This window comes from Eucalyptus grandis, chromosome 1 (genome assembly GCF_016545825.1).
Source record: "Eucalyptus grandis isolate ANBG69807.140 chromosome 1, ASM1654582v1, whole genome shotgun sequence".
Lineage (NCBI taxonomy): Eukaryota > Viridiplantae > Streptophyta > Magnoliopsida > Myrtales > Myrtaceae > Eucalyptus > Eucalyptus grandis.
The window spans coordinates 30949916-31077503 of NC_052612.1; the positions used below are offsets into that span (position 1 = coordinate 30949916).

A 127588-nucleotide genomic window follows, 5' to 3' on the forward strand; every position below is an offset into this window, starting at 1 on the left:
CGTTGTAATAAGTGTCTACTGTTTACCTGTGACCCCAGACTTTGTTTGGTCTTAGTCTTGTTATTCTTTTTTTAATCTCGTCTTGCGAAGACAAGGGCCGCTAGATATTGTCCTCACTCTTTGGAATTGACTTTGTTCTGGCTCCACTCTGTTAATTGAGCATCTCAACTCTTCAAATTTTCTTAGGATTCTCTTCCGTGGAGTTCTGTGTTTTAGTCAATGTTGATTGTCTTGAAGGAAGTTTATTGGCTTCCTTTCCAGTTATAAATTGATTTTCACATGCTTTTGGTTGGGAGTTCCGATTGGAGGATCATTTGTGCTCAATCTTTCTACTCTGAAATATGAAATTTCATATTCATTCAGGATTCTGCAATACTAGAACTTGACCTAAGGTCATAAAATGACCATGAATTGACACAATCTAGTGGTCAGATAGATGTGAAATCCCAAACAGATATGTGTGCTACCTGATCGATTACTGAGTGGGACTATCTTTTTGGGCTGTAGGTGATAGATACCTGAAACCTTGGATCATCCCAGAACCAGAAGTGGTGTTCGTTCCCCGAACAAGGAAGACGAATGCCTTGTTTTGGCAAGTGATGGTTTATGGGATGTGATGACAAATGAGGAGGCATGTGATTTGGCTCGAAAGAGATTACTTCTATGGCACAAGAAGAATGGGGTCTGCATCTTCCCAATAAGGGTGAGGTGGTGGACCCCGCAGCTCAAGCGGCAGCTGAGTACCTCTCAAATGTGCTCTCCAAAGGAAGCAAGGACAACATCACAGTGATCGTTGTAGATTTGAAAGCTCAAAGGAAGTTCAAGAGCAAGACATGATTCGTATACCGGCTTCTTAATATTGATTCTTGTTCTTTGACTGTAGTATATAAAGCTGCGTAAGGTCGGATAAGTTAGCCCTATGTTTTTATCCCGGAGCTTTACGATTCTGAGTATTGTTCTTAATGTACTGCGGGAACATGCTCCTTGCTACACACTGCCTATTACTGGCTTCTGTACATGGCAGCTAATATTGGTTGTAGTGACTGAGATTGTGATGACCTCGCTGTTTTGACATTGCGAGCAATTACATTCATCATAGTTGGGTAGATCTGGAGGGTTTAACGAGGACTTTGTGTTATGTTAATAATGTGTGGTACATGAATTGAAGACGAATTCTGATGCTGAGAAATAGCCTGAAATAGGCGGATACCTCTTCCCAGAGTTTTCACAATCTTCCATGTTCACAATGGCATAGTTTTAGGTTACTTTGCGAGTGCAGAGAAAGATAAGCTCAACTAGTTAATTTTTTCGATGTTTTAGCAGTGCTCATCTGCAATAGAACACCATATTAAGTTTCTTGCAGTGCAAGCCGTAGAGAGTACCCATGCACTGTTGTATTACTGGATTTGGGCAATGATAGTTTTTGCCAGTCATCACTGGCTAATCAAAGGGTAAAAGAAGCACTGGGCTCGGCTGGACTTCATAGAATTTGCTCATTCCTCCAGAGGATGTACGTTCGAGAGTGGCAAAATTTACGCTTTGGGGGTAGTAGCAGAATGGATTGAACATTCAGACACTTGAAGCATGAGCATGTTTATTACATTCACAAATATTGAGATAAGTTAAGCATAGACAAGGATAAAATATCACTTTAAATGTTTTCCTTACAAACCATTAAGCATCAAACCATAAAAAGAGAATCTAGCTCTACCCATATAACAGCTCATCCACCGTCTCGGCAAAATTTTCTTCGTTCTGAATGCTTTGAACCCAGTGTGCATTGATGTTCACCCGCTCGATGCTCTGCTTCAGTGTCCGTGCAATGGAAGACTGCGAGCAGGTTGCAAAAGAAGTCCTCCACTTCCCTGGCTTTCTCAAATGATGCAAACTAGACAAGTGATGAAAAGCAGGGTCAACTCAAGGAATTGACCACGTTCGTTGCATAACGACAGAAAGAAAGGGAAAAATACCGTATCGAAGAACATTAGCATGCAGTCTAGAAAACACACAACTTTTGCCATGAGTACAGAGCTAACTATTCGTTCGCTTTTACTGAAAAAATCCTTCCCCCTTTTAAGATGTTTGAACCCACACGAACCCACGGGCGCGCAAGTGATGGGATGACATACCAGTGAGACAATTGAACTGACAAACCGTCTGATGAGAACCCCAGAACCCCATGTTTTTGCAATGTACTCCCAATTTTTCCTGCATTCAATGATTGATCTATTAGAGAGAAGAATGCCACATTAGATAAGGCAGAAGGCATCCAAATATTATAGGGCAAAAGCAAAACTCTTGAAAAACCAGAAGCAGCAACAAAAAGAATCGGAGAAGTTACAAATGCTCTCAATTCTTCGTTTCAATTGTAGTTTTGCAATAAGCCAGCAACAATCTATGTTGTATCAGCTCAAATCAAGGGAAAGCATCATTGGCTCGTTTAGGTAAAATAAATAAGAAGTCAATGTGGTCCGCTGGCATTAATGGAATTACCTTCAGCCAATTCCAAGCGGTTTCGCGTCCTTCAACAAACTGCAAGCCCAAAGACAGCATCTTGACTGCGATCCTAATTAACAGCAACAGCGTGAAATTTTAGTTTCTCCCTTTATGATCGAACAATAGGTGAACTGAATTCTCTGACCCCTCTTCAACTGTAACAACTCCTGATTGCAAACTAACTAGTCACCTACAGCAATCACAACTACAACAGCAACTCTCTTGTCTTGGCTCTTCCCAAAAAGGAATTCAAACACGACAATCAACTGCCTCTCTGGAAACTCGTGGGCTAAGATTCGTAGTTGAAGAACCGCATCAAACCACAAGCGAAAGAAAGAATAAACAAACCGCCTGGTCAAACAAAGGCGCAGGAGGAAGGTGGAAAAATACAGTTTATCATCGGCAACGCGGGACATGCGGAAGATGCAGCAAGCACCATCGAAGAGGTCGGTAAAGCAGAAGGAATGTCGAAAACGGGCGGACGTTTCCGAGAGATAATAAAACGGGCGGTACCGTGCCATGAAAGTAAAAACAACGCCAAGAAAAAGCCGCAAGCAAAGAGGAAGGAATCAAACAGCTTTGTGGGATCTGAAAGACAGGGGAAGACGAAGTGTGATGGGGAAGGGAGGACGACGACGGGGGCTCCACTCGGTGAGCTGATTTGGCGAACTTTCAACCCACTCCGACACGTGTCGCACGTCACGCCACGTCAGCTTCGCGCTGGATTGAAAGATCGTCTAGCATCACGCGGGCAAGTGAATAAAGGTTCGATCTTTTTCGTCCATTTGGCGAGACGGGCCGCGCGAATCGTGTACCAAGATCACCAGATATTAATGACCCCTTTATTTTACTGTCGATTCTATCTGCCGCCTCATTTAATTAATTAATTAATTACTACAATCGTCACTAATCTTATGCATGTACAAGGTTCCGTGTGTCTGTAGAAATAAGCTCCCGATTTAATATATTCTGGTCAATTTAAACACCCTTCTCGAAAGAGATTGAAAGTCAAAGTCGCGTCGAGACACCTTCTGGATGGCATGTCTTCCCAGCGACGAAAATACGAAACGGACAAAGAGAGCCAAAGACATGTCCGACCCAAATTTGCTTTCTTTTAACAAATTAGTGGACTATTCAATTTTTTTGAAATTGCGCCTATTGTCCTTGTCTGGACATAATTAACTTGCATTGAGACTCGGGCGACCATGAAGAAAAGTTAGCGACCACGTAAGAATAATGATAGCTATAGATATGGCTAATTAAATAAAACTCCTTAATTTTCTGTATTAAAAGTACTAATGATGTTGAGAAATTGCTAGCTTGCGAAATTTTTCAAACGAAAATCACTGTCCGCGTTGAAATTAATATTGTCTTTCAGCCTACAAGTCACAAGTTGTTCTCATCTAGCGTCTCGCCAAGAGGGGGTGGTAGGTGGTTGCTTGCTACGTTGACCAATAAAAAAAAAGAATTATTATTTTTGTTGGGAGTGTGAAAGTATAATGATGGAGCTTTCATTACGTCGCTAATAATAATATTAAAGATGTTTATATTTTCAAAATATTATTAATGGCGACCCCAACAAGTGGCAGAATGGGAATATATATGTGGTCTAATTTTTTGCATCCGATGGGTTTGGGTTTAAAGTCTCCATGGAATGAATGCGCTTATCTTGATTTTGTGGAGTGACCATACTGGCATACTCGAACTTTCAATACCCCAACAATGCTACTCGATACTGGATGGGATGACTTTTTGTACGTCTCTCTCTAAATATATATCGTATGTTCCTTTATTTTACAAAAATAAAAGTAGATGATTAAAATATTTATCTACAAATATTTGTTTTAGCACTTGCAAAAAATAGTCAACGGAAATGTTTTCAAAATAATTCATGTTTAGACATTTTTGTTGATGAAGTTATATCGCATTCATTTATTCCTGTAACCTATATAAGTAATCATTTTGAAAAAATGTTTACCAGATTCAAATTTTCCATGAAAGAAAGGCACCTCTTTAGGGCTTCCATCCTCTTTTCCAAAATTTGTAACATCACCATTGCATCCATGCGTGTATTCTCCAACCTCCACAACTGGAATACACATATTCTCGTGATTCTTCTCCTCCCCAATTTTGGAAGGATTCTCTGGTGGGAATTTCAAAAGAAGCTGTAATTTGAAAGGAACCTCTCATAGCCGTAGTCTCGTCCAAATGTCTCGTGCTATCAGTGTGTTTCCATCGTCTGGAGTTTCATGGAACAAACTTAAATTATGTCTAATTACGTTGATCCTGCGGGATTGACTGGTGCAATTTCGAAGTCGACGCACGCATAGCATACCCACTGATGGGATCTAGTTGTTCACATCGAACCTCCGCATCCTAAGTTGAATTTTCTGCTGTCAAGCTCCTAGCTAGTTATTACATTCTGCTAACACCAAGAAATAACCAGCTCTTTTAAATTGACAAATGGAGGTTCGGTCAGTTAGTTGAGTTTCATTAATGTGATCGGCATGGTTATCGATGAATGCCCGACGGGGTTACGGATGACTATAATATATGGCTCTTGACAACTATATAATAAAGTTATCAATAAGCGATGAAGTGTGGTTGATTGAGGATGATTGGTCAAAGAGAATGCTTTAGGCCATTAAACATTGACGACTGGATGGCATGAATATTGACATCTAGAAAGAAGAATCGTCGACGGCTACATGAACTCAACATCGACAAGTGGCTGAAGGGTGTTCAACAAGGTTTATCGACAAAGCAAGCAAGGTCTTGGCTATTCTGAAATTTAGCTAAGGGTTGGAAGCAAGGGAGAACATGAGAAAAGAATTGTTTTTGGAACATAAATTTATTTGATAAAATTATTTCATTTTTTATTTATGAAATATATTTTTAACTCTAAAAATATATTTTGAACAGAAACTAGAAGTAAAAACTATTCTCTATTTCTAAAATATAAATGTGAAATAAAAACTCTTATCATTGTTCATCCTCACTACTCACTATTAGTCATTGTCCACCGTCCCCGTGCCGCTACTCTACCGGCTGTGCACCGGCCTCATCCATTGTCCACATCCACCGTTGCACCATCACTCCTTGATTGCCGTTTGTTGACCGTTGTTCATCGTTCGCCACCCCACCACTATTGATCGCCCCGCCGTCGTCGCCATCCACCGGTCATCAACCATTGGCCATCATCCGTTGCCCGTGTCGTTATTAAACTAATTTTTATTTTGGGAATATAAATTTTGTATCGTTATCAAACTCGTATTTTTACTTATAAACTTATTTAATAATAAAAAAATCATTTTTTTAGAAATTAATTTTTGACTAAAATTATTATCATTCACATCCTTAATGATGGTTGAGTAATCCAGTAATGAGATCTCCATGTGAAAAAAGAGTTGGAATCTAGGAAGTGCAATTATTACCCTACTTATAGGCCTGTAATTTTGCAGATCATCATCAATAACATATTTTCTCCATTTACTTTTCTCAGTTTGTTAATATTGTTGCCTTTTCAGTATTTTCATCATTTTACAACCGCTTACCTTTAACTTTGCTCTTCATCTTTATCGTAACACCAGTTGAATTCTCAGCCAAATCACTCCTAAACCCGTCTTGCAAAAATAAAAAAATCACGATTTGAGTCGATACTTATTTTTAATGAAAACGTCTTTTTTGCACGGCCGGTGGGAACGTTATGGTTCTATTTGATGAAGCGCAACAGCAGGGACATGGAATTGACAAGAACCTGACAATGCCAGCGGCAAGAACCATTCATCGCGTCAAGGCAATGATAGGGCTGTGCTTTCTGACTCGCCAGCTGCTCGAGCGTCGGCAGAGCAAAACCCATGTGAGAATGTCGATGTTCCAAAGCATCTCACGCAAGAACAAATGAGGGAAACACCAAACTCGTCCATGGTGGCTACCATGAGGAGGTTGTTCAAGGAGCAACAAAATAATATGGACAATTACATTGTGAGGCACATTTCCGACGTGATTAGGATGATGATTGTTAATGCGGTCGACACGTCATTTCTAGGCCTAGGTTGTCATCCAACCAGGCCTTCCCAGTTCAAGGAAATCCAACTGCTCTTGGGTATGTCCCTTCAACTTTTGCTCAGTTTAATAATGTTAATAATTTAGGCAAAGTAATTCCACCGCCTGTGAGAATTTTATGAAGGCTTGAACCTTCCGGCCAAGATCAATATTATGCAAATGCGGTTGGTGTTGTTAATGGAAATAATAAAGTTAATCCTGCTCAAGCTAACCCAAATAAATAATAATAATAATTTGACAAATCGATTGTTCTACAAAATATGCCTTTGCCAAATGTGGACAATATTAGGCCAGTAGGACCAATACCAAATTCGATAATGTGAGGCCATTTGGTGTTGCAATTCCACTAAATGTAGGAAATATTTTAAAATGATTGTTTGTATTACTTAGAAAAAATAATTATCAGAAAATGTTCTTATCAAAACTAACAATTTATATTTAAACATCTTCATTGATGAAAAAAAATTTCATGTATTTATTTCTGTAAGTTATATAAGTAATTATTTTCAAAAAAATATTTTCTAGATATCTGATTTTCGGCAACGGAAAGGCGACTCTTTAGGAAAGTTCCATTCTTTTTCAACCAATGATAATCCAACAGCGATTGCAGGCATCCAACGACTGTCCAACCTCTACAATTGGAATATGTGCATCACTTTATAATGGGAATTCGTGCTTCTTCTCCCTTTTCTGAAAGATTCTCTTGTGGAAATTTCAAAAGAAGTTGTAATTCGAAGGGTGTATGCCATGACACGGTCACTGATTTACATCATATTCACCAAAGATGTTATCCATATTTATTTAATTATTTCATATTGGATAGGAAAGCACCTAAGCCTAACAGGCGTATTGTGGACGACACACCAATCTGCTAAGTACTATAGCTGCTTCTCCACAACCACCTTTCTCTCAACATGATTGCAAACGAAGACAGAGAATTGCGTACATAAGAGGAGGGAACAAACCGAACCACCTGTCCTGATCAGAACAATTGAAGAAAGAGAATGGTGGCTAAGCAAGACCTAGGGACTAGCTATTGAATTTAAGGCAGTTTTCAAGGATGTTAAACCAACTAAGAAATGCTGCAAAGCAACGCAAACATACTCGTATTGCAACACTTGGACGTCTGATGCGTGAAGGCTTGGCATGTGAACTCTCGCCTCTCTCATAAGATTTTAAATCATTGGGATTGGATTCAACCTGATATTGCTCTCACTTGCTTCAGAAGGAGCCCTATCTATCTCTTGCCAAGAATATGGTAGGTCCGGAAGTCACGCCAGTGTGGGGCGCAACCTTATTAGAGAGATTCCCAAACCCTACGACTCTGCTTAACAGAGTTTGCTTGTAAATGGAAAGAAGAAGGACGACGATCTCGATAGTGACCGAATTCTTGAGATCCCCAAGGAGGTACTGACACCGTGTCTTTTTAACGTGTATTCAATATTCATCATGAACTGCATAATCTAGAATGGAAAGATTAGCTACATCTACATATGCAAAGGAGTCACTTGATCAGCTCCGATGACCGGCTCTTTGTGAAGGAGTTTCCAGCTCATTGAGTAGATTGTCAGAGGAAGTTCGTTGGCGGTGCACATAACTGTCCCTTGGCTTCTTCGCAGCTTTGGATCCATGAGCTGCACTCGGCACGTGATCAGCATATGACGAAGAAACGCTTTAAAATGAACTTTTGGGAGGCAGCGAAGCATTGCCGTCCCTTTGGAATTCGCCATAGCCAACTAGAAGCAGACCCTACCAATAAAAAAGCAAAAAAAAAAAAAAGTGGAAAGCCAAGACCTCAAACTATTACTAAGAGACCATTTAAAGAGTGAAAGACAAGAAATATGGCAAAAGTACAACACACGTGCCAAAACTTGGCATGAGAGATATTTGAGTGTTAAAAGTTATGAAATGTATATTTAAGTGCTATATATTTTGAAAAATTGGGATATTTGAGTACTAAATCTGACGAGTCTAGCTGAAAATCTTATGTGGTAATTTTTTAATAATATAACTTACTTACGTGGCTCGCCAAAAAGCTGAATTAGTAAAGAAAAGCCAAAACGACGTTATTTTTGTCTATTTTTTAATTTTAATATAAATATTAATTAAATTATTATTATTATTATTATTTAAAGGAGATGAAAATTGCACAAGGCGAGGGCTTAGCCCTCGCTGCCGCCTCCCGATAGCAAGGGCCTACAAGCCCTCGCCTCGATCTTGGGTGAGGGCTTGTAGGCCCTTGTCGCTAGTCGGCCTAGGTCGCCGAGCCTTACCATCGTTGCCTTTCCTAGTGATAGTGGAGAGACGGTGACTAAGGCTGAGCCCTTGCATTTTGCAAATTTCATCTTTTTTTAAATAATTAAACTAAATTAATATTAATATTAATATTACAATTCAAATCCCACGCACGGCATCGTTTTCGACTTATTTAGCTATGTCAGCTCAAAATGATGTCGTTTCACACTTATCTTGCCGGAAAAATGCCACATCAGCATTTTAATCGAATTTTCTTGCCATTAACACTTAATTAATCCATTTTGCTTTGATCTTGACATTTAAGAGCGTATTTGGTAACATTTTTGCTCTTGGGAACAATTTCGATAAAAATAATTCTTTTTGATTGTTCCAGAATAATTTCTAAGCATTTCAAGCAGTTTGGTAATCGTCTAAAATTTCAATTCCTAAAATAGAATTGCATTTGCACCGTGTTCAAAATTTCTACTCAAAATCATTTTCTTTTAAATTTTAAATAATTTTATTACTTTTTCCTTTTTTTCTTCTTTTCTTTTTTCCCTTTCTTTCTCCTATTCTTCTTCTTCAAGTGGTCGGTCGTCGGTCGGCCTGCGGCGGCCAGGCCAAATGAGGGCGCAAACCTCACTAGAGGGTTGCGGGCCCTCGCGAGGCCGACCCTCATCGCCGAGCCTCGTCGATAGCTAGACAAAGCTCAATTGAGCCATGGTTGGGCTTGCCTCCGCCGAGCTCACCGAACCTCACCTTGGCTTGGCGAGCCTCGGCAAGCTCGCTTGACCCCAGTTGCCGTGCCGCGGCGGTGGGCGGCATACGGCAACCATGGCGATGGTAGATGAAGAAGAAGAAAAGGGAAGAAGAACAAGAAAAAAATAAAAAGAGAAAATATGAGCTTGATTCTAGAATTGTTCTAGAATAAAAATCAACTTTTTATTTTATTTTGGGAAAAAGCAACCAAAACCCCAAACTTTCTGCTCGAGTATTGATTTCTGCAAACTTTATTTTGTGACATGAAAAGCCACACACGTTGTTCATTGTGACACGTTGCAAGTGGGGTATTTCGTCTTATTTTTTATGTTTTTTTCTTTTTCTTTTTCTTTTTCTTCCTCTCTCTTCCCTCGGCCATGGTGGGCCGGCGGAGGAAGCTGGCGTCCCGGCGAGGGCTGCCCTCCGGCGTTGGGCGGTCGCCCTCGCCGCGTCGGCGAGGAGGCCCTCGGCAGGTCGGACCGAGGGCCTCCCTCGCCGGCAGCCGACAGGGTGCCCTCGCCCGGTCCTGGCAAGGGGTGCCCTCGCCGGCGTCGGGCGGGTGCCCTCGGCGTCCAGGTGCCTCGCCCCAGGCGAGGAGGCCCTCGTCAGCGTCAGCGAGGAGCCGCCCCCTCACTGTCGGGCGAGGAGGCCCGCCGGCGCGAAAGAAGCTGTCCTCGCTGCGTCGAGCGGGGAGCCCTCGCCGGCGTCGGGCGAGGGTGCCTCGCGAGATATGGCGAGGAGGCCCTCGCTCGACGCCACGACGAGGCGGCCTCGCCGGACGCGGCTTCCCTCCATTGGCTTCGCCATGGCCGGCGGAAGGGAAGGAAAAGAAGAAAAGAAAAAAAAAGGAAAAAAGTTTTTAAAAATAAAAGACCAACGCCCATATGATTTAGGGTAAATGTGTCACACAAATGAAAGTTTAGGATTTTTGTGTCACAAATAAAAGTTTTGGGGGTAAATGTGTGGTTAGCAAACTTCGGGGTTTTCACGTCTGAAATAAAGTTCGGGGTAAATTGTCACTCGAGACAAGAAGTTTGCCCAGGGTTTTTGGTGGCTTTTTCCCTTTTATTTTTGATTCTATTCCAAATTTACTTTCGGGAACAAAGAATAGAAATTTGTTCTTGAAAATAAAAATTTTAGAAACACGATTTTGTTCCAAAACTACTTTCAAGAACAAAAGAATATAAATTTTTTATTTGGCCGGTTCTAAACAAGGGACATTTTCTAACTTGCACTAAAATATCCCTATCTGCCAAGTTTTGGCACTTTCGAGGGATCGGTTTTTGCAAGAAATAAAAATCCAACCATAACCTTCATGATCGGTCTCTTGTTAAATCAATACAAAGTATCCTCCTATGCATGAGCAAATTGAGCAAGGCCAAGTATCCTATCAATAAATTCAATGGAAAAAGACTCCTACAACAAGAAAGAGATAGGGGAGTATCTATTTTATGGCTCTGAACTTACTATGACACAAGCATAAGGTTATTATGAATTTTCAAACTTCCCTAGAGAGGTATTGGCTAGAGCTTAGACTCGCAAAAATCATTTACAAGCAAGATGTATGAATTTGGTGATACAGATTATATCTACAAAGTGCCAACAAATGAATCACACGCTCCAAATTAATGGTGGACTCACAGGCACTCCTAAGTAACCAACCTTTAAAAAATAGAAAAATTAGGATGTCAAACATCACCACAAGGAAATAGGGATGGCTCACCAGGGCCAAAGTGGGGCACACGGCTTTGCCAAAGATCCTATGAGGGCTGCGACACCCTCGCCAAATCTGGGCCACATCGTCGACGACGGCATTGTGACCCTAGTAAGATCTAGGTGGGGCATGCCCAAATACGGCAAGGGTAGCGACACCTTGTGCTGATGACAGCCCTTGCCTGTAGATGGAATTTGAACTTGAACTGTTGACACTCAACCATGGGGTATTTTACAGTACCTGATGTTGCAACAGACACGATTGAACATTAGGCTACTTCGATGCTTAGGACAGGAATAAAGAGACTATTGCCAGCCGCAATCTTCTCCTGTCAAACCATGTTACTTATAGATTTGATAAACTACTTCAAGAATCGATTCGATAACTGGAGATTCTACGCTACAGTAAGATTTTATATGCTAACTTTTAGACATCAGCTTCATGGAACTAAATATGGATCTTATCCAGAAACACAAAAGCCAAGGTTCAGGAAATGCTCATTTTTGAGGATCTAGCAGAATGAGCATACTTCAGCAGTCAAGTGATGTGACATGCCATTGGTAGCAACGTCAGTAGGAGCTTCAAAAGGCATTTATCTAGGACATTCTCACAAGCTCGAATAATAGAAATGTCAGCCATATCTTAATTTGATTCATCTTAGTGGCATACATGTCGGAAAAAAGAATTCCCAGCCGCGAAATTCCAGACCCAGTGCATGGCAATAACGTTGGGCACTCGCTCCCCACCGTAGCGTCTCCCCCCTCTTGCTGCCCCAAAAAGATCCTCTATTTAACTTAAATAACTTTACGGATCTATACATTATAATTATTTCTAAGAAGCTTCATTCATGAAAATAATGAGTTGGTATATAAAGCAATGTGGATATTGAAAATGCAGCAACTTTAGTCTTAACAAAGATAGCAAAACTATGCAAAATATCTGTTAAATTTATCTCTCGGACGAAAATAAGTTTATCCATATCTTAAAGCATTTGTTGTTGTCCTATAGGCAAAGCCTGTTGGAGTTGGAAACGAATCAAATGGATCAAGACATTTCTCGCTCAAGCAAGCAGTCTGCTAGCCTGGACCAGGAGCTCCGTTCGTTTCCTCATTTTCACAATAGAAGGTAGCCAAAGTCAGTCCCGGCAATGGAGGCCGAAGAAGCATCAGCCAGGTTTCGCGAGCCCGACCTCAGATCTCTTTTCCGTCTTTCTTATTTGTCAAGAGATTCGCTTGCCTTTCAGGAGAGATGGGCATATTTCCAGTTCAGTCTTTAGCTTCGCTCGGCAGTGCCGTTGACCTTATAGCAGGGCAGGGAAAGTGGCCGATCACCTCATAACTCACCTCTCTCTTAGCCGCAGTCTCCTTTCAAATGATTCATGCTATCCAGGGTCTTTCCATCATTTTGACTTACATAGAGCAAACTTAAACGAGGTCTAGTTACATCAATCCTATGGAATTTTGATTTTTTGGTCGAAATCCTATGCAATTGATTGGTACAATTTCGAAGTCCATGGTCGCATAATATTAACTTATACCTATATGCACTAATGGGACCTACTTGTTAACATCGTAACTCATTTATCCTTAGAGAAATTTTTTTTCTGTCAAGCTCCACTTGTAATACAAAGTGGTAGCTAGTGACATTTTGTAGTGGCAAAAATACAAGTTGCACCTACTACATGAGTGGCAATCCAAGGAATGGATAGCTTATGCAAAATGTCTACCCGAAGACGATTGGTTTCAATAGGGAGGCAATTTAGTCATAGCTGAGGTGTACTGGGACTCTCACAAGCTGCTAACTAGTCCATGCTCTGTTAGCGTTGGTAATGGAAGTTCTGGCTCTGCGGGAAGGGTTGTCGACTATGGCTAAGATACGATGACAGGGGACCTCACAAACTGAAACGAGCGAGGGGATGGTAGATCTGCGCGTGCTTATCTTGACTGACTCCTTATCAGCTGCTGAAATGATTCTGGGCCAGACAAAAAGCCCGTGGGCTGTTCACTCACTGTGAGGATTGTCGTACGCTTGTGGCCCCGTTTGCATGGTGCTTCGCTAGCTCACTGCTTCAGAGATTAAAATCGAGTTTCAGGAGTCAGTAGCGAAGGCCCATCGGGCAGAATTCTCTAATCTCGATTGGATGACTAATCCCCTCTCTCTCTATGGTTTTTTATTATGTTTTGATGCGGAACTTACGCATCTCAAACTCCAAGCTAGTAATGAAAGTTATGATCGTTATTGACAAGGAAAAAACATCACTGAAATACCCAATGCCGGGATGCGACCCGACCCTCTAGCATTTATTGAAGAGTTTTACTCATCCCAATTGGCATATATAAAAGACAAAATAGTTTCTCTCACGATCATAGAAAAAGATGTTGGAGTTATAATTCACTAACTATTTAGCAATTTAAATCAACGTTTAACAAATCTATTGGTTCACTTCAATTGCTTGCATCCAAACTCTCTGTCTTCTTGGATTAATATGAGCGAAGATTATAATCAATATTCACTCACAAAAAGAACAATTAAAATGATACTAACTACATGAAATATCGCAAAGTTATAGTTTCTGACATTACCACCATACAATTAATACATTCAGTAATGCGTATTTATAAACGCATGAAACCCAGAAGCAATAATAAAATGCGCGCATTCTTTGAAAATCGATCGTATCATTCTGTAACAGTTGTATCGATATGTAAACGAAATTGATAAATGCAATTTTCTCGGCATTTATTAAACACTCAAATAGAAAAATTATAATTTTGCAACATTATTGATTTTTTCCCCGATATAAACAATCTTAACCAAATACTTTCTCATTGATCCTACTCAAGATAAGACACAGACCGGCTCCTAAAAAAATAGGATAGCCAGCAACACCACAAGACCCAGCGTCAATCACGGCAGGGTCGTTCGTTGTCAGCCATGTCCGACAATAGATCTTTAAGGACGGAGTGGGCACTTGGCAAGCGACCACTGCGTGCGCCATGCCCTTCCCAGTCACAAATTCCCTCCTCCTTCGCTGCGGGTATCGATAATGGCGGATGTTGGAGACAAAAGACAAGCGCATCGACGAGGACACGGCACGACAGGACCAACACCCATAAACCAGCAGCGCCCATCGCACGAACCCGGGCAAAACCATTCGTCCCCAGGCAATGACGACACCGTCGATGACGCCCCCCCAATCAAGAATCCCAATTGCTTCATCTTAGATTATATAAAACCACGTCCCTTCGCAATATTTCTATTTCAACATCCAGCTGGTAATACAAAAATTCTTGGTGCGATCGCCTCGCGCCCGCGCTGTGTCGGGATCAGGAGTCTGGACACATGCTCAAGGTCAGATTTTCACGCGTCCCTGTCTCGACCGCTCCCGACCCATCGCCTTCTTTTCAACCTTCCCAGGATCAATCTCGCGACACCCGTCGGAATCGCTCAAGCTCATCAGATCGGTGATGGGTTCTCACGGCACCGCCTCTTCTCAGTCCCAGCTCTTGTTACGCCAACTCTTCGAGAAAGAATCGTCCACCTACACTTATCTTCTCGCGGATGTGTCCCATCCCGATAAACCTGCTGTCGTGAGTCTCCCCTTTTCCCCCCTTGATGTTGAACGCTGACTTTGATATGATCTTGTTATCTCTTGGCTATTGGGATGGGACTCCATGTTCGTCAAATTCTTGAATGGGCAATTGAAACGGGACTCGGCATGATTGTCGGGGACTGGTTGGAATATTTGTGGAATCATTAAGTAATTTCATTTGTGCTTGTTGAATAACAATCCGTGCATTTTGTGGTAGCTGACGGTCAAATTCTATGTTTTGTGTAGTTGATTGACCCGGTAGACAAAACTGTAGATAGGGATCTTTCTGTTGTCGAGGAACTGGGGCTGAAGCTTACATATGCCATGAACACGCATGTACATGCTGATCATGTAACGGGATCTAGTCTCATTAAGGTTCGTTGATTCTTATTATAATGTGCTAGCTGACCTCATGATTGTTATTTCTCTGTCATCTTATTGTTTGCGCTGTCAAATCTTTACTGCAGAGTAAGGTTCCGGAGAGTGAAATCTGTCATCTCAAAAGCCAGCGGTGCAAGCCGATGTTTTGATCGAACATGGCGATAAAATTTACTTTGGAGATCTCTTTCTGGAGGTATGCAGGAACTGCATTTTGTCCCAAAAGAAAATGAGAAGGGAAAAACTATAGTACTAGTTTAAGGATGGTTTAAGTTTGCATCTCTGTAGAACAATATCATCAAGCCTGTTAGTGTCCATGTCCAAGGGTGTCACACTCCTTAAAGGCATTTTAGGCCCTTATTTTTCTTCGGCTACCTATTCAACTCAAAGAAAAGAAAGGACATGGTCAAGTATGCTCTTTAGTTCTGTCATTCTCAGGCATATTTGATTAGTAAAATTCCATAGTCAGTCTTCCTCATTATCCAAGAATTTTAATGAGACAACTGCACTTCCTTAGACTCGTGCTACTCCTGGTCATACATCCGGCTGTGTCACCTATGTGACGGGAGATGGACCTGATCAGCCTCAGCCAAGATGGCGTTCACTGGGGATGCTTTACTAATCCGTGGATGTGGAAGGACAGACTTCCAGGTGAACATTCTAATAAGTGGACGTGAATTGCTGTTTACTAATTTGATGTAAACTTGCAAAAATGAAAGTGATAAAGCCATAGCTAGCAATTTTCTTGGAGTTGATGCTATCTGTATTTTTGTATTTGCTGCTTTTATATCAGTGTTATTGTTCTCAAGTGGACATAAAACGTGACATTCTTTCAAGATTTCACAGATCTACTGACTATTGAACATGAGCAGCAATGAAATAATTCTAAGCCAATTTTAATTTCTTAATCCACCTCTTTCATTTTTCTTGTGGTTAACTAAGCATATGGCGTCGGTCAGTTGTTTCCTAGATGAATTTCTATGTTCAGCCAGCTGATTTAAGTGAACTTCGCCATGTTTAGCCCCCCCAACTCCAGAAAGGAGGAGAGAGACAGAAGTATCCAAAAGTTGGTTTTAGATGGGGTAATGATGCGTCATTAGATCATGAATGAAAGGCAGAGTTAGGTTTTGCGTTTTCTTTATGATATTCTTGAACTCCCATTCAAGTCCTGGTCAAGCGTGTATCTTTTGCCTAACAAACCAGCCTTTGATGCGGAAAATATGCAGAGTGGAAATTCAGAACAGCTGTACAAGTCAGTGCATTCCCAGGTAAGGACGATAAATGTTTCCTGTTGATGGATGTTACACATTTTGTGTGAATGAGTTGGGACTTGAGCCTCACATTTGAGCTTTTACTCAACAATGTATGAAGTGTTTTGGCCATCTTATTGTACACTAACATTAAGGCTGTTGTTGATCAGATCTTTTCGCTGCCAAAGGATACATATATCTATCCAGCTCATGACTACAAAGGGATTCACGGTAAGGGAACAAAAGGAACTTTTTTTTTCTTGTTGATACTTCGCTTCTAGCTTCTTAAACCAATAACGTGTTGACTTCAGGTGAGTACTGTTGGAGAGGGGAGATGCTTTACAATCTTAAGCCTGACGAAAGATGAGGTAATTCTTTCAGCTGAGTAGCTGCTTCCTGTTTGTTCTTCCTGTGTTATACCTACAAATTGTTTCTGTGCTATTATGCCTAATGGCCTAAGCATAGAAGATCGGTTTCAAATTCAAATAAACCTATGTCAACATCCATGACTAATCATTGTAATTTAGAGATTCATAAGATCAGACAGACAGCATAGCAACAAGCACTTGAAAAACACTGGATTTGTATCAGTTCAAACATGCAAATGATTTTCTTTACAAGTATAACATGCATCTAAATCATATGCCTTTTCGTTAGTTGACTCATGTTAATGGTCAATCTTTCTTTGCAGGATACTTTCAAAGGGAATCATGGCAAGTAAGTACTGTTCTTATCGGTGGAAATAAAAATGTTTAAATTCCTGCTGTATAAAGTTTGATCTAAGAATCTTTCTAATACCACTGCCTGATATCACCACATTTCTTCTTCCTCTTTGATCAGATCTTAATCTGGCATATCCAAGATGATTGACGTAGCAGTACCGGCAAATTTGGTGTGCGGCTGCAAGATTTGATCCCAAAAAGTTGCTGAACCTTTCCGAAGCTGGATTGCTTGGTTGACAGGAAAGCATCTTAAATGTACATTTTCTCGATGTGCCAGATGAGTTGTGTAATAAAAAAAAGATGCATTCTGTTTGGCAAACAAAAGATGAGTTGTGTAATAAAAAAGATGCATTCTGTTTGGTAAACAAAAGTAGCACGCGTGTACAGGAATGAAGTCGTTGAAACGCATGTGGACATGAATAAGATCGAGCTGAAACTCCCGGAACTTGCGATGTTTGTACTTACCCTTGAACAAATTTTACGAGCTCCTTAGTACCAATCACTGCTTGTTATTGAGATTGTGATTTAATCAAAAGGATTGGCCTGTCGCCAGCGTTGTTTACGAAGAAATACCTAATAGTGATGTAAACTCTTCATCAGAAGTGCTGAGTGTCCATAGTCACAGACTCACAGCTGGAAACTTGCTCTTAACAAGTTTACAGGGCCAAGTTTCTTCTCTTCTAGGCCGGACGCCAGTTGCCAAGTTGGCTGTAAGCAGTTCTGCTTCACAGAAATTTCCTATGCTGTCGTTTCTTGTAACTTGAATATGTAACAGTACAGAAGCATGGTTGCACCATGTATGGCAAACTTTCGTTTGGTGGCGAGGTCCTGCTTCGAGAAATTTCGTTCGGACGTCATGAAATGTTCGTTATTCATTCTGAAAACGACGTTGTAAACAGCACGAAATTACAGGGCGCTGGTGGAGAAGGCAAGACACCGTATTCCTTCGAATAAACAAAAGACGAAAAATAAATACAACCGAGTGAGAGGCGTACCAAGCTGCTGTCGTGCCACCTTCGCCTTTAAGGAAATAAAAATCACGGCAATTATACGCGTCCAGCCAAAAAATGGAGCAGAACCGACTGAATTGACTTGAGTCTATCCTACCCATTTCCGCCTCTCTCTCTCTCTCAAGAGCTCGCACCATTTCTGCACCGAGATCCGTTCTCCTTCTCCAGCAGGCCGCCGTCGCGTACCCTTTTAACGGCCAAAGTCGCCGCGGTTGATCCAAGATGAGCAAGGACGAAGACAGAAACAGGGGCGTCCCGAGCGGCGACTACCAGCACCAGTACGGCACCTTCCAAGGCGTCGCCAACTACCCCCCGCCGAACCCGCCGCACCAGCAGCCGGCGATCGGCTACCCCCAGCCGGCGCCTCCGCCGGGCGCCACCGATCCCTCGGCCCCCCTCCTCCTCCACCTCCCCACTATTACCATCATGGGTATCACACCGTCCCAGGTACAAAGTCGCTTCCTTTGGAATCGCTTGCGAGCAGAGTTAACTTCGGATGTAAAGTTTGAAACGGGGCTGTCGGTGAAAGTTCGATTCAGGGATCATTTTTTTCCGTTGATCCTGGAATTTGGTCGTGGTGCATTTGAAATTTCTGTGTGATCATGATGGAATGCTTCTAGGGAATCTTGGGATTTTGATTGTCTTATGAACTGCCAATATGCTTACCTTTGTCAATTCACTCTAGCATGGAATGATGTATTAATGGATATAGTTTATCCTGTGGGTTAAGTTTTTTTGGCGAAACGTTTTGGCATCCTCATCTTTTGAGACGGTGGATGTATGGGGTGTGGGAGAGGAGTTCATGAAGGTGTTGAAATTTATATGAAATTAATCGGACCAGCACGTTTATCCTCATTTTGGTTGATTTCTTTGAACATTGTGGCTGCTTTAGTGGTCAATCATGCTTATACAGAGAATCATATGTTTTGCCCAATGTGTTGTCCCAGGGCTCTCGGGGTTTAAGTCAAGCCAGATAAAATCCGGAAGCGACTGGTGTCTCGAGTAAAAAATGATGTCTACTCATTATGAATATGGCTCGGATTACGTGTTCACCTTATTTTGAAGTCATAAGTGCTCAGATGCGTTTCCAGTTGTGAATTACGTCTAGATAGGAGCAGCAAGAGGAAGATGAGTAATTTTGCTGGCAAATACTGCTACTGACGGGGTTTTCTTCACTGTAGGTGTTGAAATGATCTGTTGTCTCCTTTTAAACTTGATCAGATTCTGTAGGACTCAAAAATTGGAAAATGTGTCTCTGAAACCTTTCTCCTCGGTCCTCTTTTCACCTTTCTCGGATAGATAACTTATGGGAACAATGAGAACTAAGTATGCCCATATTGATGATTTTACTGATTGCCCTGATGAAACAAAAATGATTGATGATCTTCCATTCTGTATGCTTTGCAACATTTTACTGGGGGAGATTTCATTTCACAGAATTTTTTTTTCAGGTTATGCTGTTGCTGAAGGAAGACCAGTAAGAGAATCACGGCTGCCTTGCTGTGGCATTGGAGTTGGATGGTTTCTGTAAGTTACTTTCTTTACTCGTGGGTTGGATTTCACGTATTGGCTAGTGCATAGCCAACTGCAAAGCATGATGGAGTCAACAGTCCCTATAACTACAAGGACTGCATGACAATTGTTTAGCCTGGATGTAGCAGATTCTTATGCTTCATGAGTTCAACATTTGTATATTTTGTGATTCTTATTAGTACCTGGCCTTCAAGTTTGAAACCAGAGAAATCCCATGTGATGGTTCTTTTACCGAAATCTGAGCCTTATATTCATCATAATTTCGATAAGTTTAAGATCATCAGCTAATTTAGGATGTCTGCTTTGTTGAAGGTTTATCCTTGGCTTCTTCCTTGGTGCCATCCCTTGGTACATTGGACTACTTCTTCTTGTCTGCGGAAGGATAGACTACCGGGAAAAGCCTGGATATATTGCTTGTACAATTGCTGTAAGTCTCTATCTTTCTTCATTCACAAAATTAACTACATTCACTTGTTTGTTACTTCCGGGTAATTTATATGTCATGCCCCTACCCTCTGTTGTGTGCTTATGCACTCAGGTGTGCATACTGGCACCTATAGTTGTCTGCCTTTGTTGTACTCTGTAGAATTAATATTGTCATTTGTCTTACTATGTACCTCTTCCATCAGAGCAGTTCAGTAATACATCACATACGTTATTGACTTCTCTCCTTGTCCAAAAACGTGTCTCATGTACAGCTGCATATATGGTTCTTTCTGTCCGAATATACCACGTAACATGTTAATTGAGGAAGCCTCTACTGTCTTCTAGCTGATCTTTGTCCGGCCCTCTAATGACTTCTTATTCCTGGCAATGCCTATGTTAGTTTATCCTCTAAAATGAAATCCATGTTCCTGTTGATATTGAACTTCAGGACTGCAGAGTAAATGCTTTGCTATATGATTTTCTTGAGTATGGAAAAAGTTTGTCTGGCACATTCCTTCATATATAGATCTTTTGTATGCATCTCTAAACCTCTGTATTTATGAGCCATTTTGAATCCTGGCCTTGCTTTTCATTACATCCTCTCTTACATGTACGTGTTCAATTCATTTTGTGACGGACAAAAACTGAAAATTCCTGCAATGACCATATGCAGGCAATCTGGCAACAATTGCAATTGTCCTTGGTGTCACGAGAGAAGCCGATGATTGGTAACATCATAGCAAATGGCCTTAGTAGGTATCTGAAAATGGCATGGTTCATGTGATCTAGCTGGTGACTACATGAACAGATGGGGCCATCACGTTATCAATCGTAATTAATCACAAATTTTCCTTCTGTCTGATGAGCAAGGAAAACAGCATGATTGTGTTGGTCCGAGAAGTCCATGTTTTGGAATCATTCCTAGTCTTCAAGGATAGTTTTTGTGGAATTAAGAACAAGGTTATCCTGTCTTTTTAGTTGGCGAGCCTCATGACGTATGTATATAATCGTTGCTGTGACTATACCTGCGATGTTTCTTTGAAATGTTATATTGTGAAGCTAGATCTGATGGTCAATACTTTCCTTTTCATATATATATGGGTCCACATCAATATTTAAAAATGAAATGATAATAAAGATTTTTTTGGGGAGCACTTCAATCCATATTGAAACGAAACGAGTTTTTTCTCATCACTTTGAATGAAAATGAATAATATATATATATATATATATATATATATATATATATATATATTTAATTGACTCCTTCAATCTCGACGATTAAATAATAAAAGATTATTATTATTTCGAGTACGCCGCTATGGTGAAATCGGTAGACACGTTGCTCTTAGAAAGCAGTGCTAGAGCATTTCAGTCCGAGTCCGAGTGGCAGCATGGCATCTTCTAAAACAAATGGAATAATATATATATATATATATATATATATATATATATATATATATGGGTCGAAAATGGTAGATGATATTTGAATATTTTTATCTTGCTCTTTTCGGTGAAGATTCGTGAGTTCTGTGAACTTGACAGTGGACAATGATTGAATATTATGCTCTTATAATCACATCTAGTATCTGCGGCTTAAGGACACAAGCAAGGATTGCCATAAGGTTCAAAGTATCTGCGGCTTAAGGACACAAGCAAGGATTGCCATAAGGTTCAAGTTGTGGATAAAAAAGAAGATCAAAGACAATTTTAGTTCAAGAAATCTATAGGAACTTATGCAAGAATGGAAGTCTCGGACTTTCGACTCAGTGTACATTTCATCGGAAAGAAAATGGCGATACCATTTTAGTTTGATCAAATCATTTTTCATCAAATTGTAAGAACTAGGCCTTGTTTTGGTAGAAAGGAATTGGCTTGGAATGGAATTGTTACTTGAGTGCGATTTTATTGCCTTTTTGTTTCACCAAGGAAAGATGTTGGAGTGCTCCTCCATCGAACAAGGAGAATAGCCAGTCCATGGCTCGACATGGTGTGGCCAAGATGGCTAATCCATTCATGAGCAAAATCATAAAGAAAATTAATTACATATGATTTTGAGCGTGCGCACTATTTTTGTTATATTATCCATTTTAAAGACATTTTAACATGTTCCAATCCAACATATGCAAGCACAAGAAAAGGAATTGCAATATTCTTTCCAAATTCATTTTTTCGAGCAAATATAGGAATGGCAATAAATTGCTCATTTCAGTTTCTTGTTTTATTTCTTTCATGCCTTCTTTTATTTCATTAAGTTATGGGATAATATGTGAACATAGATGTTTTCTTGAGAGGAAATAAAAAAATAGGGAAATTTGCGGTGTTAAATGTTGTTGCTCCATGAAACTTAATCATGAAGTTATGGTCCGTGGATGCAAAATGAAAGAGCCGAATCTGTTTGGCTACCGAGGAGTCAAGATCACCTTGCTTTCCAAGCAAACAGCATCCTTTTTTTTTGGGTCGAAGTAGCAAAATGCTAATCGAAAAGACGGTTTTCTAGAAGTCCGAGACATGGTGATTATGAATTGTCGTCGAACCGCTTTTGACAAGGCGTCATTGACTACGTCTGCCTTTTGGCTGTGCGGGGCCGACGCTGAACCATCTTCGGTCAAATGCCAAATGCCAGCGCGCGCGCTCCTACATACGCAGGGGGATGATGTTTTACTGGGGAAATTTTTAGCGTTCGAGATTTTAACGAAAGAATTATCAAAAAAGTCCTAAACTTATTGTAATTGTGCCAATTCAATCCTAAATTTTTTAGCCAATTTAATCCTAAACCTTTTATAATTATGTCAATTTAGTCCATCCGGCCAAAATTGGCTTCCGGCCTGACGCCGATATGGACGCCGGCGGGGGACAGGCTGGCGACGATGTCGACGTGGCAATTTTTTAATTTTTTAAAAAAATTGAATTTTTTAATTTTTTTTCTTTTGTTTTTCACACCTTCCTCCTCCCAGCCGGCTGGCGCCGGCCGAGGCGAGGGCCGGTGGGTGAGGGCCGGGGCCGAGGTCAACCTCGCCGGACAGCTGGCGAGGGCAAGGCCCCGCGAGATCTGGCAAAGTCAACCTCACCTGGCCGTGGCGAGGGCGAGGCCTTGCCGATCCGGCGGCCTCGGTCTCGCAAGGGTGGGTAGAGACGGGGAGGGAGAGAGAGACTCGAAGAGAAGAAGTGGCGAGCGGGAGGCGGTCGCCGAATCGAGGCGGGGAGAGGGAATCGAGGGGAGGCGGAGCCGAGCCGAGGAGACGACCCCCGAACGCCCTCGCGCACCGCGACGAAGAAGATGTCCCTCCACCGATTCCCCGATTCACCCCACTTTGGAATGAACGGCTCGACTTGATTCCGACTACCGCAAGGCTCTTAGATTCCGTCAGGCCGAACCTCGGCTCGTCAATATCGGCGTCCGCTTGCAACCGGGAGTGATGCGAGCTTGACGTCCCTCGGACCGGCCCTCGGTCGGGCGTCCGTCATCCCCCTCGGCCTGGCTTCGCCTCCCCCGATTCCTCTCCCCGCCCGTTGACCGCCTCCCCGCCTCTGCCTAGCCTTGGCGTAGGGCGAGACGCCCGACCGGGCGGGGCCTCGCCTTGCCGGGGTCGGCGAGGCGGACTCGACAAGATTTGGCGGGGCCTCGCCCTCGCTAGTAGTCGGCGAGGTTGACCTCATCGGGCCTCAGCTTCAGGTTGGCAGGGCGAGCCTCGCCAATGGCGGCGGGACCGACTCGCCGGCCCTCGCTTCGCCGGCAGGGAGGAAAGAGAAGGTGTGAAAAAAAAGAATTAAAAAATATTCAAAAATTAAAAATTCGATTTTTTTTAAATTTTAAAATTGCCATGTCAACGTTCGCGGCCGGTTGTCTCGCCAGCCGTCCACATTAGCGCCGGCTGGCCAATTTTGACCGAATGGACTAAATTGGCACATTATAAAATGTTTAGGGATTTAAATTGGCCAAAAAAAAAAAAATTATGACCGAATTGGCACAATTGCAATATATTTAGGACTTTTTTGGTAATTCTCCCAGATTTTAACTCCACTCATCTTTCTTGCCCCCACGATACATAATTTGATGCGTCGAGCTAAATCGCACTGCGTTTTGGGTTTTATATCCATTCTATTAGCCATCTCCAAACTGACTTTTAAAAAGATTGAAAACAAGAATTTAAAATATTACATAATTCTTTTAAGATTTATAAACATTCAAATTAGCGAAATGAAATGATTTAGAGTGATTTTTTTTTTTTTTCAAATCATGCCATCTTGCACCTACCCTTTTGGCCTTAAAGCATTAGGGGATTGATGTTTCTGAGGAAATTGTCAGTGTTTGAGATTTTGATTCGATCGTCTTTCTTATCCATTACGAAGCATGATTTTATATCCATACGGTAGGCCATCTCCAAATAGCTTATGTCAAACCCATGAAAAAGCTTGAAAACAATAATTTAAAATATATTTACATAATGTTTTTTTTTTAAGATTTATAAACATTCAAATTAACGAAATGAAATGATTTGGAGTGTTTTTTTTTTTTTTACTTTTTTTCAAATCATGCCACCTCGCACCGACCCTTTTAGCCTTTTATATAATGTAGAATGCTTAAAAACTTCAAAAATTGCTTTACATTGATGTGTCAAGGCACATGTAATTCTTCCACAATTATTTAAAATATATATTTGAATTTTAAATTTTAATGAAAAAGTAAGAAAAAGTTACTTTTAACTTGTTAGAATTGGCAATGAACAAACTCTGATATATTCATACATTTCAAGGAAAACTAAACGGCAATGGATCCTTTTTCAATTCTTGTACCATAACTTGATAAGTGTCCTTACTATCTATAGTGATGGTTGAATGGCACGAGTTAATGTTTCTAGAACATGAGATCGTGAGTTCAGGTATATGCTCATTAGTAATTCGGGTGTTATGCTGGGGAGTTGAGGTAAAAGGACTCACCCACCTTAACTCAATATGTCACTAGTGGTGCTGAGTGAAGATTCCTTCAGAATCTTCAACCGAGAATTTTTCAATTGGTGCCATAATAATGTCTGGAGAAAGTATCCATAATGGTTGTGCTTCTCGACTCGTTTGGGACTCTATATGGAATGGTTGAAATATATGGAAAGCTATCTTTGGTCTTATAGAACGATGCAAAACAATTTGCTTCAAGGCAATGTGTGAAATTTGAAGCTCTCACTTTTCAATATCCTAAAATCTTGATTTTATGTCAAATGATGCTTATATAGAATGATCGAGGCATTCGTATTAGGCCTCCTTTTATGCCAAAAAAGAGCGATAACTAATGTAAAACGTGATCCATCCATAATTTCGAATGGTCATGATTCAACCATTTTATGTAGCAAGTAATGCTAGAGATACCAAAATTCGTATACTAAATAAATCTATGAAATTACACGGAAAACGGTAAGTGATTATTTAAGTTAGTGGATTCATTTAAGCACTTTGAAAATTTATTGGACATTAACAAGGAAAACGATGGTTAGTTTTGGTAGTGGGGAGTTTGTCATTTATTACACCAATGGTAGGTGTAATCTAAATTTCAAGTTTTCAACCGACAAAACTTAATTACAAGTCACAAAATAGATAATTACTTCGTCCTGTAATCAAATGTACTCATAATTTTAGTAAGGCTGGCTATGAAAATCAAGTCTAACTCCCCCCAAAAAAGGAAAAAGACTCCTTTGCAGTTCTCTTTGCAATATTTGTGCTTGGTTTGGATAGAAACACTAGTTTGCTTGGAGGTCACGTTCTCCAGTTTTCTTTGACCTTCAATTACGTGGCATGTGATGAGCATCCGAGCACACGTCAAAAGGGGAAAAGGGAGAAGAAAAGCAAATTGATAATGAACACTTATTTCTCATAGATTTTTCTTTTCAAATGCTTCTGGACTATTTTCTCATAGATTTCTCGTAGATTTTTCTTTTCTCAATGGCGACACATTCTAGTCAAAGGCCACATGGGGATGCAACGTGGAAATAGGCGGTTTGGCAACTTCAAAGAATCTTACCTTGAAATCGACAAGGATGAGTCAAGATGGAAAGAACAATGAAATTACAAGAACTTCTGGAAGGAATCTCACCTTGTCCAGTGATTTGTTCCAATGGCAATCCCTATGGACTCATACTCAAAAGTTAAAAAAAAAAAAAAAAAAAAAAAACTTGTCTCCAATGGCATAGGATTTTCTTAGAATATGTAATACAGTAACTTATTTCCAAGAACATGGCGATATTAATTAAGAAACTTATAGTAAAGATCATGCCAAAAACACTTCAGGAGAAGCTCTTCTATATGCTTTTGCAAAACGAGGCTAACCAACGTAATCGATGCACGTACATACCGCATGAACAAGGAACTCGCATTCGGATAACAATGACTCCTTGCCTTATCTTCCTCTATCCCCAGAACGAGCCAAAGTTGCAGCCAGAGAACGAACAAAAGCTAGAAAACAACTGAAACGACAGCCTGTTGCTCTATTCGCAACCGTTCAAGTCGATGTTATATGTTCACTAGGAGATGATAAACTGCAGACAGTCAAACGATATTGCAAAAATTATTTATTAGGCCTAAGTATTTCAAATTTGATACAACACTTGTCAAAGGCTTTTACACCATCACGATGAACAAGATGCGAATCCCAGGTTTTTTCCTTTCTCCAATAACATGCCTTGCCAGCAAAGGAGAGATTCCATCGCCGTTGTGAAATTAGACACTGTACTAGTGTTTAAACCGAATTTTCCAGTGCAAGATCTTATGGGATCTTCATAAGACTTTACTATTTTCAATAATCTGTATATGATTTAATACGTGTGCTATACTCATCGTCGCATTTTGAGCGGTGAATAGACTTTTCTTCTCTTTATTTTGGGTTTTGCTTTCTTTTTTTTCTTTCATTTTTGATTCCAACTCTGGTCACGGTCAAGAAGCTTCTTGGCCAACACACACACGGCTGTGTATGTGCTACGGCTATATAAACACGACACTACACAATCGCCCTTGCCCAACATCAAACCATTGAAGTCTCTCTCTCACAGCAAACAGACAAATAGATACGCACACGCAGAAGAAAAGATGGAGGCATCGATCCAGTCAATTGGGCTAGCAATGGTTCTGGCCGTTCTGACCACATGGGCATGGAGGGTGGTGAACTGGGTGTGGGTGAGGCCGAAAAGGCTCGAGAGGCTCCTGAGACAGCAGGGCCTCTCCGGCAAACCCTACACCTTCCTGTTCGGTGACCTCAAGGAGAACTCGCGGTTGCTCACAGAGGCCAACTCCAGCCCATCGCCATCTCCGATGACATCAAGCCTCGTCTCTTCCCTTTCTTGCATCAATCTTCCCAAACATATGGTATGCACTTCTTCATAGTATCACTCCGTGTGGCACTTATATTTTCCTTTTAATTAACACTCGCTTGGTTTCATCCTTTGGTCGAAGCTGTTGCTGATGGAGTTTCAGAACATTTGAATATACTATTCTTTATCTTGGAAATTCATACTTCCCCGTTTTGCCTTTTTGCAACCAAAGATGTTAATGCATCTCAATTCCTTTAAATAATTGCTTATTTTGATATGCACACAATAAGGACATCTTACCTTACAAAAGCGACATTAAATAAAACTTGCATGTGACCGTGTCGTGTGACAGCAGACCATGTATTTCATTTTTGCACTGTGGCTCTTACCAAGTGCATTGCAGGCAAAGACTCGTTCATGTGGATAGGACCAACACCGAGAGTGCGCATAACGAACCCCGAACAACTAAAGGAGATCTTCTCCAAGATAAACGACTACCCCAAGCTAGCCTCCAGTCCCCTGGTGAAGTTGCTCGGGGATGGACTCGTGAATCACGAGGGCGAGAAATGGGCACGGCACAGAAAGATCATCAATCCAGCATTCCACATGGAGAAGTTGAAGGTACATGAAACTATTCCCTGGTCAACTGAATTGAACCCACACACATTGACGCCTCAGGATTTCTCTTTAAATCCTCCTTTGCTTTTGGTCTGTTGCTTTTGCAGCTTATGTTGCCCGCATTTTATTCAAGTTGCACTGACATGGTTGGTAGATGGGAAAAATTGGTATCAGTAGAGAGATCCTGTGAGATCGACGCATGGGTCGACCTTCAAAATTTGACCCGTGAGGTGATCTCTCGAACAGCGTTTGGCAACAGCTTCGAAGAAGGCAAAAGGATCTTCGAACTTCAGGGGAACAAGCCCAGCTCGCGTTAATAGCCCTTCAATCGGTCTACATACCTGGCTGGAGGTAAAATCGTTCATCATCCGTAAGCTAATTGAATCTAAATGAGCTTATGGCTTTACAATCATGACATTCTAAAAAAATCCAACTATTTGATTCAATGTTTCGCAGGTTTGTGCCAACTAAGATGAACAGGAGGATGAAGAGCATAGATAAGGAAGTGCGGGCTCTGCTCATGGACATCATCCAGAAGAGAAAGCAATAAGGAAGGGGAAGCTGCTGGCGATGATCTGCTGGGGCTGTTGCTGGAGTCAAACATGAAGGAGAATGTCGGGATGAGCCTTCACGATGTGATCGAGGAGTGCAAGCTTTTCTACATCGCCGGACAAGAGACGACTTCGGTCTTGCTGGTTTTGGACCATGGTCTTGTTGGAGTGTGCACTGGATTGGCAAGCACGAGCTAGGAGGAGGTCCTCCGAATCTTCGGAAGGGAAACCTGACCTGACGGCTTAAGCCACCTCAAGATTGTAAGTTCAATGCTCTTTTCCTCTTTTTTGAGAATGGGACTCATAATAGGTCCGATCTAGAGAGTTCTTCACAATTTTATCACATGACACATGATGATCATTCTATAATTACTGGATGCGATTTTCCGATCCTTAGTAGATGAAATGTTTGTCTAAAAATAATATTTATCCTATGAAGATGAACACGACAATGAACTGACAGGAAAATTTCTTTGCACACTTGAATTGAACTTGATTTCCTCTCGACACAAGAACCTGATTTTTGGACAATAGCCTCATGTCCCTTTTTCTGGATAAATTACAATATATTTCCGTCTCTTCGAGAATATTGATATCATTCCAGCATCGTGATCGTTCATAGATGCTCCTACGTGCGCATCTCTACCATATGAATTCTTCTAAGAATTTGTCGCAATCAGGTCACAATGATCTTAAATGAGGTGTTGAGGCTATATCCACCGTTGACTGAGCTGTGGCGGAAGGTTCCTACTGAAACAAACTCAGGGAAGCTGACCATACCGCCGGAAGTCCAGCTCTTAATGCCGACACTCCTCATCCACCATGATAAAGAACTTTGGGGCGAGGATGCCGAGGAGTTCAAGCCAGAGAGGTTTGCCGAGGGAGTGTCCAAGGCCACCAAAAACCAAGTCTCCTTCTTTCCATTCGGATGGGGCCCTCGTATATGCATCGGCCAAAACTTCGCGTTGATAGAGGCAAGATGGCGCTTTCCATGATTCTTCAGCAGTTCACGTTCGAGCTCTCTCCATCTTATGCGCATGCTCCTTCTAATGTCCTCATCCTCCAGCCACGATATGGTGTTCAGGTCATCTTGCGCAAGGCAAACTAAAAGTTACAGATCAGGGTGACATGTAGTGTAGACAAATACGTGGATAGATATAATGTCACACTACACCATTTTCGAAAGTTTGTATGTTGTTGTTTAAGAATAGAAATTTAGTGTTCGTAAACGTAATCAAATGGCCTCTTAACTAAGTGACTGGTTATTTTAGTTTAATAACAGCAAGACGCTGGATGTATCTGAATCTTCCTTTCAGAAAAACCCCAGTAGATGATAAGCTATGCCTTTTCCTAGTGCTGTAATAAACCCGTTTATTTCTTTTCAGATACTGATCTGGCCAATGACCAGTAAAGATGGCTTTATTATCCCTATTCTTCAGATTTTAACGTGCACTAGAGGATACAAAATTGAACCACATTTCTCCACAAGGAGAAGAACCACACCAGCTTTATTTTTGTGCTAGAGACCTTTAACTGCTTCGTCCAAAGCAAATGGAGCCATTGCCGTTAGTGAAAGTTTGATTCGGGGATAATTTTCGTTGATCCTGGAATTTGGTCTGCTACATGGGAATTTCTATGAGATCTTGATGAAATTCTTGTAGGGAATCATTGGATTTTAATTTTGTCTTACGAACTGCTATCTTTGCTAATTCGCTCTAGCATGGGATGATGTGTCACGGATATTTCTTAAAATAAAAAAAGTCATTTTCCATTTCTTTCTTTTGCCTTGTCTTTTTCAAATAATTTCCTATTCAATTCTATTGAAAACACAAAAAGTTAAACGGTGACTTTTATGTTAACTTATTGGTCAATCCATTGATCAAAAGTCAATTACGAATCAAGTTGGCTTTTTACACAAAAAAGATTATAAAAATGATTCTAATTTCACTCTAGCCAAGTTAGTTTTCAAAAATTTCAAAGATTTAACCCAAAATGTTGAAGTTAAAAGCCAATCATATATTTGATATTTGGATATAGGAAAACCAAGCTAATAAACTAAAGAAATTCAAGTTGATTAAAATTTAATTTCACGAATTAAAGTTCATTTTTTCCATTAAACCTCGATTCATTTTATAGCATAAAAGTCATGACATCAATTCAAAGTCAATTAAGATACAATAGGTTACCCTAGGTATGAACAATTAATTGAATAAGTGCCTCGCAATATTACTTGAATTCAATTTCGATTAATTTGTGATTTCGATCAAGAAATTATATGAAATTGCCCAATTTGGCCTAAAAAGTCCAATTGCATGTACCCATAATGCAGGTCCATTATTTTTCGTGTTAATTAAGTAATTAGGTCAATATAAAATAACCGAATTGCATTTATATGGTTTAATTAGCTTGCTTTATTTAGAATCGTGCCATTTTCCTCTAATTGAACAAGTTTTCTTTCCAATTTGATCCTTGAGGGTCTAAATTACATAAAATTTAGGACTTCAGCCAAGATGTGAGACGTCATTGAATCAATCAACTAGCATGCATCATTCCCAAGACCGATCGGTTCGATACGATCTTGTTTTTGAGGTGGAATTTGTGGATCAAACTGGGGGGACGAATCACAAGATTTTGGGACCAGAATTGAACCGGTCATGGCGGGAATCGATTCGATCGTCCATTCTTGTTTGGTCTGATTTGGTATGGTGGAATTGGTAAGTTTGCTATTTTATACCAAAAATAAAATAAACAATGTTGCAGCTTGTTGCTCGTGGCACGGTGCATAAATACATGCGGCTTGGCCGCTTGTCCCGGGAGTTTCCTCATCCACACACAAGCTTTCTCTATACTCTCTTTACTAACGAAATGATAGTTCATCAGCAAAGGTAAATGGCCTTTCTATTCTCTCAATCCTCCATGAAAGAGTAGTTCTTTAGCAGGAGAGGATAAAGGCGTTGCCTTGAGATTATCTTTGACAAGTCTTGCAATGAATCTTTGGTCGGTATCTTGGCTAATTCTCCTTTTTACACAAGTTCTCGCATTAATGATTTCTCATTTCCTTTCTTCCAAGGCTTGACTTGGGATACAACTTGTTGGGAGTAGGTTTTGGCTTGCCTCTTTTCACTTAGGAGGATTGGTTCCGTTGGTATTAGTTGAGCATAAGGGCTTCACCGACTGAATTTGTCCATAAACCTAGATTCCAATGATCTTGTAACCAAAGCATCCTAACAAAAAGTTCTACGGTGACCCCTCTCAAGACTCAAGGCTCAACACTCAAGATTAGATTCTTTGTTCTTTAGCATCGAAGCATGAATCACGTCAATTCGACCACCATACGCTACCAAACAAGTAATCCAATTTGCTTCATATATTATAATCGGGGAAATTGGGAGGCATTAGGGTTTGTTTATCAAGAAATTTAAAAATATGTAAAATATATATATATATATATATATATTATATATATATATATATATATATATATATAATCAACCGGGGTGCAGTCGGTTTGATTAGACTAGTTCTCACATTATAAGTAGGAACCAAACCCCGACCAGCCACCGGTTTCAAGAATGAGAATTAGGAACCGGACCACCCTCTTTGTGAATCGCCCAAAACCGGGGGTTCGGTTAGGGAGGTTCTTAGTTCGGGCGGTTCCCATTACACACCTCTAATGGTTTGATTGATTTGACTAGCCACTAGTGGAAGAGGCGATTTGGCCCTCCACCGGTCAACTTTTGGTGGCCGAGAACCACTAGTGAGTTTAACGTTGTGTGTATTTTATTCTTATGCTTTTCAACTTTCCATATTTTGCGAAAATATCCATGGATTATGTGAAATTACAAATGTACCTTTAATTAGGCCTTAATCGCAAATTCTATTTAAACTTTTGATTTTGGTACATTGACACCATTTGGATGGTCATGCGATATATTTTGACTTAATCCATAATAAACTTAATTAGGTCATTCGATCAAGTTTCGACTATCAAATCAAACCGACAACCAAAATTTGATCTTAAAGGGGGACTATATAAGATTTTCCCTCCAAAACTTTGGGAGCTTTTTTTATTATTTGTTTTTTTTTTTAAAGATCTAAACATGAATTTTCTCTCAAAAACTCTCCTCTCTCTCTTTCCCATCACTTCTCTTTCCCTTTCTCTCTCTCGCTCCATGATTCTGTGTCGACCATCGCTCACGTGGAACCCGGCAAGTTGAGTACCAAGATCCACCAGCTCCACCAGCTCCTTTCTTCTCCCATTGTCGCTGCTTGGAGCCCCATGATTGCCGGAGCTCCTCGATCAGCCCGATCAACCGATTGGACCAATCACCAGTGCGAGTGCTAGCAATTCCAGTCGTCAGTATAGCGGTTAGTCGCGACGACCAACTGGCATCCCTCAACATTGCCCCACCTTAGATCGTCTCCTTTAACCTATCTTGAAGAACCAGGTGACCGAAAAACCACTTAGCTACCATTGGAGGTCCTCCAATTGGCCAATCTCATGTCGGTGGCTTGAACTGATTCAAAACAAATCGATTCTGTCCAGCCGCTGATTGGGGGCTTGATCAATGCCAATCCGGTCCATCCAACCATCCATGGCATCCCTTCAACAATCCTTGATGTTTGTGATCCATTCCATAGTTTAGGTTGTCAATCAATCGAGCTCGTTTCGTTGAAATCGCACAAAAGGTAAACAATCAAACTTGAATCCGATGAAACGAGATTGAGCTAGTTGATTGGGGCCAAGACTCGAACCTAGAACTATATCTCATGGTTAAATTTGTGATTTGGATGTTATGTTATGATATTTGATGACGTTGTGTTGATTAAAAAGCTGAGATTGAACATGATTTTACATAATTTACCTAGTTTTGCAAAAAGCACATGCTCGAAAGTGACTCTATATTAGAGCTGACTTGAGGTCCTAAACCTCGTTATTTGTCTCAAGTTTCAATTTGATTTATTATGGGCCTCAAATGGAGTTTGTTTGACACCTAAATTGCATCTTGGAAGTTGGATGATCCACTGGATTTTCATGATATTATGGTATTTTGGTTTTTGAACATATTTTCTTTCTAACTTTCTACTGATTTTTGTGTTGAGATTTTGGAGATGGTTTCTCCACGGAAATTGTACAAAATCATGTTGGTATAACATTTTTTTTTCTAGAATTTTTGAAGGAAATCTGATTAGGCTAAATCTCATAATAACGTCACTATGTTGTTTTTGTCTGTTCGAGTTTGTAACACCGGGTTCGTCAATCTATACATATTATCCACTTTGAGCCCATTGGACTCTCATAGTTTTGTTCCTTTGGGCTTCGCCCAGAAAAATGTGTATGTAGATAGAGAACCCAAAACCTTATAAGCTAGTCCAGGACTCCCCTAGGCAATCTAGGACAAGAGACGCACCCCCTCCTTGTGTATGTCCAAGACCGAGGTGTGGATGCACTGCCGTCCCTCCTTCCCACGCCAATGCCGTTTGGGCTGTCACACTTTTCACCAACCCTTAGGAGCACACCATCCTCACTGTAGCCCCATATGTGGTCGAAGTCGGTTTTGATACTACTTGTAACATCCTAAATTCATCACTATACACATATTGTCTACTTTGAACCCCATTGACCTTCACATTTTTTTTTTTGGGCTTCGTCTAAAAATGCATATATACAGATAGAGAACCTAGAATTGATCTACTTCAAGACTTTCCTAAGGCGACGTGGGATAAGAGACGCGTTCCCTCCCTGCAAACATCTAGAGACCGAGTGTGGATGCACCACCATCCCTCCTCCTCATGCACCGCCGCACTCTCCACCCTTTAGTGATGTGAGATAGGAGACATGCACTTAACCTCTGGTGTATTGTCGAGACGCAATCGCCTTGCCATCCCTATATACTGTCATGAGTATGAGTTGTTACATTCTCCACCCCTTAGGCACATCACTCTCGCTATGGCTCCACACGTTGCAAGAGTTGACTCAAATACTACATGATGTCAAACTACGAATCCTATAGAGATAGGTATGACATGACTGTCTTTCCACCTGAAGGACACAGCCTCAAACCGCCAAAATCTAGGCCCCCCACAATAACACTTTCTCTCTAATGGCCTCTAACTAAAGGACCCAAAAAAATTGAAAAAGAGAGGGATGAGTAACCACAAGCTCATGAATAGTACATCGTCTAAGCAGATCATAGCTACTATGCATATATATAAGTATAAAGCATAACCAGTAGTTCATAATCCAACTCATTAATATACATATCAAATTAAGTATACTGTTTCAACAAAGTTTGTACATGTTAGAAAAATACACATTTAAATCTACTGTCATGATTCAAATATCAATGATAAGGTCAATCCAATCTTTCACTTTAATATCAAATTATATCATGACATAATGCCTTGTGATAATGCGATCAAGAAGACCATTTTAGCAAGGTCTGTACTTACAAAGCCATTGGCTCAATCTAAAAAGATATCTTAAACCTGATATGCATACCAGCCCCTCCATAGGTTCACAACAATATTGAAACTCAACTCCACATCCTTGTATCTAGAAATTAGTATAAACCAAACATATAAATTTTCATAATTCAATCCATAAAAATAAAATATACTTCACAGGACATTTTTCATAACATTTTGAAATCCATTTCCCTGAAGCCCTCGACATTTCAAGCGCCTTTTACAAAAGTTTTTAAATCGTTATAGAGCTCATTGCATAAGCTAATAATGTGTTCACAACATTTTTCTTAAAACCATTCTCGAACAATTTCAAAATTTCTTTCACAAATCATATTTACGACAAAATATCTTTCATAAAATCTTTCTCAAATCATTCACCAATACTAAAATGTAATAATTGGCTTATCCAGATTTTTATGCAATAAACATACTCCTTCGTTACTTATAATATCTCAAATCTCTACCATTTTCAAGATATAAGTTCACAAATTCGTACAACATTTAGCACCATTCACCTAGATATGCCCCAAACCAAATAACAATGCTCAGTCAATCCCACGAACTCACATTCTTATAGTATAAGTGAGAAATAGTATCAAAACCAAGTAAAATGTTATCTCAACTACACTTGGCTAAACTAAACTTAAACACCAACAAAATAACTTTTACGCATCAACAAATTGCTCATCTAAAACAATTATTTAAATCAAAACTCAACACGGAACTTGGTCTTAGAACCCTAAAATCTCGCTTCCACAAAACCATTGCATCAAAACGACTCTTGTCAAAACCCAAAACTTCATCATTTCCACGAAAACCCAAAACTTCACAACCCAAAAATCGGACTTCACGGCTCAATTTCCACATAACTTCAAATTTTCCCCTATTTTTGAAAACTACCTTGATTGGATGAATGAGGAGCGCAGTAGTTACTGGGCATTGCGTTACATAGTCAAGTTGGTAAACTTACAAGCCCTTTCTCTTCTCCCTTTACTTTCTTCTTCCTTTTCTTTCCACTTCCTTTTCTTTTCTCGAATTGTTTTGAGCTCTTAAAAGAATGAGTGTCCCATGCTCACTTATTTTGCTTTTGACTTTTCAACCCCTTTCTTCTTCTTCGTTTTTTTTTAATTTTTATTTTATTTTATCTCCTTTGACTTTGTTGACCAATGCTATTACAAGTCCAACTCATATTTGCTCTAAAATGAGGTGGTAAACTTGTTGGATTGGATTTCCATCCTTCACAAAAGTTGTAGTATATATCATAAGCTTTCTAACTAAGTACAATTTGTGTCAAATGATTGTTTTTATTAGGTCAATCACTTGTGTGAAGAGATGTTAGAACTGCTACATTTGTGACGTTGATGACATTATCTTGCTTTTCTCATTTCGTGCTTAGTCTTTTAATAAATCAAAGTAGACTTTGGAGTCATCACGAAAAATAATGTGGCATTGCATTTTTATCTGTAAGAATTTTTGTAGAACTTTCACATGTCATTAGATTATTGGAAACGATTTATATTCTATATAACCCTTGCTGCATTTGACTGATCATGTATCCGTAAAAACATTTTCGTTGAGGCTCCTTAAAAGGGAAACTAGTGTATGATGTCTTCTATTATATTTAGAGCATATCTGGCTTAAGTAATGATGTATGGCATGCCTCTTGAAGATCATTTCCTATATATGAAAAGCCATGCACCAAGTTGACATGTCACAACCGAGAAATTATCGTGCATTTGTCATGAGTGTTCTTTAATGGTAAGTCGCCCATCAATGTTAATGAACTTGTGTGACTTTTTGTAGATGGATTTTAGGGCTAAATGTCTGAACCAAACTTGATCATCACATTTAGCCCTACAGTATGTTCGAATTCTACAATTTTTCATGTATTGTTTAAGTAGCTTAACAACCAGGTATCATGCATCGTGTTCTGCCATTCTTATGACTGATTTGCACACTTTTGCAATTGTCACTTTGTTTGACCATGAATTCGACCCCAATTGAACTTGACGTTTCTTAGAAAAGTCTTATGGAACATCCTAATCTTTCTAATGACACTAAATTTTGCATCATTTGATTAGTTTTCCATTTTTGCAAAGTTTGCCTTGAAATTTGATATGAGTAAAATTGAATGCTCATTCTGCCTTTGTTGAGTCAGAACTTTTTTTTTTTTGATGGATTTTTTCAGTAAGCATTTTTGGGATCGGGTCCTTAATGAAACTTGTTTGTCTTTCTCATGTCTATATCGCGGTGAAATTTCAAATTTTTAGACATCATCTACCAGGATAAATTATTGTTGATTTGCCATGATGTCTAGCTGCCCTATTGTTGTTTCAATGATGCTACGTGTTCTTGAATTTTTATAAATTCATGTAGCTCATCTTAAGAAACTTCCTTCACAATTTTTTTTTTTTCTTATTGTGTGCTTCATGTTTTGTAAATTTCTTAGGCCAATTACCCATGGGTCCTATTCTAATTGTTCTAATTTTCATTGTCCTGTTGATTCTTCCTGCGATTCTCTTTTTAGAATTTTTTGGGATATCTTGAATGCTGAATTGGGATTAGTTGTCTTCATGAAATTTATTCCAAATTTTTGCAATCTTTGTTTTGTAAAAAATCCTTAAAAAATAAAAGGGCCATCTAGGACCCTTGGTCAAATCCTTTTGGATTTATCGCAAAATTTGTTTTTGCATTACAAAGTGATTTTTAGTACATGATGCCTCCAACATTAACCATTTTAGCATCTATTACTTTTAATTTGACATTGAACTCGTCGAGGTTTTGACAGTATTTGAAATGCCTGCAACATCCATTAGTAGTGCATGATATGTGCCCGAATTAACCATGGCAATTAAATGCGTCCCATAACCGAAATGTACCTATGTCAAAAAATACCTCATCTTGTCATCAATGTCTCAAATGCATTTAAAATTTTTGAGGCATTACATAGAGTCATACATGCATAACATCTCTTCAATTGTTAGAAATGCATGTGATTTTGTTTGGCACTTGGTGACAGTACGGCACCTTCCAAGGCGTCGCCAACTACCCCCGCCGAACCCGCCGCACCAGCAGCCGGCGATCGGCTACCCCCAGCCGGCGCCTCCGCTGGGCGCCACCGATACCTCGGCCCCCCCTCCTCCTCCACCTCCCCACTATTGCCATCGTGGGTATCACACCGTCCCAGGTACAAAGTCGCTTCCTTTGGAATCGCTTGCGAGCAGAGTTGACTTCAGGATGTAAAGTTTGAAAGGGGCTGTCGGTGAAAGTTGGATTCAGGGATCATGTTTTCCGTTGATCCTGGAATTTGGTTGGTGCATTTGAAATTTCTGTGTGATCATGATGGAATGCTTCTAGGGAATCTTGGGATTTTGATTTTGTCTTATGAACTGCCAATATGCTCACCTCTGTCTATTCACTCTAGCATGGAATGATGTATTAATGGATATGGTTTATCCGGTGGGTTTAGTTTTTTGGCGAAAGGTTCAGCATCCTCATCTTTTGAGACATTGGATGTATGGGGCGTAGGAGAGGAGTCCTTGGAAGATGTTGAAATTATGTGAAATTAATCGGACCAGCACGTTTGTCCTCGTTTTGTTGACTCCTTTGAACGTGGCCGCTTTAGCTGTCAATCATGCTCATACAGAGGAGAATCATATGTTTTGCCCGATGTGTTGTCCCAGGGTTCTCAGAGTTTAAGTTGGATAAAATGCGGAAGCCACTGGTGTCTCTAGTAAAATGCTGTCTACTGAGTATAAATATGGCTCTGCCTATGTGTTCGCCTTACTTTGAAGTCATAAGTGCTCAGATGCGTTTCCAGTTGTGAATTACGTCTAGATAGGAGCAGCAAGAGGAAGATGAGTAATTTTAGCCAGCAAATACTGTGACTGACGGGGTTTTCTTCACTGTAGGTGGTGAAATGATCTGTTGTATCCTTTTAAACTTGATCAGATTCTGTAGGACTCAAAAATTGGAAAATGTGTCTCTGAAACCTTTTCTCCTCGGTCCTCTTTTCACCTTTCTCAAATAGATAACTTATGGGAACAATGAGAACTAAGTATGCCCATATTGATGATTTTACTGATTGCCCTGATAAAACAAAAACGATTGATGATCTTCATTCTGTATGCTTTGCAATATTTTACTGGGGGAGATTTCATTTCACAGAAAAAATTTTCAGGTTATGCTGTTGCTGAAGGAAGACCAGTAAGAGAATCACGGCTGCCTTGCTGTGGTATTGGAGTTGGATGGTTTCTGTAAGTTACTTTCTTTACTCGTGGGTTGGATTTCACGTACTGGCTAGCACATAGCCAACTGCGAAGCATGATGGAGTCAACAGTCCCTATAACTACAAGGACTGCGTGACAATTGTTGAGCCTGGATGTAGCAGATTCTTATGCTTCATGAGTTCAACATTTGTATATTTTGTGATTCTCATTGGTACCTGGCCTTCAAGTTTGAAACCAGAGAAATCCCATGTGATGGTTCTTTTACCGAAATCTGAGCCTTATATTCATCATAATTTCGATAAGTTTATGATCATCAGCTAATTTAGGATGTCTGCTTTGTTGAAGGTTTATCCTTGGCTTCTTCCTTGGTGCCATCCCTTGGTACATTGGACTACTTCTTGTCTGCGGAAGGATAGACTACCGGGAAAAGCCTGGATATATTGCTTGTACAATCGCTGTAAGTCTCTATCTTTCTTCATTCACAAAAATAGCTACATTCGCTTGTTTGTTACTTCCAGGTAATTTATATGTTCATGCCCCTACCCTCTGTTGTGTGCTTATGCACTCAGGTGTGCATACTGGCACCTATAGTTGTCTGCCTTTGTTGTACTCTGTGGAATTAATATCGTCATTCGTCTTACTATGTACCTCTTCCATCAGAGCAGTTCAGTAATACATCACATAAGTTATTGACTTCTCTCCCTTGTCCAAATAGGTGTCTCATGTACAGTTGTATATATGGTTCTTTCTGTCCCGAATATACCACGTAACATGTTAATTGAGGAAGCCTCTACTGTCTTCTAGCTTATCTTTGTCTGGCCCTCTAATGACTTCTTATTCCTGGAAATGCCTATGTTAGTTTATCCTCTAAAATGAAATCCATGTTCCCTGTTGATATTGAACTTCAGGACTGCAGAGTAGATGCTTTGCTATATGATTTTCTTGATTAGGGAAAAAGTTTGTATGGCACATTCCTTCATATAGATCTTTTGTATGCATCTCTAAACCTCTCTATATATGAGCCATTTTGAATCCTGGCCTTTGCTTTTCATTACATCCCTCTCTTACATGTACATGTTCAATTCATTTTGCGACGGACAAAAACTGAAAATTCCTGCAATGTCCATATGCAGGCAATCCTGGCAACAATTGCAATTGTCCTTGGTGTCACGAGAGAAGCCGATGATTGGTAACATCATCGCAAATGGCCATAATAGGTATCTGAAAATGGCATGGTTCATGTGATCTAGCTGGTGACTACATGAACAGATGGGGCCATCACGTTATCAACCGTAATTAATCACAAATTTTCCTTGTCTGATGAGCAAGGAAAACAGCATGATTGTGTTGGTCCGAGAAGTCCATGTTTTGGAATCATTCCTAGTCTTCAAGGATCGTTTTGTGGAATTAAGAACAAGGTTATCCTGTCTTTTTGATTGGCGAGCCTCATGACGTATGTATATAATCGTTGCTGTGACTATATCTGCGATGTTTCTTTGAAATGTTATATTGTGAAGCTAGATCTGATGGTCAATACTTTCCTTTTCATTTGAATGTCTTGTAAGAAACAATGTGGGAAACGTCCCATATATATATATATATATATATATATATATATATATATAAATGGGTCCACATAAATATTAAAAAATGAAATGATAATAAAGATTTTTATGGGGAACGCTTCAATCCATATTGAAACGAAACGAGTTTTTTCTCATCACTTTGAATGAAAATGAAAAAAAAAAATATTTAATTGACTCCTTCAATCTCGACGATTAAATAATAATAGATTATTATTATTTCGAGTACGCCGCTATGGTGAAATCGGGAGACACACTACTCTTAGAAAGTAGTGCTAGAGCATCTCAGTTTGAGTCCGAGTGCCGGCATGGCATCTTCTAAAACAAATGGAATAATACATAAATGGGTTGAAAATGGTAGATGATATTTCGAATATCTTATTTTGCTCTTTTCAGTGAAGATTCGAGTTGAGTTCTGTGAGCTTGACAGTGGACGGTGATTGAATATTATTCTCTTATAATCATGTCTAGTATCTACGGCTTAAGGACAGAGGCAAGGATTGCCATAGATTCAAGCTGTGGATAAAAGAAGATTAGGGACAATTTTAGTCCAAGAAATCTATAGGAACTTATGCAAGAACGGAAGTCTCAGACTCTTGACTCAATTGTACATTTCATCAAAAGAAAATGGCGATACCATTTTAGTTTCGGTCAAATCATCCTTCATCAAATTGTAAGAACTAGGCCTTGCTTGGTAGAAAGGAATCGGCTTGGAATGGAATTGTTACTTGGAGATGCGATTTTATTGCCTTTGTTCTGGGGAAAGATGTGGAGTGCTCCTCCATCGAACAAGGAGAATAGCCAGTCCATGGCTCCGCTTATGGTGTGGCCAAGATAGCCAATCCATTCCTTCGCAAAATAATAAGAAAATTAATTACATACAACGATTTTGAGTGTACCCTTTATTTTTGTTGTCTCGCATTATTCAGTTTAAAGACATTTTAACATGTTCCAATTCAAAATATGCAAGCACGAGAAAAGGAATCGCTATGTTCTTTTCAAATTAATTTTTCTGAGCAAATGCTGGAAATGCAATGCATATGTCATTTCAGTTTCTCGTTTCATTTTCTTCCATGTATTGCTTTGTTTCATTTCCCAGTCGTTCCAAGCCATCGGTTATGGGATAGTATGTGAGCATAGATGTTTTCTTGAGAGGAAACAAAAAAAAAAAAAAAAATAGGGAAATTTGCGGTTTTAGATGTTGTTGCTCCTTGAAACTTGATCATGAAGTTATGGTCCGTGGATGCAAAATGAAAGAGCCGAATCTGTTTGGCTACCGAGGAGTCAAGATCACCTTGCTTTCCAAGCAAACAGCATTTTTTTTTTTTTTTTTGGGGTCGAAGTAGCAAATGCTAATCGAAAAGACATTTTTCTAGAAGTCCAAGACATGGTACCGCTTTTAACAAGGTGTCAATTGTGACATATTTAGTTAAGGTGGGTGAGTCCTTTTACCTCAACTCCCTAGCATAACACCCAAATTACTAATGAGCATATGCTTGAAGTCACGATCTTATGTTCTAGAAACATCAACTCATGCCATTCAACCATCACTATAGATAGTAAGGACACTTATCAAGTTATGGTAAAAGAATTGAAAAAAGATCCATCGCTGTTTATTTTTCCTTGAAATGTATGAATATATTAGAGTTTGTTTGTTGCGAATTCTAACAAGTTAAAAGTAACAATTTTTTACTTTTCCGTTAAAATTTAAAATTCTAATATATATATTTTAAATAATTGTGGAAGAATTACATGTGCCTTGACACATCAATGTAAAGCAATTTTTGAAGTTTTCAGGCATTCTACATTATATAAAGGTTAAAAGGGTAGGTGTGAGGTGGCATGATTTGAAAAAAAAAAGTAAAAAAAAAAAGGCCACTCCAAATCATTTTATTTCGTTAATTTGAATGGTTTATAAATCCTAAAAAAAAATTATGTAAATATTTTTGAAATTCTTGTTTTCGACTTTTTCATGGGTTTTGACAAAAGCTATTTGGAGATGGCCCACCGAATGAATATACCGAATGAATATAAATCTAGAGACACGGTGCGATTTAGCTGTGATGCATCAAATTGTATCTCATGACAGACAAGAAAGACATATTAGGTCAAAATCTCGAACACTGACAATTTCTCCTATAAAACGTCATCCCCTATGTTATAAGGCCAAAAGGATAGGTGCAAGGTGGCATGATTTGAAAAAAGAAAAAGAAAAAGAAAACACTCTAGATCATTTCAATTTGTTAATTTGAATGTTTATAAATCCTAAAAAGAATTATGTAAATATTTTCTAAATTCTTGTTTTCAAGCTTTTTCATGGGTTTTGACAAAAAGCTGTTTCAAGATGGCCGACTGAATGGATTTAGCTTGGACGGATCAAATCATGTATCATGACGGGCAAGAAAGACCTGTCGAGTTAAAATCTCGAACACCGACAATCCACACCCACCGCCCCCCCGGCGCGTAAAACGTCATCCCGTACGTATGCAGGAGCGCGCGCGCGGGCATTTGGCCGAAGATGGTTCAGCGTCGGCCCCACACAGCCAAAAAGGCAGACGGTAGTCAATCACGCGACTCACAGTCACAGGTGGTGCTGAGTGAAGATTCCTTCACAATCTTCAACCTAGACTTTTTTAATAGATGCCATAACAATGTCTGGAGAAAGTATCCATAATGATTGTGCTTCTTGACTTGTTTGTGAGTCTATATGCAATGGTTGAAATATATGGAAAGTTATCTCTAATCTTATAGAACGATGCAAAACAATTTGCTTCAAGGCAATGTGTGAAATTATTGAAGCTCTCACTTTTCAATATCTTATAATCTTGATTTTATATTGAATGATGCTTATATAGAATGATCGAGGCATTCGTATTAGGCCTCCTTTTATGCGAAAAAAGAACGATAACTAATGTAATACGTGGTCCATCCATAATTTGGATTGGTCATGATTCAACCATTTTATGTAGCCATTTTATGTAGCAAGTAATGTTAGAGATACCAAAATTCGTATACTAAATAAATCTATGAAATTACACAGAAAACGGTAAGTGATTATTTAAGTTAGTGGATTCATTTAAGCACTTTGAAAATTTATTGGACATTAACAAGGAAAACGATGGTTAGTTTTGGTAGTAGGGAGTTTGTCATTTATTACACCAATGGTAGGTGTAATCTAAATTTCAAGTTTTCAACCGACAAAACTTAATTACAAGTCACAAAATAGATAATTACTTCGTCCTATAAGCAAATGTACTCATAATTTTAGTAAGGCTGGCTATGAAAATCAAGTCTAACTCCCCCCAAAAAAGGAAAAAGACTCCTTTGCAGTTCTCTTTGCAATATTTGTGCTTGCTTTGGATAGAAACACTAGTTTGCTTGGAGGTCAAGTTCTCCATTTTTTTCTTTGACCTTCAATTCCGTGGCATGTGATCAGCATCTAAGTACACGTCAAAAAGGGGGGAAAAAGGGAGAAGAAAAGCAATTGATAATGAAGACTTATTTCTCATAGATTTTTCTTTTCTCAATGGCGACACATTCCTAGTCAAAGGCCACATGGGGGATGCAACGTGGAAATAGGCGGTTTGGCAACTTCAAAGAATCTTACCTTGAAATCGACAAGGATGAGTCAGATGGAAAGAACAATGAAATTACAAGAACTTCTGGAAGGAATCTCACCTTGTCCAGTGATTTGTTCCCATGGCCTATGGACTCATACTCAAAAGTAAAAAAAAAAAAAAAACTTGTCTCCAATGGCATAGGATTTTCTTAGAATATGTGTAATACAGTAACTTATTTCCAAGAACATGGTGATATTAACTAAGAAACTTATAGTAAAGATCATGCCCAAAACGCTTCAGGAGAAGCTCTTCTATATGCTTTTGCAAAAACGAGGCTAACCAATGTAATCGATGCACGTAGATACCGCATGAACAAGGAACTCGCACGGATAACAATGACTCCTTGCCTTATCTTCGCCTCTTTCCCCAAAACGAGCCAAAGTTGCAGCCAGAGAGCGAACAAAAGCTAGAAAACAACTGAAACGACAGCCTGTTGCTCTATTTGCAACCGTTCAAGTTGATGTTATATGTTCACTAGGAGATGATAAACTGCAGACAGTCAAACGGTATTGCAAAATTATTTATTAGGCCTAAGTATTTCAAATTAGATACAACACTTGTCAAAGGCTTTTTACACCATCACGATGAACAAGATGCGAATCCCAGGTTTTTCCTTTCTCCAATAACATGCCTTGCCAGCAAAGGAGAGATTCCATCGCCGTTGAGAAATTAGACACTGTACTAGTGTTTAACCGAATTTTCCAGTGCAAGATCTTATGGGATCTTCATAAGACTTACTATTTTCAATAATCTGTATATGATTTAATACGTGTGCTATACTCATCGTCGCATTTTGAGCGGTGAATAGGCTTTTCTTCTCTTTATTTTGGGTTTTGCTTTCTTTTTTTTCTTTCATTTTTGATTCCAACTCTGGTCACGGTCAAGAAGCTTCTTGGCCAACACACACACGACTGTGTATGTGCTACGGCTATATAAACACGACACTACACAATCGCCCTTGCCCAACATCAAACCATTGAAGTCTCTCTCTCACAGCAAACAGACAAATAGATACGCACACGCAGAAGAAAAGATGGAGGCATCGATCCAGTCAATTGCGCTAGCAATGGTTCTGGCCGTTCTGACCACATGGGCATGGAGGGTGGTGAACTGGGTGTGGGTGAGGCCGAAAAGGCTCGAGAGGCTCCTGAGACAGCAGGGTCTCTCCGGCAAACCCTACACCTTCCTGTTCGGCGACCTCAAGGAGAACTCGCGGTTGCTTACAGAGGCCAACTCCAAGCCCATCGCCATCTCTGATGACATCAAGCCTCGTCTCTTGCCTTTCTTGCATCAATCCTCCCAAACATATGGTATGCACTTCTTCATAGTATCACTCCGTGTGGCACTTATATTTTCCTTTTAATTAACACTCGCTTGGTTTCGTCCTTTGGTCGAAGCTGTTGCTGATGGAGTTTCAGAACATTTGAATATACTATTCTTTATCTTGGAAATTCATACTTCCCCGTTTTGCGATTTTGCGACCAAAGATGTTAATGCATCTCAATTCCTTTAAATAATTGCTTATTTTGATATGCACACAATAAGGACATCTTACCTTACAAAAGCGACATTAAATAAAACTTGCATGTGACCGTGTCGTGTGACAGCAGACCATGTATTTCATTTTGCACTGTGGCTCTTACCAAGTGCATTGCAGGCAAAGACTCGTTCATGTGGATAGGACCAACACCGAGAGTGCACATAACGAACCCCGAACAACTAAAGGAGATCTTCTCCAAGATAAACGACTACCCCAAGCCAGGCTCCAGTCCCCTGGTGAAGTTGCTCGCCGATGGACTCGTGAATCACGAGGGCGAGAAATGGGCACGGCACAGAAAGATCATCAATCCAGCATTCCACATGGAGAAGTTGAAGGTACATGAAACTATTCCCTGGTCAACTGAATTGAACCACACACATTGACGCCTCAGGATTTCTCTTTTAAATCCTCCTTTGCTTTGGTCTGTTGATTTTGCAGCTTATGTTGCCCGCATTTTATTCAAGTTGCACTGACATGGTTGGTAGATGGGAAAAATTGGTATCAGTAGAGAGATCCTGTGAGATCGACGCATGGGTCGACCTTCAAAATTTGACCGGTGAGGTGATCTCTCGAACAGCGTTTGGTAGTAGCTTCGAAGAAGGCAAAAGGATCTTCGAACTTCAGGGGGAACAAGCCCAGCTCGCGTTAATAGCCCTTCAATCGGTCTACATACCTGGCTGGAGGTAAAATCGTTCATCATCCGTAAGCTAATTGAATCTAAATGAGCTTATGGCTTACAATCATGACATTCTAAAAAAAATCCAACTATTTGATTCAATGTTTCGCAGGTTTGTGCCAACTAAGATGAACAGGAGGATGAAGAGCATAGATAAGGAAGTGCGGGCTCTGCTCATGGACATCATCCGCAGAAGAGAGAAAGCAATAAGGGAAGGGAAGCTGCTGGCGATGATCTGCTGGGGCTGTTGCTGGAGTCAAACATGAAGGAGAATGTCGGGATGAGCCTTCACGATGTGATCGAGGAGTGCAAGCTTTTCTACTTCGCCGGACAAGAGACGACTTCGGTCTTGCTGGTTTGGACCATGGTCTTGTTGAGTGTGCACTCGGAATGGCAAGCACGAGCTAGGGAGGAGGTCCTCCGAATCTTCGGAAGCGGAAAACCTGACCCTGACGGCTTAAGCCACCTCAAGATTGTAAGTTCAAAGCTCTTTTCCTCTTTTGTTGAGAATGGGACTCATAATAGGTCCGATCTAGAGAGTTCTTCACAATTTTATCACATGACACATGATGATCATTCTATAATTACTGGATGCGATTTTCCGATCCTTAGTAGATGAAATGTTTGTTTAAAAATAATGTTATCCTATGAAGATGAACACGACAATGAACTGACAGGAAAATTTCTTTGCACACTTGAATTGAACTTGGATTTCCTCTCGACACAAGAACCTGATTTTTTGGACAATAGCCTCAAGCCCCTTTTTCTGGATAAATTACAATATATTTCCATCTCTTCAAGAATATTGATATCATTCCAGCATCGTGATCGTTCATAGATGCTCCTACGTGCGCATCTCTAGCATATGAATTCTTCTAAGAATTTGTCGCAATCAGGTCACAATGATCTTAAATGAGGTGTTGAGGCTATATCCACCGTTGACTGAGCTGTGGCGGAAGGTTCCTACTGAAACAAAACTCGGGAAGCTGACCATACCCCCGGGAGTCCAGCTCTCAATGCCGACACTCCTCATCCACCATGATAAAGAACTTTGGGGCGAGGATGCCGAGGAGTTCAAGCCAGAGAGGTTTGCCGAGGGAGTGTCCAAGGCCACCAAAAACCAAGTCTCCTTCTTTCCATTCGGATGGGGCCCTCGTATATGCATCGGCCAAAACTTCGCGTTGATAGAGGCAAAGATGGCGCTTTCCATGATTCTTCAGCAGTTCACGTTCGAGCTCTCTCCATCTTATGCGCATGCTCCTTCTAATGTCCTCATCCTCCAGCCACGATATGGTGTTCAGGTCATCTTGCGCAAGGCAAACTAAAAGTTACAGATCAGGGTGACATGTAGTGTAGACAAATACGTGGATAGATATAATGTCACTGTTGGAAATGGTGATCCATTTTCTAGAATTTCTTAGAGTTGCTAAACTTCTAGAATTACCTAGATGAAGTTTCTGGAAGAAAGAGGAAAATGTCCAACATGTAAGAGAAGTCTCTAGAAGAACTACAATCTAGAATTTCCTAGAATAAGCCTAAGTGGACAACATTCCACATTATTCTAGAATGTTGTATTTAGTCTCTATAAATAGGAAAGACGGGAAGCATAGCAAAACAACAAATGTAAAAGAGTGAGAGGAGCATGAGATAATACTCCATATCATGAATCTCCTCCACCAACACTTCTTTCAACTATTGTAAAATTGAAACTATTTCCCATATCCATGTTCTTTGTCCTTCAATTATCCTATTTTATCCCTTGTCCATCCACACTACAAACTATACCATACACTTGCACACATCACTAACCAAAAACTATAACTAATACCAAAACCATGCTTCCGCAATGCACACATCCAAAAAATTTTCAACAGTCACACTACACCATTTTCGAAGTATGTACATTGTTGTTTAAAAATAGAAATTTAGTGTTTGTAATCGTAATCAAATGGCCTCTTAACTAAGTGACCTGTTATTTTAGTTTAATTACAGCAAGATGCTGGATGTATCTAAATCTTCCTTTCAGAAAAACCCCAGTAGAAGATAAGCTATGCCTTTTCCTAGTGCTATAATAAACCCGTTTATTTCTTTTCAGACACTGTTCTGGCCAATGACCAGTAAAGATGGCTTTATTATCCCTATTCTTCAGATTTTAACGTGCACTAGAGGATACAAAAATTGAACGACATTTCTCCACAAAGGAGAAGAACCACACCAGCTTTATTTTGTGCTAGAGACCTTCAACTGCTTGGTCCAAAGCAAATGGAGCCATTGCCGTTAGTGAAAGTTTGATTCGGGGATAATTTTTTCGTTGATCCTGGAATTTGGTAGTGCTGCATGGGAATTTCTGTGAGATCTTGATGAAATGCTTGTAGTGAATCTTTGGATTTTAATTTTGTCTTATGAACTGCTATCTTTGCTAATTCACTCTAGCATGGGATGATGTGTTACGGATATTTCTTAAAATAAAAAAGTCATTTTCCATTTCTTTCTTTTGCCTTGTCATTTTCAAATAATTTCCTATTCAATTCTATCGAAAACCCAAAAAGTTAAATGGTTGACTTTTTTGTTAACTTATTATTGGTCAATCCATTGATCAAAAGTCAATTCTGAATCAAAAGTTGCCTTTTTACATAAAAAGATTATAAAATGATTCTAATTTCACTCTAGCCAAGTTAGTTTTCAAAATTTCAAAGATTTAACCCAAGATGTTGAAATTAAAATTCAATCATATATTTGATTTTTGGATATAGGAAAACCAAGCTAATAAACTAAAGAAATTCAAGTTGATCATTTGAGACTAAACTTTAATTTCACGAATTAAAGTTCAATTTTACCATTAAACCTCGATTCATTTTATAGCATAAGAGTCGTGACATCAATTCAAAGTCAATTCGGATACAATAGGTTACCCTAGGTATGAACAATTAATCAAATAAGTGCCTCGTGATATTACTTGAATTCAATTTGGATTAATTTGCGATTTCAATCAAGAAATTATGTGAAATTGCCCAATTTGGCCTAAAAAGTCCAATTGCATGTACCCATAATGTAGGTCCATTATTTTTCGTGTTAATTAAGTAATTAGGTCAATATAAAATAACCGAATCACATTTATATGGTTTAATTAACTTGCTTTCTTTAGAATCGGACCATTTTCCTCTAATTGAACAAGTTTTTTTTCCAATTTGATTCTTGAGGGTCTAAATTACATAAAATTTAGGACTTCAGGGGCCAAGATGCCTGAGACATCACCAAATCAATCGACTGGCATGCATCATTCTCAAGACTGATCGATTCCCGATACGATCTTGTTTTGAGGTGGAATTGTGGATCAAACTGGGGGGACCAATTACAAGATTTTGGGATCGGAAATCGAACTGACTGGTCATGAAACTGGGAACCGAATCGACCGTCCAATCTTGTTTGGTCTGATTTGGTCTGGTGGAATTGGTAAGTTTGCTATTTTATACCAAAAATAAAATAAACAATGTTGCAGCTTGTTGCTCGTGGCACGGTGCATAAATACATGCAGCTTGCTGCTTGTCCCTTGGGAGTTTCCTCATCCACACAACAAGCTTTTCTCTATACTCTCTGTTACTAATGAAATGATAGTTCATCAGCAAAGGTAAATGGCCTTTCTATTCTCTCAATCCTCCATGAAAGAGTAGTTCTTTAGCGGGGAGAGGGATAAGGCGTTGCCTTGAGATTATCTTGACAAGTCTTGCAATGAATCTTTGGGTCGGTATCTTGAAAGGCTAATTCTCCTTTTTACCTGAAGTTCTCGCATTGATGATTTCTCATTTCCTTTCTTCCAAGGCTTGACTTGGGATACAACTTGTTGGGAGTAGGTTTTGGCTTGCCTCTTTTCACTTAGGAGGATTGGTTCAATTGGTATTAGTTGAGCATAAGGGGCTTCACCGACTGAATTTGTCCATAAACCTAGATTCCAATGATCTTGTAACCAAAGCATCCTAACAAAGTTCTACGGTGACCCCTCTCAAGACTCAAGGCTCAAGACTCAACGCTCAACACTCAAGATTAGATTCTTTGTTCTTTAGCATCGAAAGCATGAATCACGTCAATTCGACCACCATCTGCTACCAAACAAGTAATCCAATTTGCTTCATATATTATAATCGGGGGAAATTGGGAGGCATTAGGGTTTGTTTATCAAGAAATTTAAAAATATGTATTTAATATATATAATCAACCGGTCTGGTCTGGTCAGTTTGATTAGACTAGTTCTCACATTATAACTAGGAACCAAATCGACCAGCCACCGGTTTCAAGAATGAGAATTTGGAACCGGACCACCCTCTCTGCGAATCGCCCAAAACCGGGGGTTCGGTTAGGGAGGTTCTTAGTTCGGGCGGTTCCCATTACACACCTCTAATTGGTACGTCGATTTGACTAGCCACTAGTGAAAGAGGCTAATTTGGCCCTCCACTGGTCAGCTCTTGGTGGCTGAGAACCACTAGTGAGTTTAACGTTGTGTGTATTTTATTCTTATGCTTTTCAACTTTCCATATTTTGCGAAAATATCCATGGATTCTGTGAAATTACAAATGTACCTTTAATTAGGCCTTAATCGCAAATTCTATTTAAACTATTGATTTTGGTACATCGACACCATTCGGATGGTCATGCAATATATTTTGACTTAATCCATAATAAACTTAATTAGGCCATTCAATCAAGTTTCGACTATCAAATCAAACTGACGACCAAAATTTGATCTTAAAGGGGGACTATATAAGATTTTCCCCTCCAAAACTTTGGGGGAGTTTTTTATTATTTGTTTTTTTTTTTTAGATCGAACAGGAATTTCTCTCTCAAAAACTCTCTCCTCTCTCTTTCCCATCACTTCTCTTTCCCTTTCTCTCTCTCTCGCACTCACATTCGTGTGTCGACCATCGCTCACGTGGAACCCCGGCAAGTTGAGTACCAAGATCCACCAGCTCCACCAGCTCCTTTCTTCTCCCATTGTCGCTGCTTGGAGCCCCAATGATTGCCGGAGCTCCTCGATCAGCCCGATCAACCGATTGGACCAATCACCAGTGTGAGTGCTAGCGATTCCAGTCGTCAGTATAGCGGCTAGTCGCAACGACCAACTGGCATCCCTCAACATTGCCCCACCTTAGATCGTCTCCTTTAACCTATCTTGAAGAACCAGGTGACCGAAAAACCACTTAGCTACCATTGGAGGTCCTCCAATTGGCCAATCTCATGTGGTGGCTTGAACTGATTCAAAACAAATCGATTCTGTCCAGCCGCTGATTGGGGGGCTTGATCAATGCCAATCCGGTCCATCCAACCATCCATGGCATCCCTTCAACAATCCTTGATGTTTGTGATCCATTCCATAGTTTAGGTTGTCAATCAATCGAGCTCGTTTCGTTGAAATCGCATAAAGGTAAACATTCAAAACTTGAATCCGATGAAACGAGATCGAGCTAGTTGATTGGGGCCAAGACTCGAACCCTAGAACTATATCTCATGGTTAAATTTGTGATTTGGATGTTATGTTATGATAGTTGATGACGTTGTGTTGATTAAAGCTGAGATTGAACATGATTTTACATAATCTACCTAGTTCTGCAAAAATCACATGCTCGAAAGTGACTCTATATTAGGGCTGACCTGAGGTCCTAAACCTCGTTATTTGTCTCAAGTTTCAATTTGATTTATTATGGGCCTCAAATGGAGTTTGTTTGACACCTAAATTGCATCTTGGAAGTTGGATGATCCTGCTGGATTTTCATGATATTATGGTATTTTGGTTTTTGAACATATTTTTCTTTCTAACTTTCTACTGATTTTTGTGTTGAGATTTTGGAGATGGTTTCTCCACGGAAATTGTACAAAATCATGTTGGTATAACATTTTTTTTTTTCTAGAATTTTTTAAGCAAATCTGATTAGCCAAATCTCATAATAACGTCACTATGTTGCTTTGTCCTGTACGAGTTTGTAACACCCTGGGTTCGTCAATCTATACATATTATCCACTTTGAGCCCATTGGACTCTCATAGTTTTGTTCCTTTGGGCTTCGCCCAGAAAATGTGTATGTATAAATAGAGAACCCAAAACCTTATAAGCTAGTGCAGGACTCCCCCTAGGCAATCTAGGACAAGAGACGCACCCCCTCCCTGTGTATGTCCAAGACCGAGGTGTGGATGCACTGCCGTCCCTCCTTCCCACGCAATGCCGCTTGGGCTGTCACACTTTTCACCAACCCTTAGGAGCACACCATCCTCACTGTAGCCCCATAAGTGGTCGAGAGTCGGTTTTGATACTACTTGTAACATCCTAAATTCATCACTATACACATATTGTCTACTTTGAACCCCATTGGACCTTCACATTTTTGTTTTTTTGGGCTTCGTCTAAAAAATGCATATATACAGATAGAGAACCTAGAATTGATCTAGTTCAAGACTTTCCTAAGGCGACGTGGGATAAGAGATGCGTTCCCTCCCTGCAAACGTCTAGAGACCGAGGTGTGGATGCACCACCATCCCTCCTCCTCATGCACCGCCGCTTGGGCCTACACACTCTCCACCCTTTAGCAATGTGAGATAGGAGACACACACTCTCCTTGCCATCCCTATATACTGTCATGAGTATGAGTTGTTACATTCTCCACCCTTTAGGCATAGCACTATCGCTATGGCCCCACACGTTGCAAGAGTTGACTCAAATACTACATGATGTCAAACTACGAATCCTATAGAGATAGGGATGACATGACCGTCTTTCTACCTGAAGGACACAGCCTCAAACCGCCAAAATCTAAGCCCCCCACAATAACACTTTCTCTCTAATGGCCTCTAACTAAAGGACCCAAAAAGATTGAAAAAGAGAGGGATGAGTAACCACAAGCTCAGTGAATAGTACATATCTTCTAAGCAGATCAAGTAGCTACTATGCATATATATAAGTATAAAGCATAACCAGTAGTTCATAATCCAACTCATTAATATACATACCAAATTAAGTATACTCATTTCAACAAAGTTTTGTACATGTTAGAAATACACATTTAAAGCTACTTTGTCATGATTCAAATATCAATGATCAGTCAATCCAATCTTTCACTTAATACCAAATTATATCATGACAGAATGCCTTGTGATAATGCGATCAAGAAGACCATTTTAGCAAAGTCTCTACTTACAAAGCCATTGGCTCAATCCAAAAAGATATCTTAAACCTGATATGCATACCCACAACCCCTCCATAGGTTCACAACGATATTGAGCACCAAACTCACATCCTTCAATATCTAGAAATTCAATTTATAAACCAAACATATAAATTTTCATAATTCAATCCATAAAATAAAATATACTTCACAAGACATTTTTCATAACATTTTGAAATTTCAAGCGCCTTTTACAAAAAGTTTTTTAAATCATTATAGGCTCATTGCATAAGCTAATTTGTAACACATTACATATATACATACATAAATATGTGTGTGTGTGTGTGTGTGTGTGTGTGTGTGTGTGTGTGTGTGTGTGTGTGTGTGTGTTCACAACATTTTTCTTAAAACCATTCTCGAACAATTTCAAAATTTCTTTCACAAATCTTATTTATGGCAAAATATCTTTCATAAAATCTTTCTCAAATCATTCACCAATACGAAAATGTAATAATTGGCTTATCCAGATTTTTATGCAATAAACATACTCCTTCGTTACTTATAATATCTCAAATCTCTACCATTTTCAAGATATAAGTTCATAAATTCGTACAACATATAGCACCATTCACCTAGATATGCCCCAAACCAAATAACAATGCTCAATCAATCCCACGAACTCACATTCTTATAGTATAAGTGAGAAACAATATCAAAACCAAGTAAAATGTTATCTCAACTACACTTGGCTAAACTAAACTTAAACACCAACAAAATAACTTTTACGCATCAACAAATTGCTCATCTAAAACAATTATTTAAATCAAAACTCAACATGGAACTTGGTCCTAGAACCCTAAAATCTCGCTTCCACAAAACCATTGCATCAAAACGACTCTTGTCAAAACCCAAAACTTCATCATTTCCATGAAAACCCAAAACTTCACAACCCAAAAATCGGACTTCACGGCTCAATTTCCACATAACTTAAAAATTTTCCCCTATTTTTGAAAACTACCTTGATTGGATGAATGAGGAGCGCGAGTAGTTACTGGGCATTGCATTACATAGTCAAGTTGGTAAACTTACAAGCCCTTTCTCTTCTCCCCTTTACTTTCTTCTTCCTTTTCTTTCCACTTCCTTTTCTTTTCTCGAACTATTTTGAGCTCTTAAAAGAATGAGTGTCCCATGCTCACTTATTTTGCTTTTGACTTTTCAACCCCTTTCTTCTTCTTCGTTTTTTTTTTTAATTTTTATTTTATTTTATCTCCTTTGACTTTGTTGACCAATGCTATTACAAGTCCAACACATATTTGCTCTAAAATGAGGTGGTAAACTTGTTCGATTGGATTTCCATCCTTCACAAAAGTTGTAGTATATATGATAAGCTTTCTAACTAAGTACAATTTGCGCCAAATGATTGTTGTTTATTAGGTCAATCACTTGTGTGAAGAGATGTTCGAACTGCTGCATTTTGTGACGTTGATGACATTATCTTGCTTTCTTATTTTCGTGTAGGCTTTTGTAAATCAAACTAAAATTTGGAGTCATCACGAAAAATAATCATGACATTGCATTTTATCTGTAAGAATTTTTGTAGAACTTTCACATGTCATTAGATTATTGGAAACGATTTATATTCTATATAACCTTTGCTGCATTTGACTGATAATGTATCCGTAAAAACATTTTCGTTTGAGCTCCTTAAAAGGGAAACTAGTGTATGATGTCTTCTAGACATATTTAGAGCATATCACAAGCTTCGTAATGATGTATGGCATGTCTCACTTGAAGATCATTTCCTATATGAAAGCCATGCACCAAGTTGACATGTCACAACCGAAATTATCATGCATTTTGTCATGAGTGTTCTTTAATGGTAAGTCGCCTGTCAATGTTAATGAACTTGTGTGACTTTTTGTACATGGATTTAGGGCTAAATGTCTTAACCAAACTTGATCATCACATTTAGCCCTACAGTATATTCGAATTCTACAATTTTCATGTATTGTTTAAGTAGCTTAACAATCCAATTATCATGCATCGTGTTCTGCCATTCTTATGACTGATTTGCACACTTTTGCAATTGTCACTGTTTGACCATGAATTCGACCCTAATTGAACTTGACGTTTCTTAGAAAGTCTTATGGAACATCCTAATCTTTCTAATGACACTAAATTTGCATCATTTGATTTGTTTTCCATTTTTGCAAAGTTTGCCTTGAAATTTGATATGAGTAAAATTCGGAATGCTCATTCTGCCTTTGTTGAGTCAGAACTTTTTATTTTTTCGATGGATTTTTCAGTAAGCATTTTGGGATCGGGTCCTTAATGAAACTTGTTTGTCTTTCTCATGTCTATATCGTGGTGAAATTTCAAATTTTTAGACATCATCTACCAGGATAAATTATTGTTGATTTGCCATGATGTCTAGCTGCCCTGCTCTGTTTCCAATGTGATGCTACGTGTTCTTGAATTTTTATAAATTCATATGTAGCTCATCTTAAGAAACTTCCTTCGCAATTTTTTTTTTCTTATTGTGTGCTTCATGTTTTGTAAATTTCTTAGGGCCAATTACCTATGGGTGCTATTCTAATTGTTCTAATTTTGATTGTCCTGTTGATTCTTGGAGCGATTCTCTTTTAGAATTTTTTGGGATATCTTGAATGCTGAATTGGGATTAGTTGTCTTCATGAAATTTATTCCAAATTTCGCAATCTTTGTTGTCAAAAATCCTTAAAAAATAAAAGGGCCATCTAGGACCCTTGGTCAAATCCTTTTGGATTTATCGCAAAATTTGTTTTTGCATTACAAAGTGATTTCGGTACACATGATGCCTCCAACATTAACCATTTTAGCATCTATTACTTTTAATTTGACATTGAACTCGTTGAGGTTTTGACAGTATTTGAAATGCCTGCAACATCCATTAGTAGTGCATGATATGTGCCCCGAATTAACCATGGCAATTAAATGCGTCCCATAACCGAAATGTACCTATGTCAAAAATACCTCATCTTGTCATCAATGTCTCAAATGTATTTAAAATTTTTGAGGCATTACATGAGTCATACATGCATAACATCTCTTCAATTGTTAGAAATGCATGTGATTTTGTTTGGCACTTGATGACTGAATAAGTGATTTAGTGTTGGCTCACTAAGCTTGCTTAATTGATTAAGAACCAAGGTCCGATGGCCTACTTGTATATTTACTTTCAACTATGCATGTGGTTTATAGAGATATGCATAGGCGTAATGCATGATCTTGTGGGAAGTCCTAGGTGATACTTAGAACCCGTTTAAGGACTTTTTAGCATTGGTTGCCACGCGATAACACAAACGGTGGCCAATTGTTATAGGTCACTTTAAAATTAGATTGGATAGTTGTCTTGGGTGGTTGTTGCATGAATCACAAAGGCTGATTCCGAGGCCAAAGTTGATCAATTATACATTTTGTCCTAGTTTCTTGATTGTTCTTGCTTGTTTTGGGATTGTAATCGTTTTTATATATTTGTAATCATGATTGTTTCTTTTACTTTGTAAGTACCTAGTCTTAGTATTAGATTAGGTTTAGAATAGGTCCATGGAGGTGATGATCCCCAAGACATGAAGACGATGAGTGGTCAATGTCCAATTCGAACCTGTTTTGTACCATTTATTTCCCGATATATGTTTTGGGTTACCTAGCGTTGTGTAGATATCCGACGAGTTACGGATTTCTTTCTTTCGATTTAACTTCTGTTTATGATTGCATGCTAGATTAATTGATTTCCTTAAACTGTTTTTTGGGCATTTACTTACTACACCGTCCTTAAATTTCAATTGATTGTTTTCTTTCTTTTTCTCTTTTGATAGAAATAGAATAGCAGAAAATTGACCATCCACATATGATCATCTAATTGGTTTTATTGACATGAAAAATGTAAAAAGACATGCATGGACATTTTAGGAAACACATTAAATTATTAATACCGAAAGGGTACTAATAGAAATGTTAGCATAACTTAAATCCCTAAACCTTAGAATTTTTAGTTGCGTAGATATCGAGCACCACTCCCGACTTTCGATTGAATTTCTAGCTGATCCCCAAAAACGAGGCTAGTGTTGACTCATAACTTTCATATATATTGTTTTAAACGATCATAAAAAATAAATCAATCCGTCGTGAGGGATATACATCTCAACAAGACTCACCGTGGTTTAGTATACTCAACGTGAAAATTGCCGTAAAGGATGAATTGATACCATCATGTTAGATGAAAGTACTATCAAGAGGGCTAGTATGATAAGAGTACCCTTAAATTCATTATTCACACCCGATCTCCTTTATAAAGGTGTATGATATGTGTGAAAGCGAGTCACGAAAACTTCCGCTGTTACACGAGATATGAGCCTGGAAGAGCTCACAACTGTGGTCAAGTAACCTCACATGGTCGATCTCAAAAAATGAAGTGATAACATTTTTTGGACACATACCATGAGGGAGCTCCCATGGTATGTGTTGCAATAACGACCGAGGTTGGGTCACAACAGAATTTATGCAAGAGCGAAAGTGTCGGACTCTCAACTCAATTATGCATTTCACCAACAAAAAATGGTAATACCATTTAGTCTCGATCAAATCATCCTTGATCAAATTGTAACAACGAGGCCTTATTCGATAGAAAGGAATCGATTTGAAATGGAGTCGTTACTTCAAGATGCAATTTCATTTCCTCTGTTTGTTCTTGCAAAAGATGTGGAATGCTCATTCCTCCATCAAACAGGGTGAATAGCCGGTCCTTGGCTCAACTTATGGTGTGGCCAATATGGCCAATCCATTCCTTGGCAAAATATTAAGAAATATTTATGCATATAATGATTTCGAGTGTACCCTTTATTTTGATTGTCACACATTATCCGTTTCAAAGATATTTTAACATTTTTCAATCCAAAAATATGCAAGCACAATAAAAGGAATCATCATATTCTTTCCAAACTTATTTTTCCCATACAAAAGCAAGAATTACAATGCGTATTTCATTCAGCTTTCATTTCATTTTCTTCCATTCCTTTCTTTATTTCATTTCTCACTTGTTCCATGCCGTTAGTTATGGAGTTGGACGTGGGCATGGATGTTTTCTTGAAAGAAAAAAAAGACAGAAATTTGCACTTATAGATGTTATTGCTACATGAAACTTAATCATGAAGTCAGTGTCCCGTGGATGTAACATGTCACCAAGGAACAATACCTAGCTTACCAAGCCATAGCATCAGATGTTAATCGAAATGGCATTGTTCTGAAAGTCAAACATTATATAATGGTCGCTTTTAACAAAGCGTCATTAACCACGCCTTTGCCCAAATGCAGACGTGCGCTCCCGCATATTCCGATGTTGCACGATCTTTACTTCTTTGTGAGCTATCTTAAAACGTGGGTGATGACGTTTGTAGGGGACATTTGTCAGTGTTCGAGATCTTGACTCGATCCACGAGACAAAATTTAATGCGTCAGAGCTCAATATCACTGCATTTCCTGTTTTACATCCGTTCGGTGGGCCATCTCCAAACAGCTTTCGTTAACACTAATGAAAAAGCTTGACAACAAGAATTAAAAAAATGTTTATAAAAAGCAAAATTTAGGATTTACAAGCATTCAAATTAAACGAAGTCGAATAATATGGAGTAGTGTTTTTTATTTTATTTTAAATTTTGTCAAATCTTATTATTTTACCTTTTGGCCTTTATATAACGTAGCATTCTTGAAAACTTCAAAAGTTGCGTTACATTGATATGTCAATTCTTCCACAATTATTTTAAAAATATATTAGAATTTGAAATTTTGATGAAAAGGTAAGAAAAAGTTATTTTTAACTTTTTGAATTCACAATGAACAAACTCCAATATATTCATGCATTTCAAGGAAAAATAATCGGGAATTCACCTTTTCCCAATTCTACAAAGCATATGTATCACATCTTGATAAAGTCTTCCCTATCGATGTTGGTGGCTGAATGGCATGAGTTGCTGTTTCTAAAACACAAGATCATGAGTTTAAGCGTATGCTCATTAGTAATTTGTGTGTCCCGCTAGGGAATTGCGGTAAAAGCACTAACCCATCTTAACTCAATATATCACAAGTGATGTTGAGCAATGATCTCTTCACAGTCTTCAATCTAGAATTCTATAATCGGTGCCATAATAATGTCCGGAGAATAAGTAGCCATAACAGTTGTGCTTCCCAACTTGTATGGGGGCTCTATATGAACAATATGAAAAGTTATCTCCAATCTTATGGAACGATGCACAAAATTATTGAAGTTTTCATTTTTCAATATCTTAAAATCTTATATCGAATGATACTTATGTAGAATTTTTGAGGCATTTGTATTAGGCCTCTTTTCATGTGAAAAAGGAGCAAACTAACATAGCACTTCGTTAACCATAATTTGGAATGGTCACGATTCGACCATTTTATGTAGCAAGTATGTTAGAGATACCAAAACTCATTTAGTAAATAGATCTATGAAATTACATGGAAAATAATAAGTGATTATTTAAGCTGGTGGATCCATTTAAGCACTCTAATATTGGACATTAACAAGAAAAAAAGATGGCTAGTTTTGGTAATAGCGAGATTGTCATTTATTATACCAAAGGTAGGTGTAACCTCAAATTTCAAGTTTTCAACACACAAAACTTAATTACAAGTCACAAAATAGATAATTGCTTCAGCCAATAATTAGATGTAACTCATAATTTTGGTAAGGCTGGTGACGAAAATCAAATCTAAATCCCACCAAAAAGGGAAAATATATGTGCTTGCTTTGGATAGAAAACACTACTTTGCCTGGAGACCAGGTTCTTGATTTCTTGTTTGACCTTCAATTATGTGGCATGTGATTAGCATCCGAGCCCTTTTAAAAAGGGGGAAAAAAGAGAGAAGAAAAGTAATTAATAATGACCACTGGGAGTCGAGCTTCTCTTAGATTTTTTCAAATGCTTTTGGGCCAAGGATTTTACCATCAAACACTGTTGCAAAATTATTTATTAGGTATAGTTATTTCGAATTTGATACAACACTTGCCAAAGGCTTTTTACACCGTCTCGTTGGACATAATATGAATCCCAAGTTTTTCCTTCCTCCATAACAAGTCTTGCCAGCAAAGGAGAGACTCCATCCTTTTGAGAAATTATTCATTGTATTTGTCCTAAATTGAATATTCTACTGCCACATGAGACTGTTGAGGTTGTTCTTGGTTGGTGGTTAGTTTATAAGTGTAAGGGAAAGTCTCACCTCTTGAACTAACTTTTTGGTTGAGAGAGGTCTAAAACTACTCAACACTAGTATCCAACAAATTTGGATCCAACAATTATATGAGAGAGTTATGAGTTATTGTGCCTCTAAACTAGGCTCGATGTGTGAAGAGAAGATTATTGAGGTGGTCCAGAAACACCCAATATAAATGCATCATTTTCAATAATCTATATTTGATTCATTATGTGTGCTATACTCATCCTAGCATTGAGCGGTGATTACTTTTTTCTTCATTCTATTTTGGGCTTCCTTCTATTTTTCTTTCATTTTAATTCGGGTCACGGTCAAGAAGCTTCTTGGCCAACATACACATGGCTATGTATGGGCCATGGCTATATAAACACGACACCACAAAATCGTCCTTGCCCAACATTATCATCACATTGAGGTCCTTCTCTCTCTCTCTCTCTCTCTCTCTCTCTCTCTCATGGAGACACGCAGACCCATGTACAGACAAACAAATACGCACACAAAGAAGAAGAAAACATGGAGGTATCAATCCAGTCAATTGCAGTAGTGACGGTTCTGGCCGTCCTGACCACATGGGCATGGAGGGCAGTGAACTCGGTGTGGTTGAGGCTGAAGAGGCTGGAGAGGCTCCTGAGATAGCAAGGCCTTTACAGCAAACCCTACACCTTCCTGTTCGGTGACCTCAAGGAGAACTCGCGGTTGCTCAAGGAAGCCAACTCCAAGCCTATCACCATCTTCGACGACATCAAGCCCCGTCTCTTGCCCTTCTTGCATCAATCCTCCCAAACCTATGGTATGCACATCTTCATGCTATCACTCTTTGTGGCACTAATCTATTCATATTCATTAATACTAGCTTGGTTTCGTCCGTTGATCGATGCTGTTTCTGATGAAGTTTCAGAACATTTGAATTTATAGTCCTTTCTATTGGAAATTAATGCTTCCCCGTTTTGAGTTTTGGCAACAAAAGATGTTTTTTTTTTTTTTTGGTAACCAAAGATGTTAATACATCTCAAGTCCTTTAAATATGCTTATTTTGATATGCAAGGGATATCTTATTCTACAAAAGCAAACATCAAATAAAACTTGCATGCGACCATGTTGTTTGACATATATTTGCACAACACAACATGAATATCATTTCAAAAAAAGAAGTTCTAAACATGTTGTAAATATGTCAATTTAATTTTATATTTTTCAATTTTGTCAATATAATCTTAAATATTTTGACAATTTGCCAACACAGTCATTTTGGTTGATTTTAGCAAAAAATTGTTGATGTGAACATTGGTATCCTAAATTTTTGCAATTTTTAATAATTTTTATAAAATTTATTTTTTTTCCGTGGCAATTCCCATGCCAGCCTTAGGCAAGGGTGTCTGGTCCTTACACAAACGAAGACCGAAACAGGGGCGTCCCGAGCGGCGACTACCAGCACCAGTACGGCACCTTCCAAGGCGTCGCCAACTACCCCCCGCCGAACCCGCCGCACCAGCAGCCGGCGATCGGCTACCCCCAGCCGGCGCCTCCGCCGGGCGCCACCGATACCTCGGCCCTCCCTCCTCCTCCACCTCCCCACTATTACCATCATGGGTATCACACCGTCCCAGGTACAAAGTCGCTTCCTTTGGAATCGCTTGCGAGCAGAGTTGACTTCAGGATGTAAAGTTTGAAAGGGGCTGTCGGTGAAAGTTCGATTCAGGGATCATGTTTTTCCGTTGATCCTGGAATTTGGTTGGTGCATTTGAAATTTCTGTGTGATCATGATGGAATGCTTCTAGGGAATCTTGGGATTTTGATTTTGTCTTATGAACTGCCAATATGCTCACCTCTGTCTATTCACTCTAGCATGGAATGATGTTTAATGGATATGGTTTATCCGGTGGGTTTAGTTTTTTGGCGAAAGGTTCAGCATCCTCATCTTTTGAGACATTGGATGTATGGGGCGTAGGAGAGGAGTCCATGGAAGATGTTGAAATTATGTGAAATTAATCGGACCAGCACGTTTGTCCTCGTTTTGTTGACTCCTTTGAACGTGGCCGCTTTAGCTGTCAATCATGCTCAAACAGAGGAGAATGATATGTTTTGCCCGATGTGTTGTCCCAGGGTTCTCAGAGTTTAAGTCGGATAAAATGCGGAAGCCACTGGTGTCTCAAGTAAAATGCTGTCTACTGAGTATAAATATGTCTCCGCCTATGTGTTCGCCTTACTTTGAAGTCATAAGTGCTCAGATGCGTTTCCAGTTGTGAATTACGTCTAGATAGGAGCAGCAAGAGGAAGATGAGTAATTTTAGCCGGCAAATACTGTGACTGACGGGGTTTTCTTCACTGTTGGTGGTGAAATGATCTGTTGTATCCTTTTAAACTTGATCAGATTCTGTAGGACTCAAAAATTGGAAAATGTGTCTCTGAAACCTTTTCTCCTCGGTCCTCTTTTCACCTTTCTCAAATAGATAACTTACGGGAACAATGAGAACTAAGTATGCCCATATTGATGATTTTACTGATTGCCCTGATGAAACAAAAACGATTGATGATCTTCATTCTGTATGCTTTGCAATATTTTACTGGGGGAGATTTCATTTCACGGAAAAAATTCAGGTTATGCTGTTGCTGAAGGAAGACCAGTAAGAGAATCACGGCTGCCTTGCTGTGGTATTGGAGTTGGATGGTTTCTGTAAGTTACTTTCTTTACTCGTGGGTTGGATTTCACGTATTGGCTAGTGCATAGCCAACTGCAAAGCATGATGGAGTCAACAGTCCCTATAACTACAAGGACTGCGTGACAATTGTTGAGCCTGGATGTAGCAGATTCTTATGCTTCATGAGTTCAACATTTGTATATTTTGTGATTCTTATTGGTACCTGGCCTTCAAGTTTGAAACCAGAGAAATCCCATGTGATGGTTCTTTTACCGAAATCTGAGCCTTATATTCATCATAATTTCGATAAGTTTAAGATCATCAGCTAATTTAGGATGTCTGCTTTGTTGAAGGTTTATCCTTGGCTTCTTCCTTGGTCCCATCCCTTGGTACATTGGACTACTTCTTCTTGTCTGCAGAAGGATAGACTACCGGGAAAAGCCTGGATATATCGCTTGTACAATCGCCGTAAGTCTCTATCTTTCATCATTCACAAAAATAGCTACATTGGCTTGTTTGTTACTTCCAGGTAATTTATATGTTCATGCCCCTACCCTCTGTTGTGTGCTTATGCACTCAGGTGTGCATACTGGCACCTATAGTTGTCTGCCTTTGTTGTACTCTGTAGAATTAATATCGTCATTTGTCTTACTATGTACCTCTTCCATCAGAGCAGTTCAGTAATACATCACATGAGTTATTGGCTTCTCTCCCTTGTCCAAATAGGTGTCCCATGTACAGCTGTATATATGGTTCTTTCTGTCCCGAATATACCACGTAACATGTTAATTGAGGAAGCCTCTACTGTCTTCTAGCTTATCTTTGTCTGGCCTTCTAATGACTTCTTATTCCTTGCAATGCCTATGTTAGTTTATCCTCTAAAATGAAATCCATGTTCCCTGTTGATATTGAACTTCAGGACTGCAGAGTAGATGCTTTGCTATATGATTTTCTTGAGTAGGGAAAAAGTTTGTCTGGCACATTCCTTCATATAGATCTTTTGTATGCATCTCTAAACCTCTGTATTTATGAGCCATTTTGAATCCTGGCCTTTGCTTTTCATTACATCCCTCTCTTACATGTACATGTTCGATTCATTTTGTGATGGACAAAAACTGAAAATTCCTGCAATGTCCATATGCAGGCAATCCTGGCAACAATTGCAATTGTCCTTGGTGTCACAAGAGAAGCCGATGATTGGTAACATCATAGCAAATGGCCATAATAGGTATCTGAAAATGGCATGGTTCATGTGATATAGCTGGTGACTACATGAACAGATGGGGCCATCACGTTATCAACCGTAATTAATCACAAATTTTCCTTCTGTCTGATGAGCAAGGAAAACAGCATGATTGTGTTGGTCCGAGAAGTCCATGTTTTGGAATCATTCCTAGTCTTCAAGGATCGTTTTGTGGAATTAAGAACAAGGTTATCCTGTCTTTTTTATTGGCGAGCCTCATGACGTATGTATATAATCGTTGATGTGACTACGTCTGCGATGTTTCTTTGAAATGTTATATTGTGAAGCTAGATCTGATGGTCAATACTTTCCTTTTCATCAGAATATCCTGTAAGAAACAATGCGGGAAACGTCCCGTATATATATATATATATATATATATATATATATATATATATATAAATGGGTCCACATAAATATTAAAAAATGAAATGATAAATAAAGATTTGTTTGGGGAACGCTTCAATCCATTTTGAAACGAAATGAGTTTTTTATCGTCACTTTGAATGAAAATGAAAAAAAAAATATTGAATTGACTCCTTCAATCTTAACAATTAAATAATAATAGATTATTATTTTGAGTATTCTGCTATGGTGAAATCGGTAGACACGATGCTCTTAGAAAGTAGTGCTAGAGCATCTCAGTTCGAGTTCAAGTGGCGGCATGGCATCTTCTAAAACAAATGGAATAATACATATATGGGTTGAAAATGGTAGATGATATTTCGAATATCTTATCTTGCTCTTTTCGGTGAAGATTCGAGTTGAGTTCTGTGAGCTTGACAGTGGATGATGATTGAATATTATGCTCTTATAATCATGTCTAGTATTTGCGGCTTAAGGACACAGGCAAGGATTGCCATAAGGTCCAAGTTGTGGTTAAAAGAAGATTAGAGACAATTTTAGTCCAAGAAATCTATAGGAACTTATGCAAGAACCGAAGTCTCAGACTCTCAACTCAATTGTACATTTCATCAAAAGAAAATGGCGATACCATTTTAGTTTCGGTCAAATCATCCTTCGTCAAATTGTAAGAACTAGGCCTTGTTTGGTAGAAAGGAATCGGTTTGGAATGGAATTGTTACTTGGATTTTATTGCCTTTGTTCTGGGGAAAGATGTGGAGTGCTCCTCCATTGAACAAGGAGAATAGCCAGTCCATGGCTCCGCTTATGGTGTGGCCAAGATGGCCAATCCATTCCTTGGGGAAAAATAATAAGAAAATTAATTACATATAATGATTTTGAGTGTACCCTTTTATTTTTGTTGTCTCACATTATCCATTTTAAAGACATTTTAACATGTTCCAATCCAACAAATGCAAGCACAAGAAAAGGAATCGCCATGTTCTTTCTAATTTAATTTTTCCGAGCAAATGCAGGAATTGCATTGCGTAAGTCATTTCAGTTTCTCGTTTCATTTTCTTCCATGCCTTCCTTTGTTTCATTTCCCAGTCGTTCCAAGTCATCGGTTATGGGATAGTATATGACCATAGATGTTTTCTTGAGAGGAAACAAAAAAAAAGAAGAGAAATTTGCGGTTTTAGATGTTGTTGCTCCATGAAACTTAATCATGAAATTATGGACCGTGGATGCAAAATGAAAGAGCCGAATCTGTTTGGCCACCGAGGAGTCAAGATCACCTTGCTTTCCAAGCAAACAGCTTTTTTTTTTTTTTTTTGTGTTCTTTGGGTCGAAGTAGCAAATGCTAATCGAAAAGACGTTTTTCTAGAAGTCCAAGACATGGTGATTATAAAGTGTCGTCGAACTGCTTTTAACAATGGTGCCGACGCTGAACCATCTTCGGCCAAATGCCAGCGCGCGCGCGCTCCTGCATACGTACGGGATGACGTTTTACAGGGGAATATGTCAGCGTTCCAGATTTTAACTTGATGCATCTTACTTGCCCGCCACAATACATAATTTGATGCGTCCGAGCTAAATCGCACTGCGTTTCCGATTTTATATCCATTCGGTCGGCCATCTCCAAACAGCTTTAAAACTTGAAAACAAGAATTTTAAAAATATTCACATATTTTTTTTTAGGTTTTATAAACATTCAAATTAACAAAATAAAATAATCTGGAGTGGTTTTTCTTTTTCAAATCATGCCACCTTGCACCTATCCTTTTGGGCTTAAAACGTAGGGGATGACGTTTTACACGGGAAATTGTTAGTGTTTGAGATTTTGACTCGATGTGTCTTTCTTATTCGTCATGAGACAAGATTTAATGCGTCACAGCTAAATCGCACCATGTCTTTGGTTTTATATCCATTCGGTGGACCATCTCCAAATAGCTTTTGTCAAGACCCATGAAAAAGCTTGAAAACAAGAATTTAAAAAATATTTACATAATTTCTTTTTAGGATTTATAAACATTCAAATTAAAAAATGAAATAGAGTGATTTTTTTTTTTTTTTTTTCAAATTATGCCACCTCACACCTATCCTTTTGATCTTTATATAATGTAGAATGCTTGAAATCTTCAAAAATTGCTTTACATTGATGTGTCAAGGCACATGTAATTCTTCCACGATTATTTAAATTATATATTAGAATTTTAAATTTTAATGGAAAAGTAAGAAAAAGTTACTCTTAACTTGTTAGAATTCATAATGTACAAACTCTAATATATTCATACATTCCAATGAAAAATAAACGGCAATGGATCTTTTTTCAATTCTTGTACCATAACTTGATAAGTGTCCTTATTATCTATAGTGATGGTTGAATGGCATGAGTTGATGTTTGTAGAACATAAGATCGTGAGTTCAGGCATATGCTCATTAGTAATTTGTGTGTTATGCTGGAGAGTTGAGGTAAAAGGACTCACCCACCTTAACTCAATATGTCACAAGTGGTGCTGTGTGAAGATTCCTTCACAATCTTCAACCTATAATTTTTTAATAGGTGCCATAATAATGTCTAGAGAAAGTATCCATAATGATTGTGCTTCTCAACTTGTTTGGGACTCAATATGAAATGGTTGAAATATATGGAAAGTTATCTCTAATCTTATAGAACGATGCAAAACAATTTGCTTCAAGGCAATGTGTGAAATTATTGAAGCTCTCACTTTTCAATATCTTATAATCTTGATTTTATATTGAATGATGGTTATATAGAATTATGGAGGCATTCGTATTAGGCCTCCTTTTATGCGAAAAAGAGCGATAACTAACGTAATACATGGTCCATCCATTATTTGTAATGGTCATGATTCAACCATTTTATGTAGACATATTATGTAGCAAGTAATGCTAGAGATACCAAAATTCATATGCTAATTAAATCTATGAAATTACATGGAAAATGATAAGTGATTATTTAAGTTAGTGGATTCATTTAAGCACTTTGAAATTTTATTGGAAATATGAGAATAATCTATCGATTATGATGAATGGACTTTTTCACCATTTACTAATCAATTCTTTGAAAGTCGAATATGTGGATAAATTCGGAAAGACATATAGGCACTTGACAACATTGATACTCAACATATTTAACATGATCACAGTCATATTCAATAAAGTGACACATTCCTAGTTAAAGGCCATATGGGGGGATGCAACGTGGAAATAGGCGGTTTGGCAACTTCAAAGAGTCTTACCTTGAAATCGACAAGGATGAGTCGGATTGAAAGAACAATGAAATTACAAGAACTTCTGGAAGGAATCTCACCTTGTCTAGTGATCTGCTCTCATGGCAATCCCTATGGACCTATACTCAAAATAAAAAAAAAAAAAAAAAACAACAACTTGTCTCCAATGGCATGGGATTTTCTTAGAATATGTGCATGAACTTATTTCCAAGAACATGGCGATATTAATTAAGTTATAGTAGAGATCATGCTAAAAACGCTTCAGGAGAACCTCTTCTATATGCTTTTGCAAAAACGAGGTTAACCAACGTAATCGATGCACGTAGATACTGCATGAACAAGGAGCTCGCACGGGTAACAATGACTCCTTGCCTTATCTTCGCCTCTATCCCCAGAACGAGCCAAAGTTGCAGCCAAAGAGCGAACAAAAGCTAGAAAACAACCGAAACGACAACCTGTTGCTCTATTCGCAACCGTTCAAGTCGATGTTATATGTACATTAGGAGATGATAAACTGCAGATAGTCAAACTATATTGAAAAATTATTTATTAGGCATAAGTATTTCAAATTTGATACAACACTTGTCAAAGGCTTTTTACACCATCACGATGAACAAGATGTGAATCCCAGGATTTTCCTTTCTCCAATAACATGCCTTGCCAGCAAAGGAGAGATTCCATCGCCGTTGAGAAATTAGACATTGTACTTGTCCTAAACTGAATTTTCCAGTGCAAGATCTTATGGGATCTTCATAAGACGTACTATTTTCAATAATCTGTATATGATTTAATACGTGTGCTATACTCATCCTCGCATTTTGAGCGGTGAATAGGCTTTTCTTCTCTTTATTTTGGGTTTCTTTCTTTTTTTCTTTCATTTTTTATTCCAACTCTGGTCACGGTCAAGAAGCTTCTTGGCCAACACCCACGGCTATGTATGCGCTACGGCTATATAAACACGACACCACACAATCGCCCTTGCCCAACATCAAACCATTGAAGTCTCTCTCTCACAGCATATAGACAAATAGATACAAACACGCAGAAGAAAAGATGGAGGCATCGATCCAGTCGATTGCGCTAGCAACGGTTCTAGCCGTTCTGACCACATGGGCATGGAGGGTGGTGAACTGGGTGTGGGTGAGGCCGAAAAGGCTCGAGAGGCTCCTGAGACAGCAGGGTCTCTCCGGCAAACCCTACACCTTCCTTTTCGGTGACCTCAAGGAGAACTCGCGGTTGCTCACAGAGGCCAACTCCAAGCCCATCGCCATCTCCGACGACATCAAGCCTCGTCTCTTGCCTTTCTTGCATCAATCCTCCCAAACCTATGGTATGTACTTCTTCATAGTATCACTCTGTGCGGCACTTATATTTTCCTTTTAATCAACACTCGCTTGGTTTCGCCCTTTGGTCGATGCTGTTTCTGATGGAGTTTCAGAACATTTGAATATACTATCCTTTATCTTGGAAATTCACACTTCCCTGTTTTGCATTTTTACGACCAAAGATGTTAATGCATCTCAATGCCTTTAAATAAGTGCTTATTTTGATATGCACACAATAAGGACATCTTACCATACAAAAGCGCATTAAATAAAACTTGCATGTGACCATGTCATGTGACATTTAAACAGTAATTACTAATTACATTGCCACACACACGCATATACAGAAGCACACCATAGCACAGATTTCTGGAGATAATTACCAAAAAGCAAAACGATCACAAATATATTGTATGAATGCCTTTTAGTCATAAATTTTTAATTTTACCAAATTAATCCTAAACCTTTTGACAATTTGTTAATATAGTCATTTCAGAAAATTTTAGCAAAAAATTGTAGATGTGGATGCCAGCCTTCTCATATGGCATGTCCAGCGTTAATGTGAATAGTTTTACAATTTAAAATAAATTTTCTGAAATTTATTCATTTTACCTTCTTCTTTTTTGCTATGGCCACACTTTGGCAAAAAATTGTTGATGTGGATGCCCGCCTTCTCATATGGTATGTCCGACATTGATGTGAATAGTTTTACAATTTATAATAATTTTTTCTGAAATTTATTCATTTTACCTTCTTTTTTTTGCTATGGCCACACTTTGGCAAAAAATTGTTGATGTGGATGACAGCCTTCTCATATGGTATGTCCGACATTGATGTGAATAGTTTTACAATTTATAATAAATTTTCTGAAATTTATTCTTTTTTCCTTTTTTTTTTTTAACTATGGCCACGCCCTTGCCAACTCTAGGCAAGGGTGTTTGGGCCCTCACATGTGGTTAGCGATCTCTGTTGGCCACCACCAAGGCCCTAGACCGGTGAAGGGAAAGAAAAGAAAAGAAAAGGAAAACAAATCAGAAAAAAATTGTAAATATTATCCACGTCAACGTTCACTATACCATATAAAAATGCTAAAAAGTAGTTCACGTTAGTGCCGGCCATGGTAATTATTATAACCATCTTTTCCCCTCGTCAATATGAATTAAGTCACCCATTTACATGCAATCCTAAAAAACAGCAGACCATGTATTTCATTTGGCTTCGTGGCTCTTACCAAGTGCATTGCAGGCAAAGACTCGTTCATGTGGATAGGACCAACACCGGGAGTGCGCATAACGAACCCCGAACAACTAAAGGAGATCTTCTCCAACATAAACGAATATCCCAAGCCAGGCCCCAATCCCCTGGTGAAGTTGCTCGGGGATGGACTCGTGAATCACGAGGGCGAGAAATGGACACGGTACAGAAAGATCATCAATCCAGCATTCCACATGGAGAAGTTGAAGGTACATGAAACTATTCCCTGGTCAACTGAATTGAACTACACACATTGATGCCTCAGGATTTCTCTTTTAAATCCTCCTTTGCTTTGGTCTGTTGCATTTGCAGCTTATGTTGCCCGCATTTTATTCAAGTTGCACTGAGATGGTTGGTAGATGGGAAAAATTGGTATCAGTAGAGAGATCCTGTGAGATCGACGCGTGGGTCGACCTTCAAAATTTGACCCGTGAGGTAATCTCTCGAACAGCGTTTGGCAGTAGCTTCGAAGAAGGCAAAAGGATCTTCGAACTTCAGGGGGAACAAGCCCATCTCGCGATAATAGCCCTTCAGTCGGTCTACATCCCTGGCTGGAGGTAAAATCGTTCATCATCCATAAGCTAATTGAATCTAAATGAGCTTATGGCTTACAATCATGACATTCCAAAAAAAAAACCAACTATTTGATTCAATGTTTCGCAGGTTTGTGCCAACTAAGATGAACAGGAGGATGAAGAACATAGATAAGGAAGTGCGGGCTCTGCTCATGGACATCATCCGCAGAAGAGAGAAAGCAATAAGGGAAGGGGAAGCTGCTGGCGATGATCTGCTGGGGCTGTTGCTGGAGTCAAACATGAAGGAGAATGTCGGGATGAGCCTTCACGATGTGATCGAGGAGTGCAAGCTTTTCTACTTCGCCGGACAAGAGACCACTTCGGTCTTGCTGGTTTGGACCATGGTCTTGTTGAGTGTGCACTCGGATTGGCAAGCACGAGCTAGGGAGGAGGTTCTCCAAATCTTCGGAAGCGGGAAACCTGACCCTGACGGCTTAAGCCACCTCAAGATTGTAAGTTCAATGCTCTTTTCCTCTTTTATGGAGAATGGGACTCAAAATAGGTCCAATCTAGAGAGTTCTTCACGAGCATCTTTTATCACATGACACATGATAATCATTCTATAATTACTGGATGCGATTTTCCGATCCTTAGTAGATGAAATGTTTGTTTAAAAATAATGTTATCCTATGAAGATGAACACGACAATGAACTGACAGGACAATTTCTTTGCACACTTGGAATTGAACTTGGATTTCCTCTCGACACATGAACCTGATTTTTTGGACAATAGCCTCAAGCCTCCCCCTTTTTTTTTCTGGATAAATTACAATATATTTCCATCTCTTTGAGGATACTGATATCATTCCAGCATCGTGATCGTTCATAGAATTCTTCTAAGGATTTGTCGCAATCAGGTCACAATGATCTTAAATGAGGTGTTGAGGCTATATCCACCGGTGACTGAGCTGGCGCGGAAGGTTCCTAAGGAAACAAAACTCGGGAAGCTGACCATACCGCCGGAAGTCCAGCTCTTAATGCCGACACTCCTCATCCACCATGATAAAGAACTTTGGGGCGAGGATGCCGAGGAGTTCAAGCCAGAGAGGTTTGCCGAGGGCGTGTCTAAGGCCACCAAAAACCAAGTCTCCTTCTTTCCATTCGGATGGGGCCCTCGTATATGCATCGGCCAAAACTTCGCGTTGATAGAGGCAAAGATGGCGCTTTCCATGATTCTTCAGCAGTTCACGTTTGAGCTCTCTCCATCTTATGCGCATGCTCCTTCTAATGTCCTCATCCTCCAGCCACGATATGGTGTTCAGGTCATCTTGCGCAAGGCAAACTAAAAGTTACAGATCAGGGTGACATGTAGCGTAGACAAATACGTGGATAGATATAATGTCACACTACACCATTTTCGAAGTTTGTACGTTGTTGTTTAAGAATAGAAATTTAGTGTTTGTAAACGTAATCAAATGGCCTCTTAACTAAGTGACCGGTTATTTTAGTTTGATAACAGCAAGACGCTGGATGTATCTGAATCATCCTTTCAGAAAAACCCCAGTAGAAGATAAGCTATGCTTTTTCCTAGTGCTATAATAAACCCATTTATTTCTTTTCAGATACTGATCTGGCCAATGACCAGTAAAGATGGCTTTATTATCCCTATTCTTCATATTTTTTAACGTGCACTAGAGGATACAAAAATTGAACCACATTTCTCCACAAAGGAGAAGAACCACACCAGCTTTATTTGTGCTAGAGACCTTCAACTGCTTGGTCCAAAGCAAATGGAGCCATTGCCGTTAGTGAAAGTTTGATTCGGGGATCATTTTTTCGTTGATTCCGGAATTTGGTCGTGCTGCATGGGAATTTCTGTGAAATCTTGATGAAATGCTTGTAGGGAATCTTTGGATTTTAATTTAGTCTTACAAATTGCTATCTTGGCTAATTCGCTCTAGCATGGGATGATGCGTTACAGATATTTCTTAAAAAAGAAGAAGAAGTCATTTTCCATTTCTTTCTTTTGCCTTGTTATTTTCAAATAATTTCCTATTCAATTCTATCGAAAACCCAAAAACGGTTGACTTTTATGTTAACTTATTGGTCAATCCATTGATCAAAAGTCAATTCCGAATCAAAAGTTGGCTTTTAACATAAAAAGATTATAAATGATTCTAATTTCACTCTAGCCAGGTTAGTTTTCAAAAATTTCAAAGATTTAACCCAAAATGTTGAAATTAAAAGTCAATCATATATTTGATTTTTGGATATAGGAAAACCAAGCTAAAAAACTAAAGAAATTCAAGTCGATCATTTGAGACTAATAATTAATTTCACGAATTAAAGTTCAATTTTACCATTAAACCTCGATTCATTTTATAGCATAAGAGTCGTGACATCAATTCAAAGTCAATTATGATACAATAAGTTACCCTAGGTATGAGCAATTAATCGAATAAGTGCCTCATGATATTACTTGAATTCAATTTCAATTAATTTGCGATTTCAATCAAGAAATTATGTGAAATTGCCCAATTTGGCCTAAAAAGTCCAATTGCATGTACCCATAATGCAAGTCTATTTTTTTTGTTAATTAAGTAATTAGGTCAATATAAAATAACCGAATTGTATTTATATGGTTTAATTAGCTTGCTTTCTTTAGAATCGGACCATTTTCCTCTAATTGAACAAGCTTTGTTTCCAATTTGATCCTTGAGGGTCTAAATTACATAAAATTTAGGACTTCAGGGGCCAAGATGCTTGAGACGTCGAATCAATCAAACTGGCATGCATTGTTCCCAGGACTGATCGGTTCGCGATACGACCTTGTTTCGAGGTGGAATTGTAGATCAAATTGGGGGGACCAATTGCAAGATTTTGGGACCGGAAATCAAACTGACTGGTCATGATACTAGGAACCGGATCAACCAACCAGTCTTGTTTGGTTTGATTTGGTCTGGTGGAATCAGTAAGTAAGCTATTTTATACCAAAAATAAATTAAACAGTGTTGCAGCTTGCTGCTTGTGGCACAGTGCATAAATACATGCGGCTTGCTGCTTGTCCCTAGGGAGTTTCCTCATCCACACAACAAGCTTTTCTCTATACTCTCTGTTATTAATGAAGTGACAGTTCATCAGCAAAGGTAAATGGCCTTTCTATTCTCTCAATCCTCCATGAAAGAGTACTTCTTCAGTAGGAGAGGGATAAGGCTTTGACTTGAGATTAAGCTGACAAGTCTTGCAATGAATGTCGGGTTAGTATCTTGAAAGGCTAATTCTCCTTTTTACCGGAAGTTCTCGCATTGACGATTTCTCATTTCCTTTCTTCCAAGGCTTGACTTGGGATACAACTTGTTGGGAGTAGGGTTTGGCTTGCCTCTTTTCACTTATTAGGAGGATAGGTTTCGTTGGTATTAGTTGAGCTTAAGAGGCTTCACTAATTGAATCCATCTATAAACCTAGATTCCAATGATCTTGTAACCAAAGCATCAGAACAAAGTTCTACAGTGACCCCTCTCAAGACTCAAGGCTCAACACCCAAGATTAGATTCTTTGTTCTTTAGCATCGAAAGCATGAATCACATCAATTCGACTACCATTTGCTACCAAACAAGTAGATCCAATTTGCTTCATATATTATAATTAGGGAAATTGGGAGGCATTAGGGTTTGTTTATCAAGAAATTTAAAAATATGTATTTAATATATATAATCAACCGGTCTAGTTTGATCGGTCTAATCGGACTAGTTCTCACATTATAACTAGGAACCAAACCGACCGGCCACCGGTTCCAAGAATGAGAATTAGGAACCGAACCACCCTCTCTGGGAATCGGCCAAAACTAGGGGGTTTGGTCAAGGAGGTTCTTAGTTCGGGCAATTCCCATTATACACCTCTAATTGGTCTAATCAATTTGACTAGCCACCGGCGAAGAGGTTGATTCGGCCCTCCACCGGTCAGCTCTTGGTGGCCGAGAACCACTAGTGAGTTTACCGTTGTGTGTTATTTTATTTTTATGCTTTTCAACTTTCCATATTTTGCAAAAATATCCATGGATTCTGTGAAATTACAAATGTACCTTTAATTAGGCCTTAATCACAAATTCTATTTAAACTTTTGATTTGGTACATCGACACCATCCGGATGATCATGTGATATATCTTGACTTAATCCATAATAAACTTAATTAGGCCATTCGATCAAGTTTTGACTATCAAATCAAACTGACGACCAAAATTTGATCTTAAAGGGGGACTAAATAAGATTTTTCCCTCCAAAACTTTGGAGGAGTATTTTTTTATTATCTGTTTTTTTAGATTTGAACAGGAATTTCTCTCTCAAAAACTCTCTCCTCTCTCTCTTTCCCATCACTTCTCTTTCCCTTTCTCTCTCTCTTGCACTCATAGATTGCTGCGTCGACCACTGCTCACGTGGAACCCCAACAAGCTGAGTACCAAGATCCACCAGCTCCTTTCTTCTCCCATTGTTGCTGCTTGGAGCCCCAATGATTGTCGGAGCTCCTCGATTAGCCCGATCAACCGATTGGACCAATCACCAACGCGAGTGCTTGTGATCCCAGTCGTCAGTTTAGCAACTGGTCGCAACAACCAACTGGCATCCCTCGACGTTGCCCCACCTTCGATCGTCTTCTTTAACCTATCTTGAAGAACCAAGTGATTGAAAAACCACTTAGCTACCACCGGAGGTCCTCCAATTGGCCAATCTCCTGTCGGTGGCTTGAACTGATTCAAAACAAATCGATTCTATCTAGCCATTGATTGGGGGCTTGATCGATGTCAATCCAATCCATCCAACCGTCCATGGCATCTCTTCAACAATCCTTGATGTTTGAGATCCATTCCATAGTTTAGGTTGTCAATCGACCGAGCTCGTTTCATTGAAATCACACAAGGGTAAACAATCAAAACTTGAATCCAATGAAACGAGATCAAGCCAATTGATTGGGGCCAGGACTCAAACCCTAGAACTATATCTCATGTTTAGATTTGTGATTTGGATGTGATGTTATGATATTTGATGATGTTGTGTTGATTGAAGCTGAGATTGAACATGATTTTACATAATCTACCTAGTTCTGCAAAAATCGCATGCTTGAAAGCGACTCTATATTAGGGCAAACCTGAGGTCCTAAATCTCGTTATTTGTCTCAAGCTTCAATTTTATTTATTATGGGCCTTAAATGGAGTTTGTTTGATACCTAAAGTGCATCTTGGAAGTTGGATGATTTTGCTAGATTTTCATGATATTATGGTATTTTGGTTTTCAAACATTTTTTTTTCTAACTTTCTATTGATTTTTGTGTTGAGATTTTGGAGATGGTTTCTCCACGGAAATTGTACAAAATTGTGTTGGTATAACATATTTTTTTTCTAGAATTTTTTAAGCAAATCTGATTAGGCTAAATATCATAATAACGTCACTATGTTGTTCTGTCCTGTTTGAGTTTGTAACACCCTGGGTTCGTCAATCTATACATATTATCCACTTTGAGCCCATTGGACCCTCATAGTTTTGTTCCTTTAGGCTTCACCCAAAAAATGTGTATGTATAGATAGAGAACCCAGAACCTTATAAGCCAGTCCAAGACTCCCCCTAGGCAATCTAGGACAAGAGACGCACCCCCTCCTTGTGCATGTCCAGGACCGAGGTGCGGATGCACTACTGTCCCTCCTTCCCACGCACTACCGCTTGGGTTGTCACACTTTTCACCACCCCTTAGGAGCACACCATCCTCACTGTAGCCCCATATGTGGTCGAGAGTCGGTTTTGATACTACCTGTAACAACCTAAATTCATCACTATACACATATTATCCACTTTGAACCCCATTGGACCTTCACATTTTTGTTTTTATGGGCTTCATCTAAAAAATGCATATATACAGATAGAGAACCTAGAATTAATCTAGTTCAAGACTTTCCTAAGGCAACGTGGGATAAGAGACGTGTTCCCTCCTTGCAAACGTCTAGAGACCGAGGCGTGGAAGCACCACCATCCCTCCTCCTCAGGCATCACCGCTTGGGCTTACACACTCTCCACCCTTTAGCGATGTGAAATAGGAGACATGCACTTAGCCTTATTGGTGTACTGTCGAGACGCAACCTCCTTGCCATCCCTCTATACCGTCATGAGTATAAATTGTTACATTCTCCACCCTTTAAGGCACAACACCCTCGCTATGGTCCCACACGTTGCAAGAGTTGGCTCAAATACTACATGATGTCAAACTACAAATCCTATAGAGATAGGGATGACACGACTGTCTTTCCACCTGAAGGACACAGTCTCAAATCGCCAAAATCTAAGTCCCCCACAATAACACTTTCTCTTTAATGGCCTCTAAAGGACCCAAAAAGATTGAAAAAGAGAGGGGTGAGTAACCACAAGCTCAATGAATAGTATATATCTTCTAAGCATAACTAGTAGTTCATAATCCAACTCATTAATATACATATCAAATTAAGTACATTCATTTCAACAAAGTTTTGTACATGTTAGAAATACACATTTAAATCTATTGTCATGATTCAAATATCAATGATCAGGTCAATCCAATCTTTCACTTAATATCAAATTATATTATGACAGAATGCCTTGTGATAATGCGATCAAGATTACCATTTTAGCAATGTCTCTACTTGTAAAACCATTGGCTCAATCAAAAGGATATCTTAAACTTGATATGCATACCCACAGCTCCTCCATAGGTTCACAACGATATTGAGCACCAAACTCACATCCTTCAATATCTAGAAATTCAATTTATAATCAATCTCATGATCTTCAATGTATTTTATAAACCAATCATATAAATTTTCGTAATTCAATCCATAAAATAAAATATACTTCACAAGACATTTTTCATAACATTTCGAAATCCATTTCATAAACCCTCGACATTTCAAGCGCCTTTCACAGAAGGTTTTTCAAATCATTATAGACTCATTGCATAAGCTAATTCGTAACACACACGCACATAGACACACAGACACACAGACACAGACACAGACACAGACACACAGACACAGACACACACACACGAGACACACACACACACACACACACACACGCGCGCACCGCACGCATGTACACAGACACACGAACACACACAGACACACACGAACACGGAGACACGAGACACGAGACACGAGACACGGAGACACGGGGAACACGCACACGGACAGACACACGTATTACACGTACACACACGAGACACACACACACACACACACATACACATACACACACACACACACACACACACACACACACACACACACACACACACACACACACACACACACACACACACACCATTCTCGAACAATTTCAAAATTCAAACCATTCTCGAACAATTTCAAAATTTCTTTCACAAATCATATTTACGACAAAATATCTTTCATAAAATCTTTCGCCAATACGAAAATGTAATAATTGGCTGATCTAGATTTTTATGCAATAAACATACTCCTTCGTTACTTATAATATCTCAAATCTCTACCATTTTCAAGATATAAGTTCACAAATTCGTAGAACATATAACAACATTCACCTAGATATGCCCCAAACCAAATAACAATGCTCAGTCGATCCAACGAACTCACATTCTTATAGTATAAGTGAGAAATAGTATCAAAACCAAGTAAAATGTTATCTCAACTACACTTGGCTAAACTAAACTTAAACGCCAACAAAATAACTTTTACGCGTCAACAAATTGCTCATCTGAAACAATTATTTAAATCAAAACTCAACACGGAACTTGGTCTTAGAACCCTAAAATCTCGCTTCGACAAAACCATTGCATCAAAATTACTCTTGTCAAAACCCACGGCTCTACAATGCCATAATTCATCATTTCCACGAAAACCCAAAACTTCACAACCCAAAAATCAGACTTCACGGCTCAATTTCCACATAACTTCAAAATTTTCCCCTATTTTGGAAAACTACCTTGATTGGATGAATGAGGAGCGCAAGTAGTTACTGGGCGTTGTGTTACATAGTCAAGTTGGTAAACTTAAGCCCTTTCTCTTCTCCCCTTTACTTTCTTCTTCCTTTTCTTTCTCGAATTGTTTCGAGCTCAGTCCCATGCTCACTTGTTTTGCTTTTGACTTTTCAACCCTCTTTCTTCTTCTTTGTTTTTTTATTTTTTTACTTTTTTTATTTTATCTTTGTTGACTTTGTTGACCAATGCTATTACAAGTCCAACTCATATTTTCTTTGAAATGAGGTGATGAACTTGTTTGATTGGATTTCCATCCTTCACATAAGTTGTAGTATATATCATAAGCTTTCTAACTAATATAATTTGCACCAAATGATTGTTGTTTATTAGGTCAATCACTTGTGTGAAGAGATGTTCGAACTGCTGCATTTTGTGACGTTGATGACATTATCTTGCTTTCTCATTTTCGTGTAGGCTTTTGTAAATCAAACTAGACTTTGGAGTCATCACAAAAAAATAATCGCGACATTGCATTTTATATGTAGGAATTTTTGTAGAACTTTCACATGTCATTAGATTATTGGAAACGATTTATATTCTATATAACCCTTGCTGCATTTGACTGATCATGTATCCGTAAAAACGTTTTCGTTTGAGCTCCTTGAAAGCGAAACTAGTGTATGATGTCTTCTAGACATATTTAGAGCATAGCACAAGCTTCGTAATGATGTATGGCATGCCTCACTTGAAGATGATTTCCTATATGAAAACCATTCACCAAGTTGACATGTCACAACCGAAATTATTGTGCATTTTGTCATGAGTGTTCTTTATGGTAAGTCGCCTGTCAATGTCAATGAACTTGTGTGACCTTTTGTACATCGATTTAGGGCTAAATGTCTTAACCAAACTTGATCATCACATTTAGCCCTACATTATGTTTGAATTGTACAATTTTCATGTATTGTTTAAGTAGCTTAACAAGCCAATTATCATGCATCATGCTCTGCCGTTCTTATGACTGATTTGCACACTTTTGCAATTGTCACTGTTTGACCATGAATTCGACCCTAACTAAACTTGACGTCTGTTAGAAAGTCTTATGGAACATCCTAATCTTTCTAATGACACTAAATTTGCATCATTTGATTTGTTTTCCATTTTTGCAAAGTTTGCCTTGAAATCTGCTATGAGTAAAATTCGGAATGCTCATTCTGCCTTTGTTGAGTCAGAACTTTTTATTTTTTCAATGGATTTTTCAGTAAGCATTTTGAGATCGAGTCGTTAATGAAACTTTTTTGTCTTTCTCATGTCTATATCGTGGTGAAATTTCAGAATTTTTAGACATCATCTACCAGGAAAAATTATTGTTGATTTGCCATGATGTCTAGCTACCTTTCTCTGTTTCCAATGTGATGCTACGTGTTCTTGAATTTTTATAAATTCATATGTAGCTCATCTTAAGAAACTTCCTTCAAATCTAATCTAAATCCCCCCAAAAAGGGAAAATATATGTGCTTGCTTTGGATAGAAAACACTACTTTGCTTGGAGACCAGGTTCTCGATTTCTTGTTTGACCTTCAATTACGTGGCATGTGATTAGCATCCGAGCCCTCGTAAAAAGGGGGGAAAAAGAGAGAAGAAAAGTAATTAATAATGACCACTGGGAGTCAAGCTTCTGGTAGATTTTTCAAATGCTTTTGGGCCAAGGATTTTACCATCAAACACGGTTGCAAAATTATTTATTAGGTATAGTTATTTCGAATTTGATACAACACTTGCCAAAGGCTTTTTACACCGTCTCGTTGGACATAATATGAGTCCCAAGTTTTTCCTTCCTCCATAACAAGTCTTGCTAGCAAAGGAGAGACTCCGTCCTTTTGAGAAATTATTCATTGTACTTGTCCTAAATTGAATATTCTACTGCCACATGAGACTGTTGAGGTTGTTCTTGGTTGGTGGTTAGTTTATAAGTGTGAGGGAAAGTCTCACCTCTTGAACTAACATTTTGATTGAGAGAGGTCTAAAACTACTCAACACTAGTATCCAACAAATTTGGACCCATCAATTATATGAGAGAGTTATGAGGTATTGTGCCTCTGAACTAGGCTTGATATGTGAACAGAAGATTATTGAGGTGGTCCAGAAACACCTAATATAGATGCATCATTTTCAATAATCTATATTCGATTCATTATGTGTGCTATACTCATCCTAGCATTGAGCGGTGAATACTTTTTTCTTCATTTTATTTTGGTCCTTCTATTTTTCCTCTCATTTTAATTCGGGTCATGGTCAAGAAGCTTCTTGGCCAACATGCACATGGCTATGTATGGGCCATGGCTATATAAACACGACACCACAAAATCGCCCTTGCCCGACATTATCATCACATTAAGGTCTCTCTCTCTCTCTCTCTCTCTCTCTCACGCACACACGGAGACACGCAGACCCACGTACGGACAAACAAATACGCACACAAAGAAGAAGAAAACATGGAGGTATCAATCCAGTCAGTTGCAGTAGCGACGGTTCTGGCCGTCCTGACCACATGGGCATGGAGGGTGGTGAACTCGGTGTGGTTGGGCCGAAGAGGCCGGGAGGCTCTTGAGATAGCAAGGCCTTTCCGGCAGACCCTACACCTTCCTGTTCGATGACCTCAAGGAGAACTCACGGTTGCTCAAGGAAGCCAACTCCAAGCCTATCACCATCTTCGACGACATCAAGCCCCGTCTCTTGCCCTTCTTGCATCAATCCTCCCAAACCTATGGTATGCACATCTTCATGTTATCACTCTTTGTGGCACTAATATATTCCTATTCATTAACACTCGCTTGGTTTCGTCGATTGGTCGATGCTATTTCTGATGGAGTTTCAAAACATTGAATTTATTGTCCTTTCTATTAATTAAATTAATGCTTCCCCGTTTTGAGTTTTGGCAACCAAAGATGTTAATACATCTCAAGTCCTTTAAATATGCTTATTTCGATATACAAGGGATATCTTACTCTACAAAAGTGAACATCAAATAAAACTTCCATGCGACCATGTCGTTTGACATATATTTGCACAACACAACATGAATTTCTGGGGATAATTACAAAAAAAGAAGAAGTTCTAAACGTGTTATAAATATGCCAATTTAGTTTTATATTTTTCAATTTTGTCAATATAATCTTAAATATTTTGACAATTTGCCAACACAGTCATTTTGGTCGATGTAGACATGGGTCATCCTAAATTTTTGCAGTTTTTAATAATTTTTATATTTTTTTTTTCCGTGGCAATACCCATGCCAGCCTTAGGCAGGGGTGTCTGGGCCTTACACACGAAGACCGAAACAGGGGCGTCCCGAGTGGCGACTACAGGCACCAGTACGGCACCTTCCAAGGCGTCGCCAACTACCCGCTGCACTAGCAGCCGGCGATCGGCTACCCCAGCCGGCTCCTCCGCCGGGCGCCACCGATCCCCCGCCCCCGCCCACTATTACCATCATGGGTATCACAACGTCCCAGGTACAAAGTCGCTTCCTTTGGAATCGCTTGCTAGCAGAGTTAACTTCAGGATGTAAACGGGCTGTCGGTGAAAGTTCGATTCAGGGATCATTTTTTTTTCCGTTGATCCTGGAATTTGGTCGTGGTGCATTTGAAATTTCTGTGTGATCATGATGGAATGCTTCTAGGGAATCTTGGGATTTTGATTTTGTCTTATGAACTGCCAATATGCTCACCTCTGTCTATTCACTCTAGCATGGAATGATGTATTAATGGATATGGTTTATCCGGTGGGTTTAGTTTTTTGGCGAAAGGTTCAGCATCCTCATCTTTTGAGACATTGGATGTATGGGGGCGTGGGAGAGGAGTCCATGGAAGATGTTGAAATTATGTGAAATTAATCGGACCAGCACGTTTGTCCTCGTTTTGTTGACTCCTTTGAACGTGGCCTCTTTAGCTGTCAATCATGCTCATACAGAGGAGAATCATATGTTTTGCCCGATGTGTTGTCCCAGGGTTCTCAGAGTTTAAGTCAGATAAAATGCGGAAGCCACTGGTGTCTCGAGTAAAATGCTGTCTACAGAGTATAAATATGGCTCCACCTATGTGTTCACCTTATTTTGAAGTCATAAGTGCTCAGATGCGTTTCCAGTTGTGAATTACGTCTAGATAGGAGCAGCAAGAGGAAGATGAGTAATTTTAGCCAGCAAATACTGTGACTGATGGGGTTTTCTTCACCGTAGGTGGTGAAATGATCTATTGTATCCTTTTAAACTTGATCAGATTCTGTAGGACTCAAAAATTGGAAAATGTGTCTCTGAAACCTTTTCTCCTCGGTCCTCTTTTCACCTTTCTCGAATAGATAACTTACGGGAACATTGAGAACTAAGTATGCCCATATTGATGATTTTACTGATTGCCCTGACGAAACAAAAATGATTGATGATCTTCATTCTGTATGCTTTGCAACATTTTACTGGGGGAGATTTCATTTCACGGAAAAAATTCAGGTTATGCTGTTGCTGAAGGAAGACCAGTAAGAGAATCACGGCTGCCTTGCTGTGGTATTGGAGTTGGATGGTTTCTGTAAGTTACTTTCTTTACTCGTGGGTTGGATTTCATGTATTGGCTGGCGCATAGCCAACTGCGAAGCATGATGGAGTCAACAGTCCCTATAACTACAAGGACTGCGTGACAATTCTTGAGCCTGGATGTAGCAGATTCTTATGCTTCATGAGTTCAACATTTGTATATTTTGTGATTCTTATTGGTACCTGGCCTTCAAGTTTGAAACCAGAGAAATCCCATGTGATGGTTCTTTTACCGAAATCTGAGCCTTATATTCATCATAATTTCCATAACTTTATGATCATCAGCTAATTTAGGATGTCTGCTTTGTTGAAGGTTTATCCTTGGCTTCTTCCTTGGTGCCATCCCTTGGTACATTGGACTACTTCTTCTTGTCTGTGGAAGGATAGACTACCGGGAAAAGCCTGGATATATTGCTTCTACAATTGCTGTAAGTCTCTATCTTTCTTCTTTCACAAAAATAGCTACATTCGCTTGTTTGTTACTTCCAGGTAATTTATATGTTCATGCCCCTACCCTCTGGTGCGTGCTTACGCACTCAGGTGTGCATACTGGCACCTATAGTCGTCTGCCTTTGTTGTACTCTGTAGAATTAATATCGTCATTCGTCTTACTATGTACCTCTTCCATCAGAGCAGTTCAGTAATACATCACATAAGTTATTGACTTCTCTCCCTTGTCCAAAAACGTGTCTCATGTACAGCTGTATATATGGTTCTTTCTATCCCGAATATACCACATAACACGTTAATTGAGGAAGCCTCTACTGTCTTCTAGCTTATCATTGTCCGGCCCTCTAATGACTTCTTATTCCTGGCAATGCCTATGTTAGTTTATCCTCTAAAATGAAATCCATGTTCCCTGTTGATATGGAACTTCAGGACTGCAGAGTAGATGCTTTTCTATATGATTCTCTTGAGTAGGGAAAAAGTTTGTCTGGCACATTCCTTCATATAGATCTTTTGTATGCATCTCTAAACCTCTGTATTTATGAGCCATTTTGAATCCTGGCCTTTGCTTTTCATTACATCCCTCTCTTACATGTACATGTTCGATTCATTTGTGATGGACAAAAACTGAAAATTCCTGCAATGTCCATACGCAGGCAATCCTGGCAACAATTGCAATTGTCCTTGGTGTCACGAGAGAAGCCGATGATTGTTAACATCATAGCAAATGGCCTTAATAGGTATCTGAAAATGGCATGGTTCATGCGATCTAGCTGGTGACTACATGAACAGATGGGGCCATCACGTTATCAACTGTAATTAATCACAATTTTCCTTCTGTCAGGTGAGCAAGGAAAACAGCGTGATTGTTTTGGTCCGAGAAATCCATGTTTTGGAATTATTCCTAGTTTTCAAGGATCGTTTTGTGGAATTAAGAACAAGGTTCTCCTGTCTATATTTATGCAAGAACGGAAGTCTAAGACTCTCGACTCAATTGTACATTTCATCAAAAGAAAATGGCGATACCATTTTAGTTTCGGTCAAATCATCCTTCATCAAATTGGAAGAATTAGGCCTTGTTTGTTAGAAAGGAATCGGTTTGGAATGTAATTGTTACTTGGAGATGCGATTTTATTTTCTTTGTTCTCGGGAAAGATGTGGAGTGCTCCTCCATCGAACAAGGAGAATAGCCAGTCCATGGCTCCGCTTATGGTGTGGCCAAGATGGCTGTTAAATAATGACTAGAGTTTAAGTGTTTGTAAAAACACGATTCACTAGATTTTTAAAGATTTAAAAAAGAGAAAAAATAGAGACAAATTTTCAGAAGCCGAATTATTTTCGTGGGCCCAAGTCAAGACTTTTGACTTCTTGGGCACACACACATGCGTACAAAATTCCAAGGCAGCGTTATTATTTCGTTTCTTTTAGCAGATGAAGTTAAAAAAGGGAAGCTTCTGCACGTAAAGCTAAAAGAGGTGGGCTCAGGTCAAAGTTTTGACCTTTTGGGCACACGTATAAAATAGATTAGTACGTCTTTATTCCTTTGGTGAGGGCTGCTGGAACCCCACGTGGACCTGCTGCCGCACAACGTCAAGTGAAGCCACCCACGCTCCCACGCGATTAAGAAAATGAGTTCTTTTTCGATGTTTTGTTTTGAGTTTGAACGCGTGGTAGCTTTACGCCGTGAGTTTATATTTAAGTAAGTTATTTATTTATAAATATTTTGGGTTGGGGTTAAATTTAGGTATTGAAAACACTTGAGCGTGTGAGTGATTATAAACTCTAATTTCGATTATAGTGGATTATTCTTTTGAATTTCTCTTCATGGACGTAAGATCGATACTCGGCGAATCACGTAAATTTATGGTGTCCTTATTATTTCTCATTTATTTCTCTGGCGATTTCGCGTTGACGTAAATTGTAAGATCTTGTCATTTTCACGTATTATATTCTAACAATAGCCAATCCATTCATTGGGGCAAAATAATAAGAAAATTAATTACATACAATGATTTTGAGTATACCCTTTATTTTTGTTGTCTCACATTATCCATTTTAAAGACATTTTAACATGTTCCAATCCAAAATATGCAAGCACAAGAAAAGGAATCGCTATGTTCTTTCTAAATTAATTTTTCCGAGCAAATGCAGGAATTGCAATGCGTATGTCATTTCAGTTTCTCGTTTCGTTTTCTTCCATGCCTTCCTTTGTTTCATTTCTCAGTCATTCCAAGTCATCAGTTATGGGATAGTATGTGAGCATAGATGTTTTCTTGAGAGGAGACAAAAAAAAAAAAAAAAAAATAGGAAATTTGCGGTTTTAGATGTTGTTGCTCCATGAAACTTAATCATGAAGTTATGGTCCGTGGATGCAAAATGAAAGAGCCTTATCTGTTTGGCCACCGAGGAGTCAAGATCACCTTGCTTTCCAAGCAAACAGCATTCTTTTTTCTTTTCTTTTTTTGGGTCGAAGTAGCAAATGCTAATCGAAAAGACGCTTTTCTAGAAGTCCAAGACATGGTGATTATAAATTGTCGTCGAACCGCTTTTAACAAGGCGTCGTTGACTACGTCTGCCTTTTCGGCCAAATGCCAGCACGCGCTCCTGCATACGTAGGGGATGACGTTTTACTGGGGAATTTGTCGGCATTCGAGATTTTAACTCCATTCGTCTTTCTTGCCGGCCAGGATACATGATTTGATGCGTCTGAGTTAAATTGCACTGCCTTTCCGGTTTTATATCCATTCCGTCGGCCATCTCCAAACAGCTTTTGTCAAAAGCCAAGAAAAAGCTTGAAAACAATAATTTAAAAATATTTACATAATTCTTTTTAGGATTTATAAACATTCAAAATAATGAAATGAAATGACGTGGAGTGTTTTCTTTTTTCTTTTTTTTTTTTTCAAATCTTGCCACCTTGCACCTATCCTTTTGGCCTTAAAACGTAGGGGATGACGTTTTACACGGGAAATTGTCAGTGTTTAAGATTTTGACTCGATGTGTCTTTCTTATTCGTCACGAGACATGATTTGATGCGTCACAGCTAAATCACACAATATCTCCGGTTTTATATCCATTTGGTGGGCCATCTCCAAATAACTTTCGTCAAAACCCAAGAAAAAGCTTGAAAACAAGAATTTCAAAAATATTTACATAATTTTTTAGGATTTTATGAACATTAAAATTAACGAAATGAAATGATTAGGAGTGGTTTTTATTTTTTTTTTTTTTCAATTCATGCCACCTCGCACCTACCATTTTAGCCTTTATATAATGTAGAATGCTTGAAAACTTCAAAAATTGCTTTACACTGATGTGTCAAGGCACATGTAATTCTTCCACAATTATTTAAAATATATATTAGAATTTTAAATTTTAACGGAAAAGTAAGAAAAAGTTACTTTTAACTTGTTAGAATTCGCAATGAACAAATTCTAATATATTCATACATTTCAAGGAAAAATAAACAGCAATGGATCTTTTTTCAATTCTTGTACCATAACTTGATAAATGTCCTTACTATCTATAGTGATGGTTGAATGGCATGAGTTGATGTTTCTAGAACATAAGCTCGTGAGTTCAAGCATATGCTCATTAGTAATTTGAGTGTTATGCTGGGGAGTTGAGGTAAAAGGACTCGCCCACCTTAACTTGTCACAAGTGGTGCTTAGTGAAGATTCCTTCACAATCTTCAACCTAGAATTTTTTAATAGGTGCCATAATAATGTCCGGAGAAAGTATCCTAATGATTGTGCTTCTCGACTTATTTGGGACTCTATATGAAATGGTTCAAATATATGGAAAGTTATCTCTAATCTTATAGAACGATGCAAAACACTTTGCTTAGGCAATGTGTGAAATAATTGAAGCTCTCACTTTTCAATATCTTATAATCTTGATTTTATATCGAATGATGCTTATATAGAATGATCAAGGCATTCGTATTAGGCCTCCTTTTATGCGAAAAAAGAGCGATAACTAACGTAATACGTGGTCCATCCATAATTTGGAATGGTCACGATTCAACCATTTTATGTAGCAAGTAATGTTAGAGATACCAAAATTCGTATGCTAAATAAATCTATGAAATTACACAGAAAATGATAAGTGATTATTTAAGTTAGTGGATTCGTTTAAGCACTTTGAAATTTTATTGGACATTAACAAGGAAAACGATGGTTAGTTTTGGTAATAGGGAGTTTGTCATTTATTACACCAATGGTAGGTGTAATCTACATTTCAAGTTTTCAACACACAAAACTTAATTACAAGTCACAAAATAGATAATTGCTTCGTCCCGTAATCAAATGTACTCATAATTTTGGTCAGGCTGGCTATGAAAATCAAGTCTAACTCCCCCCAAAAAAGGAAAAAGACTCCTTTGCAGTTCTCTTCGCAATATATGTGCTTGCTTTGGATAGAAACACTAGTTTGCCTTGAAAATTACAAAAAAAGTCTTAAATATATTGCAATTATGCCAATTCAGTCATAAATTTATTTTTTTAACCAATTGAGTCTTAAACCTTTTACAATTATTCTCGACCAGTCCATCCAACCAAAATTGGCCGGCCGAAGCTAGCTAGCACCCACGACCTTTTTTAATAATATTTTATCTTTTGAAATATTTTATTATGTTTTTTTAATCTTTCTTTCCTTTTTTTCTCCTTTTTTTCCCTTCTCTCTCTCCCTCCTTCCTCCTCCTCTCCTCCTCCCTCCTTCTTCATTTGGCTCCGGTGATCCACCAGAGGGGAGGGCTAGCCGATCGCCCCGGATTGAGGCGGGCGAGCTAGCTCGCCTCACCGTCGCTAGGTGAGGGCAAGCTTGCCTAGCCACCGGTAGGGCTCGCCCTTGCCAGATTTGGTGAGGGGGTCTTGCCGTCACTTTGGGTTTGGCGAGGCGAGCCCCGCCGGATTTGGTGAGGGCTCACCTCACCAGCTCGTGAGCTCGCACGGCGATGGCGGAGCGAGCTCTCGTCGGAGTTGGCGAGGGCTAGCCTCGTGGTCGCCGGGCAAGGTGAGCCCTTGCCAAATCCTACAAGGGGGCTTGTCGTGTCTAGCAAGGCCCTCCTCACCGAATATGGCGAGGGCTCTCCTCACTTGACGACCGCGAGGTGAGCCTCGCCAACTCCAACGATGGCTCGCTCCACCGTCGCTCGGTGCGAGCTCATCGACTAGTGAGGTGAGCCCACTGGATCACCTCAGTCCAGTGATCGGAGGAGGGAGGAAGAAGGAAAAGAGAGAAGGAAAAAAATAAAAAAGATAAAAAAAGAAAAAAAAAGATTAAAAAAATTAATAAAATATTTCAAAAAAATTATTAAAAAAGGTTGCGGCGTCGGTCGACTGAATTGGTCGAAAAAATAAATTTAGGACTGAATTAGCATAATTGTAATAGGTTTAGGACATTTTTGGTAATTTTCCCTGGAGGTCAAGTTCTCCATTTTTTCTTTTACCTTCAATTACATGGCATGTGATCAACATCAAGGGGGAAAAAGAGAGAAGAAAAGCAATTGATAACAAACGCTTATTTCTCATAGATTTTTTTCCAAATGCCTCTAGGCTAAGGATATTAGCATCTATTATATTATCATGAGGTCATCGAAGGTCATGTTGAGATTGGATGGCCTTCATATGAGAATAATCTATCAATTATGATGAATGGACATTTTCACCATTTACTAATCAATTTTTTGAAAGTCGAATATGTGGATAAATTTGGAAAGACATATAGGCACTTGACAATATTGATATGCAACATATTTAACAGATCACAGTCATATTCAATAAAGTGAAGTCAAAGGCCATATGGGGGGATGCAACGTGGAAATAGGCGGTTTGGCAACTTCAAAGAGTCTTACCTTGAAATCGACAAGGATGAGTCGGATGGAAAGAACAATGAAATTACAAGAACTTCTGGAAGGAATCTAACCTTGTCTAGTGATTTGCTGTCATGGCAATCCCTATGGACCTATACTAAAAAGAAAAAAAAAAACTTGTCTCCAATGGCATGGGATTTTCTTAGAATATGTGCAATACAGTAACTTATTTCCAAGAACATGGCGATATTAATTAAGGAAGTTATAGTAGAGATCATGCTAAAAACACTTCAGGAGAAGCTCTTCTATATGCTTTTGCAAAAATGAAGTTAACCAACGTAATCGATGCACTTAGATACCGCATGAACAAGGAACTCGCATGGATAACAATGACTCCTTGCCTTATCTTCGCCTCTATCCCCATAACGAGCCAAAGTTGCAGCCAGAGAGCGAACAAAAGCTAGAAAACAATCGAAACGACAACCTGTTGCTCTATTCGCAACCGTTCAAGTTGATGTTATATGTACATTATGAGATGATAAACTGCAGATAGTCAAACAATATTGCAATTTTTTTTATTAGGCATAAGTATTTCAAATTTGATACAACACTTGTCAAAGTCTTTTTACACCATCATGATGAACAAGATGTGAATCCCGGGTTTTTCCTTTCTCCAATAACACGCCTTGCCAGCAAAGGAGAGATTATTTTCAATAATCTGTATATGATTTAATACGTGTGCTATACTCATCCTCGCATTTTGAGCGGTGAATAGGCTTTTCTTCTCTTTATTTTGGGTTTCTTTCTTTTTTTCTTTCATTTTTGATTCCAACTCTGGTCACGGTCAAGAAGCTTCTTGGCCAACACCCACGGCTATGTATGTGCTACGGCTATATAAACACGACACCACACAATCGCCCTTGCCCAACATCAAACCATTGAAGTCTCTCTCACAGCATATAGACAAATAGATACAAACACGCAGAAGAAAAGATGGAGGCATCGATCCAGTCGATTGCGCTAGCAACGGTTCTAGCCGTTCTGACCACATGGGCATGGAGGGTGGTGAACTTGGTGTGGCTGAGGCCGAAAAGGCTCGAGAGGCTCCTGAGACAGCAGGGCCTCTCCGGCAAACCCTACACCTTCCTGTTCGGTGACCTCAAGGAGAACTCGCGGTTGCTCACAGAGGCCAACTCCAAGCCCATCGCCATCTCCGACGACATCAAGCCTCGTCTCTTCCCTTTCTTGCATCAATCCTCCCAAACATATGGTATGCACTTCTTCATAGTATTACTCCGTGTGGCACTTATATTTTCCTTTTAATTAACACTCGCTTGGTTTCGTCCTTTGGTCGAAGCTGTTGCTGATGGAGTTTCAGAACATTTGAATATACTATTCTTTATCTTGAAATTCATACTTCCCCGTTTTGCGTTTTTGCGACCAAAGATGTTAATGCATCTCAATTCCTTTAAATAATTGCTTATTTTGATATGCACACAATAAGGACATCTTACCTTACAAAAGCGACATTAAATAAAACTTGCATGTGACCGTGTCGTGTGACAGCAGACCATGTATTTCATTTGGCGCCGTGGCTCTTACCAAGTGCATTGCAGGCAAAGACTCGTTCATGTGGATAGGACCAACACCGAGAGTGCGCATAACGAACCCCGAACAACTAAAGGAGATCTTCTCCAACATAAACGACTATCCCAAGCCAGCCTCCAATCCCCTGGTGAAGTTGCTCGTGGATGGACTCGCGAATCACGAGGGCGAGAAATGGGTACGGCACAGAAAGATCATCAATCCAGCATTCCACATGGAGAAGTTGAAGGTACATGAAACTATTCCCTGGTCAACTGAATTGAACCACACACATTGATGCCTCAGGATTTCTCTTTTAAATCCTCCTTTGCTTTGGTCTGTTCCTTTTGCAGCTTATGTTGCCCGCATTTTATTCAAGTTGCGCTGAGATGGTTGGTAGATGGGAAAAATTGGTATCAGTAGAGAGATCCTGTGAGATCGACGCGTGGGTCGACCTTCAAAATTTGACCCGTGAGGTGCTCTCTCGAACAGCGTTTGGCAGTAGCCTCGAAGAAGGCAAAAGGATTTGCGAACTTCAGGGGGAACAAGCCCAGCTCACGATAATAGCCTTTCAATCGGTCTACATCCCTGGCTGGAGGTAAAATCGTTCATCATCCATAAGTTAATTGAATCTAAATGAGCTTATGGCTTACAATCATGACATTCTAAAAAAAGTCTGACTATTTGATTCAATGTTTCGCAGGTTTGTGCCAACTAAGATGAACAGGAGGATGAAGAGCATAGATAAGGAAGTGCGGGCTCTGCTCATGGACATTATCCGCAGAAGAGAGAAAGCAATAAGGGAAGGGGAAGCTGCTGGCGATGATCTGCTGGGGCTGTTGCTGGAGTCAAACATGAAGGAGAATGTCGGGATGAGCCTTCACGATGTGATCGAGGAGTGCAAGCTTTTCTACTTCGCCGGACAAGAGACCACTTCGGTCTTGCTGGTTTGGACCATGGTCTTGTTGAGTGTGCACTCGGATTGGCAAGCACGAGCTAGGGAGGAGGTCCTCCGAATCTTCGGAAGCGGAAAACCTGACCCTGACGGCTTAAGCCACCTCAAGATTGTAAGTTCAAAGCTCTTTTCCTCTTTTGTTGAGAATGGGACTCATAATAGGTCCGATCTGGAGAGTTCTTCACGAGCATCTTTTATCACATAACGCATGATAATCATTCTATAATTACTGGATGCAATTTTCTGATCCTTAGTAGATGAAATGTTTGTTTAAATATAATGTTATCCTATGAAGATGAACACGACAATGAAGTGACAGGACAATTTCTTTGCACACTTGAATTGAACTTGGATTTCCTCTCGACACAAGAACCTGATTTTTTGGACAATAGCCTCCAGCCCCTTTTTCTGGATAAATTACAATATATTTCCATCTCTTCGAGGATATTGATATCATTCCAGCATCGTGATCGTTCATAGATGCTCCTACATGCGCATCTCTACCATATGAATTCTTCTAAGGATTTGTCGCGATCAGGTCACAATGATCTTAAATGAGGTGTTGAGGCTATATCCACCGGCGACTGATCTGGTTCGGGAGGTTCTTAAGGAAACAAAACTCGGGAAGCTGACCATACCCACGGGAGTCCAGCTCTCAATGCCGACACTCCTCATCCACCATGATAAAGAACTTTGGGGCGAGGACGCCGAGGAGTTCAAGCCAGAGAGGTTTGCCGAGGAGTGTCCAAGGCCACCAAAACCAAGTCTCCTTTTTCCGTTCGGATGGGGCCCTCGTATATGCATCGGCCAAAACTTCGCTTTGATAGAGGCAAAGATGGCGCTCGCCATGATTCTTCAGCAGTTCACGTTTGAGCTCTCTCCATCTTATGCGCATGCTCCTTCTAATGTCATCACCCTCCAGCCACGATATGGTGTTCAGGTCATCTTGCGCAAGGCAAACTAAAAGTTACAGATCAGGGTGACATGTAGTGTAGACAAATACGTGGATAGATATAATGTCGCACTACACCGTTTTCGAAGTTTGTACGTTGTTGTTTAAGAACAGACATTTAGTGGTTGTAAACGTAATCAAATGGCCTCTTAACTAAGTGACCGGTTAGTTTAGTTTAATAACAGCAAGGCGCTGGATGTATCCGAATCTTCCTCTCAGAAAAACCCCAGTAGAAGATAAGCTATACCTTTTCCTAGTGCTATAATAAACCCATTTATTTCTATTCAGATACTGATCTGGCCAATGACCAGTAAAGATGGCTTTATTGTTTCTATTCTTCAGATTTTAACGTGCACTAAAGGATACAAAAATTGAACCACATTTCTCCACAAAGGAGAAGAACCACACCAGTTTTATTTGTGCCAGAGACCTTCAACTGCTTGGTCCAAAGCAAATGGAGCCATTGCCGTTAGTGAAAGTTTCATTCGGGGATCATTTTTTCGTTGATCCTGGAATTTGGTCGTGCTGCATTGGAATTTATGTGAGATCTTGATGAAATGCTTGTAGGGAATCTTGGGATTTTAATTTTGTCTTACGAACTGCTATCTTTACTAATTCGCTCTAGCATGGGATGATGTGTTGACGGATATTTCTTTAACAAAAAAAGAAGTCATTTTCCATTTCTTTCTTTTGCCTTGTCATTTTCAAATAATTTCCTATTCACTTCCATCGAAAACCCCAAAAGTTAAACGGTTGACTTTTATGTTAACTTTTGGTTAATCCATTGATCAAAAGTCAATCTCGAATCAAGAGTTAGCTTTTTACATAAAAAGATTGTAAATGATTCTAATTTCACTCTAGCCAAGTTAATTTTCAGAAATTTCAAAGATTTAACCCAAAATCAACATTTCAGAAAAAGTCACTCACATAGTTGATTTTTTGGTCAAATTTTCGACCAAAAAATTGAAAATTAAAAAATCCACAAAAATTTTCCATTTTAGTTTCAATTTGACTTTAGAGTCAAATTCAGCTAGAAATAAAATTAGTTTTGTTCTAGTCAAAATTAGACCTAGTTCCTTTTACAACATTTGATTTAAGGATAATTACTCATTCACCCGTTCATTCAGTTTCGGGAACGGTCTTGTTAAAATGCCCTAATTAAGGAGTCCAAATCAATTTTTATGATTTGTGAATGAACATTTTCATTGTGCTCATTTTCTTGAGACAAGTCCGAATCCGGGGTCCATCTTAGGAGATTCATTTGGGAACTTTTCAATTAGAGGAATTCAACCTTCTTGAATATAGGAAAACCAAGCTAATAAACTAAAGAAATTCAAGTTGATCCATTTGAGACTCAAATTTAATTTCGCGAATTAAGGTTCAATTTTACCATTAAACCTCGATTCATTTTTGGCATAAGAGTCGTGACATCAATTCAAAGTCAATTAAGATACAATAGGTTACACTAGGTATGAGCAATTAATTGAATAAGTTCCTTGCGATATTACTTGAATTCAATTTCGATTAATTTGCGATTTCTGTTAAATTAATGTCTCGAATTTGAATTTGGATAACGACTTGTTAAATTGAATTTTATTGAGGAAGATTTTTCCAAGTGGATTAGAAATCTAATGAAGAAAGAAGAAACAATTTCCTTCTTGGATTTTTTTTCTTTTGGACTTACAAAACAAGTCAAAAGAGGAAATAAAGATAAAATAAGAATCTTTTGTCTACTGCAAAAGCCTCGTTATGAATTGAAGAATCAGAAGTGGTGGGCCCAGGTCAAATTGTTGACCTTAGGCGCACACACATATAAAAGGGCGTTACTTTGCCCATGGAAAAAGTGACGAAAAGCCCTAAAATTGAAGGAGCAACACGTTCGTCCAGAGAGCGCCGCTGCAGTCCTACAAGTGGAAAAAAGGAGCCACACATAAGAGCACGTAGGAGCCACGCGAGTCGTTAAACAAGAACGAGAAGCCATACGTACGCGGACTTGATTTTGGCATACATAAAGCGTTTTGCTTTGAGTTTGAACACATGGTAATTTTGTGTCGTGAGTTTATATCCCAGTGAGTTGTTTATTAACACTTTGAGTTTGTGGATAAATCTAAGTGTGGGGAAACACTTGAACGTGTGAGTGATTGTAAACTCTGATTCTCCGATTATAATTGATTATTTGTTACTCGCTCTCCCCGTGGATGTAGGTACCCATACTCGAATTGAACCGCATAAATTTATGATGTCTTTATTATTTCTCGTTTATTTCTTTGGTGATTTCGCGTTGACGTAAATTGCAAAATCCTGTCGTTTTAGCATATTATATTCCAACAATCGGTACTTTGGGATCAGATTTCTTGATTGTGATTTAGAGCTTTTGCTTGTCTGATTATTATCTGGAAATTCTGTTATTTCAATTATATCTGAGAGGAAATCTGAAATTGAGAAGTTTAATGGGAGCAACAACTTTGTGTTATAAAATATCAAGATGCGGACATTATTGACAACCCAAGGTTTGGCCAAGGCGCTGGATATTGAAGATGAGTTGCCTATTATAATGAAAACCTTTGAGATGGTAGAACTAATTGAAAGAGCAAAGAGTACAATCTTGTTAAATTTGTCGAATGAGGTTTAAATAAAGGTTGTTGAGGAGAAGGATACCGTAGCATTATAGGCAAAACTTCAAGTATTCTATGTGAAGAAAAGTTTGAACAATCGCTTATATATGTTAAATAAGATGTTTCAATTTAAATATACTGAAGGTGTGTTTATCACAACCCACCTAGATGAATTTAATAAACTCATGATGGATCTGAAGAATGTCGGTAAGATACTTGATGATGAAGAATATGGCATGATGTTGTTAGCCTCTTTACTAAAGTCATGGGAGCACTTTATTGATTCACTGTTGTAGAGACGTACTACAATTACCTCAAAAGAGGTAAAGTCCACATTATTCTCTAAGGAGTGGCAGAGAAAGTTGCAAGATGACGGTTTGGCACAAGGAGTAGCGCAAGCACTGACTATTCGGGGTAGAGAACAACATTGAGGGTCTAGTAGTAGCAGAGGTAAAAGCAGATCGAAATCATGTCATAGAAAGTCCAAGGGACACGTGAAGTGCTTTGAATGTCACGAGGAGGACACATTAGGAGAGATTGTCCAAAGCGAAGGAATAAAGTTGATAGGCATAATACCACAAGCAATGTGGCAAACGTTGCCGAGGGGAGCAATAGTGATGCATAAGCTGTTTTATATGTGATTACTACTTCGTTAGGAAACAAATGGGTGCTAGATTCAGGGTGTTCTTATCATATGACGCCTGATAAGAACTAGTTTACTACTGACCAGACTGTAGATGGTGGTAAGATTTTTTGGGGAATAATGCAATTTGTAAGGTTATGGGGATAGGGACAATTCGGATTCAGATGCACGATGGGGTGGTGCGCACATTGACAAATGTGAGGCATATACCAGAGCTCAAGAAGAACCTTATTTTTTTTTGGACACTCGATGACATCGGGTGTAGGTACAGTGCTGAAGGTGGAGTGCGAAGATCTCTTTGTGAATGCTAGTATGAGCACCTAGAGAGGGTGAATAGGTGCGAAAACAAATTTTTGCGAAGAATAGTGTAAAACTTTACTTTTAATTTGAGTTTGTTTAACGGTAGACTTTGAAATAGAAACAAGACTCTAATAATTAAATAAAGTTACTAGTAAAATAAAAGAGTTTAGGGAAGAGAATAAGAACACAAGGTTTATAGTGGTTCGGCTTAATCCAAGCATACGTCCACTCTCCCGCACTAACAGCCCACCGGCTGGATTTCACTATGAATCAAAAGAGTCGTTACAGTATCATGTCCTTGATTCCACAGTGTAGAGACTCTGCTACACTTTCTCAAGATCTCACAAATGTATAAACTCTCTTTTGAGTACAAGTTTATGCTCAACAAATGAATTGGCCAAGAACGAGGAGCTTCAGACTTTGGAATTTTTCTATCATGTATACACTCGAATAACTGTAACATCTTCCTTATATACTCCTCCATGCCTTCATAATCATTGGCACTTTCCAAATAAGTTCTTCCAATCTACCCATTGGACATAATCAATTAGGGAGATTTCGAGTTATTAAAGGAACATGACTATAGCCCACCAATCCTGCTCGCCCATACAATTATGATTTAGGTTTCCATAAGTAAAACCTTCCAAATTTGCTTCGCCAATCAACGGATCTAAATTACCCAATTTAATATCAAGATGAATAATAGATTCTGAGATGCTATATCCAGCCGAGAGATCTTCTTTAGTCGATAGAATAAAATCCTCAAAGAAATACTCAATCTTGGATAAGTCTTCTTCGACGGTCTAGAAACTGTCAATGAGGGTAAACTTTGAATCTTGAGTTTGGTAGTCCAGCGGTCTTCAAACTTTGACTAGAGAGTTTGCAAGTCTTTAGACTAGACTGATGGAAATGTTTTGTCAGCTTCAAAACATGCAAGGAGGTTTTCTCCAACAATCTCCCCTTTTTTTATGGTCACAAAATTTTCCTGCAGATTTGGATATTTTTGACCTGCAAGACAATACTCAAGCACACATGGGTATCTCATAAAAGATAATTAGCTTAGTAAAGATAGTAATACATCTGCATCCACAGGAAACACAACCATCTCCCCCTTTTGGCAACATTAAAAAGGTAGAGATGAAAAGAAAATGAAATTAAGATTGTTTTGGAACGCGAGTAATTTGAAAATCTCCCATCGACTGGACAATTCCTTCTAGCTTTTTCAAATCCTCCTTCAATTAAGCCACTTCTTCACCCTTGGCATTTCCTTGAACTTGAAGAGCAAGGGCATGAATTTGACCATGCACGGAAACGAAGAGGCTTGACCTTCGCATCCTAGGGCATAAATTTGGCCTCACATCTCCATAAGAATGTCAAGCAGTCTTCGAAAGTCTGTTGAATTATTAATCTGAGTGCTTGCCTGTACATGATCAGTTTGAGGAGTGTTTGCAGATGATGGCAAGTCAGCATGAGTATCCAGATTTGGGAGATGAAACCTCATGACCTTCCTCAGGAAATTGAGAGGCATAGATGTCTTCTGGATCTAAAGGTGAACGACTAACATCTTCACTAAAAGCAATTGAAGAGGTACCTCTTTTCTCAGCAACTCCCCCTGTTTCATTGCCTTCAGGTGGTGAGAAGTACTCTTCATGCTCTGTCTCTTCTTGTTCACCTCTGCCCTCTTCTTCTTCTGCAGTCCTTTCTTCCTTTGCTTATTTTCTCAACGATTCTCTCTCTTCACTCCTTTGCTCCGACTCTTCTCTGTTTTGATCCTCTCTCTCCTCAATCTCTGGAACGGAACGATGTAAGTTTCTCAATGCAAAAGCGGAAATGGTGATATCATCCTCATCTTCTTCATCCTCCAAGATGAGTGCTCTTCTTTTCTTTGATGGAGCAATCAATTGCTCTTTCCCTTTCCATTTTGTAGCTGAAGAAACTTGGTGAGTCTTGACCAGGGTTTTCTCCTTAAATCACTCCAAAGCTTTGTTCAATTCCTTCAGATGCATTTTGGAAACCATTTTCGGTCCCACCACCATGTGATCACAAGTACGAACACAGAGAATCTTAGGAGGCTGAACATTGAAGTGTCTGAATAACTTTGTAACAAGCGCTGAGTAAGGAAGTTGGCATTTGTCTTTCACCATCGTTCTATACATATGAAACATGAATGTGTGAGGCAGAGAGAACTTTTTCCCAATGTTGATGGCATACATCAACTTTGCTTCTGAGTTGGAGACATCGGTCTTCGAAATCAATTTGGGTCTGAGGCAATTGATCACAATCTTGTGGAGCAAAATATTTAAGGCATTCATCCTCCAGTAAGAAATTTTTCCTTCAGCCATTCCATCTCAAACAAGCTCTACCGTCGCATGATCAACATACACACTAATTGATTGGAATGCCCATCGCTCTACTCCAATCACATCTGCCAATGTGTCCATATCAACAATGTAGTCCTGGTCTCGAACACTAAAAGAAAATCTATTCGAATCCAAGAAACTTAGATTAGAATAGAAGTACGTCGTAAGTTCTGGATGAGCCACCGTTACTTTAGAGCAAAATTGTTCAAGTTGAAAAAGAGTGAATTTATCTTGCAACTTCATATTCAAAGAATCAAGGAAATCAAAGTCCACACTTCTTGGATTGATCACTCCCCGCTTTAGCAACTTAGAGTAAAGTCGCTTGTCTTTATCTTAACGAAACAAGTTTGTCCTTTTGCTTTTTATATTTTCCGCAACACTCATTCTAGGCTTAAAATGAGTGTACATTTTCTCATCATCATTCCCATCAGGCTGACTAAAACCTTCAACACGTGGATCACTTGGAATATTCGTAAATGCTTGTTCTGTTGACCCTGCAGGAGCAATTCCCAATAGTTCCATTGTACGTAAAAAGTGGGTTTCATTTCGATACCATTTCTCTTTCAAAAATGCATCAGTATAGTTCAAGTGAGTGCCTCCCTTCTTCAAGGCAGAGTAGAGTTTAAAGATAAAAGCAGGCTTTTGAGTTCTTACGGGTTCTACGTCTTCAGTGATTTCTTCCTCCGCTCTATGATCAATATCATGAGGTCTAGCTTGAGGAGATTGACCCGGTTGAGAATGTTGTGGTCCCCTGTTCGCGATCCTTGAGGACTTTCTTTGGGAAGCCATTCTCACAGTCTTTGAGAGATTTCAAACTTGATTCGCGAGAAAGGTGCGAACTTTGAAGATTAAACTAGAGAGTAAAAGTAAGTAAAATTCTGTGCTTTTAGGATTTGTGAGGAAGACGATTAGTTTATAAGGCAATCGAAAAGAGGCATACGGAACGTCGTAAAAGGAAAAATAGAAAATGCATTTTCAAAAAATAACCGCCTTTTTGAAAAATGGATAACCGTCAAAAGATAACTTCTTTTTCGAAAATGAATGATTGCAATAATCACGAAAACTGGGGAAGATAACATCAATCAATTACAAATTAATAGATGAACGTACCTTTTCGAGATTTTATCTGTAAGATAAATTTCTAAAATAGAAATAACTTACAATCGTGAATTTTGATCTTCTAAGTTTGAATATCTTTAGACTTTTAACCCTAAGTCTGAACTTATTCAGACTTTAAGATATTGAGTCTGGAATGAATAAGCTCAAATTGACTTTTCTCCAGTGGTTTTGTAAAAATATATGCCAACTGATTCTTTGAGTCTATAAATTGGATCAAGACTTCTCCATTTTGAACATGGTCTCTACTAAAATGATGTCGAATCTCTATATGCTTTGCTCTTGAATGAAAAATTGGATTCTTGGTGAGATTAATCACGCTGGTGTTATCACATTTGATCTCAGTGCTTGAGTCTTCAATTCCAAAGTCTCTTAGCTATTATTTTATCCACAAAATTTGAGAACAACAACTTCCAAGAGCTAGATACTCTACTTTTGCTGTTGAAAGAGCTACCGTATTTTACTTTCTTGAAAACCAAGATACTGTCCTGTTCCCAAGTAATTGACAAGTGCCCGAGGCATTCTTTCCATCAACTCTACATCCTGCTAGATCTGTGTTTGAATATCCAAGGAGTGTAAAATCTCTTTTTTTAGGATACCACAGACCCAAATTAGAAGTTGATGCAACGTATTTGATGATACGTTTTGCAGCACTTAAATGAGATTCTTTGGGATCTGATTGAAATCTAGCACAAATACAAACACTAAACAAAATGTCAGGTCTAGAAGCAGTAAGATAAAGAAGTGAACCAATGATGCTCCCTGTATAGCTTTTGGTCAATTTTCTGTCCTCCTTCATCTTTGTCCAGCTTCGAGGAACTTGACATTGGTATATTAGTTTTTTTGCAATTCTCCAAGCCAAAATTTTTAACGAGTTCTTTAGCATATTTTTCTTGGTGGATAAAAGTTCATTCCTTCAATTGTTTTACTTGAAGTCTGAGAAAGAAGGATAGTTCACCCATCATACTCATTTCAAACTCATCCTGCATAGTTTTAGAGAATTTATTGCACAGATTTTCGTTAGGTGATCCAAAAATAATGTCATCAACATAGATTTGAACAAGTAAAAAGTTTTTGCTTTCTTTTTTGATAAACAAGGTAGTATCTACTTTACCTTTAACAAAGCCATTTTTAATTAAAAACTTACTTAACCTGTTGTACCAAGCTCGAGGTGCTTGCTTTAAATTGTATAGCGTCTTTTTCAATCTGAATACAGAGTCTGGTCTCCTTGGGTCTTCAAAACCGGGAGGTTGTTCCACATAGACTTCCTCTTGGATAAATCAATTTAGGAAAGCGCTTTTGGCGTCCATTTGGAATAACCTAAAATTCTTATAACAAGCAAAAGCAAGTAATAATCTAATTTCTTCTAACCTTGCTCGGTGCGTAAGTCTCATCATCGTCTATCCCTTCTTCTTGCTTTGTTCTTTATAACTTTTTATTTCTCGTTCATTTTGTTTTTGAAAACCCATTTAGCTCTAATGATGGATTTACCTTTTGGTTTAGGAGTCAATTCCCAAACATCATTGATACTAAATTGCCTGAGTTCTTCTTACATAACTTCAATTTAGCTTTCATCAATTAAAGCTTCTTCTATGCTCTTGGGTTGTATTTCAGAAATAAGAGCCACAGCACTAGACTCTTCACGCCTTTTGGATCTTGTACGAATTCCTTCACTAATGTCACTAATAATGAGTTCTTGGGGATGACTAGACTTGTGCTTCCAGCTGCTAGTTAGTTTGTCGACCGTTGATCTTTTTCTTCATTTGATTCTTCAACGATCATTCGTTCTTTGGTCTTCTAAAGTCCGAGCTGCTTTTGGAGATTTAGACTTTGTAGAGTTTGGAGCAGGTTCGAATTCTTCATATTGAGTCTGAATCGATTAATTTTGTATAAAGTCTTGAAATTTGACATTCATCGATTCCTCCACAAATTGAGTCTTTTTGTTGTATACTCTGTGAGCTTTGCTAGTGGTTGAATATCTAAGGAAGATGCCTTCGTTTGATTTCTCTTCAAACTTACCAATTCGATCATTTGCATTTTTCAATATAAAACATTTGCATCCAAACACATGAAAATAAGAAACAATTGACTTCTTTCCCTCCTTGAACAACTCATAGGGAGTTTTCTCCTGAATAGGCTTTAAGAAGACTCTATTAATAATATAACACGCTGTAAAAACTGCTTTAGCCCAAAAAGAGAGAAAATGTTACTTTCAATTAAAAGTGTTCTAGTCATTTCTTGCAATGATCTATTCTTCCTTTCCACAACTCCATTCTGTTCTGGAGTGTATGGTGAGAGAACACATGTTGAAAACCAGATTCATCACAGAATTTAGTAAAGTCTTGATTTTCAAATTCACCTCCATGGTCTGTCCGTATACTTGAAATAGCATACCCTTTCTTATTTTGAACTTTCTTAGCAAATTTTATAAAATAAGAAAATATTTCGGACTTACTTGCCAGGAAAATACCCAAATGAATCGTGAATAATCATCCACTATTACTAGGCAATATTTATTACCTCCAACTTATGGCACCATTAGTGTACTTATCCGTATATTCCCATGTCTTCGCCTCGTGAATGTCCGAGAGGAGTCTTTACTGGTTTTCGAACATGTTCCTTCTTGAAAGTTGATTTTGTAACTGTGTCGCACGGTTGACTAATACTTAGCAAGTTATAGTTGAGTCCTTCCACTAAGGAAATGTTACTGATTGTGAGACTTCCAATTTTTACGGTTCCGTATCCCACAATCCTACCTTTGATATTTCTTCTAAAAGAAAATTTTCCACCATTAACTTGTATAATCTTTATGAAACAACTTGAGTCTCCTGTCATATGTCTTGAGCATCCACTATCCAAGTACCATTTAACATTTTTCTTGATAGTAACCTGCATTTAAAAAAGAAACTCATGCTTTCTTTGGTACCTATACTTTTTTGGGTCCAATGGAGTTAGTGCAATATACAGTCTTTATCAAAACCTTATTAACAGGTTTCCAAACCATGGACATTCTTTCTCAAAATGTTCTAAGCTGTTGCACTTAGAACATTTGAGAATACTACGGCCTACAGGTTTTACAAAGACTTTTTGGAAATGATTTTTATAATAATCTTTTGTCAGTCTTTGTTTAATTCTTTCATTTACTTTAGGAAAATCAGTTAAAGGAATGATTTCAGCGGTCATTCCTAAACCCGATTTGTTAAAGTAAGGTCTTTGTGCCGAGAGAATCTTTTCTAATTTCTCAGATCCTATAGAATACCTTTTTGAAACATTTGAAATGACATTTTTCAAAAGTGCATTTTCTTTCAAAATAATAACACTTTTATCTAAATTTTCGACCTTTTTCTTTCCAAACAATCTCCTGTTGCTTCAGTGCAGAATTTTTTTTTTTTTTTTTTTTTTTTTAGTTCGGAAATCCTCTTGAGAGAGATTTTGAGACTAAGACACAATTCATCAATAAATTTAGAGACTTTAGTAGGAATTTTTAAATTACTTACCTCAATTTCACTATCTGAGTTCGAGTCTGTCTCAGAATCTAAATCTGATTCTGATTGTGCCATTAGATAGATATTAGCATAATCATCATCACTCTCTTCACACTTGGTATCACTCCAAGTTTTTGCTTTGAGAGCTTTTATGTATTTCTCAGCTTTCCCTTTCTTTTTCTTGAGAAGAGATAGTTGGGTCCGATGTGTCCCTTTTCTTGCATTCAAAACAAATCACATCTTTATTGGATTCATCATCCTCAACTGATTTATTTTGAGACTTTTGAGAATTTTATTTCTTCCAATTGAATTTTCTTCCCTTTTGTTCAGTTTTCTGAACCTTCTTATCATAAGAGCAAGCTCTTCATCGTTCATATCATCTTATGAATCTGTAACATCAGAATCATCATTAGATTTTAATGTAGTAGATTTTTTTACCTTTCGGATCTTTAACTTCATTGATTTGCTCCTCTTTATAAGACTGAAGAGTGCCAACCAAATCGTCAACAAATAGTGGCATGATCATTTGTGTCTCCCTTATTGAAGTCCTTATGTGATTCCAAGACCATTCACGATTTCTGTAAAACGACTAAACATGTCAGTGATAGATTCTCCTGGTTTCATCTCGAATGCTTCATATTGACCGAGCAGAATATTGATTCTAGTTTCTTTCACTCAATCGGTTCCTTCATAGGTGATGTGCAATCTATCCCAGACTTCTTTAACTGTTTCACAATAAGATATTCTGTTATATTCAGTGGGAGATAATGCACAATATAAAAAATAAATTGCTTTTGCATCAAGAGCTTATCTCTTGGTTATTTCTTCTTGAGTCATCTCGCTGGACTCAACGGCTTCTTTTCCCCTTTCTAAGACTGTTGTAGCTTTAGGAATAATTCATTTGTCTACCACATCCCATTCTAGAGGATCTTTTGATCTTAGGAATGCCTTCATCTTGTTTTTCCATATATTGTAATCCTTTCCATCAAAGTAAGGTGATCTGGTATTGCTTTGCCCTTCAACCAAACCTAGAGCCAACATACTAGCCATGGATCGTTAACTCTGAAGTAAAAACACTTGAATTTAAATGAGTACACATGCTCTAATACCAATTGTGAATGTTAGTATGAACACCTAGAGGGGGGTGAATATGTGCGAAAATAAACTTTTGCGAAGAATAGTGTAAAACTTTACTTTTAATCTGAGTCTGTTTAACGGTAGACTTTGAAATAGAAACAAGACTCTAATAATTAAATAAAGTTACGAATAAAGTAAAATAGTTTAGGGAAAAGAATAAGAACACATGGTTTATAGTGGTTCGGCTTAATCCAAGCCTACGTCCACTCTCCCGCACTAACAGCTCATTGGCTGGATTTCACTATGAATCAAAAGAGTCATTACAGTATCACGTCCTTGATTCCACAGTGTAGAGACTCCGCTACACTTCCTCAAGGTCTCACAAATGTATAAACTCTCTTTTGAGTATAAGTTTACGCTCAACAAATGAATTGGCCAAGAACAAGGAGTTTCAGATTTTGAAATTTTTCTATCACGCACACACTCGAATAACTGGAACATCTTCCTTATATACTCCTCCATGCCTTCATAACTATTGGCACTTTCCAAAGGAGCTCTTCCAGTCTACCCGTTGGACAAAATCAATTAGGGAGATTTCGAGTTATTAAAGCAACATGACGATAGCCCACCAATCCTGCTCGCCCATACAATTAGGATCTAGGTTTCCATAAGTAAAACCTTCCAAGTTTGCTTCGCCAATCAATGGATCTAAATTACCCGATTTAATATGAAGACGAATAATGGATTCCGAGATGTTATATCCAGCCGAGATATATTTTTTAGTTGATAGAATCAAATCCTCAAAGAAATACTCAATCTTGGATGAGTCTTCTTTGACGGTCTAGAAACTGTTAAAAATGGTAGACTTTGAATCTTGAGTCTGGTGGTCCGGCGGTCTTTAGAGTTTGACAAGAGAGTCTGCAAGTATTTAGACTAAACTGATGGAAATGTTTTGTCAGCTTCAAAACACACAAGGAGGTTTTCTCCAACACTCTTGAGGTGCCATGATAGTTATGAAGGGAAATAAAGTGAATACTCTCTATCATCTACTGAGAGAGACCGTGATTGGAACCGCTGCAATTTCATCAGATGAGTCAGACTCTAACTTGACTCAATTATGGCATATGTGTTTGGGGCACATGAGTGAGGCAAGTATACAATGCTGAGTGAAAGGGGGTTGTTGAAAGGTCAAAAGACAGGGAAGCTTGACTTATGTGAGCACTACATCTTTGGAAAGCAGCACTGAGTTAAGTTTACTATAGATGTTCGTTTGACCAAACGACCAATTGAATATATTCATTCAGACGTTTGGGGCCCGTCTTGATTCCTTCAAAAGGAGGTGCCCGATATATGCTGACATTTATCAATGACTATTCGAGAAAGGTATTGGTATACTTTCTAAAGCACAAATATGATGTATTTGATCGGTTCAAGAAATTTAAGGCATTGATTGAGAAGTAATCAGATAAACAAATCAAGTGCTTGAAAACTGATAATGGCATGGAGTTTTATGGTAAAGATTTTACCGAGTTTTGTGAGAAATAATGTATTGTAAGACACCGCACAGTACCTAGGACACCACAGTAGAATGGCGTGGCAGAACAAAAGAACATAACTTTGCTTAAGCAAGCCCGATGCATGCTTTCGCATGTAGGACTTGGCAATGAATTTTGGGCAGAAGCAGTGAACATGGCATGTTATCTAATTAATCGATCTCCATCATTTGCTATCGAGTGGAAGATTCCTGAGGAAGTATGGTTGGGGAAACCTGTTGATTACTCCAGATTACATATATTCGGATGTCTTGCGTATGCTCATGCAAGTGATGGTTAGCTTGAGCTGAGGGTGAAGAAGTGCATATTTCTGGATTATGCACATGGGGTGAAATGCTACCGACTATGGTGCACTGATCCCAGATCACCCCATTTTTTAATCAACAGAGATGTGATATTTGACGAGACTACAATGCTTTAATAGAGGAGTTATGAGACATAACCAGCAGAGAAGACAAATCATGGTGTTATTAGTGGGGTGGAGCTTCAGGTGGAGACTCCGGAGATCTTGAAGGTAACAGAAGTTGAGACTGCAAATGAGGCTGCATTTCCTGAAGTCGGTGATAATGAACAACCAGCAAAGCCGTAGCACATTATAGTAGTAGATAGACAGAGAAGGCAAATTAAATCATTGATACGTTATGGTTATAATATATTGCTTATTTATTGACTGTAGGTGATGAGGTGGAGACAGATGAGCCTTCGTCTTACTCTGAGGTGATGGCTAGTTCGGAATCGTTGCAGTGGTTAAGGGCTATGAGTGAAGAGATGTAAACACTCCATCGAAATCAAATATGGGAACTGGTCAATGTACCTAAGAGCCAAAAGATTGTCGGAAGTAAATGGGTCTCTAAACGGAAAGAAGGCATTCCTGGTGTCGAGGCAGCAAGGTATAAGGCGAGACTTGTGGCGAAAGGGGTATACACAATGTGAGGGCATTGATTGTAATGAGGTGTTCTCTTCTGTGGTAAGACATACTTTTATTTGTGTTTTACTTGCATTAGTTGCTTCGCAAGATCTCGAGTTAGAGCAACTAGATGTGAAAACTGTATTCCTTCACGGTGAGTTAGAGGAGTAGATTTACATAAGGCAACTAGGGGGATTTGCTATTCCAGGTAAGGAAGATCATGTTTGCTTGTTGAAGAAATCATTGTCTGGGCTAAAACAGTATCCTAGGCAGTGGTATAAACGTTTTGATGCTTTCATGGCTAGTCAAGACTACACAAAAAGTCAGATGAATAGCTGCGTTTACTTTAGGAGATTGGAGAATGGTTTTTTGATTTATCTACTTTTATATTTTGATGATATGCTGATAGCAGCTAAGAATATGTCTGATATTGATGTGCTGAAAAGGCGATTAAATGTTGAATTTGAGATAAAAGATTTAGGTGCTGCAAAGAAAATATTAGGTATGGAGATTTTGCGTATAGGATTGCAGGATTTTTACGTTTATCTCAGAAGAAATATATTGAGAAGATCATGACACGTTTTAATATGTAGTTGGCAAAATCTGTAAGTACACATTTAGTGAAACACTTTAAACTTTCAGATAAATTATTACTGAAAACTGAGAAGGAGGAGGAGCATATGTCCCGTGTTCCTTATTTTAGTGCCGTGGGTAGTATTATGTATGCTATGGTGGGCACTAGCTTGATATTTCATAAGTTGTTGGCGTGGTTAGTCACTATATGAAGTGTCCTAGTAAAACTCATTGGGAAGTTGTGAAGTGGATCCTAAGATATTTAAAGGGGACAATAGACATGGGTATAGTATACCGGAGGGACAGTATTGGCAATGAGACCACTGGTTTTGTGATTTGGATCACGCCGGTGACTTGGATGATTGCAAATCTTTAGCATGGTACGTGTTTACTCTAACGGGTGGTGCAATTAGTTGGAAATCATCATTACAAGATCACATTACCTTGTCTTCGACTAAAGTAGAGTACATGGCACTAACCTTTGAAGTGAAGGAGACGATATGGTTACAAAGTTTGCTCTCGCACTTTGGGTTAGAACATAAAAGTGTGGATATACACCATGATAATCAATGTGCGATATATTTTGCATATAATCCAGTTTATCATGAGCGAATGAAGCATATCAACATCAGGTATCACTTCATCTGAGATGTCTTAGTTAAGGGTATTGTTATTGTCAAAAAGATTGCTACAACAGATAACCCGGCAGACATGATGGCTAAGTCTATTCCTTTGGTAAAACTCAAACTCTGCTTGAGTTCTATTAGCATTTGTGGAGAGTGAGTGCCCGTCAGGGCATTGGGAGAGTAGCATAGATGATGGACACTATAACTTGGCTTCAAATATCAAGCCAATGTGGAGAATTGTTAAATTAATATCTCAAGTTTGAATTCAGATAACGATTTGTTAAACTAAATTTTATTGAGGAAGATTTTCCCAAGCAGATTAGAAATCAGATGAAGAAAGAGAAAACAATTTCCTTCTTGGATTTTTTCTTTTGGACCTGCAAAAGAAGACAAAAGAGGAAATAAAAGATAAAATAAGAATCTTCTGTCTTCTGCATAAGCCTTGTTACGAATTGAAGAATTAGAAGTGGTGGGCCTAGGTCAAATTGTTGACCTTGGGCACACACATATAAAAGAGCGTTACTTTGCCCATGGAAAAAGTGACGAAAAGCCCTAAAATTGAAGGAGCAGCACGTTCATCTAGAGAGAGCCGATGTAGTCCTACAAGTGAAAAAAGGAACCGCACGTAGGAGCACGTAGAAGCCACGTGAAGCCTTAAACAAGAACGCGAAGCCATACATACATGGACCATGTAAATTTCGGGTGTCCTTATTATTTATCTTTTATTTCTTTGATGATTTCGCGTTGACGTAAATTGCAGGATCCTATCGTTTCCGCATATTATATTCCAACAATTTTGATCAAGAAATTATGTGAAATTGCTCAATTTGGCCTAAAAAGACCAATTGCATGTACCCATGGTGCAGGTCCATTATTTTTTGTGTTAATTAAGTAATTAGGTCAATATTAAATTTTTGAATCGCATTTATATGGTTTAATTAGCTTGCTTTCTTTAGAATTAGACCATTGTTCCACTGATTGAACAAGTTTTCTTTCCAATTTGATCCTTGATGGTCTAAATTACATAAAATTTAGGACTTCAAGGGCCAAGATGCCTGAGCCGTCGCCGAATCAATCGAACCGGCTTGCAACGTTCCCAAGACTGATTGGTTCCTGATATGATCTTGTTTTGAGGTGGAATTGTGGATCGAATTGGGAGGACCAATTGCAAGATTTTGGGACCCATAATTGAACCGACTAGTCTTGGAATTGGGAGTTGGATTGACCGACCAATCTGGTTTGGTCTGATTCGGTTTGGTGGAATTGGTAAGTTTGTTATTTTATACCAAAAATAAATTAAGCAATGTTACAGCTTGCTGCTTGTGGCACGGTGCATAAATATATGCAACTTGCTGCTTGTCCCTCGAGAGTTTCCTCATCCACACAACAAGCTTTTCTCTATACTCTCTGTTACTAACAAAAGAGAGTTCATCAGCAAAGGTAAATGGCCTTTCTATTTTCTCAATACTCCATGAAAGAGTGGTTCTTTAGCAGGAGAGGGATAAGGCTTTGACTTGAGATTAAGCTGACAAGTCTTGCAATGAATGCTGGGTCAGTATCTTGAAAGACTAATTCTCCTTTTTACCTGAAGTTCTCGCATTGACGATTTCTCATTTCCTTTCTTCTAGGGCTTGACTTGGGATACAACTTGTTGGGAGTAGGTTTTGGCTTGCCTCTTTTCACTTATTAAGAGGATAGGTTCGGTTGGTATTGGTTGAGCTTAAGGGGCTTCACCGACTAAATCCATCCATAAACCTAGATTCCAATAATCTTATAACCAAAGCATCATAACAAAGTTCTATGGTGACCCCTCTCAAGACTCAAGACTCAAGGCTCAACACCAAAGATCAGATTCTTTGTTCTTTAGCATCAAAAGCATGAATCACGTCAATTCAACCACCATCTGCTCGATCTTTAACCAAACAAGTAGATCCAATTTGATTCATATATTATAAATGGGGAAATTGGGAGGTGTTAGGGTTTGTTTATTAAGAAATTTAAAAATATGTATTTAATATATATAATCAATTGGTCTAGTCTAGTCAGCCCAATCAATCCAGTTCTCACATTAGAACTGAGATTTAAACCAACCGACCACCAGTTCCAAGAATGGCAATTGGGAACCGAACCACCCTCTCTAGGAATCGCCCAAAACTAAGGGATTCGGTCAGGGAGGTTCTCAGTTTGGGTAGTTCCCATTGTACACCTCTAATCGATCTGACCAATTTGACTAGCCACTGGCAAAAGAGGCCGATTTAGCCCTCCACCGATTAGCTCTTGGTGGCTAACGACCACTAGCGAGTTTATCACTGTGTGTATTTTATTCTTATGCTTTTCAACTTTCCATATTTTGCGAAAATATCCATGGATTTTGTGAAATTATAAAATTATCTTTAATTAGGCCGTAATTGCAAATTCTATTTAAACTTTTGATTTTGGTGCATCAACACCATCCGGATGATCATGTGATATATTTTGACTTAATCCATAATAAACTTTATTAGTCCATTTGATCAAGTTTCGAATGTCAGGTCGAACCGACAGCCAATATTTTATCTTAAAGGGGGACTATATAAGATTTTTCCCTCTAAAACTTTGGGGGAGTTTTGATAATATGTATTTTTAGATATGAACAGGAATTTCTCTCTCAAAAACTCTCTCCTCTCTCTCTTTCCCATCACTTCTCTTTCTTTTCTCTCTCTCTCACGCTCGCAGATTGCTGCGTTGACCACCGCTCGCATGGAGCCCCTACAAGCTGAGTACCAAGATCCATCAGCTCCTTTCTTCTCCCATTGTCGCTGCTTGGAGCCCTAATGATTGCCGGAGCTCCTCAATTAGCCCGATCAATTGATCGGACCAATCACCAGCACGAGTGCTGGTGATTCCAGTTGTCAATTCAGTGGTTGGTCGCGATGACCAACTGGCATCCCTCAACGTTGCATCACCTCTAATCATCTTCTTTAAACTATCTTGAAGAACCAGGTGACCAAAAAACCACTTAGCTACCACCGGAGGTCCTCCAATTGGCCAATCTCTTGTCGGTGGCTTGAATTGATTCAAAACAAATCAGTTCTGTCCAGCCGCTGATTGAGGGCTTGGTCGATGCTAATCCGGTCCACCCAACCAACCATGGCATCCCTTCAATGATCCTTGATGTTCGTGATCCATTCCATAGTTTAGGTTGTCAATCGATCGAGCTCGTTTCATTGAAATCACACAAACGTAAACAATCAAAACTTGAATTTGATGAAATGAGATTGAGCCGGTTGATTGGGCCTAGGACTCAAACCCTAGAACTATATCTCATGTTTAAATTTGTGATTTGGATGTTATGTGATGATATTTGATGATGTTGTGTTGATTGAAGCTGAGATTGAATATGATTTTTACATGATCTACCTAGTTTTGCAAAAATCGCATGCTTGAAAGTGACTCTATATTAGGGCTAACCTAAGGTCCCAAACCTCATTATTTGTCTCGAGGTGTTCTAGACATATGTTCTACATTTGATAAGCTGCAATTTGATGTATTATGGGCCTCAAATGGAGTTCGTTTGATACCTAATTGCATCTTGGAAGTTGGATGATTATGCTGGATTTTTCATGATATTATGGTATTTTGGTTTTTGAACATATTTTTTTTCCTAATTTTCTCCATGGAAACAGCACAAAATTGTGTTGGTATAACACTTTTTTTTTTCTAGAATTTTTGGAGCAAATCTGATTAGGCTAAATCTATATATAAAAAAAAAAATGTCACTATGTTGTTCTGTCCTGTTTGAGTTTGTAATACCCTGGGTTTGTCAATCTACACATGTTATCCACTTTGAGCCCACTGGACCCTCACAGTTTTGTTTCTTTGGGCTTTGCCCAGAAAATGTGTATGTATAGATAGAGAACCCAAAACCTTATAAACTAGTCTAAGACTCCCCCTAGGCAATATAGGACAAGAGATGCACCCCCTCCCTGTGCATGTCGGAAATACACATTTAAATCTACTATCATGATTCAAATATCAATGATCAAGTCAATTGATTAATCTCTATTAAAAAAAAAACTACGTCAATGGTCCATTGATTTATTCATCTCATTTTAAAATTCATGTCGATGGTCTATCCATTGACCAATCTTTCACTTAATATCAAATTATATCATGACAGAATGCCTTGTGATAATGTGATCAAGATTACCCTTTTAGCAAGGTCTCTACTTACAAAGCCATTGGCTCGATCCAAAAGGATATCTTAAACTCGATATGCATATCTACAGCCCCTCCATAGGTTCACAACAATATTTAGCACCAAACTCACAACCTTCAATATCTAGAAATTCAATTTATAATCAATGTCATGATCCCCAATTTATTTTATAAACCAATCACATAACATTTTGTAATTCAATCCATCAAATAAAATATACTTCACAAGACATTTTTCATAACATTGCAAAATCCATTTCGTAAACTCTCAACATTTCAAAATGCCTTTTACTAAAAGGTTTTTCAAATCATTATAGACTCATTGCATAAGCTAATTCGTAACCCATTAAATAGATATTTATATTATATATATATTCACAAAATTTTTCTTAAAACCGTTTTCGAACAATTTCAAAATTTCTTTCACAAATCATATTTACGACAAAATATCTTTCTCAAATCATTCACCAACATGAAAATGTAATAATTGGTTGATTCAGATTTTTATGCAATAAACGTACTCCTTCGTTACTTATAATATCTCAAATCTCTACCATTTTCAATATATAAGTTCACAAATTCATAGAACATATAGCGCCATTTGCCTAGATATGCCTTAAACCAAATAACAATGCTCAATTGATCCAACGAACTCACATTATTATCGTATGAGTGAGAAATAGTATCAAAACCAAGTAAAATGTTATCTCAACTACACTCGGCTAAACTAAACTTAAACACCAACATAATAACTTTTACGCGTCAACAAATTGCTCATCTGAAACAATTATTTAAACCAAAACTCAATGCGGAACTTGGTCTTAGAACCCTAAAATCTCGCTTTGGAGTCATCACGTAAAATAATCGCGACATTGTATTTTATACGTAGGAATTTTCAAAGAATTTTCAAATGTCATTAGATTATTGGAAACGGTTTATATTCTATATAACCCTTGCTGCATTTGACTGATGATGTATCTTTTAAAATGATTTCGTTTGAGCACCTTAAGAGTGAAACTAGTGTATGATGTCTCCTAGACATACTTAGAGCATACCACAAGCTTCATAATGATGTATGGCATGCCTCACTTGAAGATCATTTCCTATGTGAAAACGATGCACCAAGTTGACATGTCACAACCGAAATTATGTGCATTTTGTCATGAGTGTTCTTTAATGGTAAGTTGCTTGCCAATGTTAATGAACTTGTGTGACTTTTTGTACATCGATTTAGGGCTAAATATATTAACCAAACTTGATAATCACATTTAGCCCTACATTATGTTCGAATTTTACAATCTTCATGTATTGTTTAAGTAGCTTAACAAGCCAATTATCATGCATCGTGTTCTGCCATTCTTATGACTGATTTGCACACTTTTGCAATTGTCACTGTTTGACCATGAATTCGACCTGAATTGAACTCGACATCTCTTAGAAAGTCTTTGAAAACATCCTAATATTTCTAATGACACTAATCTTGCATCATTTGGATTTCATTTGATTTTTTTTCCATTTTTGCAAAGTTTGCCATGAAATCTGCTATGAGTAAAATTCGGAATGCTCATTCTGCTTTTGTTAAGTCAGAACTTTTTTTTTTTTTTTTTTATGGATTTTTCAGTAAGAATTTTGAGATCGGGTCCTTAATAAAACTTGTTTTTCTTTCTCATGTCTATATCGTGGTGAAATTTCAGAATTTTTAGACGTCATCTACCAGGAAAAATTACTGTTGATTTGCCATGATGTCTAGCTGCCTTGCTCTGTTTCCGATGTGATGCTACGTGTTCTTGAATTTTTATAAATTCATATGTAGCTCATCTTAAGAAACTTCCTTCACAATTTTTTTTTCTTATTGTGTGCTTCATGTTTTGTAACTTTCCTAGGGCCAATTACCCATGGGTCCTATTCCAATTGTTCTGATTTTGATTGTCCTGTTTGGTACTCTTTGATATGATTCTTGCTGCGATTCTCTTTTAGAATTGTTTGGGATATCTTGAATGCTGAATTGGGATTAGTTGTATTCATGAAATTTATTCCAAATTTCGCAATCTTTGTTGTCAAAAATCCTTAAAAAATAAAAAGGCCATCTAGGACCCTTTGTCAAATCCTTTTGGTTTTATTGCAAAAATTGTTTTTGCATCACAAAGTGATTTTGGTACACATGATGCCTCCAACATTAACCATTTTAGCATCTATTAACTTTTGATTTGACATTGAACTCGTCGAGGTTTTTACTGTATTTGAAATGCTTGCAACATCCATTAGTAGTGCATGATATGCGCCTCGAATTAACCATGGCAATTAAATGCGTCCCATAACCAAGATGTACATATGTCAAAAATACCTCATCTTCTCATCAATGTTTCAAATGCATTTAAAAATTTTGATGCATTACATGAGTCATACATGCATAACATCTCTTCATTTTTTAGAAATGCATGTGATTTTGTTTGGCACTTGATGACCGAATAAGTGATCCAGTGTTGGCTCACTAAGCTTGCTTAATCGATTAAGAACCAACGTCCGATGGCCTGCTTGTATGTTTACTTTCAACTATGCATGTGGTTTTTAGATAAACGTGTAGGCGTAATGCATGATCTCGCGAGAAGTCCTAAGTCATACTTAGAACCTGTTTAAGGACTTTTTAGCATAGGTTGTCACGCGAGAACACAAACGGTGGCCAATTGTTATAAGTCACTTTAAAATTGGAGTGGATAGTTGTCTTAGGTGGTCGTTGCATGAATCACAAAGGCTGATTCTGAGGACAAATTTGATCAATTATACATTTTGTCCTAGTTTCTTGATTGTTCTTTCTTGTTTTGTGATTGTGATCGTTTTTATATATTTGTAATCATGATTGTTTCTTTTACTTTGTAAGTACCTAGTCTTAGTATTAGATTAGGTTTAGAATAGGTCCATGGAGGTGATGATCCCCAGGACATGAAGACGATGAGTGGTCAATGTCCAGTTCGACCCTGTTTTGTACCATTTATTTCCTGATATATGTTTTGGGTTACCTAGCGTTGTGTAGATATCCGACGAGTTACGGATTTCTTTCTTTCGATTTAACTTCCGTTTATGATTGCATGCTAGATTAATTGATTTCCTTAAACTGTTTTTTGGGCATTTACTTACTACACCGTCCTTAAATTTCAATTGATTGGTTTCTTTCTTTTTCTCTTTTGATAGAAATAGAATAGCATGAGATTGAAAATCCACATATGATCATCTAATTGGTTTTATTGGCATGAAAAATGTAAAAAGACAAGCATGAACATATTTAGAAACACAACAAACTATTAGTACCAAAAGGGTACTAATAGAAATGTTAGCATAACTTAAATCCCTAAACCTTAGAATTTTTAGTTGCATAGATATCGAGGACCACTCCCGACTTTCGATTGGATTTCCTGGCCGATCCCCAAAAACAAGACTAGTGTTGACTCATAACTTTCATATAGATTGTTTTAAACTACTCATAAAATATAAATCAATCATTCGTGAGGGATATGAGTCTCGACAAGACTCACCGTGGTTTGGTATACTCGAGATGAAAATTGCCGTAAAGGATTAATTGATACCATCCTTTTAGATGAAAGTACTATCAACTATGTAGCACGGACACTCTCCGGAAGCCTTCGTGTCGTGTCTGATACTTCGACACGTCCCGACACGCGGTCAACAAGTGTCGAAAAATCCGACACGTGGTCAACTCTCTCTGACATGTGAGTCTAGAATTCCGACACGCGATTCTGACACACACGGGGTCAGGTCACGATAGAATTTTTGCAAGAATGAAAGTGTCGGACTCTCAACTCAATTATGCATTTCACCAACATAAAATGGTAATAACATTTAGTCTCGATCAAATCATCCTTGATCAAATTGTAACAATGAGGCCTTATTCGATAGAAAGGAATCGATTTGAAATGGAGTCGTTACTTCAAGATGCGATTTCATTTCATCTGTTTGTTCTTGCAAAAGATGGGGAATGCTCATTCCTCCATCAAATAGGGACAAGAGCCAGTCCTTGGCTCGACTTATGGTGTGGCCAATATGGCCAAGCCATTCCTTGGCAAAATATTAAGAAATATTTATGCATATAATGATTTTGAGTGTACCCTTTATTTTTATTGTCACACATTATCCGTTTCAAAGATATTTTAACATTTTTCAATCCAAAAATATGCAAGCACTATAAAAGGAATCATCATATTCTTTCCAAACCTATTTTTCCCATACACATTCAAGAATTACAATGCGTATTTCATTCAGTTTTTCATTTCATTTTCTTCCATTCCTTCCTTTATTTCATTTCTCGCTCGTTCCATGCTGTTAGTTATGGAGTAGGATGTGGACATGGATGTTTTCTTGAAAGAAAAAAAAAAAAAAAAGGGGAGAAATTTGCACTTATGGATGTTATTGCTACATAAAACTTAATCATGAAGTCATTGTCCCGTGGATGTAACATGAATGAGCCGAATCTGTTTGGCCACCAAGGAACAATTCCTAGCTTGCAAGCAATGGCATCAAATGCTAATCGAAATGGCATTGTTCTGAAAGTCAAACATTATATAATGGTCGCTTTTAACAAAGCGTCATTAACCACACCTTTGCCCAAATGCAGACGTGCGCTCCTGCATATTCCGATGTTGCGCGATCTTTACTTCTTTGTGAGCCATCTTAAAACGCGTGTGATGACGTTTTGCAGGGGACATTTGTCAGTGTTCGAGATCTCGACTCGATCCGCGAGACAAAATTTAATAAGTCAGAGCTCAATATCACTGCATTTCCTGTTTTACATCCGTTCGGTGGGCCATCTCCAAACAGCTTTTGTTAACACTCATGAAAATGCTTTAAAACAAGAATTAAAAAAATATTTATATAAAGCAAAATTTAGGATTTACAAGCATTCAAATTAAATGAAGTCGAATAATCTGGAATGTTTTTTTTTTAAAGCTTTTTCAAATCATATTATTTAACCTTTTTCCTTTATATAATGTAGAATTCTTGAAAACTTCAAAAGTTACGTTACATTGATATGTCAATTCTTTCACAATTATTTAAAATACATATTATAATTTTAAATTTTGATGAAAAAAAGTAAGAAAAAGTTAGTTTTAACTTTTTAGAATTCACAATGAACAAACTCCAATATATTCATGCATTTCAAGGAAAAATAATTGGCCATTCACCTTTTTCCAATTCTAAAAAGCATATATATCACATCTTGATAAAGTCTTCCCTATCGATGTTGGTGGCTGAATGGCATGAGTTGCTGTTTCTAAAACACAAGATCATGAGTTTCAACATATGCTCATTAGTAATTTGTGTGTCCCACTGGGGAATTGCGGTAAAAGCACTCACCCATCTTAACTCAATATATCACAAGTGGTGTTGAGCAATGAGCTCTTCACAGTCTTCAATCTAGAATTCTGTAATAGGTGCCATAATAATATCCGGAGAATAAGTAGCCATAACAGTAGAACTTCCCAACTTGTATGGGGGCTCTATATGAACAATATGAAAAGTTATCTCCAATCTTATGGAATGATGCACAAAATTATTGAAGTTTTCATTTTTCAATATCTTAAAGTCTTAGATCTTATATCGAATGACGCTTATGTAGAATTATTGAGGCATTTGTATTAGGCCTCTTTTCACGTGAAAAAGGAGCAAACTAACATAACAAACCATAATTTGAAATGGTCATGATTGGACCATTTTAGGTAGCAAGTATGCTAGAGATATCAAAACTCATATAGTAAATAGATCTATGAAATTACATGGAAAATAAGTGATTATTTAAGCTGGTGGATCCATTTAAGCACTATAATATTGGACATTAACAAGAAAAAAAGATGGCTGGTTTTGGTAATAGCGAGATTGTCATTTATTATACCAATGGTAAGTGTAACCTCAAATTTCAAGTTTCAACACACAAAATTTAATTACAAGTCACAAAATAGATAATTGCTTCAGCCAATAACGTACTCATAATTTTGGTAAGGTTGGTGACGAAAATTAAATCTAAATCCCCCCAAAAAGGGAAAATATACGTGCTTGCTTTGGATAGAAAACACTACTTTGCTTGGAGACTAGGTTCTCGATTTCTTGTTTGACCTTCAATTATGTGGCATGTGAGCATCCGAGCCCTCGTCAAAAGGGGGAAAAAGAGAGAAGAAAAGTAATTAATAATGACCACTGGGAGTCAAGTTTCTTGTAGATTTTTTCAAATGCTTTTGGGCCAAGGATTTTACCATCAAACACTGTTGCAAAATTATTTATTAGGTACAATTATTTCGAATTTGATACAACACTTGCCAAAGGCTTTTTACACCCTCTCGTTGGACATAATATGAATCCCAAGTTTTTCCTTCCTCCATAACATGTCTTGCCGGCAAAGGAGGGACTCCGTCCTTTTGAGAAATTATTCATTGTACTTGTCCTAAATTGAATATTCTACTGCTAGATCTTATGGGATCTACATGAGACTATTGAGGTTATACCTGAGTGGTGCTCGGTTTATAAGTGTGAGGGAAAGTCTTACATTTTAAGCTAACTTTCTGGTTGAGAGAGGTCTAAAATTACCCAACACTAGTATTAGAGCATAGATTGCTGATGGATTTATGAGATGGGCTTAAGGCCCATCCGCCCATGCTGGGCCCAAAAAGCCCGGCCCACGGGAATAGGGCCCGTGGATGGGGGAAGGTATAAAAGGGAGGAGAGAGAGAGAGAAGACATCCCTTGGAAAGTTGGAACGTACGTGCGTCTTCCCTTCTCCCGCTCTCTCTCTCTCCCAAAGAAGAAAACGGTGAAGCGCAAACGGCGACACCGTCTTCCCTTCAAGGCGAATTGACATCATCGGATCAGAATTTCTTCCTCTTCTTCAACGTTGGTGTCTAATCTGTGGCTAACAAGGTACGCTCGAATCCGTGGTGTGTTTTACGATCGGTGATACGTGTTTTTCCCGGGCTTCGCCTTCCGCATTGATTTAGGGGTTCGATTTAGTGTCGAATCCGGTTTTCGGGGATCAGTCAATCCTAACACTGGTATCCGAGCCCTAGTTCACGTTTTTCCCGATCAATTTGATGTTTTTTGATTGATTTTTCGCAAAATTGTTTTCGGCCGTACGGATCGGGCGACAAATCCCGACACCCGAGCGCTCTTCGGCCATTTTTACATGTTTTCGTATGTCAAAATCAAAATCTGATGGCACAGGGAGAAAGGGGGCGTCGAGACGAGTCTGGCGGTATGTCGAGCGCCGCCGGGCGACTCCGCACGCGCCTACACGCGCCGCCGGAAGGCGCTGCGCTGGGCGCGACGCGCCCGGGAGGCGCGGGCTCGCTAGGCGCGTGTGGAACACGCGCCGTGGCGAATCGGGCGCGCGTGCTCGCCGCCCGGCCGGGCGGGCCGGCACGCGCCGGTCCGCGGACCGACGCGAAGCTGACGTCAGCATGACGTCACCCAACGGTCAATAACCGCTGGCGTGACGTCATCGATGACGTCAGCGGTGACGCCGGTTGGCCGGCTAGTCACCGGCCGATGACCCGACCGGCGACCGCGGACCCCGGCACGCGCGACACGTGCCGGATGACGTTTGCGTGACGTCGGCACGCGCACGCGCGGGCGGTCCGCGCGAACCGGCCCGGCGGCCCGACCGACGCGACCCGGTCCGACCGGTCCGACGTCCGACGACCGGCGAACGTTGACCCATTGACCGACCGTTGACCGACCGTTGACCGTTGACCCGAAAAAAAAAAAAAAAAAAAAAAAAAGGAATTTGTTTCTTTTTTCATGTATGCCTATGTGGTATATGTAATCCATTTTTTTATTATGCATTTGTTGCATGAATTATGGAAAATTATTTATTTTCCTTATTTAAAATTATGGATTATAAGTGATCAATTTTTAGTTCTGCATTTGTTGCAGGAACTATGATGCGTCATGCACGGATACCTGCAATCCCGAGAACAGACGGGGGAAATGCAAGACTGAAAAGGCTAATGTCAGATTTAGCTAATTTTCGGTGGCATGACGGTGATTTAGTATCACATGTGGTCAGGATCAATGAGATGATACAGGAAATCATTTAGAAGGTGCTGGCTTTGATGAACACTCTTCCACCTGAATGGCAAGCAGTGTTGGATCGGTTATGGGAGGTCAACGTGGTCCCGGATTATAGCAGGCTAGTGAAAGCTTTTGTAAGAGAAAAATATAGGATTGAGTTAAAACTAAAACTTCAACCCTTAGTTTAAGCGCCACAGGGCGCAGAGTAAAATGCGCCTTAGTGGCGACATGAAAGCTCTCCAAAAGTTTTTCCCTGGTTGGCAAATGTGCCTTGAGTTTTCTCAGATGTTTTGACTGATAGATTAGAAGGGACATTCCCGATTATTTCTTAGATTAATTATGAGATGTTTTATGGATGTAAATATATCTTTTCATGTTGATATTTTTCTTTGTGTATATTGCTTAGTGTAATATGTTAGTTGTATTATGTTGCAAGTATGATTATTCTGTTGAATATAGTTATCTATTTGCTTTATGTTACTGCTGATTGCTGTGAGTAGTTAGCTGTGGGTAGTAATAGAAGTTTTTGTAACTTCATAGAATGTATTTGCATAAGACAATTATATTAATAATAATTTTGAGTTAGGACTTTGGAGGATGATTGGAAACACAAAGTGACATTTTGATTCTGAAGCCTTACTTGAAATTATTCATTAATATGATGGGTCTCAGTGCAAATAGGGATGCATAAATGATAGGCATTAATTATTCGTGCATGTATGTCCGATGTGTTGGTGATGGTTTCAGCAACTAAGAATGTGATTGCTGATATGAACGGCAACAATTGTGAAATATTGAATATGAAGATTCAATATGTGCTGGAAAAGCAAGAAGCACTAGAAGCTCTTGACCAAATTATGGAAGATCTTGAGGGTGCCGTGCGCCACCTTGAGCTAGTAGAGGACCGCCTAACGGCATTTGAGCCGAAAATAAATATTGGCAATGTTGGTTCTAGCTCGAAAGGGCTTTGAGCTCTAAGCGCAAGCGTATTGATTCGTTCAATATATGGGCATGCAAAGGATCAAGTCCTTATTGCAAGAAATCAAGGGTTAACCAACACAAGAGAGGAAAACGTCCTCAAGTAAAGAAAATGTCAAGGGTGAGGTGTTACAATTGTGACAAGAGAGGTCACTATGCTTGCGACTGTCGTGAGCCAAAGAAAGTATACACCTCTAGTACATTTGAGAACTTTGCTTATGTGTCAAGTTCTGCTTTATTGGCTGAATCCAATCCTTTGTGGACTATAGATTCAGATGTAACAGACCATATAACGAAGGATAGAGAATTCTTCGTGGAATTTTGACGAGTACCAACTGGAACTAAGTGCATCTATGTAGAAAATAACTCCAGAGATGAAGTTAAATGGATTGGCACCGGCCAATTGAACATGCGTGGTGGACGCAACTTGTTCCTACATGAAGATCTATATGCTCTGGAAATTCGTCGAAATTTAGTGTCTGTTTTGATGTTGGTCAAGCTTGGTTTTTATATGAACTTCCATAATAGAGGTGTAGATTTGTATTTGGATACGAACTACTATAGTTGTGGTCACTTTTTGGATGGTTTTATTGTATTAGATGTTGACTGTGGCAATGTCAATAATTGTTATTCCCTTGTTTCACGTCTTCTCTACTTCACATGATAATGATGTGAATTTTTGTTTCACGTCTTCTACTTCATATGATAAAGATGTGAATATGTGGCATGCTAGACTTGGTTATATGGGCCAGCTACATATGAAAAGGCTAACCAAATAGGGCTTGTTGGGCGATATTGAAAAAGTTGATTTGTCCATATGTGAGCATTGCCTAGAAGGGAAAACGACAAGGAAACCATTTAGAAAAGGTAAAAGAGCTTAATTTCCTCTGCATTTAATCCGTTATGACGTTTGTGGTTCAATGAATGTGAGAGGAAGGCAAGGGGCTGTTTATTTCATCACTTTTAATATATGATTATACTCGATTCGGATGTGTCTATTTGGTTTCTCATAAATCTGAAGCAATAAGTTGTTTCAAAAGGTTTACGACCCTGGTAGAGAATCAATTAGACAAGAAAATAAAAGCATTGAGATCCGATCGAGGTCGAGAATATTCATCTGATGAGTTCAGAAAATTATGTGATGAAAAAGGAATAGAAAGACAGTTGTCTATTCTGTATACTCCTCAACAAAATGGTGTTGCGGAGAGAAGAAACAGAACCCTACTGGAAATGGTTAGGTCCATGATGGCGCAAGCTAATTTACCTATTACTTTTTGGAGTGATGCGTTGTTAACTGCTGCCTATGTACTTAACCGGGTGCCTTCCAAATCAGTTACTTCCACTCCATATGAGTTATGGACAGGTAGAAAACCGGACTTAAGTTTTTCTTAAGCCATGGGGTTGTTCTGCCTGTACACATGAGTCCTCTCACAAGTTTGGGAAATTGGGTCCCAAAGGAAAGAAGAGTATTTTAATGAGATACTCCGAATACTCGAAAGGGTATGTGTTCATAGGTGAGCAGGAAAGTGAGAGTATAACTGAATTTGAATCACGGGATGTCACATTCTTAGTGAATGAATTTCCTAAGAGGGGCGAAATAGGGGAAGATTACTTCCTATTTGAAATTTTGGATTAAGATAATGATATTATGGAGTTCGTCCAAGTGGGAGTAATATGAGAAGTGATGAATTGAATTCAACGCATTCTCAATTGCAACCACTTGATGAGACGACATCATCATTACCTAATCCGAGTGGGAGCCTTATGGGGAATGATGTGCTAAGTGTACAATTTCCCATATGGTGAACAATTCGCCAAAGTATTCCCCGTCGACGTTTTGACATTGAAGGGGAAACTTTTATGATTGCTCCACAAGATGAGGATGAGCCAAGAAATATTAATGAGGCTCTGAGTTGCCCTAGTAAGGAAAAATGGATTCATGCAATGAGAGAGGAAATGGAGTCAATGAAATCAAACCAAGTCTGGGAACTGGTTGATTTTCAAAAAGGACACAAAGCCATTGGGAACAAATGGGTTCTCAAAATAAAGCAAAAGGCTTATGGCTCGATAGAAAGGCATAAGGCTCGCCTTGTGGCGAAGGGGTATGATCAACAGGAAGGAATTGATTATGAGGATACATTTTCTCCTGTGGTGAGATTTACCTCGATTTGCATCATTCTGGCAATAGTGGTTACTCTGGATCTTGAGTTACATCAAATGGATGTAATGACTGCTTTCCTCAATGAAGAATTAGAGGAAGAAATTTATATGGAACAACTTGCTGGTTTCATAGTGTAAGGCTAAGAAGACAAGGTATGTTGACTTTTGGAATCAATATACGGCCTTTAGCAGTCGTCAAGACAATGATATATACGTTTTTATAATGCCATAATGGCATATGACTTTACAATGATAGATGATGATTATTGTGTATATATCAAAAGATCCAAGGATCAATTTGTGATCATATCATTATATGTTGATGATATACTGATTGCCGGAAGCAATATGGAGTTTGTTAATACTGTCAAAAGTTGGTTGTCTTCCAACTATGAGATGAAAAACATGGGTGATGTTGCATACATTCTTGGAGTTAAGATTTCGAGATTGTAAACCTATAGACACTCCTATTGCAAAGGGTGAAGGATTGAGCCATAAATTGTGTCCAAGGACTCCACAAGAGAAGGAACAAATGAAACATGTTCCTTATGCTAGTGCTGTTGGAATGCTTGATGTACGCTATGATGTGTACAAGACCCGACATATGTTTTGCAGTTGGAATGGTGAGTAGATACCAATCCAATCCAGATCCAGCACAATGGAAAGCCGTTAAGAGAATACTGAGGTATCTAAAAGGGAACTGCTGATTATATGCTGAGTCATTGAGGAAAGGATCTACGACTCTAAAGCTATTATGATGCTGATTGAGAAGGAGATTTAGATGAAAGGAAATCTACCTCTGGGTTTGTTCTCTTACTGAATAATGGCACCATATGTTGGAGCAGTAAGAAACAAAAGTGTATAGCCTTGTCCACGATGGAAACGAGTTCGTGGCATTATCAACAGCAGTATAAGAAGATGTTTGGCTTAAGAGATTATTAAATCATTTAGGTGTTATTGGAAGTGCTGCAGATTTGTTATTAGTTAACTATGATAATCAAGCAGCAAAAGTGTACACTAAAGATCCAAATATCATGGCAAGACCAAACATATAGATACCAAGTATAATTTTGTCAAGGATATGGTTGCACGAAAGGATGTGAACTTAGAGTACATACTACGCATAGAATGGTTGCAGATCCTATAACAAAGCCAATACCTAGAGATGTGCTTTGTGGCCATGTGAAATCTCTAGGATTGCGTAGAGACTGATGTACTAAATATTGTAATTTCCCTAAGTGTTCACAATTTGATGAATTTATGTTTTCATCATTAATGCCTATGAATCTTTGTTTGATCTTTATGCATCTTAATGCTTAGTGCATTACATTTAGTTGAGAAAGTATGTCGGACAGATATAAGATTAACCCACTCACGCGGGTAATCACCTCTATTTACTGTGTGATAAATAGAGATGAGACTGTTTTTAAGCTTATTATCTAGGTGATAATCGAGAGCTCAAGCTTAAAACACGTATGTCGCCTTAACTAAGTGTTAAGATGAGGACATGATACTTACTATGTCTGAAAGTAAAATACTCCACATATTTTACTTTATCTGTCTATGATGCCAGATGTGAGTTCTGATGAATTTTGTAAATGAGTAGATACATGAACTCAAGTTAGACATTGGGTATGTCTGAACTATCATCTGTACGGTATTGAAAGGTGTAGACATACGCTCCATAGGAAAGGAGTTAATACCGTAATACGTATTTCATATTACGTATGCATGAGACGACCAATAAGAGTGGCAAAAGTTTGATCTCAACTTTTTATGTCGTGTGAGACTCTTAAGGAAAAGGGTTCCTCAATTTTTAGTCCCCTCATGACTCTTACTTATTCTCAAGATTTCTATTTAGTGTTTGCTATCTTAGGATGTTGCCAATGGTCATGAGTTTGATTCGATCTAATGGGGCATTTCTAGAAAAGCAAGCTGAACTGAAATTGAGAGTTTGAAGGAAAGAGGAAGATCGATTTTGGAGAATCACATTGTAGTTTTGTATTCACGGTTAACCAATTATGAATGTCTCTGGGATAATCATAATTGTGAATACAATATATATATCATTGTTTAAAGAGATCAAGAGAGATATAAATGTGATCGATCGATCTAGGGTACTGCATACTAAATCTACTCAGGATGTGATGCCCATTATGAGCTGCTATATATTCCTAATAGATGTATAACAACGAGCTCTCAAAGTATGCTGGTCGCACGGATTATTCACCGGTATGAATGTTGAAGAGAGGAAAATAGGATTCTGTTCGGCCCACCATGTTAAGTGAGAGTCTATGATGGATTTTTCTTTGATGGGGATGAGTTGGGCCTGTCCGCCCATGTTGGTTTTGTACCACCATGTGCGAGTGGGAGATGATGGATTTATGAGATGGGCTTAAGACCCATCCGCCCATGCTGGGCCCAAAAAGCTCGGCCCACGGGAATAGGGCCCGTGGATGGGGGAAGGTATAAAAAGGGAGGAGAGAGAGAGAGAAGACATCCCTTGGAAAGTTGGAACGTACGTACGTCTTCCCTTCTCCCGCTCTCTCTCTCTCCCCAAAAGAAGAAAACAGTGAAGCGCAAACGGCGACACCGTCTTCCCTTCAAGGCGAATTGACATCATCGGATCAGAATTTCTTCCTCTTCTTCAGCGTTGGTGTCTAATCTGTGGCTAACAAGGTACGCTCGAATCCATGGTGTGCTTTACGATCGGTGATACGTGTTTTTCCCGGGCTTCGTCTTCCGCATTGATTTATGGGTTCGATTTAGTGTCGAATCCGGTTTTCGGGGATCAGTCAATCCCAACAATTGCCAATAAATTTGGACCCAACAATCATATGAGAGAGTTATGAGTTAGGCTCAATGTG

General features: G+C 38.7%; 3 protein-coding genes and 5 pseudogenes across 5 annotated transcripts; all 8 read left to right on the forward strand.

The window, feature by feature from the left end:
• LOC120286720 overlaps positions 1-905 on the forward strand; it is a 2880-nt pseudogene extending 1975 nt beyond the window's left edge.
• A 13819-nt stretch (positions 906-14724) lies between these two features.
• Positions 14725-16813, forward strand: LOC120288353 (annotated as a pseudogene).
• Positions 16814-18397: 1584 nt separating this feature from the next.
• On the forward strand, positions 18398-40875 carry LOC120293197 (annotated as a pseudogene).
• LOC120293195 lies at positions 27467-29818 on the forward strand (annotated as a pseudogene).
• Positions 40876-45516: 4641 nt separating the features above from the next.
• On the forward strand, positions 45517-48481 carry LOC120293187 (annotated as a pseudogene).
• A 13267-nt stretch (positions 48482-61748) lies between these two features.
• On the forward strand, positions 61749-65351 carry LOC104451605 (60S ribosomal protein L18a-like protein). Its single transcript, XM_039318281.1, has 5 exons — positions 61749-61847; positions 62546-62786; positions 63778-63853; positions 64172-64286; positions 64963-65351. The coding sequence occupies exons 1-5, from the start codon at positions 61749-61751 to the stop codon at positions 65020-65022; spliced, it is 591 nt and encodes a 196-aa protein (XP_039174215.1). The 3' UTR covers positions 65023-65351.
• A 4317-nt stretch (positions 65352-69668) lies between these two features.
• Positions 69669-94348, forward strand: LOC104448629 (cytochrome P450 72A15). Of its 3 annotated transcripts, none has more exons than XM_018876275.2 (5): positions 69669-69990; positions 92187-92404; positions 92508-92752; positions 92858-93221; positions 93648-94348. In XM_018876275.2, exons 1-5 carry the CDS (start codon positions 69714-69716, stop codon positions 94071-94073), a joined length of 1530 nt encoding a protein of 509 aa, XP_018731820.2. In that variant the 5' UTR covers positions 69669-69713; the 3' UTR covers positions 94074-94348. The 3 variants fall into 3 exon arrangements, with proteins under 3 accessions (XP_018731820.2, XP_010060784.2, XP_039168076.1); XM_010062482.3 differs by lacking the exons at positions 92187-92404; positions 92508-92752; positions 92858-93221; positions 93648-94348 and adding exons at positions 71231-71448; positions 71552-71796; positions 71903-72266; positions 72672-73247; XM_039312142.1 differs by lacking the exon at positions 69669-69990 and adding an exon at positions 91514-91840.
• Positions 82222-85793, forward strand: LOC108957040. The gene is made up of 6 exons (XM_039310820.1): positions 82222-82227; positions 82343-82496; positions 83026-83241; positions 84231-84306; positions 84625-84739; positions 85415-85793. The coding sequence occupies exons 1-6, from the start codon at positions 82222-82224 to the stop codon at positions 85472-85474; spliced, it is 627 nt and encodes a 208-aa protein (XP_039166754.1). The 3' UTR covers positions 85475-85793.
• Positions 94349-127588: the final 33240 nt, after the last annotated feature.

Coding starts and splice junctions, on each gene's coding strand:
- LOC104451605 (XM_039318281.1), top strand. CDS start 61,749: ATGGGCATGGAGGGCAGTGAACTCGGTGTGGTTGAGGCTGAAGAGGCT. Junction 63,854..64,171: donor ATTGGAGTTGGATGGTTTCT/GTAAGTTACTTT, acceptor GCTTTGTTGAAG/GTTTATCCTTGGCTTCTTCC. Junction 64,287..64,962: donor ATATCGCTTGTACAATCGCC/GTAAGTCTCTAT, acceptor GTCCATATGCAG/GCAATCCTGGCAACAATTGC.
- LOC104448629 (XM_010062482.3), top strand. CDS start 69,714: ATGGAGGCATCGATCCAGTCGATTGCGCTAGCAACGGTTCTAGCCGTT. Junction 71,449..71,551: donor TCCACATGGAGAAGTTGAAG/GTACATGAAACT, acceptor TTGCATTTGCAG/CTTATGTTGCCCGCATTTTA. Junction 72,267..72,671: donor GCTTAAGCCACCTCAAGATT/GTAAGTTCAATG, acceptor TGTCGCAATCAG/GTCACAATGATCTTAAATGA.
- LOC108957040 (XM_039310820.1), top strand. Junction 82,497..83,025: donor TCAATCCTCCCAAACCTATG/GTATGCACATCT, acceptor TACCCATGCCAG/CCTTAGGCAGGGGTGTCTGG. Junction 84,740..85,414: donor ATATTGCTTCTACAATTGCT/GTAAGTCTCTAT, acceptor GTCCATACGCAG/GCAATCCTGGCAACAATTGC.